The sequence below is a fragment of the Erpetoichthys calabaricus genome, chromosome 4 (assembly GCF_900747795.2).
Source record: "Erpetoichthys calabaricus chromosome 4, fErpCal1.3, whole genome shotgun sequence".
In the NCBI taxonomy this organism is placed as follows: domain Eukaryota; kingdom Metazoa; phylum Chordata; class Cladistia; order Polypteriformes; family Polypteridae; genus Erpetoichthys; species Erpetoichthys calabaricus.
The window spans coordinates 5,269,502-5,413,680 of NC_041397.2; positions in this window are offsets into that span (position 1 = coordinate 5,269,502).

Here is a 144,179-nt window from a genome sequence, read left to right on the forward strand (position 1 = left end):
CTATTCCACCAACACTAGACAGTCTTGTTAACCACTACAACACAACCCTTCAGAGTATTCTCGTTAAACTGAGGTCCACTATGCTCGATGAGTATTTATAAGAGATTAAATAAACGATCCATTCATTTTAACTGACATTCTAAGAAACCATGACTTTCTTGATATTTTAGTTTATGATTTAAAAACGGAATAGGAATCTGAAAATCTAACAACATCACATTAATGTTCAATAAATTCTGAAAAGAATGATACCATACATATATATGTAGGTTTTAAAATAAGCCCGATTTAAAGCATGACATAAAACATGACATGAAAACATCACATAAAATTGCTGCACAAAATTGTTGCACTTTTAGGCTTAGGATTATATATATAGAGAGTAGATATGTGTGCAAATATCCATCCATCCATCCATTCTCCAACCCGCTGAATCCGAACACAGGGTCACGGGGGTCTGCTGGAGCCAATCCCAGCCAACACGGGGCACAAGGCAGGGAACCAATCCTGGGCAGGGTGCCAACCCACCGCAGGACACACACAAACACACCCACACACCAAGCATGTAAATATCTATCTATCTATCTATCTATCTATCTATCTATCTATCTATCTATCTATCTATCTATCTATCTATCTATCTATCTATCTATCTATCTATCTATCTATCTATCTATCTATCTATCTATCTATCTATCTATCTATATTCTCTTCCATTCATATATATATATATATATATATATATATATATATATATATATCTGCGGTGGGTTGGCACCCTGCCCGGGATTGGTTCCTGCCTTGTGCCCTGTGTTGGCTGGGATTGGCTCCAGCAGACCCCCGTGACCCTGTGTTCGGATTCAGCGGGTTGGAAAATGGATGGATGGATGGATATATATATATATATGTAATGTGACCAGCCGGGACGCCCCTTCATTATATGCTTGGGGGGAGCAGCCATGGACGGTGCAATACCTCCCCTGGACACTAGATGGCTGCCCCCCCTGGGTTGGAACGTTGCTTTGGTTTCCCGCAGGGCTCCATAGGAATTGGAGTTGGGGGCAGCCCTGTTGGGTCCCGCAGGCACCGCCAGGGGGGGCTGCAGCTGGAACTCCTGAGCCAGAACTCGGCAATCAAGCATCTGGAGCACTTCCGGGTGAATTATAAAAGGGGCCAGCAGCCACCACTCAACAGCCAGAGTCGGGAGGAGGAGGATGAGGTTGCCAGGGAGGAGTGGTGGAGGAAGAGAAAGAGTGCTTTATTTGGTGTTTGTGCTTGGGACTGTGTACTGCCTGTGGGACACGGGGAAGACGTGCGCCCACAGGTGAAGAAAATAATAAATCTTTTTGTTTATTTTACGTGTGCTTCCGTGTCCAGTCTGTGGCGGGTCAGGCGCCTATATATGCACAATATATATCATGTATAGGGATACACAATATACTGTATATCATGTATAGGGATATAGGGATCATGTATACACACTCACACATATATATATATATATATATATATATATATATATATATATATATATATATATATACAAGCTACAGGTGATTTAAAATCCTGGACAGACAAACAAACAGCCTCGGTAGAGTATTATATAAGAAGCTATATATATATATATATATGGTATGGTATATATGTAATTATAGCAGTAGAAGTAGTATAGTACTAGATAGATAGATAGATAGATAGATAGATAGATAGATAGATAGATAGATAGATAGATAGATAGATAGATAGATAGATAGATAGATAGATAGATAGATACTTTATTAATCCCAGGGGGAAATTCACATTACTATATATAATATGTAGTATAAGCGGTACACACATAACATATAAATATATGTCATTTTTCTAAGATGAAAGGCAGCAGCTGTAATATTGATTTATTATGCTGCTTATGCTTCAATTATTTTATTATTTGTTTCAATTATTTACTTCAATTATTTATGCTTACAGTATTTAAGACTAGAAAATGTATTAACTTTAAATGCTGTATATATAAAAATAAACTATGACAATATTTCTGTCAGTAGCACATTTTCATATAAAGAATGTAGCTCAAAGTTTAACGAAGTCTTAACAAAGCTTATTCATAGCTCTGGCTCACTAACACTTCAGGCTTTGTTAAAAAATAAACGCAAGCCTTAACTACAGCAACACTAGGGGGAGCTCTGACTCCAAGAATTAAGAATTCCCACTGCAGCTGCCTTTTTTAAATTTTTTTTTTAACACAGCTTAAGGTCTCCATTCATTTATTTTTTATTTTAGTTAAACATTTTATTAGTTATTTATGATGTGATTCTGTATATGTAAACAGTACATACTGAGGGAGCAGTTTAAAAGTATACAACATACAATTATACTTTTCTATTATCTTTTTTAATTGTCTTTTTTCATGCTTCGTGTTGTTCCTTATATTTATGCTTTTCATTTTTCTTGTTTGGCCCTTCCTTCACAAACCTTGTCAATATAGCATTTAAAGCCAATACATTTTTTTTACAGTTTTAAATAACGCACTGAAAACAAAGCAGCATAACATATGTTAAAGCTGATGTTTTGACCTGAAAAAAAATTGTAAAAGAAAGATCTTGAACTGTGATTTTTTTCTCCAAAATAATTGAAACAAAGAAAAATATATAATATATGTACTATGTATATACACTGTATAGATTATATATGTGTGTTACTGTATATATTAGGGTTAATACAGTATAATACAGAAAGAAAAACAGTGAAACATTCAGCTTTTAAAGTTATTCTTATACACAGCAATACTATATATGAAAGTTTCCATAAATATATATATATATATATATATATATATATATATATATATATATATATATATATATATATATATATATATATAAATATATATATATATTGTGGCACGCGGCTGGGGGTGGTACCCAGCTGGGACACCCAAGAGGACTGGAGGAGGGCTCACGCCTCCTCCAGACCACGAGGAGGCAACCGCCCTGGTTGATATGGGGGTCCCCTGGTGGAGACCACGGGCCCCTACAGGGTTGAGCTTCAAAGCTCTGTACCCGTGGTCACCGCCAGGGGGCTCCCCAATGCCTGGAGAGCCCTGGACCTCAGCACTTCCGCCACACCAGGAAGTGCTGGGGGGAAGAGGAGCAGGGACACCCTGAGTGCTTCCGGGGATACAGCCGGCACTTCCGCCATACTGGGGCGTGTCAGTGGAAGATTGTCGGAGCACACATGGAGCACATCCGGAGAAACATAAAAGGGGCTGCCTACCCTCATTCAGGGCTGGAGTCAGGAGAGGAGAAGGACGAGGCATCTGGAGGAGGCAAGGAGGCAGCCTGAAGAGAGAGATAAGGCATTGTGATGGCCAGGACTTTGGGGACTTTTGGGGATGAGGTGCACTTTTGATACTTGTGTAAATATGTATAATAAACGTGTTGTGGGTGACGTCAACGTATCTGCCTGTCTGTGTCCGGGCCGGCTACCACTATATATATATATATATATATATATATATATATATATATATATATATATATATATATATATATATACACACTACTAGATAGATAGATAGATAGATAGATAGATAGATAGATAGATAGATAGATAGATAGATAGATAGATAGATAGATAGATAGATAGATAGATAGATAGATAGATAGATAGATAGATAGATAAAACAATAAAAGAAGACTGACGAAATCAATGGTTCACATAGTGCCCGGAGTCCCTGTTGCTATACAGTGTAGTGTGGTGTGGTGTGTGCCCGTATCCAGAGGGGTATTTAGGATGAGATTGTTTTGCTGTGCCCATTGCTTTCTCATAACAAAATGTATTTAATAAAATCAGAAAAAGCACAGAAGATTAGGGTTACATTCTCTTGTTTTGCACAAACCACCTTTTTTTAAAGCCGGATATCTAAACCTACTCTATTCATTTTATCCTTTTTTTTTCCATATGCTTATTTGTTTTTACTTTTAATTTCATGTTATGAATATTACAAAATAAATACATCAAATGAGAAAGGTACCCATGAAGAGAGATACTCTAAACAGAGCTTTTTACAAAGTGCAACAGAAACGTTTCCAGACTGAAGCTGCAGTCCGTTCACCACGACTGAGTATCCCAGAAGGAAGCAGCCTTTACAGGGTTAACCTCGGCATGGCAGGAGGATGTTGTCAGCGGGTGTGCCATCGCGGTGACTGCAGAAGCCACAATTCAGGCCGTGGCCAAGACAGCTGACAGGGCGCCCGGTGCTGCTCTCAGGCAGCTACTGCAAGTCTGCTCTCAAAGGCGGCCCACGTTAGACACTCAGAATGCTTGGGCCGTGGCTACAGTGCTGCCCATTCCCGAGAAACACAATAGTGTCCATGCTAATCGTTTCTCCAAAGAAACATGGCAGGCAAATTCACATTTATGTTCAAACTTACCAGGCCAAAAGATAAAATGATCAATCCTTTTTACGTTATTTTGTTAAATTCTTTGCTAAGAGGGTTTGATCAGAAGAGGCTTTCAGAATAGTTTGATTACAATGTAAGAAAAAGAACAATTTTATATACAAACAGAAAGTTATATTCAATTGATCAATTCTTAAATAGTCTATATACATTGTAGGCAGCTGTTAAAACCAAATTTCCCCTAAGGACAAATACATTGTTTTTCTATCTATCTATCTATCTATCTATCTATCTATCTATCTATCTATCTATCTATCTATCTATCTATCTATCTATCTATCTATCTATCTATCTATCTATCTATCTATCTATCTATCTATCTATCTATCTATCTATCATATAGTGCCTTTCACTTCTATCTATCTATCTATCTATCTATCTATCTATCTATCTATCTATCTATCTATCTATCTATCTATCTATCTATCTATCTATCTATCATATAGTGCCTTTCACTTCTATCTATCTATCTATCTATCTATCTATCTATCTATCTATCTATCTATCTATCTATCTATCTATCTATCTATCTATCTATCTATCTATCTATCTCACAGGTGGCACAGTGCTAGTGCTGCTGCTTTGCAGTAAGGAGACTGTGGAAGATTGTGGGTTCGGTTCCTCCCTGTGTGGATAGAGCTTTGAGTACTGAGAAAAGTGCTGTATAAATGTAATGAATTATTATCTATCTATCGTGCCTTTCACATCTATCTATCTATCTGTAATATAGTGCCTTTCACATCTATCCATCTATTGTGCCTTTCACATCTATCTATCTATCTTATTATATTTCAAAAGAACAGTGTTGTGTATTAGAATTCAGAATATGGAAACATAATTATTGAAACTATGCACACTATGTATACATGACAGTATTGAATATGATTTTCACCTAATACATTAGTTATAATAGTCACTCACTAAACAGAAAAATAAATAAAAAAGTGCAAACTAAACATAGAAAGAGCAAATATTGTCAAAGACTATTATGGTATTTGAGGTACTAAAACCAACAAGGTGTAGTCAGTGAATACGTTAATGAGAACCACTTGTACGTAAGATTATTTGTTTCAAAATTAAATGAAATCCAACATGTTAACTACATTGAAATGCAATGGTGCATTTCCTTTTACTGTCATTATTAAAAGCTTATCACCCAAATTATCGATCGATTTTCACTACTGTAAGCAATTTTCCTGTCAGTTTAAAATGCAATTCAAAAGCGTATCGTGTTTTAGTTCATTTCCATTGATCTCATGTCGTAACTAAAGGCAAAGCCGCTCCAGGAGTTTTGCACAAGGCCACATGCTAATCAGCCATAACTGACTGTAATCCAATGGCCAATCAGCATCAAAGGGTGGGGCAAGGGGGCGTCAACAGTTGAGGTAAGAGGCATTCCACTTCTAAACAATTCTGTGTTCTGTCGGCAGGCGTGTTTCGTCAGTGTGGGGTGATTAACTTAAATGCTGAGAAGAAGGTTTTAGGTCTCTCTGTTAAATTGTCTAAAGGTGTTATGCTTAACTTATGTTGTATTGTTCCATTCTCCTGGTAGTCCTCACCGATATGTGAAGAAATTTTAACAATAGCTGGTACTGTCATCCCCATTTGCAGGTATTTACAAACTATATTTAATTGGAAGTATTGTTGTAAAGACACCCTGGTTGATGATCTTCATAATCGTGTGCTTCAAACCTTGAACACATTCTAAAGATTCTGCTATTGCTGCTTCTATTATACTGACCATTTCTATCAATCAGTCATCAGTGAATGAGTATTAACTCGTCATGTAGCTTCCACTTGCTAAATGAGACTTCAGATTCCCTTGACTTATCAGCTCCCGGTTTTCCATCTTTACAGCTGGGTGAAGACACTTGAGATTAGAACGCCTCTTACCCCAACTGTTGATGCCCTTTGCCACATCTTTTCACGCTGATTGGTCATTTGATTACATTTAGTTTTGGCCTGATTAACACGTGAAATGCAATTCACTCGGAGCAGCTGCTAAGCGAAATGCAATGCGTTTGCTTTACACACATTTGTGGCCTAAAATTACAAAGCAGTTTGCTTTAGTGTTGCATTTTAAACTGACAGGAAAATCGTGTGCTGTAATGAAAATCAATGATCATTTGGTATTCATTCATTCATTCATTCATTCATTCATTCATTCATTCATTCATTTTCCACTGTTGTGGGGTCATCTGTCTTATTAGTGAAGCCCACACATGCTTTTCCTCCTCCATACTTGCCAGCTCATACTGTGGGATCCCAAGGCATTCCCAAGTCATCTGGCAGACCTAATCCTTCCAGCGAGCCCTGGGTCTTCCTTAGGATCCCTCCCCCCAGCTGGTTGTCCCTATAAAACCCCCACAGGGAAGCGTCCAAGAGGGCATCCAAATCAGATGCTTGAACCATCTCAATGGTCTCCTCTTGATACAGAGGATCAGCAGCTCAACTCCAAAACTCTCCCAAAATTTTGTACCTGTCAATATACAGTCATATGAAAAAGTTTGGGAACCCCTCTTAATTCTTTGGATTTTTGTTTATTATTGGCTGAGCTTTCAACGTAGCAACTTCCTTTTAATATACGACATGCCTTATGGACACAGTAGTATTTCAGCAGTGACATTAACTTTATTGGATTAACAGAAAATATGAAATATGCATCATAACAAAATTAGACAGGTGCATAAATTTGGGCACCCCAACAGAGATATGACATCAATACTTAGTTGAGCCTCCTTTTGTAAATCTAACAACCTCTAGACGCTGTCCTCCTATAGCCTCTGATGAATGTCTGGATTCTGGATGGAGGTATTGTTGACCATTCTTCATACAAAATCTCTCCAGTTCAGTTCAAGTTGCTGGCTGCCGAGCATGGACAGCCTGCTTCAAATCATCCCATAGATCAGCGTTTCTCAACCTTTAAGTATTTGCAACCCGAGTTTTCATAACAGTTTTAATCGCACCCCCCTAACATTTTTGAAACCCTAATAAAATGTATTCCTATATTTTCTGCTGCCAATACACCGCTACAAGTTTAAAATTTCCCTACGAATAGTGAAATTATATTTACATTATAATTACATATGGCAACATTTGAGCCCCCGTTTTTGTTACTTTGGGTGTGCCCCACAGTTTGAGAGCCACTGCCGTAGATTTTCGATGATACTCAAGTCAGGAGACTGTGACGGCCATTCCAGAACATTCTACTTCTCCTTCTACATGAATGCCTTTGTAGATTTCCAACTGTGTTTTGGGTCATTGTCTTGTTAGAATATCCAACCCCTGCGTAACTTCAACTTTGTGACTGATGCTTGAACATTATCCTGAAGAATTTGTTGATATTGGGTTGAATTCATCCGACCCTCGACTTTAATAAGGACCCCAGTCCCTGAACTAGCCCCACAGCCTCACAGCATGATGGAACCTCCACCAAATTTGACAGTAGGTAGCAGGTGTTTTTCTTGGAATGCAGTGTTCTTCTTCCACCATACAAAGCTCTTTTTGTTCTGACCAAATAACTCAATTTTCGTCTCATCAGTCCAAAGCACTTTGCTCCAAAATGAATCTGGCTTGTCTAAATGAGCATTGGCATACAACAAGCGACTCTGTTTGTGGCGTGAGTGCAGAAAGGTTTTCTTTCTCCTCACCTTGCCATACAGATGTTCTTTGTGCAAATTGTGCTGAATTGTAGAACGATGTACAGATACACCATCTGCAGCCAGATGTTCTTGCAGGTCTTTGGAGGTGATCTGTGGGTTGTCTGTCACCATTCTCACAATCCTGCCCATATGCCGCTCCTGTATTTTTCTTGGCCTGCCAGACCTGCTGGGCTTAACAGCAACTGTGCCTGTGGCCTTCCATTTCCTGATTCCATTCCTTACAGTTACAGAAACTGACAGTTTAAACCTCTGAGATGGCTTTTTGTAGCCTTCAACTAAACCAGTAGACTCAAAAATCTTTGTGTTCAGATCTTTGGAGAGTTGCTTTGAGGATCCCATGCTGTCACTCTTCAGAGGAGAGTCAAAGGGAAGGAAGCACAACTTGTAATGGACCACCTTAAATACCTTTATATCTCATGATGGGACACACCTGTCTATGAAGTTCAAGGCTTAACGAGCTCATCAACCAAGTCATCAGCATTGAGCAGTGACAGGCATTCAAATCAGCACAATGACAAGGGACCCACATTTGTGCACAGCCAGTTTTTCACATTTGATTTCGTTTCATACAACTAAATATCTTCACTAAAAATCTTTGTTCAGAAAACACCGCAGGACTCAGATGTTCCTAGGAAATGAAAGACATACCACTGTTATCTTTGTTGTTGTAAGGAGAGTCAATTATCATGCAGGCTGAGAGGGGCTCACAAACTTTTTCATATGACTGTATCTCTAAGGGGGGAGCCCAGCCACCTGACAGTGAAAGCTCATTTTAGCAGCTTGCACCCGGAATCTCATTCTTTCAGCCATTACCAAAAGCTCATGACCACAGAACATACTGTAGGTAAGAACGTAGATCAACTGGCAAGAATAAGAAAATACAAACACATAACTCCAGTTCTTAAATCCTTACACTGGCTCCCGGTTAAGTTTAGGGCAGGTTTCAAAATCCTCCTTTTAACATATAAAGCCTTAAACGGCTGAGGTCCGGCTTACTTATCAGAGCTTATCATTACTTACAAACCAGAGCGCACTTTAATATCTCAAGATGCCAGTCTGCTTCTGATTCCAAGGATTAATAAAGTAATAGTGGGAGGTCGAGCTTTTAGTTACAGGGCCCCTAAACTGTGGAATGGTCTGCCTGCTTGTCAGACGGGGACATTTTTTGTATACTGGGTGGTTTCCTTTCTCTCTTAGGCAAAGGAACATAAATATTACATTTAAAACACAGTAGATGAAGAGGTGATAGGCACCCATTGTTGGGACTGGGATGAGAAGTTAAAAGGCAGATTTCCTGGGTAATCCCGTTACTGATTATTGTGATGGCTGTCTATAGGATATCGGTATTTGCTGTCTTGCAAAAGAATCCGGTTGAATATACAAACAATACAAAAATGTGATAAAAGAACTGCTTCTTCCTTGGAAAATGTTTGTATTTACCTGACTTGGAAATTAACATGTCTGAGAATGTTGGTTTCTAATCAGCATATGTGTACTCATTGATAGTTGGTAACAATACCTTTTGTTAACTTGTGTTTACACTATTTGTTAAACCCAGGAAATTTGGAGGTGCCATTGTTTAATCCGTCATCCTGTTGATCCAGGCAGGGACTGAAGGACATTTAAACTTCTGGGCAGGAGAAGGCAGGGAAAGGGACGGTCCACTGAGAACACTGCCAAGACACTCGGACAGAGCACAGGGGCTCGCAGGCAGACTCGGGTAAGTGGCTGGTACGATGTGAGGCACAAGGACAGCAAGACTTACCTCCAGGGAGGAAGAGACATATCCACAAAAAGACGGTGGTTGTGGGCCCAGTGAGAGAGGGAAGCTGAGCAAAGCTAGCAGACGAGAAGCGAGGCGTGCCTCGGTCACAGCAACACAAGGAGCCCAGAGTGATAAAAAAGGAACGGCGAAAAGACGCTGACAGGGATTCAGTGATTTGACAAGACTTCAGTTGGGAAACAACCTTCTGGTGAACAGAATGCATCCGTGTACAGCTGGACGATTAATTGCTGGGGTAACACAGTGCGCAAACAGGTCTCTGCACCACTAAAGATCGTAACCTCCAATTCTTGTTTTTAACAGACTTTTAGAGTGTGGACTCTGTGCTTTCCTTTTTTAAAAAAGGAATTTTGTTCCTGATATTGTTAGATTTTTTATGTTCATTTATCTTTTTAATGTACTTTATATTGTCTTGTGTAATAGAACTTACTGTTGCTTTTCATGTAGAGAAAAGCCAAGCAAAATGACACCTTTTATTGGCTAACTAGAAAGATTACAATATGCAAGCTTTCGAGGCAACTCAGGCCCCTTCTTCAGGCAAGATGTAATCAATTACAATTGGATTACATCTTGCCTGAAGAAGGGGCCTGAGTTGCCTCGAAAGCTTGCATATTGTAATCTTTCTAGTTAGCCAATAAAAGGTGTCATTTTGCTTGGCTTTTCTCTACATTCATAATGGCTAACACGGTACAACACCCTAGTACTGTTGCTTTTCATGAAATTACTGTCGTGTTTTTCATTGTGTGTTTACTCACCGCCCAATTTAAAGAAACCTGTGTGTTATTATCGTTAAATTTCAAGAGTTTCCAGTCTCTTAATAAAACTGGGTGGCGTAGTCAGATATAGACAAACAGACAGACAGACAGACAGACAGACAGACAGACAGACAGACAGACAGACAGACAGACAGACAGACAGACAGACAGATAGATAGATAGATAGATAGATAGATAGATAGATAGATAGATAGATAGATAGATAGATAGATAGATAGATACTTAAATTAAAGAGTAATAAAAATGCAGGTAAAAACAGACAATAACTTTGAATAATGTTAATGTTTACCCACCCGGGGTGAATCGAAGAGTCGTGGTGTCTATGTTAGATTACCTGTAAGTGTGACCAGACGCCTGTCACGTGCTACTATAAGAGATGCCCCTTCGGTCTCAGCTTTCAAATTCCAGCTGAAGACTCATCACTTCAGTTTAGCACACCCTGACTAGAGCTGCTGATTAACTATGCAGACTGCATTTCTGTTGTCAGTCATTAGCACTTAAACATAAGTAACATGATAGTTAGAATTTGTTACTAACCCTCACCTATTCTGTTTCTCTTCTCTGTACTCAAATGTGGAAATCGGTGCCACGGCCCACCTGCCAAGTTGTTCTACCTGCTTAAGGTAAAGTCATCTCTGATGGAGGATCACAGGAATCGTCGGGTAGAGGGGTCCTGTCATCGGATTGGCTGATTGTGGAATGGCCAATAGGGGCAGGCAGCTTGATGACCGAGGTCTCCAGACCTCTGAACAAATCCTATTATGGGATATCATTTGCTGTTGAATTCTGCTCTGTGCTATTGTGTTGAAGATTACTTGTGTTCTGTTCTATGTATTGTATTGTATTTTTTTGACACCCACTGCACGCCCAACCTACGTGGAAAGGGGTCTCCCTTTGAACTGCCTTTCCCAAGGTTTCATCCATTTTTTCGTTCCTTTCAAGGGTTTCTTTTTGGGAGTTTTTCTTGGTCTTCTTAGAGGGTCAAGGCTGGGGGGGCTGTCAAAAGGCAGGGCCTGTTAAAGCCATTGCAGCACTTCTTGTGTGATTTTGGGCTCTACAAAAGTAAATTGCATTCTATTGTATTGTAGAGCTTCGCCTCCTGTCTCAGCTCTTTCTTCACCACTACTGATCGATATAGTGACCTAATAACTGCGCTCACCGGCGCTATCAATCTCACTATCCTGTTTCCCCCTCACTTGTGCACAAGACCCCGAAGCACTTAACTCTTTGAGGGCTGAATATTTTTTGCAGGCAACTCCATTTTCTGAAAAGCACTCAAAGCAAAGGTTTTGCATGTAAATCAGCATAAAATGTCTGCTGCTGTGACTGCTGTCGGCTCCTGTTCAGTGTCTCTGGTGGTTGTGTAGGGGCAGCATGATAGCCAGCAGGAAAGTGTGGCGGGCCGGCTGCCTGGCCTGTCTTCACGTGGCAGTGCTAAGCAATCTGTTTTGTACCTCTTGCCACCATAAGTGGCGGTCCTCCCAGATCGAACGTTGCCGTTGGCTCATCGGCTACACAAGCGTGTTCAGCACCACGATCAGCTGGGAACCAATCAGCTGAAGCCAGTTACCTCACTTTCGTTTTCAATCTCCATCTTCAGATCACTTGCATTAAAAACTGGACTCTGGCAAGTCAGAGTCCATTTGGCGATAATACGCAAAACACTTTGTGCATTCGCTTTGGTCTCTCGTTAGAAGTCGATGCCATTTTAGAGGTTGTTTGCTCTTTGCTACTCAGGCATGCACAGGGAATCGAGGTCAAATCAACGAAGCTAACTTTCCTTCTAGCAAAGAGAGTTGCACTAAAACACAATAGCGAGTTTTGTTGTCGTTTACGGCGGATTACCGTCCTCTGCCCCTGAATTTCGACAAAAGTCAACATCAGCCCTGAAAGAGTTGAACTCCTCTACTTGAGGCAGTAAACTCACCTTCGCACTTGGAGCGGACGGTTCAACCTTTTCCTACTGAGGACCATGGTCTCAGATTTGATTGATATTCGTTTAAATGTTACACGATAAAACTGTGCCAAAAAGAAAGGTTTAAGAGCCAGTCTTAATTCTTTAAGTTAAAGTCATATTAGTGTTTGCTTAAATTGAATAGAATATAATTTTCTCTCATAGCTATAGATTATTGGATTAGCCTTCTCCCGTGTAAGTTAACACGAGTTAGAACCTTCCTCGCTCTATCTGTAATACAGTGTGTTAATTAAGACTGTGTTAGGAACAGGTCCCACTGCTAGCACGGACTGAAGGACCCATTTGAAAATGCAGATGGGATAGGCATACAGTTTTGTGACCATTTAGAAATGGTTCTACTGTATCAGAAAACTCAAAGAAACAAACAAGTGTCACACACGCGTGTTTAGGAGACAACTAAAGGGCTTGAGTACATGTAATTCCACACCGGACCAGGGGGTGGCGAAGTGCACTAATTCTCCCTCTCGATATTTTACAGACCATTCTAGGGAAATCCCGCCCAGCTCAGGGGAAGCCAACGATGTCACTTCCGGTTCCGGTCCCAATGACATCACTTCCTCCACTGGCCTTTAAAGCCGCCATCTTGCTCCCAGTTAGTCAGTTCTGGTTTGGACTCTGTTGTATGAACATGTCTGTGCTTTGTCAGCAATTTTGCAGCCGGGAAAATTTATATGGGTGGCTGCCTCAAACCTTTACAACGTCTTATGGTCGTTCTTCTTACACAAGATACAAAAGCCTTAAATGGAACTTTTCTTAAATAAGAACTTTTATTTATTTCGCAATACCAACTTTTCTCTATTTTTGTGTGAACTGTTTTACTTTGAATTTTTTAGTAAAGCTTTTAAAGATATTTTGTCTATGGAATCATTTCAACGTGTCAAGCAATTACCAGAATCCTGTGAAGCAAACTAAAGCCGCAGAACTTTGGTAATTTTGGATAAACGCAGCTACAAAAGGCACCATTACATTGCAATTTAGTTAACTCATTGCACTGCATTTCATTTTTACACAAATAACCTTCTTTATGCTTGAGGATAATATTGATAAAAGATAAAAAAGATTGATAAAAATATTGAGAATTATTTCCCATTGATAAAGTTGATTTTGTAGTTTTTATTTTGAGGTAGTTTGTTGCCTTTTTTCCCTGTTTTAAGAGACAAAGCAGGCTAGGGTTCCTCCCGTGGAGCAAAATAAGTCATAACTGTTTTGAATTATCTTCATTTTAAATGAATTACTCGCCTCTCTAATTTCTGATTATCTATATAATGAAAGGCAAAAGAAGTATCTTTGTCCAGAATAGACATTTTCATTTTTGAAGTTGTGACCTCAAAAAATGTTTCATATTTTCAGTCAGAACCATAAAATGGATCTGATCGAGCCACTTTCCAAATGGCAGCCATTTGGAAAACCCCACTTTGTGGCTTATTTCTGTGCAATACTTCTGAGCATGTAAAGATTAGTGAATCGAATCTTAGGGGCACCTAGCCAGACGCCTGCTGAATCGATTAAGGGTTGCGCCATGTCTCTAACCCCTATAGGGCTAGAGTTACGAATTTATTTTCAGACAGAACCATGAAGGGGTCTTACTCACATATATTCTCAATGCTTACTTTTTATCAAAATCAGAAAACTTTATTAACTCTTTTAGGGCAGATATCGACTTTTGTCGACTCAGGGGGTTGAGGGCAGATAAAGTTGACAACCGGGGCAGAGGGCGAAAAAAAAGCTGTAAACGTCGATAAAACTCACTGCTACGTTATATATGAACCCTCTTTGCGTGGAGGACTGTTAGACTCATTGACTTGACGTTGAATCCCTGCTTGTGCGTGAGATGCGTAAACAGCGTCTAGAATGGCATTAACATAGGGCAAGAGAGCAAAGCAAAATAATCCATACATATTATTTTTAATTTTTGCGTATTTTTGGCAAATCAGACTTATCGAACTCTGATTTTGATGCAAGTGATCTGGAGATCGAAAAACGAAAGTCAGGCATCTGCATCAGCTTATCAGCTCCCAGTTGATTGTACAACTGACATGCCTATGGCAACGTTTGCCTGGGAGGACAACAGAGACACTTATTGAACACCGATTTTGAAGCAAACGATCTGGAAATAGAAAACGAAAGACAGATACTTGCATCAGCTGATCAGGCTCATGTAGCTGACGTACCTACGGCAATGTTCACCCTGGTAGGACTACACAGCTAGAGATCCATGAGAGGAAGCTGGTCTTCATTGAAGGACATGACGTGTTAGTGGATACTACGGATTACTAGTCTCTCTTCAAGCTGTTATTTTCCAGAAAGTGCTTTACAGTTTATGAATGATGAGACATACAGATATGTAATATGAATGTAAATTTACATACCGTGGGGGTTCACGGAACGTAAAACAGAGTGACATTTGTCATAAGTAAGTATTTTATGTCGGTTTATTTGTAAAATTATTGCTTTGTGTGTTTTTCAGAAAACAGATTTTTGGAAAAATATTCAGTCCTGAGACAAAAAAATAATTGGCCATGAAAGAGTTAATCCAGAAATGTGAATTTCCCCTTTGGATTAATAAAGTCTATCTATCTATCTATCTATCTATCTATCTAAAAGGAAATTACTTACAACTGTACAGACAGACAAAAGCACAAGTACCACAATGAGCAAATATTAAATACAAGCATATAATGTAAAATCTATATCTATATATGTATATAAAATCCAATGTCTGTCTGTCTGTATGTCTGTCCGCTTTTCACGAGAGAACTACTTAGCGGATTTAGATCGGGTTTTTTTCTACAATTTGCTTGAACATTCCGGTTGAGTTTTGCTAAGTATGATAGTTCACTTGCAGGAGCGATTTAAGTGTGCTAATCCAAGACAGAGCTTGCGGGCTGAGGGGATGGCGAAGCGAGACGTCAGGAGTCGGGAGCCGGGCGGGGAACCTCCTCACTCATGCGCCACCCTCAGAGCGTACCTTGCCTCCACTTATCTACCGAACGAGAGAACTACTTAACAGATTTAGATCATTTTTTTGTCTATAATTTGTTTGAACATTCCAGTTGATTTTGTGACTTCTCTCATCGCACTAAGTATCATAGTTCACTTGCAGAAGCGATTTATTCACGCTAATTCGAGACAAAGGCTGCAGGCCGAAGGGAGGGGGAAGCATGACATCAGAATTGGGGAGTCACGAGGAGCCCTCCTCACTCACGTGCCAGCCTCCGTTCGAGTCACTGTACCTCTTGCCACGTGTTGAAGCATACCTCGCCCCCACTAGCTAGCAATACCTGTTTGTTCATTGATTTTTAAAGTTTGTCCTTTTTCACTGCTTCGCGGGTGGAGCTGTGGAGGGGACAGCTAGTTAAGGATAAGTTTGAGCAACACTTGGCAAGAACAGGACTTTTTTGGAAAAAAAGCATGGGTTCAAAAGAGGTAGGTTGTGTTGTACTAACATGCTGCAATTCAATAAGGAGGCAACAAAAAGATATGATCAAAGTGGAGCAGATGATATTATTGATCTGGACTTTCAGAAAGCATTTGATCAGGTGCCACATCAGAGGGTGGGCATCAGACTAAAAGATGTGGGAGTTCAGGGTGTGGTGAGTAGATGGGTGCAGAATTGTCTCAGACACAGGAACCAGAGGGTGATGGTGTGAGGAACCTCATCAGAACTGGCCAATGTTAAGAGTGGTGACCAGCAGGAGTCAGTGCTGGGGCCGCTGCTATTTTTAATATCTAGAAATGATTTAGATAGTGTAGCAGTAGAGGTAGTTATCGACCTCTTGAACCCTCAGGTACCACGCCAAACACCAGGTAAATGTACAATTATTATTTATTGTATAATAGTACTGTGTACTAAGCACCCTCCACTCCACACTACTCATATAAATATTAATTCTCTCTCCTCCTCTCCCAGACACTGAGCTTAGCTGGGAGGAAGGGTGGCTAAGTGTCTGGGCTTTTCCACATTCTTTTTATACCCCCTGACCCGGAAGTGGTTTCTGTCCAACAATCCACAAGTCCTCATTACTTCCGGCTCAGATTAAAAGTCCTTTTCTTCAACCTGGAAGCACATCGTTTCTCCTGTTCATGTGACCAGGACGTACTTCCAGGTTATAGGGGACATAGCAGTCTGAAAGCCTCCCTACAGCGGCTCCCGGTGGCCCCCATGGTATCCAGCAGGGCTGCGCATACAAACTACAAGGTCCATAAGGCCCTGCTGGAATTCGGGGAAACTCCATGCTGTTGGGAGGGCTCCACCTGGCGGCCTGGAGGTGTGGGCCGGAATATTTAGCCGGCCATCCATCACAATAGGAATATAAAGAACAAGCTGGTTAAGTTTGCAGATGATACCAAGATAGGCGGATTAGCAGATCATTTGGAATCCATTATATCATCACAGAAGGACTTGGACAGCAGACAGGCTTGGGCAGATTTGTGAAGATGAAATTTAATGTCAGCAAATATAAAAAATTACACATAGGAAGTAAAAATGTGAGGTTTGAATACACAATGGGCAGTCCACCTTATGAAAAGGATTTAGGAGTCATAGTGGATTCGTCACAATCAACTGCCAGACAGTGTTCAGAAGCCATTAAGACGGCTAACAGAATGTCAGGTTATATGGCGCCTTGACGTGTGGAGCACAAGTCACAGGAGGTTCTGCTCAAGCTTTATAACACACTGGTGAGGCCTCATCTGGAGTCCTGTGAGCATTTTGGGTCTCCATAAAGACATAGCAGCACTAGAGAAGGTCCAGAGAAGGTCCAGAGAAGAGAAACTAGGCTGATTCAGGGCTACCGGGGATGAGTTATGAGAAAAGATTAAAAGAGCTGGGCCTTTACAGTTTAAGCAAAAGAAGAATAAGTGCAGACCTGACTGAAATGTTTAAAATTATGAAGGAAATTAATCCAGTGGAACGAGACGGTGACTTTAAAATGAGTTCATGAAGAACACGGGGACACAGCTGGAAACTTGTTAAGAGAAAATTTCACACAAACATTAGGAAGATTTTCTTTACACAAAGAACGACAGACACTTGGAATAAGCGACCAAGTAGTGTGGTAGACAGGAGGACTTTAGGGACTTTCAAAACTCAACTTGATGTTTTTTTTGGAAGAATCAAGTGGACGGGACTGGTGAGCTTTGTTAGGCTGAATTGCCTTTTCGCGTCCAGATTGTTCTAATGTTCTAAAGTTTGCAGACAAATCAAAATGAATCTCTGTGTGTTCACTTTTGTGGTCATTGTTAGTGATAAAAACACCTTTTCTGGTTTTAACTTTTCAATTTTGTTTTTTGATTTGATGAAAGGTAGGTCTGATCTTGGTATTGATGTCTTATTCTGGCATTGTGACATTTTCTTCTCCAGCTCACCTAATTTATTCCAGTTTGCTTTCCTACCAACACACAAAGTTTAAGCAGAAACCCTGACAACCTTTAATGAGAATCTGGATGAGATGTTGGGACAGCTTAGCTATTAACTAAACAAACAAGTTTGATGGACCGAAATGGTCTCCTCTGGTTTGTAACAATTCTTATGTTCTTAGGTTCTTTTTTTGGTAAATATAACACCAAGAAGCTAGTAGTGCACTGAAGAGCATCACACTAGGGTGCTCAGCATGCAATGGTGTTCCACTTTTATTAAACTACTTGACCAACAAGTAGCCATTTTGTGAGGCTGAAGGACTGTGTTTCAGTAAATGGTGATGTGTAATACTGGAGCACCTCAGGGAACTGTCTTGTCCACCTTCCTGTTTACCTTCTACAACACAACAGACTTCCAGCACAATACCAGCGCTTGCCATCTACAGAAATTCTGAGATGATTCATCCATCATAGGCTGCATTAATAATGGAGGTGAGTCAGACTACAGGAAAGTCGTGGAGGACTTCATCTGGTAGTGAAGAGTGAACATTCAGCAACTTGACTTCAGCAAGACAAAAGAGCTGGTGGTGGACTTCCAAAGTGCCAAGAAACCTCAACCCCCAACCAGGGGGATGATGTGGAAGTGGCACAGAACTACAAGTACCTGGAGTTTCTCATAAAGAACAAACTGGACTGGTCTGAAAGCCCACTGGTGCTGGATTAGAGGGGCCAGAACAGACTGGACTTCCTGAGGAGACTTCAGGAGACTCTGAGACCAGAGGGGAAGTCCATATAAGCAACAAATTGGACTGGTCTGACAACACTGTGGCACTGAATAAGAAGGGCTAAAGCGGACTGGACTTCCTGAGGAGACACAGGTCTTCTGATGTCTGCAAGAAGCCCCTGGAAATGTTCGACCAGTCCATGGTGTTCTACGATGTGATCTTCTTGGGAAGCAACTTGAGCACAAAAGAAGCTACAATGCCTGAACTCACTTAGCAGACGCCATCACAGTGCAAACTCTGGACATGCTAGGAGCAGTTGTGGAAAAGAGGATGATGGGAACATTTGGATGTCATCATGAAAAATCCCCTACTGGAAGTGCTCACTCTGAGCACTTTTAGCTACAGGCTCATTCCACTGTGGTGTGCTAAGAAGTGCCCCTTGGGTGTTTTTTCTGCCCACTGCTATTGGTCAATTCAATGCTTCCTCCCAATGTACTAGTTAAGTTTATTTTTATTTATTGATTGATTGCTTTATTGCTTGTTTGACTTACTTATATAAGGACTGGTTGTGTTATCTGTCCTGGGAGTCTGCATTCTGTTTTTTTTACTTTCTGATATATGAAGTATAGGGAAAGTATTGGAATCGTCCAAAAATCCGATTTTGAGATTTTGACGAATCTTGACATTTTAGAACTCCCTGAGTCCGAAAATACCATTTTTGGAATTATGTTTGCATGTGTATGTGTGTGTAAACACAAAAACTTGAGTACACTTTCACTTAGCTGAACCAAATTTTGCATACAAGTTTTCTTCTTCTTCTTTTGGCTGCTCCCATTAGCGGTTGCTACAGCAGATCATCTTATTCCATATCTTCCTGTCCTTGTCAACTTGCTTCGTCACACCCACCACCTTCATGTCCTCCCTCACCACATCCATAAACCTTCTCTCATGCCTTCCTCTGTTCCCATTGCCTGAGAACTCTATCCCTATCACCCTTCTCTCAATATACCCAGCGTCTCTCCTCTGCACATGTCCAAACCAACACAGTCTCGCCTCTCTGACTTTATCTCCCAACTGTCCAACATGAGCCGACCCTCTAATGTCTTCATTCCTAATTCTGTTCATCCTTGTCACACCTAGTGCAAATCTTGCATGAGGCTAGGGATCTGCACTGGCAATCAGAAGGTTGCTGTTTCGAATCCCGTAAATGCCAATTGGGACTCTGCTCTGTTGGGCCGTTGAGCAAGGCCCTTAACCTGCAATTGCTTAGCACTTTGAGTATTGAGAAAAGCGCTATATAAATGCAAAGAATTATTATTATTATCATACAAGTATTAGGTACAAAACGTAGATTTCTATCAACCTTTTAGCTATTTCCACTACCTGGAAATGGTACTTTACCTTTCATTCATGCTGCTGCAGAGTCTGATTTATTCAGCTTTACTTTAATAATAATTGTACAATATATTGTTAATTTGATTTGATTTGTTGTTGATGGTTCTTTAATGTACATAATATAAAATCATAATCAGTGTCTTCTGGTTTACTCCTCAAACATCCATCCTCATATCTGACTATATGAGAAAGTCGAGGGGAGACTCCTGATTTTTACATTTCTGCTGCTGACATTAATAAAGTTGATCAAATCTTGTCTAATCTTATCTAAAAAGGGCTTTGAAATGATGAGGGTGTTTGTTAACCATGATGCTGTGTGATAAGTCAGCAAAGATCTGAATCTAGGAGGATAAGCTGAAGGCAAAGTGTGTGCCCCAAGGTTCCATTTTCAAAACGAGAAAGTGACATTAGTACTGAAATATTGAAATCGTGTTAAATGAACTATACTGAAAACTATTATACAAATGTAAAAATGTTTCACATCTTGGATGTCATATACTTGATAAATTGAGTACATTTGATACATTTAAATAACACGTACATTTCATAACATTTTATAATTTAAAAAATTATCACTACAGTGAATTCAAATTGTATTCAGACTCCTTACCTTTCTTCACTTTCTTTATTGATTTGTAGGTTTAAATATGAAACTGACAAATCTGCCATTTTAACCATCACTCTACACTCTGTAGCCCATACTGACAGAATGAAAGCAGGATTTGAGAAAGGTTGGCAGATTTATTAAAAAGCAAATACAGAACTCTCTCCTTCATGTGGCAATTCAGACCCTTCCTTCTGTACTTTGTAAAAGCCTCATTGGTAGCTTCGAGTCATGTTTAAGTTTCTACAAGCTTTTCACACCCTGATTTAGGCCATTCGTCCTGGCAGATCCTCTCAAGTTCTGTTAACTTGGTCTGTAAGTGTCTGTAAAGTGCCACCTTCAAGTGTTCTGGTGGGTTTAAGTCTGAGCTTTGGCTGAGTCATTCAAGGACACTCAGGGACTTCTCCTGAAGCCAATTCAGAACCAAAGAGTTGTCATGGCTCTGTGCTTTGGGTCATCATCCTGTTCCTCCACTCCTGAGCAGGTTTGCTTCAAGGTCTTCTCTGTTTTTGGGTTGAATGATCCGTCCCTCAATTCTGACCAGTCACCTTGTCTTTGTGAATTTCCCCTTGGGATTAATAAAGTATCTATCTATCTATCTATCTATCTATCTATCTATCTATCTATCTATCTATCTATCTATCTATCTATCTATCTATCTATCTATCTTGTCCTTGTACTCCCATACCATGACGCTGCCACCCCCAAGCTTCAATGTAGGGATGGACAACGTAGAGTTATCGTGACTTCATGCTTTGGGTCATTGTTGTGTTGAAAGATGAACAATTGCTCGATTCTTCAAGGACCTCTTTCTATTTGTCATGAATGATCCATCCTTCAATTCTGGCCACTTTCCACTGTCCTTGTACCCCCATACCATGATGCTGCCACCTCCATGCTTCAATATAAGGACATACAATGTAGGGTTATCTTGATTGTATGCTTTGGGTCTTTGTCATGCCGAAAGGTGAACTGTTGCTCCAGTATAAGGTGGTGTGCACTTTACAACAGGTTTTCTCCAAAGAACTCTCTGTATGTGGCTGCCTTCATCCTTTCCCTGTCCCCATGTCATGATGCTGCCACCACCACCATGCTTCATCGTAGAGATAGTATTAGCAGGTGATGAGCAGTGCCTGGTCTTCATCACACATAGTGCTTCAAGTTCTGCCCAAAGGCTTCAATTTTTGTCTTAATAGACAACACAATCTGTATCCTCAAGCTCTCAGAGTCCTCTCGCATCTCATTTGATTTTTTCAAGAGTGGCTTCCATCTAGACTCTCTAATATAAATGTCTGATTGATGGAGTGCTGCTGAGATGGTCGTCCACCCAAAAGGTTCTTTCATCTCAGCAGAGGACTTCAGAAGCTCTGTTAATGTTGCCATTGGCCCTTTGTGGAAGAAATAAATTAGAAAAATTGTTAAAAAAAGAAATTTTGTTCTCAACTAGGACCTCTTTGAGTTATTAGTCAATCAACCCGAAGAACCAGGAAGGAGGAAGCTTGTTCATTGAGTCTTTAATTTTCATTTCATGAACAGGGAAATACTCCACCACAGCAGTCTGTGAAGGAATGGTCAAACAGCAAAGAGAGAGACTCGTACTTATACATAACTGAATTCATATAGCAATTATTGCTTACACACCATGTTGACATTTACTCTGATTGGTTCGTTGACTTGCACCATCTGAATATTTACTCTGATTGGTTAACAAGCTTACACACACAAATACAAGTCTCCTTTCCAGGTTCAGGAGACAGAGCTGGATGTGGCAGAGTTAAAGATGTTAAGATATATAACAACAAAATGTTAAAATTTCAAAGGGGGTGAATACTTTTTATTAGAAAGCCCCAACCCCCAAACACAAATGTTCAGACAAGTACTGAGTATAAAACAAAGGGTTTTCTGTTTAAACAAATACCTCCAAACAGGTAGAGAGAGTATCTTCTCTCCACTGCTACTCCTCCTAGGCAAGTGTTTCCTGTCCAGACCCCTGGACCAGGCAGTATGGCCTCTTTAACTAAAGACCCTGGAGTACTTTTGGTGCCAGGGCTTCACCTGTTGGGCCATACAAAAGTCCCAAAGAGTTGGGAGTACAACTCCCTGTAGCACCCCCTAACGGTACACGCAGAGCCCAGCAGGGTTAGGACAAGTTACAGAACTCGATTCACTGGGCTAATTCCTTCCATGATTTTAAACACTTCAATCATGTCTCCACTTAATCTTCTTTTGCTTAAACTGTAAAGGCTCAGCTCTTTTAATCTTTCCTCATAAATCAACCCCTGTAGCCCTGAATCAGCCTCGTTGCTCTTCTCTGGATTTCTTCTTGTGCTGTTATGTCCTTTTTGTAGCCTGGAGACCAAAACTGCACACAGGACCTCAGATGAGGCCTCACCAGTGTGTTATAAAACCTCCTGGGACTTGTACTCCACACATCAAGGCGCTATATAACCTGACATTCTGTTAGCCTTCGTAATGGCTTCTGAACACCGTCGGAAAGTCGATAGTAACAGGTCCACTATGACTCTTAAATTCTTCACAAAAGGTGAACTCTCAATTTTCAGACCACCCATTATGTATTCAAACCTAACATTTTTACTTCCTACATGTAACACTTTACATTTATTAACATTAAATTCCATCTGCCACACAAATCTGCCCAAGCCTAAATGAAGAAGAGGAAGATGTGAATGCCTTTCCCACTCTGGTAGAGACCAAAACAACCATTTTGTGACCCTTTGGAAAAGGGAAAAAGGGAAGAAGAAGAAGCTTTTATGAAAGTCGTTTATACTGTCATAACGAGTTACAGCAAATTCAGATACTAGGATATCCCAGATATCGTTTATCTATCTATCTATCTATCTATCTATCTATCTATCTATCTATCTATCTATCTATCTATCTATCTATCTATCTATCTATCTATCTATCCATCCCCAGATTTGTGCCTCAAGACAATCCTGTCTCGGAGGTCTACAGACAATTCCTTTGACTTCATGCTTGGTTTGTGCTCTGACATGAACTGTCAACTGTGGGACCTTCTATAGACAGGCGTGTGTCTTTCCAAATCATGTCCAGTCAACTGAATTTACCACAGGTGGACTCCAATGAAGCTGCAGAAACATCTCAAGGATGATCAGGGGAAACAGGACGCACCTGAGCTCGATTTTGAGCTTCATGGCAAAGGCTGTGAATACTTATGTACATGTGCTTTCTCAGTTTTTTTATTTTTAATAAATTTGCAAAAACCTCAAGTAAACTTTTTTCACGTTGTCATTATGGGGTGTTGTGTGTAGAATTCTGAGGAAAAAAATGAATTTAATCCATTTTGGAATAAGGCTGTAACATAACAAAATGTGGAAAAAGTGATGCGCTGTGAATACTTTCCGGATGCACTCTATCTATCTATCTATCTATCTATCTATCTATCTACAGTATATGTCTCAGTCTTCCTCTTCTTTTTCTATCCCGGTTATCTCCAGTTGACCCTCTTCTCTCAAGACACCTTCGTATGACATCTTCAGTTTCTCAGATCTCTATCACATGGAGTAGCCTTCATTCTGCCAAAACAAAACGACAGACTGATGTGTTTCTTGAGAAAGTTCTTTCATTTTCGCCATTTTTGAACCCAGATGTGAATGCCAGCACCTTGCAGCCCAAATGAACAGAATAAAAGGTTTCAGTGATGCCAATGCGATTATGAAGGTTTCTCTAATAACCCCTTAGCATTCAAACATGACTAATTAGGGATAACCTAAGAGATGTGATCATTAGGACACTGAAGGAATGACGTCTGAAAATGGGGCTTTACTTTGAATAGTAAATTGAAAATCAGTGTGATGGTATCTTGATCATAAAAAGTATTTCTTTCAAAAGCAAGAAAATTTCTGGGTGACCCCAAACATTTTGCCTGGTGCTACAGTTCATTTCTTATTCTTTTCTTTTCAACGTCATCCTTTATCTGCCCCGGTGAAGCGTCCATCTCCGACGATTTCCTCCTTCTGCTTCCCAGTCAGTAGGATCAGCCCGGGCTTGTTGTGCAAGAAGCTCATTATTGCTGCTGTCATGTTGTTTTCGACAGCCCCTGTAAAAACAGCCTGTACTAATGGCCCAGTTGCTGTGTCATATAAAGCTTTTATAAACTTGTTTCAGGAGGAGAAGCTGAGGATGTCAGCAATAACAACGAAGAATTTGCAAGAAATGCTTTCTGCTGTAATTTGCAAGTGACCTACTTAACTTGTTACTGAAATGTTTTCAGGTTGCCGCTCTGAAATACTCAATTTGCATTGTTTGAGCCGCTCGTAGTACTCGACGAGATGAGTGTTATGCACGTGGGTGTCCTCCAACAAGAAAGCATGCCGTGCCGCATCTTTAAATGCAATTTTCTACTGCGACTGTACTGTAGGAATGACTCTCATAGCATAAAGCAAAAACAAAGTTCCATTCGACACTCCCCGTAAAACACCAAGACGGAAATCCAATAAACCCATCCCAGTGACACTCACTGCTGGCCATAAAATAAGCACTGATGTCCAAAAAAAAGGAGTTCAGAATTCAAACAAAAGTAGGGAAATTGACAGTCCTGAAAACTTCATGAGCGGCATCCCTCAGCCACTAGCACATTGGACGCTGGGGGTCTCACATACTGTATACAGAGAAAGGATTAAAATATGGTGTGTCCATGTGCAATGCTTTCAGGCCCCTTCGAGTCATACACATTTTGTTATGTTAAGCTAAAATCGTTTAAATTTGATGCGATTCCCCTCATCCAACAACACTCAGTATCCGAGGGTGACAAAGAAAAATCGAGATTTTAGAAATGTTGGCAAATTGATTCAAAGTGACAAACTGAAACATCCCACTGACTCAAGTGTTCAGACCTTTTGCAATGACCCTGGCCTCAGGTGCATCCCATTCTGTTGATCATCGTTGAGATGTTTCTACACCTCATCTGGAGCCCACCTGAGGTCAATTCAATTGATGGAACACAATTAGGGAAGACCCCCACCCATCTATAAAAGACCCCAAAAACCAAGCCATGAGGTCAAAGGAGACGCCAGCAGAGCTTAAAGGCAGGATGGTGTTGATCTATCAAGGAATTACTGGAGCTTCCCAAGAGCACTGTGGCTTTCATAATTCTAAAATGGAAGACGTTTAGAATAACTATGACTCTACCTACAGATGGCTGAGAAGGGATTTGGTAAGAAAGGTGACCAAAAAAGCTGGCGGTCATTCTGACTGAGCTCCAGACAACCTGTGTGGAGATGGGAGAAACAACAAAAAAGGGGCAAGAAATGGCAACACTTCACTCATCTGGGCTTCATGGCAGAGTGGTCGGGTGACACATGAAAGCCCGTTTAAAGTTTGCAAGAAACGCACCTGAAGGACTTCTCAGACTTTGAGAAAAAAGAAAAGATTCTCTGGTCTGGTGAAACCAAGATTGGACTCTTTGGCCTCAATTTTAAGTGTCAATGCTCTTCACCTTGACAATACCATTCCAACTGTGAAGCATAGTGGTGGCAACATCAGGGACAGGGAGACGAGTTACGGTCAAAGGAAAGCTGATTGGGGCAAAGTATGGAGATATCCTTAATGACAAACCTCAGAGTTGTCCTATGGGACAAAGACAATAAGAACAAAGCAAATACAACACAGGAATGGCTTAGTGACAACCCTGGGAATGGCAGAGCCTGAGCTTCAACCTAATTGAAAATCTGTCGAAGGACCTGAAAATAGCCGTCCATTGATGGTCTCCATCCGACCTGACAGAGCTTGAGAGGATCTGCAGAGAAGATCGGCAAAAAATTCCCCAACTCCAGCAATGTGAAGCTGGTGGCATCAGACCCAAGAAGGGTCCAGGCTGGAATCGCTGACACACCTATACTTGTGGAATATTTTAATATTTTATTTTTTTATCAAACTTACAACAATTTCTAAAATGCTCTTTTTTTCTTTGTTATTCTGGAGTATTGTGTGTTGCTTGATGAACAAACAAAATGTGTTTAATCCATTTCAGTGTAAGGCTGCAACATAACAGAATGTGACAAAATTCCTTCTGCAGGGATATCCTACTGTGGCATTCTGGGTTTGAAACCTGTCAGTTTAGGTTTGTCTCTGGGTCGTCCACATTTTGTCCCATAATTTCACAATGGCACCATGCGAGTGCAAGAGTGGGCTTTACCTGAGCCGTTTCCTGCCTTGTCCCGGTTCCTGAATTGGATTACAGAGATGTGAGAATGTCATGCATATGCTGTACGTACTGTACTTAGAAAGGAAAAAGATCTCGTAACTAATTAGATACATAGATAAGGTTAGGAGCAGGCACTGATACAGAGCATTGACGTATCCACCCTACGACAAACCACCTGAGCATCCCAAATTAGGACTCGAGTGCAGCAGTGCAATGGGTGACACCTCAGCACCACACTAGAGGAATGGAACAGCGTGAGGTCTTTTATAGTGGCTGGAGTACCAATCTGGCATTATATTATAAATAGATAGGAATGGCAGCATAAAATACTCTGTGTATGTACTGTGTGTGTGTGTGTGTCTGTGTGTATACAAGAGAGATAGCAAAGGTGCTATTATAATACTGTATAGAGATAAAGATTTCTATATACAGTACTGTCTATCTATCTGAGTGTCTAACGTGGGCCGCCTTTGAGAACAGACTTGCTGTAACTGCCTGAGAGCAGCACCGGGCGCCCTGTCAGCTGTCTTGGCCACAGCCTGAATTGTGGCTTCTGCAGTCACCGCGACGGCACACCCGCTGACAACATCCTCCTGCCATGCCGATGTTAACCCTGTAAAGGCTGCTTCCTTCTGGGATACTCAGTCGTGCTGAGCGGACTGCAGCTTCAGTCTGGAAATGTTTCTGTTGCACTTTGTAAAAATCTCGTTTTTGAGTATCCCTCTTCATGGGCACTGTTCTCATTTGATGTATTTATTTTGTGATATTCATATCATTTCATTTCATTAGTTACTCCGTGAACATTTTATAAAATACAAAGTAAAAACAAATAAGCACATGAAACAAAAGCACAGAAAGAACAGAGCCATTTGAGAAATCCGGCTTTAAAAATAAAGGCAGATTGTGCAAAACAAGAGAATGTAACCCTAATCTTCTGTGATTTTTCTGCCTTTATTAAATATGTCTTGTTGTGAGAAAGAAAAGGGCACAGCAAAACAATCTTATGCTAAATACCCCTCTGGATACGGGCACACACCACACCACACTACACTGTATAGCAACAGGGACTCCGGGTGCTATGTGAACCATTGATTTCGTCAGTCTTCTTTTAATGTTTTATATCACCTTTATCTATCTATCTATAATATAATGCATTTCATTATCTATCTATTGACACACATGTGCAAGTAGGAGACAGCTAAAGGGCCTGAGTAAATGTAATATTACACCAGACCAGGGGGTGGCAGAGTGTGCTGATTGTCTCTCTCAGTTTCTTGCAGATCATTGCCGGGAAATCTTGCCAGGTCCCAGCACCTCTGATGACATCACTTCCAGTTCCGGCATAGATGACATCATTTCCTTCCCCAGCCCTTAAAACGGCCATCTTACCTCCAAGTATTCAGTTCTGTTTTGGACTCAGTCTTGTGACTGTCTCTGTTCAATTATTTCAAACTTTTGCAGCTGGGATATAATATACGGGTGGCTGCCCTATCCATATTACTAACCGAGAATGGTAAACCGGATATGGACGCAGGTACATGCCCATGGACGCAGGAGACATAGTGCGCAGGCGCCACACAAAAACGAGGAATCAGCACCCCCCAGAGTGAAACGGGAGAGACTACGGAGTCCACAAAGGTTCACAAATCAACCAGACAGCTCCACTACGGAAACGAGCCCGCAAGGACAGATACAATGAACGTGGACGCCTACAACGTGCGTCTCAAACCACGAAAGCAAAGCAGGCACGGGTTCAAAATGACAGTGCTCGACTGACGGAGATACAATTCCGTCAATTAGCTAACAACGCATTCTATAATGAGTCCACTATTAATGAAAATTCATTGGGATTAATGAATGTCATTTGCAGTCATTGTCATTCACTTAACTTCCCTGAAGAAACAACTGGCAATACAACTAATGAGTTTACACGTTGTTGTCAAAAGGGTCAGGTTAGACTGCCTCCTTTAGATGAATATCCTGCAGATACAATGAACGTAGACGCCTACAACGCGCGTCTGACACCGCGGAAGCATAACTGTCTCGGCTCCAAAACCAGACAGCTCCACTAACGGAGCTACAGAAACGAGCCCGCATGGACAGATACAATGAACGTGGATGCCTACAACGCGCGTCTCAAACCGCGGAAGCAAAGCAGGCACGGATTCAAAACAAAATTGTGCGACTGACAGAGATACAAACACGAGCCCGCCTGGGAAGCAAAGCAGGCACGGGTTCAAAACGACAGTGCTTGACTGTCGGAGATACAACAATTCCGCCAATTAGCTGACAACGCATTCTGTAATGAGTCCACTATTAATGAACATTCATTGGGATTAATCAATGTCATTTGCTGTCATTGTCATTCACTTAACTTCCCTGAAGAAACAACTGGCAATACAACTAATGAGTTTACACGTTGTTGTCAAATGGGTCAGGTTACACTGCCTCCTTTAGATGAATATCCTGAATATCTACGGAAGCTTCTAACTAACAATGTACCCGAAAGTAATAACTGTATAGACTGCATTAACCAAACGTCCAAACTACACAGCATATGTGATGCACATTACATAACAATCAACACATCCCAAGGACAGACCATGGACAGAGTCGGCCTTTACCTCTCTGAGCCTGTATTTAGACATGGACAACTTTATGTAGCCTTCTCAAGAGTTCGGCATTCATGTGACGTTAACGGTAAGATTATAATAACTCCATACCAAGGAACACTCATTCAAGGACAACACGCCATCTATACTGCAAATGTTGTGTGTATCTTTACTTCCTATGTATGTCATCTACACCTTTACACTCCAATATATCTCATACATAGATCTGCACATCTATACTTACATAACTGCTATTGTCATTTACATATATTACATAAGCCTATGATACATATGTAACAATTACCAAGAAAGACAATCCCTTTCACATGTATTAGTACTTACATAACATGACAATTAAACTGCTATTGTCATTTACATATATTACATAGACCTACAGATATCGTGACAGTGAACATGATACATATGTAACAATTACCAAGAAGAACAATAATCTCTTTCAAATGTATTTCGCATTACCCACGACCAGGGGTTGGTGAGCGAAGCGAGCAGAGCCCCCTAGTACCTTTATAATGTCTGGAGACTCATTCTTCTCACACTATCTATTATATAGTGACTTTCATCTATCTATCTATGATGTAGTGACTTTATCTATCTATCTATCTATTATATAATGCCATTCATATTTATCTATTATCTATTGTGAGAAGGCACTTGGTTGGCGCCAACCCGACACAGACTGACACCAGAGGCACGGGCAAAATAAACAAAAGATTTATTTTTTTCTTCACCTGTGGGGCACGTCTTCCCTGTGAACCCCACAGGCACAACACAGTCCCAAATCACAAACAAAACACCAACCCACACTCATCCTTCTTCCACTCCTTCCTGACTCTGGCGCCCTGAGTAGTGCAGGCAGGCTCCTCTTATAGCCCACCCAGAAGTGCTGCAGGTGCTCGTTGACCTATTTCTAGCTGCACTTCCGGGTGTGGCTGCGCTCCCACCCAAACGGGCTCGTTAAGCCTTGCAGCTCCCCTGGGCAGTGGCCATGGAGCCCAACAGGGATGAGCTCCAGTGTTCTACCATTGTGGCCCCAATGCAACCCAGTGCGGGGGCTGCCACCAAGTGTTCCGGGGGACGTATCGTGCCTTTCAGATCTATCTATCTATCTATCTATCTATCTATCTATCTATCTATCTATCTATCTATCTATCTATCTATCTATCTATCATAAAGTACCTTTCATTAAAATGAGTAAAGTCAAGTGTTGGTTTTTACTGAAGCAGTTTAATTGTCTGCTTGACATGAATTGATTCCAAAATTAATTCAATTTCAAAAGTTTAATCATTTTTTCAAAACTCTCCTGTTAATTGCAGCACTTCTGCCATGTGTCAGCCATGCAGAATCTTTGCTGTGCGTCTCCTCGTGAGTTTACATATAGCATTAAGTCTTCTACTTTCCTGAATGGCAGTCCTGCGCTTATCTTTTATGCTGTGTTATGCTGTGTTAGCTCTAAGGTTGAACTCATATCTGAAAACCCTTGCAGTGTACATTTGTGACGCATGTGTATAATTTGTCATTTTACCCTTCCAAGCTTAATGACCCCGACTGCCATCAGTGTTGCTATCTGGGTGGCCTTCACTTGCAGATTACTTAAAGATGAGCTTTGCCAGCTCGGGACTTTTGGCCTTTGTTTGTTCCAGCTGATTACTTATTCAGTGGTCAAATGCGACCTTTGTTTAATTTGTCATTTCTGATTTCATTCTGTAAATTCCAAATTGTGTCTCAGTTTGGGATTAACTTCTGAAGGAATTTTTTCGCAGTTGCTTTTATTTCACCACTCTAACTGGGATAAGCAGGGCTGCAATATTTACTGAGCGTGTTTTATTGTCTTATATTTTAGCACATATACGTAACCTTTTTTTTTTTTAATTTTAAGCATTTACATTCTTGTTACCGTTTATTATTTTTCTGATATCTCCTCAGAAATGACAACTAATTATAGTTTATATTATAAATGTAACTATTAATCATAGTTTAATTTACCTTAAGCTATGCATGTTCAGGCCCAGCCAGTACTTGGATAGAAGAGGTTGGGTTGCTTCTAATGGAGGTGTTGGTCAGGCCAGTTGGGGGCACTGAACCTCTGTGTGTCAATCCTAACACCCCAGTGTAGTGATGGGGACACTATGTGGCAAAAATGATGCCACCTCACAGATGCAATGAAAAAACAAGGGCCTGAGCATCAGAGTAGGGTGTTCCCCAATGGCCTGGCTAAACACGGGCTTATCCATTTAGACCCCCCAATCACCGCCAGTTTCTAATTGGTTATCTATCTCTTTCACCCATTCATCACCTAATAGCTAATGTATGGCGAGCATACTGGAGTAAAAATGGCTGTTGTCACATCATGCGGGTGGATGCTGCACATTGGTGGTAGACAAAATGGCTCCCAATTGTCTATGTAAAGGCCTTTGAGTGGTTACAAAAGCTGTATGTATTTTGTGGTCATAAAATGCCTTGCTTTTGTCATTCCAACAGATGGCACATCACAAACATTAATAATAATAAAATGCATTACATTTGTCACTCCAACTGTCATGATTCGACTTTATGTTGAATATTTGCAATGATTTTGTTTTGCTTGGCAACATCTTGGATGCCATTTTGGCTCCTCAAATGCTGTCATTTTGAATTCCACCCAGGGGGGGTAAACGTTAACATTTAACATTATACAAAGTTATTGTCTGTTTTTTACCTGCATTATTATCAATCTTTAATTTAATATTGTTTATTGTATCAGTATGCTGGTGCTGGAGAATGTGAATTTCCCATTGTGATTAATAAAGTATCTATCTATCTATCTATCTATCTATCTATCTATCTATCTATCTATCTATCTATCTATCTATCTATCTATCTATCTATCTATCTATCTATCTATCTATCTATCTATCTCCAAGTGCCCCGGTTTCCTCGCATGGTCCATAGACATGCAGGTTAGGTGGATCTGCAATGCTAAATTGGCCCTGGTGTGTGTTTGTGTGTGATGGACTGGCACCTTCTTCAGGGTTTGTTCCTGCCCTGTACCCTATGCTGGCTGGGATAAGCTCCAGCTCCACCCGTGACCCTGTTCAGCACAAATCAGTTTAGAAAATGCCTGGCTAGTGTCCCAGTATCGTGATCTGTTTAGCCGAGCCCTTCATCCTGGTTTGGTAAATAATTGTTACTCCGAAGAAGGTAGGTTGGTTTGGAAATGGATCTTGCTTTATTAAGGCTGAGACTGCAGTAGTGTGGGCTCAGTTTTTCTCAATCGTTTGGAGAAGGTTGGCTAGTGAGTGCCAGATGACTTTTGAAAAGGAGAGCACTGGCATCTTATAGCCAGGAAAGACTCTGGATTTTTCTTTTTTTGTGTGGGTCTGAATTTATTTTATTTTTGGTCTGTTGCAGAGCCATCCTTTTTTGAGCTTTTAGTCTGCTGTACCAGGATTTTGTTTTACTTAGTAGGGTAAGAGTCTTCTTATATTGATATAGTGGTGCTACCGGGCATTAAAAACTTCAGCTCCCAGCAGTCCCTGCAGTTGACTGGACTCTTGCTAAGGGTGCAAGGGCTGCTGGAGACAAGAAGGCCAGCATGAGTTTTAAAGGGAGGCCTGGTGATACAAAGAAGAGAGGTTGTTTTGTGTCTGGAGTTACCTGTCTGTTTTATTTTCCTGTTCATTGCCTGTGGAACAATATTGTTCTTGTCCTGGATTATCTCCTGTTCGTGTGTATGGACTTTCTGGTGTCTGCCTGCTGCGTGAGGACTGAATTGGATTGTTCGTCGACCTTTGGAGAAGTAGCACTTCCGATCCCATCACTCTTCGTCATCAGGATATACTGGTAGGACTGTTCATTACATTCACTTACAGAGAGCTGATCTCTGGATTATTCAAAGTTTATCATTTCACTACATCGGTTGGCGTTTCCTATTGACTGTTGTCACACACGTGCATTTAGGAGGCAGTCAAAAAGCCTAAAGGTGAGTGAAACATCGCAAGACGAGGGGTTGTCACGTGGTATTTACCTGAATCTCTTGATCTTCCAACAGGAAAACCGAGGAAAAATAAGTCCATCCATTTCCGGGTTCCAAATTGGCCATGACGTCACTTCTGGCGCCCGCCATGACATCACTTCCGGCCACTATGGATGACGTCACTTCTGGTTCCTTCAGAATGACGTTGTTTTCGGCTCCTGAATTCGACGTCATTTCCTGCCAACCATTTCCTGTACTCATTTCCCATCTGTATTTAAACACCATCTTGTTTCATGAACTTTGTCAAATGTTATCAATTACAGTACTTTTGATCATTTGCACCGGTTTTTCTTTGCTTTATTTTGTCCGTTGGACAATATACGGGGACGGTCCCCAAAACTTTATTTTTGTGGAGCTTCTTTTTTTCGTTATATTTCCACACTGTGTTTTGGACTTCATCGTGTGTGGTTTTTGTTAGTTGTTTGTTGTTGTTTAATTTGTGTTTATTGTATATTGCTGGAAAGGGACCTGGGGTGGGATTGTTTTGATTTCTGTTATTATTGTTTAATACATTCGTGAATTTCTGTTTTAATTCCGTTTGGTTTTTGTCTCTGTGAGGGAGTAAATAGATAGATAGATAGATAGATAGATAGATAGATAGATAGATAGATAGATAGATAGATAGATAGATAGATAGATAGATAGATAGATAGATAGATAGATAGATAGATAGATAGATAGATAGATACTTTATTAATCCCAAGGGGAAATTCACATTCTCCAGCAGCAGCATACTGATACAAAAAAACAATATTAAATTAAAGATTAATAATAATGCAGGCAAAAACAGACAATAGCTTTTTATAATGTTAACGTTTACCCCCCCGAGTGGAATTGAAGAGTCACATAGTGTGGTGGAGGAACGATCTCCTCAGTCTGTCAGTGGAGCAGGATGGTGACAGCAGTCTGTCGCTGAAGCTGCTCCTCTGTCTGGAGATGATCCTGTTCAGTGGATGCAGTGGATTCTCCATAATTGACAGGAGTCTGCTCAGCACCCGTCGCTCTGCCACAGATGTTAAACTGTCCAGCTCCGTGCCAACAATAGAGCCTGCTTTCCTCACCAGTTTGTCCAGGCGTGAGGCGTCTTTCTTCTTAATGCTTAATGTACGTGTGAGTCGGGCCATGGCTGTGTAGCTGGGTGCGGTCCTGGGATCCCCACCGAATAAAGAAATAAATCACTGTCATCAGGTGGTGTGAATCTTAGCTGGGTTTTAGACCGCTACATTGACATCATTTTTGGTTCTGATTTTCCTTCTTTTTTATGTATAACACTTGTGTGTTTCTTTTTGATTTATATTTTTTAAGATATTTTTATGTCACTGTAAATTTTACAAATGAATCTGTGTGTTCTTTTAAACAATTGCTTGTAATAAAATCTTCTTAGAAATGAGGACAGTAGAGGGTCGGCTCAGGTTGGACGGTTGGGAGACAAAGTCAGAGAGGCGAGATGGCATTGGTTTGGACCTGTGCAGAGGAGAGATGCTGGGTATGCTGAGAGAAGGGTACTAGGGATAGAGCTGGTAGGCAAGAGGAGACGAGGAAGGCCTAAGAGAAGGTTTATGGATGTGGTGAGAGAGGACATGCAGGTGGTGGGTGTGACAGAGCAAGATGACGAGGACAGGAAGATATGGAAAACGATGATCCGCTGTGGTGACCCCTAAAAGGAGCAGCCTAAAAATGAAGAAGAAGTTTGTAATATAATCTTCCATGTTTTATTGTCTCTCAATACTACTTTTGGTCACAGTCAGTCCTTAACTACAAGCAGGGCACGGTTATGGCCTGGGTGTCTGTAAGTGGAATACTCCTCTGAAACCCAGAATATCTAAAGTTGTGCCAGACAAATGAGGACACATCACTACAAGAAGAAGGAGCCTAAGTTCACAGTACTTTTTATTGTTAACAACGGTATCACAGTCAACTCTTTAATAAATAATTAATAAAAACAGTGATAAAAGTGGAGGTTAAATACTAATAAATCAGTAATCTAAAAACATAAACTTTTAAGGTTCAAATCACAGTCAGGATCATACCTTAAAAATGATCATGAGCCTCCATTGTCTCCTGATATCTCCTCTGCTATACCTTTACGATCAGAACGTGGAGCCATCTTCCGACAGACAATGTTATCCCTTTCGTGTCCCTTGCAGCAGGGATCCTGCCCCAGGTGCACCATCAACTTGCTTCTCTCCAGGGTCATCCCCGACCACCTTGTAACAATCGCTTTATAAAAAGTAGGATAGCTACACTTCACTGCCCATAAAAGGTTCAAAAGATATACAAGCTTTTAAATATCCGGTCCTTGACCCCCTCTTCCTCCTTCCCATTCCTGCCAATACTCAAAACGAAAACCTGATGATGGGTGAAATTCATTAAATCTGTAGGTGTATTGTGATCAAGAAAATAGTATGCACATAAAAAGGTGATGGGGTGCTTGTTTAGTTTAGTTTCCCACGGACACCCCTAACCCCAATCAAATACTTTATCCCCGGTATGAATACAAATTTCAAGAGATACAAATATTCCAAATAGTACAACAAAAAAAGAACAGGGAATGATTGAATACAAATCCTGTCTCAAAGTTCTCACTGAATGATGTGGAAATAAAAACAGTCAGCAGATGTATATGACTGATTTCTCACTATCCTGAGGAATTTAAAAGCGAATCCAACTCACCAACAGGATCACCTGGAGAACCATTGGACCATATACCGAAACCCACACATCTTCTCGGGTATTCACCTCACCGTTTCTTTTTTTCTGGGTGTCCACCCTACAAATAGCGGACATCCCTATGTGAAGTTCGCCTCCTCCGTCTTCCTAGGCTTAGATAGCCAGGCCCTTTACTTTGCTGCTTCCTTTCTCTCTGTCCCCATCATTCTCGATTAGTGGTCTTTCTTTAAAAAAAAAAAAGTTTCTAGAGAAAATGTCACATTTTCCTGCCCCCAGTAGTCATAGTGACATGACACCTGCCACTGGAAATCCTACCAAGTGGAGTCTATCAAAACTTAGCCGTCGACTACTGTTCCTGAAGTCCTAAATATGACAGCTTTAAAAGTCATTGCTGTGTCCCAAATATTATGGTGCCACCCCTAAAATGTGCCCCCTGGGGTGGACCACCATAGCCACACCATTGCAAATACCCTTTAATAAAAGTCTGCAATGTGCACTTGAACCACATCTGAATTGTTTGATTTGTGATTTAAATTATGAAGTTGAGGGGGAAATCAAGGATAAAATGTGTCTTTTGTTCCAAACGTTATGGACGACACTGAAGAGAAGTGAGCTTTGTTAGATCTGAAGAAGAGATGTACAAGTTCTTCTAGCTGGGAATCATCCACTCTGAGGGTAAAAGGGGAGAAGGGGATAGACACACTGCAAATTATAAATTCCTTTCAGTGCCTTGAAGATTTCCTCCACTTGCACGTGTCCCTCACAAGACTACCGAGGGAAACGTCCACATAAACACCAGGACAATGTGCAACATTCCACTCAGAAAGTGCTCAAGTCTATATTTGAACCCAGAAGTCATGAGGCAGTGGTGTTAACCCCAGCATTACCATGCTCCCCTCATCCTATCTGAAAATACTAAGAGGGTCTTAGAGTGGAGGAAAGGTCACCCCACCCCATTTTAGACCGAAACACCCTAAATCTTTATCACTTAGCATAATGCAATGCGTTGAGTTGAGCTCTCCCAGTCTCCAGGGACATCGATCCTGCTCATCAGATCCACAAATCCCATCCTCTCGAAATGACTTACACTTTGCTATAACTCACCTTCAACTTCTTTCTCCTCTTTCTCATGCAGCTGTTCCTTTCTGGGAGAATTTGACTCCATTTTCTCCCATTATCAACAATTGTTATGTGACAATTACTTTTTTGTACAATGCTACACATTCTAGCACGTCAATTTTGCCTCCTAATGCTACTCACATCCAGCTACACTACAGGCACTTCATAGTATCATTTCTGGGTATAAAACTCCTCCAATTTTATTATCTTTATACTTGCATTTTTTGTTTTCAAGCTCTGAGTGCTTTTTTGACCCCATATTGTTTATCTCTTGTGGGCCTGAAATTTGCTGCACATTCTTGAAAATGGCAAGAAATGAGCTGTTCTTGTACATGCAGCAGAGAGGAAAAGGCTAATCAAAGTGACAATGAGAAGAAAGCATATCTGGATTTGATGTCTTATCAGGGGTGATGAGCTATTTAAAGTCATGAAGGAAGGTATTAATATAATGGAAAAACTCAGGACCTGAATGAGAATGACAAGAAATAAAAAAATAACAGATACACATGTTAATGAAGGCATAGAAAGCTGGCACAGTGGTAAGTGCTGTCGCCTCACCATGAACAAAGCCAGGGTTCAATTCATAATCCGTTAATGTGTAGCAGCGCTACTTAAAATATTGTACATCTCCCACCAGCCCCGGCAATATAACACTATTGGACAGATTCGGAAGGCACAGGGGCTGCTGGGAAGATGATTGAGCAGGCTGGCTCTTTATAAAGGAACCTAAAAGACGCCAGAAGGATTGTGATAATCTGTCTATCTGTTACTACGTATCGCGCACACAATTGGATTATGACTCAACGCTGTGGATCACAGTTTTCAATCCGGATGTATGTGCTGTCCTGTGCCTGTTTGTATGAGTTTGTTTTGTCTGGATATGTCTTCTTCTGGGGAGTGCTCCCAGTAGAAAATCCTAGTGAGCTGAATGACTTTCGGCCTGTTGCTCTGACATCACATGTGATGAAGACCATGGAGAGGCTGCTGCTTCACCACCTTAGGCCACAGGTTCAACACGCCCTCGACTCTCTGCAGTTTGCATATCAGGAGAAGATGGGAGCGGAGGATGCCATCATCTATAAGCTACACTGATCCCTCTCCCACTTGGACAGAGGCAGTGGTGCTGTAAGAATTATGTTTCTAGACTTCTCTAGCGCCTTCAACACTATCCAACCTCTGCTCCGTAGGGACAAGCTGACAGAGATGGGAGTAGATTCATACCTAGTGGCATGGATCGTGGACTATCTTAAAGACAGACCTCAGTATGTGCGTCTTGGGAACTGCACGTCTGACATTGTGGTCAGCAACACAGGAGCACCACAAGAGACTGTACTTTCTCCGGTCCTGTTCAGCCTATATACATCAGACTTCCAATACAACTCGGAGTCCTGCCACGTGCAAAAGTTCGCTGATGACACTGCTATCGTGGGCTGCATCAGGAATGGGCTGGAGGAGGAGTATAGGGACCTAATCAATGACTTTGTTAAATGGTGCGACTCAAACCACCTACAACTGAACACCAGCAAAACCAAGGAGCTGGTGGTGGATGTTAGGAGGCCCAGACCCCTCATGGACCCCGTGGTCATCAAAGGTGACTGTCTACAGATGGTGCAGACCTATAAATATCTGGGAGTGCAGCTGGATGATAAATTAGACTGGACTGCCAATACTGATGCTTTGTGCAAGAAAGGACAGAGCCGACTATACTTCCTTAGAAGGCTGGCGTCCTTCAACATCTGCAATAAGATGCTGCAGATGTTCTATCAGGCAGTTGTGGCGAGCGCCCTTTTCTACGCGGTAGTGTGCTGGGGAGGCAGTATTAAGAAGAAAGACGCCTCACACCTGGACAAACTGGTGAGGAAGGCAGGCTCTATTGATGGCATGGAGCTGGACAGTTTAACATCTGTGGCAGAGCGAAGGGCGCTCAACAGGCTCCTATCAATTATGGAGAATCCACTGCATCCACTTAATAGTATCATCTCCAGACAGAAGAGCAGCTTCAGCGACAGACTGCTGTCACTGTCCTGCTCCACTGACAAACTATGCGACTCTTCAATTCCACCTGGGGGGTAAATGTTAACATTTAACATTATACAAAGTTATTGTCTGTTTTTCACCTGCATTATTATTATTATCAATCTTTAATTTAATATTATTTATTGTATCAGTATGCTGCTGCTGGATAATGTGAATTTCCCATTGGGATTAATAAAGTATCTATCTATCTATCTATCTATCTATCTATCTATCTATCTATCTATCTATCTATCTATCTATCTATCTATCTATCTATCTATCTATCTATCTATCTATCTATCTATCTATCTATCTATCTATCTATCTATCTATCACGCAAAGTCTCCACTCCACAAATGGAACCTGGTAGGACAAAACTTTACATTACTTTCAGAGGCCTGTCCACTGGGCCGTCATTTCACACATTCATTGTCACCTATTTTTGCTTTATTGGACAGTGCTAGAGATTGTTGTTAGTTCTTATTGTTTGCTGTGCAGTATTGTCATTTATTGTCACAGTCGAAGTTCTGAGGAGGGCCTTTGCATATGTGTTTTTGTGTAAAATTGTGTGTTCTTTTTTCAATCATCAAGGTATGTAATAATCTGCTGGGGAGAAAGGGGGCACTGCCGCTAACACTGTCTTGTTCTTTATCTTCTCTAAGAGTGCCAAGAATCTGCCTAGTGAGGGCAAATAGCCATGCCCCTTCTGGATGCTCAGGCGTCCTAAAAGAAGACATCATTCTTGGCTAGAGAAAGCCTCAGGATGGAGCTCTCTAAACAGCCAGACCTGACACTTTTGTTAAAGGCCTGAGCGGGTTTTGTTCAAAGACACACTTTTTACTTGTGCTATTTTCCACTTTCTTTTTCTTTTGTCCAACGACAAATAAAAGGTATGACCCAGATGATGTCCCAAAAATGCTACACCACCCCACCACAATAGTCATGATTATGTGTTGGGTTATGGTGCTGCTATTCAGTGTCAATGTGTGTGAGTGTGGAGTTCCGGGTCAAGGCCGGGTGCATTCCTGGGGTCCCCACATTAAAATAAAGAAACAACAGTGTGAATCATAGCATCCCCGTGACTACTACAAATGTCTGGAATTTTATGCAGATACTTGGACCCCTGTAATATCCCAAAAATTTCTAATTGGCAGCTCTAAATTGCCAGAGTAGTCAGGTATACGCCCGGATGACGAGACTTCTTCTCAAAACATGTTGACGATTTATGTAATACTGGTTCATTACATTTTTTATTGTGAGGACTGTTTTGAATATGAGAATGTTGGAAAATTTTAAATGAAAACAGGCCATTGCCAATCCTGTCCACCTCATTCTTACCAAATAATATCACGTCAAGGTTTGAAAACCCCTAATTCCCGACTGTTTCTTCAATACTGGGTATTTTTTTCCATTGTTCTCTGCATGAAGACAGCTTTCTGTTATTTATGCAGAATGTCCCCTTAAGTTTCCAACTGTGTCCCCGTTTTCTTGTTGAACTCTGGAGCAAGTTCCTCCTGCAGTCTCATATGTTTAAGTAGATGTGAAGATGCCAGTTGCACTCTGGTGTGGACCAAAGCAACCATTTGGATAAAAAATGAAAAGTGATGACTGATGAGCAACAACTGAGTACTGATGAGGGACAGTGTGACGAACTATAAGGTGATGTGTGATGAGTGGCTGCTGATACATTATACAGGGTAATACTGATGTTTGATGACTGTACCTGAGTATAAAAATGGGCTTTAGAAATAAAAAATGATGATGAATGAATGATGAAATGATCTTTAGTGACTTACAATAAGATTTTATTCAGTCAGGTCCATAAGTATTTGGACAGTGACACAATTTTCATAATTTTGGTTCTGTACATCAGCACAATGGATTTGAAATGAAGCAATCAAGAAGTGATTGAAGTGTACAGTTTCTGCTTTAATTTAAGGGGTTTACCCAAAATATTATATGAGCCATTTAGGATTGACTGTCATTTTTATACATGGACCCCTTATTTCCAGGGGCTCAAAAGTATTTGGACATTTGACTGACAGGCTGTCCCATAGCCAGGGGTGAGCAGGTCCCTCATTATTTCATTAACAATTAAGCAGGTAGAAGGTCTGGAGTTGATTCCAAGTGTGAAATTTGCATTTGGAAGCTGTCACTGCGAACTCTTGATATGAGGTCCAAAGAGCTGTCCAGGCAAGTAAAACCAGACCGTCATTGACTAACTAATATTATTAAATTTGTAATTGAGATAAAACATCGCATAATTATAAAAGAGTTGGGGCACCACCCTAGTTTTAGGAAAACAAAAATTCCACAATAATTGCAGCGATGTCTTCTCAAACATTCAGTTCACTGAAAACAAGATGCTCGCTCGGTTCCCGGGTTATGTGGTCATGTGGCAGGAAGAGGTGGGTCCAATGGATGTGACATCAGCAATGGAGTCGCTATCAATCCTCCGTTCTGCAGAGGAAGGAGAAGAGAAGGTATTAGAACATGGCACCAACCCCTGGTGTGGTGGGTAGTTATCATCACCCTTCTATAAATGATGCTAATAAAATGGGAGCTAACTTATTTTTTATAAAGTTTGGCAGGGTACCACTGGGGTTTATGGGTGAGTTTCTGTGTACACGATATCTGTTAGTCCTTCCTTCATTATTTATTCAATATATTCTTGTTCTATCTGATTGAATTGTCATTTACGTGTCTTTGTTGTGGCTTTGTGAGCAGAGTCAAGGCTCGGTGTGTTCCTGAGGTTCCCCAAATTAAATAAAATTAAATCACCATTTTAGGAAAATAAGAACCTGAACACCTTTAGGCTGCTACAGCACACATTTAATAGAAATATAAAGAAAACTAAAAAGGACTAGTCAGTCATAAATGCATAAAGTATATGTGATATTAACCTTTTATAATTGTCTGTTACCATGAATATACTGTCGCGCACGTGCGAGTAGGAGAACGTTGTATGGACCAAGCGAAGGTAATTCCATGCCAGGCCAGGGGGTGGCGAGGTGCACTAAACCTTCTCCTGTTGTCTCTGCAGACCAGCTGAGGGAAAACCTATCTGACTCAACATTGAAGACATCACTTCCAGTTCCGGCACTCAGAAAGACATCACTTCTGGCCCCGGCCCCATAGATGACGTCAGAAGAAGGTCACTTCTGGTTCCCCTACGTCACTTCCGTGTTAATCACTTAAAACCTCCATCTTTCCAAACCTTAGTCAGTTCATGTTTGGACTCCAAACCAATCACTTGTCTGAAAACCTAACCCATTGCAGCCAGGGATATTATACGGGTGGCTGCCTCAAACCTTTTCAAGTGTGTCGGGTCTGATCATTTTTACAATACACACAAATTTATTATAATAAGTTCATTTTGTTAAAGGTTACAGCTCACTAAAGAGCTGTGGAAGCACACATTTTGCCTGAGAGCTCCACACATCTTTGTCTTGGCAATCAACCTCATGCACCTCATTGGCTTGAGCTGTAATTGTTCTGTGTTGCATTTCTCACAACTTTTTGCATCATATTTTAGTGTATTAAACTTAGTAATAATAATAATAACAACTTAGTAATAACAATAATAATTCTTTGCATTTACTGTATATAGTGCTTTTCTCACTACTCAAAGCGCTCAGCAATTGCAGGTTATGGGCCTTGCTCAAGGGCCCAACAGAGCAGAGCCCCTATTGGCATTTACGGGATTCGAATCGGCAACCTTCCGATTGCAAGTATAAATTCATGTATCCAGCATATTCACAGGTTTTTATATTTACGGAAGTCTTACTAGCCTACCCCCTACAAATTGCAAGGGATGATTGTAGTTTATCAAGCAATAATTTTCAAGTTGCTTTGCTTTTCTTGGTTTGCTTGCAGCCTCAGTCTTTTGTTAAGCAACATTCACTTTATCTTAACTACTCTCTCTCAAGGATATTCTTCAATCACTCATAAAACTTATGTGAATATTTTGATTCCTTTCTATGACATTACCAGTCACTGTGCAATGATCAGAAGTGCATGTAACTGCCTGCTTCACCTAACTAGGCTCAGGAAAGCTTGATGTAGGCGCCTGACTACAAGAACTAGTTCCTGTGAGCAAATGAAACTAGATAGAAACAAAGAGGGCTACAGGTAAAGTGAAAGCACAAAAATGAACACTTAGCTAATGAGAAACATCCATCCATCCATCCATTTTCCAACCCGCTGAATCCAAACACAGGGTAACGGGGGTCTGCTGAAGCCAATCCCAGCCAACACAGGGCACAAGGCAGGAACCAATCTCGGGCAAGGTGCCAACCCACTGCAGGACACACACAAACACACCCACACACCAAGCACACACTAGGGCCAATTTAGAATCGCCAATCCACCTAACCTGCATGTCTTTGGACTGTGGGAGGAATGCACCAATAAAGTCATTCATTCTACAGTAACAGAGATCCTTAGAGCTTACTTTAGGATAAGCAGCCCTGTTTATTCAAATCATGCTACATCCTGAGTTTGATGAAGCATGCATTCACCAGGGATAGACTTGAAGTTACAAGAATGACATAACACGCTAACTCTTGGGAAGTAATGCTCTCATCTCCATGCTCCACAGAGCTTACTCCCACTTGGACAAAGTCAGTACCACAGTCAGGCTAATGTTCTTTGCCTTCTCTAGAACATTTAACACCATTCTGCTTCATCGACTAGGGGAAAAGCTCAAGGCTCTGAATCTTGATAATCCCCACAATCTCCTGGATGATGGACTGCCATACCATCAAAAAGTAGTTTCCGAGGTTGAGGAACTGTGTATAACAAATGGTAGTGTGTGATACTAGAGCATCTCAGGGAACTATCCTCTCTCCCTACCTGTTAATCCTCAACAGAGCAAACTTCCAGCACAATACCAGTGCTTGCCATTTACAGAAATTTCCAGGTGTACACAGGCTGTAGTCATGGAGGACTTTGTCTTGTGGTGCAGGGACAAAAACCTCCAACTCAACGTCAGCAAGGCAAAAGTGCTGGTGGTGGACTTCTGGAGCCTCTGAGACCAGTCGACATTCAGTCGTGCAGAGTTACAAGTACCTGAGGTTCCATATAAACAACAAACTGGACTGGTCTGACAGCACAGTGGTACTGAACAAGAAGGGCCAGAGCAGAATGGACTTGGTAAGGAAAGGTGATCTTTAGATGTGTAACAGAAGCTGCTAGAAATGTCCATATCCAGTATGGTGTTCCACGCTCTGGTCTATTGGGAGTGCAAGTTGAGCTCAAAAGAAGCACAAGGTCTGTTCAAAATTATCAGGAACACCTGAACCATCACAGGGTGAGCCCTGGACACACTGGAAGCTGTTGTGGAAAAGAGGATGATGGCAAAATTAGATGCCATCATGAAAGGAGGAGCTCTCTTGGAGCGCTTTAAGGAACAGGCTCATTCCACCGTGGTATTCTAAGAAGCGACTCTGAGAGTCTTTTTTGCCCAATGCTATCAGGCAATTCAAGGCCTCCTCCTGGGGCACTTGCTAAATTCATTTACAAATATCTGCACAATATTTATTTATTTATTTATTTATTTATTTATTTATCATTAGATTGATTGAAAGATTGGCTGTATTATTTATCCTGTGAGTCTGTGTCCTTTTTTTTATGTTTCTGCTGCTTAGTTAAACTTTAGATTACTGTCAAACCTAATAACTGATAATCTAGGATGCTTTGTTCCAAAGATATCTTTGCTTCACTCATAAATATAATTCATTTTGCCCCTTTTTGTGACATTTTCGAAGAGTTAGCACTGTACAGAAGAACAAGTAACTGCCCGCTTCAACTAACTGGGACCATGGAATCTTGAAGTGGGTGCCTGACTATAATAACTAGTTCCCGTGAGCAACAACAACTGATTATCAACAGACAAAAAAAAGGAGAAAGTAAAAGCACAACACAGTTTGTTAATAAGAAACAAGCAGCAATTAAGTCATTCAGTTACAGACGTCTTGACAGCTTACCTTAGGATGAGTGGCCCTGTTTATTCAAATCATGTTAGACGCTGAGCTCCATGAAGCATGCATGCACCGGGGAGCAACTTGGAGTTACAAGAATGACATAACATGCAAACCTTTGGGAAGAAAATTTAGATTAACCATGAACCTAAAAAGATAAAGTCATGTAATACACGTGTTCTTAAAAATGTTAGATCCATAAACACCCTGCCATTAATTGTCCTTTTATCCATGTAAAGCTGTCACTTGCCATTTCTTCCTCCTAGATTTTATTCCACGTTTTGTGTAAGGTCATCTGTCGAACAGATCAGTCTCCTAGACTTGCTAAGGAGATTCAGGTGTTATGATGTGTGCAGCGAGCTGCTGGAAATATTCTACCAGTCCATTTGTTTTGATCTAAGGCATCTTTTGGGGGCAACATAAAATTTTTTGCTTCAGTCAAGCCAGCACTTCTTTGGCCTTTGGGCTTAGATATAGGGCTGTCTCAGCTATTGAGTTGTCATTATAAACTATATGACCGTACCATCGAAGTCGTGATCCACACATCTTCTCATTGACTGGCTCTACGCCCATGATCTTACAGACGTCTTTGTTTATGGTACTGTCAAACCAGGTGAGGTGAAGGACTCACCATAGCACCCACATCTACATGACGTGGATGCTTGGTGGAGGCTGGCCAACATTCAACCCGGTACCTGGCCAAATGTCGAACGAGTGATTGGTAGATCTTCAACTTACGCAGTCATTTGCTGCTATTCATTACTGCCATACCAAGTAGCATGCATGTACAGTTAATTCTCATTAAGTGCAAGGGTTGCATTTCTGAAAACCTACGGATACAGAAATCACAAATACTGAAGCATTAATTCTATGGAAAAATTTGGGTTACGTACCAGTGGAATACCACGGTGGAGGAGACAGGGCCAAGGAGACACACCAGCCTTCAAGGCTCGGTTATGATCCTTCCACTGTTTCACCTACCGAAACCTTGTTATGACTTTTACTTTCTCTACAGTCATGTATGATCATCTTCTAGATCAGCGTTTCTCAACCTTTAAGTATTTGCGAGTTTTCATAATAGTTTTAATAGCGCCCCCCTAATGTTTTTTTTAAAGGATCCCACTAATACCAATTTCTTCTTTTCTAATTAATGATATATCATAGATGCATATTTTATTATACCTACTGTGATATATGGCCTTCAGTGTATCCCAGCCAATACCCCCAGGCCACTAGGTGGAGTCCTCCCTGCAACATGGAGGTGCCCCGAATTCCCGCAGGGCATCATGGACATTGGAGTTTTCCTTCACAGCCCTGCTGGTTACTTTGGGGGCCGCCAGGGGATGCTGCAGGGAGGTATAAGGATTTATATTTTCATCATAGCCCGGAAGTACTACCTCGTCACGACGACAGAAGAAATGAAGCACATCCGGGCTGAAGAAAAAGAAGAGTTTTGATCTGACCTGAATGTGCTAGGAAGTCACGTGGACTGAGGGACAGAGGCATTTCTGGGTCAGGAACTATAAAAGGACTATGGGAAACCCCAGCAGACTGAGCCGAGTTGGGAGGAAGGGTGACTGAGCTGCTGGGAGTGAAGGATTAGTGTATTGTGTTATTGATTGTTGAATTATTATTGAGTATTTTGGAGTGTAGGTGCTTTGTGCACATTTTGTTATAATAAATAATAATATTGGACTTTTACCTGGTTTCAGAACGTATTGTCTGAGGGTTTAAGGGGACGACAGCGCCCCCTATCTGTCACACTACTTAACTTTTATAGACATTTATCTAACTCTATATTTATTTTTCTAGTATCAGAATGTAGTTTAAGTTAATTTCTTTTGGTTTCAATAGATGTATTTTTCATATTTTCGATTCTTGTTTTCTTTTTTTCACATCTTTGTGCCCCCCTTTTTGTTACTTCGCATCCACAGTTTGAGAACCTCTGTTCTAGGTGCTTCAGTAGGGGGTCGAGAGCTAATCTGAGGACCTCAATAAACCATCTGATCATTACTAATGATAAACGGAGTGTACAATGAGAGGGGACTTAATCTGTGCAAGCTTATGACCAGCACGGGAATTCCTCATTCATAGAGGCATGGTCCCCATCAGGAATTGGTTTCAACAGCTTACCCATGCCCGTCGGTGTCAGGTAAACACATGTGGATTTATTCTGAGTAGAGCAGATGTAGCTCTAGACATCTAAAGGCATCAAGGACCTGTTATTGGTTCATCACATGTGTTGCTCACAGGCACCTCAGAATTTTTTTTTTGCCCACAAATACAACACCCTGATGTCCATCTCCACCCCATCCCACATCCCATAGCCAGGATCTCCATGAATCATTGTGATTAGACTGTGGGTGTTTTGAAACGGGTTACACTTTTATAACAATGGATATGCCAATCTATGGGATTAGCTAGGATTTACTGCATTAGTTAATTTATATTAGATTAAACTCATCCATCAGTACAAAGTCCTGGTCCTTCCTCACACATCTCAAGTTACACAAATGTGAATTTTCCCTTATACTTCAGTTTTAAAGCCTGTGCTGTGGTTGGTTCATCAGCTCTTCATCCTTATAGGAACCTTGAAATGCACTTGGGGTTTACCCCGGTGGACGAGAGGGTAGCCTCCCTTCGCCTTCGGGTGGGGGGACGGGTCCTAACTGTTGTTTGTGTGTATGCACCGAACAGCAGTTCGGAGTACCCACCCTTTTTGGAGTCCCTGGAGGGGGTGCTAGAGGGCATACCTTCTGGGGACTCCCTCGTTCTGCTGGGAGACTTCAATGCTCACGTGGGCAATGACAGTGAGACCTGGAAGGGCGTGATTGGGAGGAATGGCCCCCCTGATCTGAACCCGAGCGGTGTTTTGTTATTGGACTTCTGTGCTCGTCACGGATTGTCCATAACGAACACCATGTTCAAGCATAGGGGTGTTCATATGTGCACTTGGCACCAGGACACCCTAGGCCTCAGTTCGATGATCGACTTTGTGGTCGTGTCGTCGGACTTGCGGCCACATGTCTTGGACACTCGGGTGAAGAGAGGGGCGGAGCTGTCAACTGATCACCACCTGGTGGTGAGTTGGCTTCGATGGTGGGGGAGGATGCCGGTCAGGCGTGGTAGGCCCAAACGTGTTGTGAGGGGCTGCTGGGAACGTCTGGCAGAGCCCCCTGTCAGAAGTAGCTTCAACTCCCACCTCCGGCAGAACTTCGACCACATCCCGAGGGAGGTGGGGGACATTGAGTCCGAATGGGCCATGTTCCGTGCCTCTATTGTTGAGGCAGCTGACCGGAGCTGTGGCCGTAAGGTGGTCGGTGCCTGTCGTGGCGGCAATCCCCGAACCCGCTGGTGGACACCGGCGGTGAAGGATGCCGTCAAGCTGAAGAAGGAGTCCTACAGGACCCTTTTGTCCTGTGGGACCCCGGAGGCAGCTGATAGGTACCGGCAGGCCAAGCGGAATGCGGCTTTGGTGGTTGCTGAGGCAAAAACTCGGGCGTGGGAGGAGTTTGGGGAGGCCATGGAGAATGACTTTCGGACGGCTTCGAGGAGATTCTGGTTCACCATCCGGCGTCTCAGGAAGGGGAAGCAGTGCAGTGTCAACACTGTATATGGTGGGGATGGTGCGCTGCTGACCTCGACTCGGGACGTTGTGGGTCGGTGGGGGGAATACTTCGAAGACCTCCTCAATCCCATTAACATGCCTTCCAATGAGGAAGCAGAGCCTGGGGACTCAGAGGTGGGCTCCCCCATCTCTGGGACTGAGGTCACCGAGGTGGTCAAAAAACTCCTTGGTGGCAGGGCCCCGGGGGTGGATGAGATACGCCCGGAGTTCCTCAAGGCTCTGGATGTTGTAGGACTGTCTTGGCTGACACGCCTCTGCAACATCGCATGGACATCAGGGACAGTGCCTCTGGATTGGCAGACCGGGGTGGTGGTCCCCCTCTTTAAGAAGGGGGATCGGAGGGTGTGTTCCAACTACAGAGGGATCACACTCCTCAGCCTCCCTGGAAAAGTCTATTCAGGGGTCCTGGAGAGGAGGGTCCGTCGGATAGTCGAGCCTCGGATTCAGGAGGAACAGTGTGGTTTTCGTCCTGGTCGCGGAACAGTGGACCAGCTCTATACCCTTAGCAGGGTCCTGGAGGGTGCATGGGAGTTTGCCCAACCAGTCTACATGTGTTTTGTGGACTTAGAAAAGGCATTCGACCATGTCCCTCGGGGAATCCTGTGGGGGGTACTCCGAGAGTATGGGGTACCGGCCCCCCTGATAAGGGCTGTTCGGTCCCTGTACGATCGGTGCCAGAGCTTGGTCCGCATTGCCGGCAGTAAGTCGAACCCGTTTCCAGTGAGAGTTGGACTCCGCCAGGGCTGCCCTTTGTCACCGATTCTGTTCATAACTTTTATGGACAGAATTTCTAGGCGCAGCCAGGGTGTTGAGGGGGTCCGGTTTGGTGGGCTCAGGATTGGGTCACTGCTTTTTGCAGATGATGTTGTCCTGTTTGCTTCATCAGGCCGTGATCTTCAGCTCTCTCTGGATCGGTTCGCAGCCGAGTGTGAAGCGGCTGGGATGAGAATCAGCACCTCCAAATCCGAGACCATGGTCCTCAGCCGGAAAAGGGTGGAGTGCCCTCTCAGGGTTGGTAGCGAGATCCTGCCCCAAGTGGAGGAGTTCAAGTATCTCGGGGTCTTGTTCACGAGTGAGGGAAGAATGGAGCGTGAGATCGACAGGCGGATCGGTGCGGCATCCGCAGTAATGCGGGCATTGCATCGGTCTGTCGTGGTGAAAAAGGAGCTGAGCCGCAAGGCGAAGCTCTCAATTTACCAGTCGATCTATGTTCCTACCCTCACCTATGGTCATGAGCTATGGGTAGTGACCGAAAGAACGAGATCGCGAATACAAGCGGCTGAAATGAGTTTCCTCCGCAGGGTGTCTGGGCTTTCCCTTAAAGATAGGGTGAGAAGCTCAGTCATCCGGGAGGGGCTCAGAGTAGAGCCGCTGCTCCTCCGCATCGAGAGGAGTCAGATGAGGTGGCTCGGGCATCTGATCAGGATGCCTCCTAGACGCCTCCCTGGTGAGGTGTTCCGGGCACGTCCAACCGGGAGGAGGCCCCGGGGAAGACCCAGGACACGCTGGAGGGACTATGTCTCTCGACTGGCCTGGGAACGCCTTGGGATTCTCCCGGAAGAGCTAGAAGAAGTGGCCGGGGAGAGGGAAGTCTGGGCATCTCTGCTCAAGCTGCTGCCCCCGCGACCCGACCTCGGATAAGCGGGAGACAATGGATGGATGGATGGATGAAATGCACTTGAAAATCCCCATAGCCAATGGCTGAAAAAATGTTGGATATTTCCAAGTTTGATGTTGCCATACCAAAGATCAAAATAAGGAGGTCCAGCACCTTTAGAAAGTATTGAGACACCTTCATTTTTTTACACATTTCATTATGTTGTAGCCAAAAAAATGAAATTTAACACTGCTTCAAGTAGTTAGGCCCCTTACTCAGTATTCCGTTGAAGCAGCCATTAGCAGCTATTCCAATGTGGGGTCTTCATGGGGTCCGTGACAGTGCGGGTCGGCTCCCGTTTCTATTTTGGGAGTTTCTTGAACCCGACACCGTTGATAGTCATGAACCAAGCAAATGAGGACACTTGCACAAAGCAAGGGGATGGTGAAAAAGTGCTCTAGTGCTTTTATTAAAATAATTCAAAAATAAAAGTGTCCCAAAACAGTGCAGTGCAAAAGTAAATAATCCATAAAAGGTGTCCATAGAGGTTAAAATATTCCATTTAAAATAAAGTTTAAAACTCCAGTGGGCATTCGTTTATAAACATTTGAGAGACAGTGCCCTTTATTAAAACAAACGTCTTCTTGGCTTACACAAATGGAGGCATTAAAACCAACAGGCACAGAGTATCTTCATCTGGCTCGGGTACGCAGCTGTCCCAGTGAGGCTTGCCCTCCATATCTCACTCTAGCCTCCATCCTTCCTTCCCAAGACAGAGGCTCCCATTGTGACCTGTTAGACCCGGATCCTCAGTGCATCCATGAGGCGCCCACTCTGAGCCCTGCTTCTCTCCCCCCGCTGCTGAATCCTGCCTCCACCCGGTGAGAGAATGTCCAGCGCACTATTCTACTACCTGGTCACACAGCATTAACGGTCCTTCAAACCTGTCCACCTGCTTTTCTCCATGCACTGCCACCTCACCCTCTCTGCCCGTCTTTACTTCCTCACCATTCTTAAGTTTCATTTTTCCTTTCCGATTTCCTTTCTCCTCCTTTCCCCATGCCGGCACTCTCTTATGCCTCCATGGGCACATTGTCTCAATCGTGAACTGCAGGAAGTTGACAAAGCAACTAAGACAGACCACACCCTCACCCGCAGCTGCGTCTCGCCCCAATTACTTCACCAATCTCCGCGGCTGCGTTAGCACGCACACCTATGGAGAAACGGGCCGGTCAATAATTCATTTATTAAAACAACCACCTTACCCAGCTGTGGACCTCACTGTACTACAGGGTCTAAGGTGACAAGTTTAACACACCTTGGTGATTTTCTGCTGTTCTTCTCTGTAGATCCTCTTAAGCTTTGCCATATTGGATGGAGACCATTAATGGATGGCTATTTTCAGGTCTCTCCAAGGATGTTCAATCAGGTTCAAGTCTTTCCTCAGGCGGGGCCAATTAAGAACCAGTCATGTGTTGGATTTACTCTGTGCTTAGAGTTATTGTCCTATTGGGAGGTAGACCTTCAGCCCATTCGGAGGTCCAGAGCACTCTAGGAGAGGATTTTGTTAAGTGCTTTGCCTTGTTCAGCTTTCCCTCAACCAATTGTCTCCCAGACCCTGAGGCTGCCACCATCAAGCTTCATTGTTGAAATAGATTTGCGCAGGTGATGAGCTGTGCCTGGTTTCCTCCAGACATGATGCTTAGAAATGAGGTTTAACTTTGGTTTCATCACGTGAGAATATCTTGTTTCTCACAGGCGCCATCTTTTAGGAGCCATTATTTTTTTTGCAAATGCCATGTGGGCTTTCATGTGTCATTTAGCCACTGTGCCATAAAGTGTCATAGGGGTAGATGCCCTTCTGAAAATTTCTCCCATCTTCACACAGGTTCTGTGGAGCTCAGCCAGAGTGACCATCAGGATCTTAGTCACGTTTCTTACCAAGCCCCTTTCTCCCCCGATTACTCACTATGGATGGACAGCCTCCTCTAGGAAGAGTCATGGTTGCTCCTAATTCCTTCCATTTATGATTAATGGTGGCCAATGTGCTCTTGGAAACACTTCATTAACACTGCAAACATTTTTGTAGCCTTCTCCAGATCTGTGCCTCGACAGAGTCCTGTCTCTAACCACTGCAGACAATTTCTTGAACTGCATGGCTTGGTTTTAACTGTGAGATGTGTTGTCAACTGCGGAACCTTCAATAGGCAGCTGTGTGCCTGTCCTAATCATGTCGGACCAAATGAATCGACCATAGGTGGACTCCAAACAAGGTGTAGAAACATCTCAGTGATGACCAAGACAATGGGATAATGCATAATGCTTGGCTTGGTGAAATACAGGGTGGTGCAGGGAAATGGGAAATTTTGGAACTAGGTGTTGGCAACCCTGGGGCGTAGGCAGTTGTTTGAGACCAATGCAGCCTCGTTTAGGACCCCTTGCCATTAGTTATTATGGAGCAGTGGAGTAGTACGCAATGAGCGCTCGCTGTGAATTCCTTTTATAAGAATTATGATAGTGTAACTGCTGTGCAAAGGGAATTTCGGTATCATTACCAGTTAGGACGTCATAATCATGCCCCGTCTGCTCATGTGATTACAACATGGGTGCAAATATTTCGAAGAAACAGGTTCAGATTTGACCCTTCTCAAACAGACTAACATCTTTTCCACGACCACGAGATGTGTCTTTCGGTTGTTTAAGAAATGAGAAGCAACTCATTGCACCAGTTGGGGTTAAATAACTTGTTGCCATCTGAAAGATAATCGCCCATGCAGTAATTATCCAATAGGAGGCTCGTACCTATTTGCTTAGTTAAATCCAGGTGGCGACTTTTCTTTTGGCCAGGCAGTGTATATATAGATTGAGGATTTGTTCTGTTCTGTGTATTGTGTTGTATTGACCCCCGTATTCTTTTTGACACCCACTGCACGCCCAACCTACCTGGAAAGGGGTCTCTCCTTGAAATGCCTTTCCCAAGGTTTCTTCCATTTTTTTCCCTACAAGGTTTTTTTTTTCGGGAGTTTTTCCTTGTTTTCTTAGAGAGTCGAGGCTGGGGGGCTGTCAAGTGGTAGGGCCTGTTAAAGCCCATTGCGGCACATCTTGTGTGATTTTCGGCTATACGAAAATAAATTGCATTGTATTATATTGTATAAACAAAGGGCATCCCTCAAAAGGCCTAAGCATCATAGTGGATAGAGTTCGCAGTGATGTAGCCCTCTGTGATTTATCTGACACAAGCCTACCTTCTTTGTGCAATGGGCACCGTTTTTGTTATTTTGGTTGAATTTATTAAACAGGGCAACCCAGTTAGTGATCTAAATTTCTTCTGTGCTGCCCTCGGCCTGCCACACCAGTCAAAAAACTGCTTTCATAAAGTTTATGCGACATCTGTGTAATAAATTGTTTATTTAAACATTACAAAAATTGAAAACAAACATTTTATGTCGATTTCAGTGTCCCAGAGTGCACATTTGAGGAGGGTCCCAGAATGCAGAGGGTTAAAAATTTGTGTTAAATCAAACACAATCAAATGCAATGCTGAAAATGGCCTTGTGGGTGCCCTGAATTGGCCCACCAATCATACATCTGCTCTTCTCGTATCTGTTATCTTGCTCTTTTTGGTGTTTAGATAGAACAAAATGACATTTCCTATGTGGTTCATACAAAACGAATGTCAAATTCAGACTGGATTCAATTATTTTAATTGAATGCAAACTGTCAATGCGTTTATTTGTTGGACTCCTCTACCTTGTTGACAACGCAAGACAAAGCGGGCATTGTGTGCTCTCTTTGGGCGCCGCTGAAGGCTTGTAGGCACCTTTCATATAACTATCGCCAGGTTTTCATTCTGATGAATGCTTGGCGTCAGCAGCTCATGAATCACTGTCAACTCAAAAAAAGGCTTGAAAATGCAGCTGGATTTATGTTCCTGCTTCCTGAGTCCATCGAGAATACATTGGAGGTGCACTTTGGGGCCGGGACCCTAGTTTATAAGAACAATTGCTTTGAAGATCTCTTGACTCTTTCAGCACATTGCTCCTTGAGATGACTGGATGACAGGAAATTTCCAGGTTTTTTTTTTATTTGATTATTGCAGTATTTTAATGATTTGTGTTTTTCCGTCTGCTGGTTTTGTATCCTGTAACTGTCTCTTATGATATTCATTTATAGGAACGAATGTTGCACATTGGTCAGCATTGCTGCCTCACAGCACCAGAACTCTGGGCTCAAGTCCCAGTTCACTCAGTCGGTGCTTTCTATATCTGGTTGGGTTGTTGTCCTCCCACACTGCTACACTAAATGGCCAAACGTTTGTAGACACCTGACTATGTTACCTATATGAGCTTGTTGGACATCAGTACAACTTACAAAACCAGAGCGCCTTCCACCTGGACCCTCCTTTAAAATGAAGACATCACCATCTTTGTTAGTCAAAAATGAAAGTTGCATCTGAAAAAAAACATTTCCTGCTAAAACCTGTTTTTACTTTTTTTTTTCTTCCTGTAATTATACAGGTTTTGCCTGCAGGTGCCCCCAAACTATCTCTCTCTCTCTCTTACTAATTATATATTGTATGTGCGTAACCGAATGAACAGGCATCCTAGGATAGAGAGTGAAATCTTACCTGGCCGAGAGGCCATAGCAGATGATGGAGTACATAAGCAGAGGTGCAACTTGGACGGGATAACACCAGGTTCCTATACCATTCTGGACAATCACGTAATAGAATGGCTATCAGGGACAATTTAATCTCCAGTACGAAACATGGCAGTGCTACTCTGGCATAGTCTCAGTTCGGATTCCCTCAGGGTGTCATGGGACCTTTAAAGGGCAACCCTTTCAGGATCCCTGGGGACGACCAAAGATGCTGCTGAGAGCAGGTCACCCTACTTTAGGGAGCTTCCACATGACCCGGTAGTGCTTCCGTCAGGCTATGTCGTGACATTGGAAGTACTCCCGAGTTCAACATAAAAGGAGCCGCCTCATCTCACTTAGTGAAGTCAGAGTCAGGAGCGGAAGGAGAGAAACAGAGACGCTTGTTTTGATTGTAATCATGGCTGGCAATTACTGCATGTTTGGTGACTTATTTAGAATAAAACACTTTATTTGCACTCGGAACTGTGTGGAGTTCTATTGTGTGTATGAGGTTTGGGGCTCAGTGGCACCCAAAATATATATATGTATACCACAGGGCAACATGGGACATGGAGTCCGTTTCTTCAGCCCTGTTGGGTACTGTGGGTGCCGCCAGGGGGAGCTCACCAAGAACCCGGGGACTATTACTTTTATGCTAACCCGGAAGTACTTCGGGGTCACGACAACGGAAGCCCACAGTATTTCCGGGACACTTGAAGAAGGATGATGTGACGTTTGACCCGGAAGAAGAGGAGTAACATTTCTGGGTCATGGACTATAAAAGGACTGTGGGAAACCCAGCAGATGGAGCCAGAGTTGGGTAGAAGTGTGACGGAGCTGCTGGGTGTGGAGGATTGATTTGTATTATTGATTATTGCTTTATTATTAGAAGAATTATGGAGTGTGTGGTGCTTTGGGCACGTTATTGAAGTAAAATATTAAAGAATCTTCTTGGTGTTTTTAACTGGACGTCTGTCTGGTGGGTTCAACTGGGCAACAGCAACCCCTAGCGTCTACTATATATATATATATATATATATATATATATATATATATATATATACAGTATATATATATATATATATATATATATATAGTAGTGCATAAACATTAGTAGGAACAGTCTATATTAAATGGCAAGGGACTTTGACCTCATTCTTTTTGTTGGTCGTATTTTTCTTTCTTTCAGCCTTTCTTTTGTTGATGTTTACTTGCTGAGCAGACTGTTTTTCGTGGGCTGCCGCCGTGTATTGTGTGTCTTTAATTTTCTGTGACAGTAATACTGTTTTGTACGTCCGCAGGCTTGTACGTCCGTAATATACCTTTAATTTTCTCTGGCGGTAATACAGGAGTGCGTGTCGGTAATATGCCTTTAATTTTCTCTGACAGTAATACTGGCTTGTATGTGGCTGTAATATGCGTCACTGTATTGTGTACCTTTAATTTCCTCTCACAGTAATACTGGTTTGTATTTCCGTAAAACGCCTGTAACTTTCTCTGACAGTAATATCACGCATCGCACCGTGCCCCGCGCATGCACACTTCACCAGAAGACACACACACACGGACACCTGGATGCACACAGGGATTTTATTAAAGAGGATATACTGTGTATATATATATATATCCATCCATCCATCCATTTTCCAACCCGCTGAATCCGAACACAGGGTCACGGTGGTCTGCTGGAGCCAATCCCAGCCAACACAGGGCACAAGGCAGGGAACCAATCCCGGGCAGGGTGCTAACCCACTGCAGATATATATATATATATATATATATGTGTGTGTGTGTGTTTGTTATAGGGTGGCAAACAGGCAATTACATGATTTTCTGAATATATAAAGTCAGCATCAGAATATATAAAGTCATTCCTGAATATATAAAGTCAGAGTATGATTTTATATATTCCAATGCTGACTTTATATAATCAGGCTTTGGTGTTATATGTATATTTAGAACATTGACTTAATATTTTCAGAAAATCATTATATTTGCCTGTTTGGCACCAAATAGCGTGTGTATGTATATATATATATATATATTTATATATATATATACAGTATATATATAATATATATTGTCAGAAAAACGACCAAAAGATATCGAGAAGGTTTGGGGCAACCACCCATTTAATCGATTACGGCTGCAAAACTTATCAAAAAGCAGAGACATGCTCATTCAACCGAGTCCAAAACAGAACTGATCTCCAGGTAGCAAGATGGCAGCTTTAAAGGCCAGTAGCGGAAGTGATGTCATCCAGACTGGAACCAGAAGTGACGTCAGTGGCTGCCCCAGAGCCGGGTGGGATTTCCCTAGAATGGTCTGTAAAAGATCGAGAGGTAAAATTAGTGCACTCCGCCACCCCCTGGTCTGGCATGGAACTACCTGTATTTAAGCCCTTTAGCTGCCTCCTAAACAAACGTGTGTGACAGGGCCCCCCCCCTTAGCCCAGACCCGTTGGGTCGGGCGTCCTGCACCAAGAGGTCGTGAACGCGGGAGAGAGCTTCGGCAACCCTTCCGATGAATGAGCGAAAACTTATAATGTTGCAGATCGAGGAACCACCTTATGACTCGTGGGTTAGACTCCTTGTGCAGGGCCATCCACTGTAAAGGGGCATGGTCCGTGACTAGTGTAAACTCCCGACCCAAGAGGTAGTACCTCAACTTTGTGAGCTCTCTCCACTGCCGCATATCTGGTCTCCCGATCCAACAGTTTCCAGCTCAGAAACATGATGGGGTGTTCAGCACCATCGACACTTTGGCTCAGCACTGCCCCTAGGCCTGTGTCCGAAGCGTCCGTCTGGAGGATAAAAGGCCGTGAAAAATCAGGCGCCTTTAAAACGGGTGCCGACGTCAGTGCCCTTTTTAAGTCACTGAAGGCTGCCTCAGTCATATCAGTCCATACCACAGTGTTAGGAGCCCTCTTCTTTGTTAAATTAGTCAAGGGCATGGCTCTCTCCGAAAAACATGGTACAAACCGGCGGTAATACCCCACTAATCCGGGAAATGCCTGGACCTGCCGCTTGGTTCACGGACGGGGCCATGTCAAAATGGCTTTTATTTTAGAGCACTGCGGCTTCACTGTACCACGACCTACCAGGTAGCCCAAATACTTGGCTTCCTCCAATCCAAAGAAACATTTCTTTGGGTTGATGCGAAGACCGGCTTCCCCCAGCGTCCGCAATACGGCTCCAATGTGCTGTAGGTGTTCCTTCCAGGTGCTGGAATAGATGACGACGTCATCCAGGTAGGCAGCACTATACGTGTTATGGGGGCAGAGCACTTTGTCCACCAGACGCTGGAAAGTTGCAGGAGCCCCATGTAACCCGAATGGAAGGACACGATACTGTCAGTGCCCACTAGGGGTGCTAAACGCGGTTTTACCCTTTGCGGAGTCCGTTAAAGGAACCTGCCAGTACCCTTTGGTCATGTCAAGTGTGGTCAAGTATTCTGCCTGTTCAAGCCTCTCAAGGAGGTCATCCACTCGAGGCATGGGATAAGCATCAAATAGTGAGACCTGATTAAGCCGACAGAAGTCATTGCAAAACCTCCAACTTCTGTCGGGCTTAGGAACCAAGACAATTGGGCTGGACCAGGGACTATGACTCTTAGATCCAGCATGCGCTTGATTTCCAGTTCCACTTCCACTTTCTTTGCCTCGGGAAGACGGTACGGGCATTCTCGGACTATGACCCCGGGTTCAGTCACAATGTCATGGGAAACCAGAGAAGTCTTTCCTGGGATTTCGTCAACCACCTACGGGACGGACGAGATAACTGTCTCTAGCTCCCGCCTCTGTCGGTTATTCAAATTAGACCCGAAGTTAAGGGTGTTACTTTGAGCAAAAAAGGAGCGGGGCTGGCCGGAGGTGGGATCAGGGTCCCTTTCCTTCCACGGTTTCAGTAGGTTCACATGATATATCCGCTCTCTCGGTCGACGATTGGGTTGTTTCATTAAATAGTCGGCGAGCCCCTTTCGCTCTTTAACTTCGTATGGCCCTTGCCAGTGGGCAAGTAGTTTAGAGTGGGAGGTGGGAACCAATACCATGACTCGATCCCCCGGCTGGAACTCCCGGAGTGTCGTGCCACGGTCATAATAGTGGGCCTGTGCTGCTTGCGCCTCTTGCATGTGACTTTTTAATATGGGTTGAATTTTCTCAAATTTATCACGTAACTGCGGGATATATTCCAAAATATTAGTTGTGGGAAGGGCCTCTCCTTCCCAACCTTCCTTTAAAATGTCCAATATGTCCCGGGGTTGTCGCCCATATAACAGTTCAAAGGGTGAGAACCCCATTGAGGCTTGAAGGACTTCCCGATAGGCAAAGAGTACGAGGGGGAGGAGTTGATCCCAATTCCTCCCATCCCTGCTGACCACCTTGCGAAGCATCTGTTTGAGAGTCTGATTAAATCTCTCTACTAAACCATCGGTTTGAGGATGATACACCGCGGTTCTCAAGTGCTTTATTTTAAGTAACTTGGCCGTTTCCTTGAACGTCTCTGAGGTAAACGGCGTCCCTTGGTCCGTAAGGACTTCTTTAGGGATTCCAACTCGCGCACAGACCTCCATTATTGCCCATGCGATTGCTTTAGAATTAGCTGAGCACAACGGAACAGCTTCTGGATATCAGGTCGCATAATCTACGAGGACTAGTATATATTTATGTCCTCAGGCCGAGGGTTCCAGGGGTCCCACTATGTCGACCCCTATCCTTTCAAAGGGAACATCAATTAAGGGAAGGGGAATGAGAGGAGCACAGTCCCTCCTAGGAATTTGCCGCAGCTGACATTCCGGGCATGAAACACGGAAGCGGCGAACCTCCTCGTTAATTCCCGGCCAATAAAAGCGGAGCTTAATACGCTCTAAAGTTTTTTCGGTGCCCAAGTGGCCTCCTAGGAGATGGGCGTGCGCTAACTCACAAACTTGCCGCCGGAAAGTTCGCGGAATTAGCAGCAACTTCTGCACTCCCCCCTCGTGTTCACTGACCCAATATAATAAGTCATTCTCTAACACAAAGTGGGGTCCTTGTGGCATGGGCTGATTGGTGCGTTGGCCGTTGGCGAGGACTACTACATTCTTTGCAAACTTAAGGGAATCATCATTCCACTGCTCCCTTCTAAATGATGCCGGTATTTGTCTGAATTGAAAGCTCAGATCTGAGAGAGGGTCCGGGCTGACCTCAAGGGGCGGAGAGTCGTCCCGCACTGGTGAGGTGCGGACTGATGACGTATTAGTCCGCGACGGGCCGGGAAGCTCTCCTTCCTCCTTGGGGTTTCTCATATCTCTCTCCACTGGCTGCGTACACGGTGTGGAGACAACCTGAGATGGTGGATTCCCATCTGTTACTAGGCCTAATTTCGAATAAGGCGAGATCAGTACTGCACCGCTTTTAATGTCAGACCAGTCCCACCCGAGAATCACCACACACGGTGGATTTGGAAGTACTGCTACAACGAGTTTTTGTTGTATTCCTCCGTGGCAGATGAAACATCGGGCGGAGTCATAGGTGCGGACATCTCCGTGTACACAGGTAATTCTGGTCTTTGTTTTTAACCACTGTCGCAGTAGTACATATCGGCAATCAACAATAGAAATTTTGCTGCCGGAATGAAATAAGGCCTCTACCTTGTAGCCATTTACTATGACCTCACCCTTATGAGCCAAAGAAAGGGGGTTTGAAAGCACACACAACCCATCCATCTCTCTCCACTTACATTCTGCCTTGCCTCCAAGTGAGGCCCGCACCCGCGGAATCGGGAACTCCGATGCAAACTCCGGATTATGTCGAGAGGGAAGTGTAAGAGGGACGTAATCTCTACAGCTTCTACTTAAGGACTGTTCAGCCCTCTCAAATTGTGAGGCTGCCCTAGATGTTTCTATGAGCTCAATGAGCTCGTTTACGTTTGCAAATTCTCCCCAGACCGGCTGGGTGAAATGTTCTGGCAGGCTATTTATAAATAAAAAACAGGCCACTTTTTTCACTAATTGAAAGGTGGTACATTCAGCGGGCCTTAACCAGCCTGCCACCTCTTCCCAGAGAACGTCGAGCTGTTCTTGGATAGACCGTTCAGGGTTAAACCTCCAGTTTTTTATTTTCTTCACCTGCTGGTCTGGGGAATGTCCACCTTCCTTTGGGACCTTAGCAACGGTGGGACGGACAGCTCTCTCCTCTGAGAGAGCATAATAAGTCCCCATCGTATCCCCCATAGAGACCAGCCCACGTCTGTGTGTCCCATCGACACTCTCCCTATTCAATTTAGGTGACCTAGAGATAGACAAAGGGAGTGGAGTCTGCACCGGTTCTTTCCGAAACCCGAGACGCACTCTCCACCCGAAAGCTCGGCCCAGGTACTCTCCCACCTGGACATGATTCAGGTCCGGTCCCGTTCTCTTCAGGGATTTCTCCATCCTTCCGACTACGCCACTGTCAGAAAAACGACCAAAAGACATCGAGAAGGTTTGGGGCAGCCACCCATTTAATCGATTACGGCTGCAAAAGTTATCAAAAAGCAGAGACATGCTCATTCAACCGAGTCCAAAACAGAACTGATCTCCAGGTAGCAAGATGGCAGCTTTAAAGGCCAGTAGCGGAAGTGATGTCATCCAGACCGGAACCAGAAGTGACGTCAGTGGCTGCCCCAGAGCCGGGTGGGATTTCCCTAGAATGGTCTGTAAAAGATCGAGAGGGAAAATTAATGCACTCCGCCACCCCCTGGTCTGGCATGGAACTACCTGTATTTAATCCCTTTAGCTGCCTCCTAAACACACGTGTGTGACAATATATATATATATGTATATATATATATATGTTACCGGCAATGTGTAAAAACCGGCATTCTATAGAATACCTAGGCAATGTATACAATGCCCGAAATAGGACGTCAAAGTATGAAATACATCGCATTTCATACATTTCCTAGTCATTCTATACAATACCTAAACGGCAAACCGGCAGAGAATAAGCTTATTCTCGCCAGAACATTTCGTCAGTGGCGCCTGAATCTTTGTTTGTCCATATGGAAGTACATGTGCTTGCTGTGCCGCAGCAGAGACTGTTCCATATATTGTGGTGGGTGAAGTACCGCTACAGAAGCTGACCCATATTGTGCTGTGTGAAGATGGGAGAAGAGAATGTAGTGTACGGGCAAGAATCACGACATGCTGACAACAACGGTTCTACAAAGAACTATCCCAAATGCGAGCCAACGCTGCTAAAAATTGTGTTTTTCTAACGGAAGCCACTTACGAGAAGTTAGTGAATGATGTAACAAAGGCTAAAACGACTACTAAGAAGGAACCATGGGACTATTGGCTGCTGAAATGCTACGATGTGATGATGGTAGAGAACAAAAGCAAGTTGATTTATCCTGTTAAAGAAGGCATCAGTGCTATCCAGTTTTACGTCAGAGATTCTGAATTATTTGACGTACTTCACAACGCTCATTTGGCCATTGGCCATGGAGGACGAGACAGAATGTTGAAAGAACTTGCACCCAAATACAAGAACATTACCTGCCATGACATTGAACTGTATATTCACCTTTGTGAGCCATGCCAGAAGAAACAAAAAGGTATAAAAAAAGGCATTGTAGTGAAGCCTATGGTGTTTTTCTGATTTCAATTCCTGCTGTCAGGTAGATCTAATCGATTTTCAGTCCCATCCTGATAAGGAATACAAGTTTATAATGGTGTACCAAGATCATCTCACCAAGTTTGTGGTTCTCAGGCATCTCAAATCAAAGACAGCGGAAGAAGTAGCTTACAACTTGATAGACATAATTACGTTGCTTGGAGCACCATCGATTTTACAATCTGACAACGGTCGGGAATTTGCGAATAAAGTGGTCAGCAGCCTGAAGGAATACTGCCCAACATTGTAGATTGTCCATGGGAAGCCGCGCCACTCACAAAGCCAGGGAAGTGTCGAATGAGCTAACCAAGACATCAAAAATATGCTGTCTACTTGGATGCAAGATGAAAAAACTGACCGCTGGAGCGAGGGAATACGGTTCGTCGAACTTATGAAAAACAGGGCCTTTCACTCTGGGATTCAGAGAACACCATACGAAGCAAAGTTAAAGTGGGTCTCACAATGTCTTCCATACCCCAAGATGTTTTACAAGGTGTACAGACAGAAGAAGAACTGGAAAAGATAATAGAGATCTTCTTCTTTTGGCTGCTCCCGTTAGGGGTGGCCACAGCGGATCATCTTCTTCCATATCTTTCTGTCCTCTGCATCTTCTTCTGTTACACCCATCACCTGCATGTCCTCTCTCACCACATCCATACTCTCTTTACTTTCCTCCTCTCCTCCTGCTTCCATATTCATCTCCCCCCTCTTCTTCTCCTTCTTCTTCCGATCCGGTATGGAGATTTGTATTGTTGTCCACATATTGATTTGGCAAAATTTTACACCGGATGCCCTTCCTGACATAACCCTCCCCATTTATCCGGGCTTGGGACCAGCACGAAGAAACACACTGGTTAGTGCATCCCCTGTGGCTTGGTTAACAGGTTAGAGATAATGAAAGTAATACAATTCGAAAGTGTCAAAAAAATGATAGTAAAGATCGCATTAGCACAAACAAATGGAAATTATTACTTGGTGAAATAACGGAACAGAGATAAGATTAAATATATTGTTCAGATTTAAACTATAAGTAGGAGACTTGTAGATCGTCTAATTCGTGTTGCCATCAGGTGTATCTGTGAGAATTTAAAGATTTGTTGTTTGGTGAGAGTGAAATCCCACGAAAGAAAATTTCAAGCCCCGCGAAACAAGAGGTTATGCAAAGAGAGTTGAAAAAGTCCTGCCCGCATAACCATGCACACGGTTCAAATCATTTCTCATTTGTGTGAATGCTATTGTCAGACACAGTTCTTGATGAGAGAAAGAAACGATATTCACTCATGGGCAGTTATATGTTGCATTGTCACGATGTAAGTCCAAACACGGAATTAAAATTTAATGCGATACTGACAAAAAGGTAAAAGCAAAAAGAGATCATATATATGGACATAGGTGATAAGACAGACATATGTAGGTATTGTTTGGCTTTAAAATTTAAGTCGGAGACTTGTAGATCGTCTCATTTGTGTTGCCATCAGGGAAAAGTAGTGTTTCTTCCCAATGAAGAGGTCTATCCACGAGAATTAAAAGTTGTGTTGTTTGGTGAAAGTGAAATCCACAAATGCGAGCGACAGATTTTTTCCAATCTTGCATTGTCCAATTTTGGTGAATTGTAGCCTCATTTGCCTGTTCTTAGCTGACAGGAGTGGCATCCGGTGTGGTCTCCTGCTGCTGTAGCCCACCTGCTTCAAGGTTCGACGTGTTGTGTGTTCAGAGATGATCTTCTGTATACCTCGCTTGTAACGAGTGCTTATTAGAATTGCTATTGCCTTTCTATCAACTCAGACCAGTCTGGCCATTCTCCTCTGACCTCTGACATCAACAAGGCATTTTCGCCCAGAGAACTGCTGCTCACTGATATTTTCCCTTTTCCAGACCATTTTCTTCAAACCCTAGAGATGGCTGTGCATGAAAATCCCAGTAGATTAGCAGTTTCTGAAATACTCAGAGCAGCCCGTCTGTCACCAACAACCATGCCACATTCAAAGTCACTTCAGTTACCTTTCTACCTCATTCTGATGCTCGGTTTGAACTTCAGCAGGTTGTCTTGACAATGTCTGCAGGCCAAAATGCATTGAGTTGTTGCCATGTGATTGGCTGAATAGATATTTGTATTAACAAGCAGTCAAATAACTCGTGTACCTAATAAAGTGGCCGGTGAGTGTATATATATCCATCCATCCATTATCCAACCCACTATATCCTAACTACAGGGTCACGGGGGTCCAACTCAGGGTGCAAGGCTGGAACAAACCCCGGGCAGGGCACCAGCCCACCGCAGTGTATATATATATATATATATATATATATATATATATATATATATATATATATATATATATATATATAATTCACTAAGCCGCCAGCGAGCAAGACACCCATGATGATGATGGTCATGTGGACATCTGGCCTTCAATCCATCAATGTAGGGACATCACAGTGCTTTGATTAGATGGTGGCGGCGCAGATCAACACCACAGAAAACCAGAAAAAGAACAGCAGAGAAAGTACGGGTTAGTTCAGATTGTGGAGCCACCATGAATGGTAATGATAATTCAATGCATATACAGAGCATCAGGATTAAACTAAAATGAAGCTATCAGAAAGCCATGTTAAAGTAATAAGTTTTTAGCAGTTTTTTAAAGTGCTCCACCGTATCAGCCTGGCGAATTTCTATCGGTCAGCTAATCTAGATTTGAGGTGCATAACAGCAGAAGGCCGCCCGCCTCACCACTTCTTTTAAGTTTAGCTCCTGGAATTCTAAGCAGACCCTCATCTGAAGATCTAAGGTTAAGATTTGGAGTGTAAGGTGACAGGCATTCTGAGATACACAGTGGAGCAGATTATGTAAGGCTTTGTAAACCATAAGCAGAATTTTAAAGTCAATTCTGGCACAGGTAACCAGTGTAGTGACATCAGAACTGGTGTGATGAGCTCAGATTTCCTTTTGCTAGTTAAGATTCTAGCAGCTCCATTCTGCACTCGTTGTAATCGATTGATGTCTTTTGTTGGGTGGTCCTGAGAGGAGTGCGTTGCAGTAATCTAGCTGACCGAAAGCGTGAACTCATTTCTCAGCATCTTGCAATGTTATAAGAGGTCTTTTGCTGTATTGGTGGTATATAGTGGTGAGGCGGCCTTCTGCTGTTATGCACCTAAAATCTGGAATAGCCTGCCAGTAGGAATTCGCCAGGCTAATACAGTGGAGCACTTTAAAAGACTACTGAAAACACATTACTTTAACATGGCCTTCTCATAACTTCACTGTAATTTAATCCTGACACTCTGTATATCCAATTCATTATAATAACTATTCATTCAAACTTTGTACTAACCCCTACTCTCTCTTCTGTTTCCTTTTCCGGTGTCCTATTGGTGGTGGCTTGTGCCACCACCATCTACCCAAAGCACCATGATGTTCCAACAATGATGGATGGATTAAAAGCCAGAAGTCTGTATAACCATCAGCATAAAGTGACTCCGTGAGAACCCTAACTACAAAGAGGACTATTTCATTTATGTTAGGTAGAATGCCCAAAGGGGACTGGGCGGTCTCGTGGCCTGGAACCCCTACAGATTTTATTTTTTTCTCCAGCCTTCTGGAGTTTTTTTTTGTTTTTTCTGTCCACCCTGGCCATCGGACCTTACTCCTTTTTATGTTAACTAAGGTTGTCTTATTTTAATTTCTTATTTGTCTTTTATTCTTCTTTTCTTCATTATGTAAAGCACTTTGAGCTACTTTTTGTATGAAAATGTGCTATAGAAATAAATGTTGTTGTTGTTGTTGTTGTTGTATTTCATAAGTGAAAAAAAAATGCTGTCCTAGTAATCTGATTAATATGTGATTTTAAAATTCAGGTCAGAGTCAATAGTTACCCTTAAATTCTTTACCTCTGTTTTGACTTTTAATCCTAATGCATCAAGTTTATTTCTAATAACCTCATTATATCCATCCATCCATCCATCCATTATCCAACCCGCTATATCCTAACTACAGGGTCAAGGGGGTCTGCTGGAGCCAATCCCAGCCAACACAGGGTGCAAGGCAGGAACAAATCCCTGGGCAGGGTGCCAGCCCACCACAAGGCACACACACATACACACCAAGCACACACTAGGGCAGGGGTGTTGAACTCCAGGCCTGGAGGGCCGCAGTGGCTGCAGGTTTTCATTCTCACCCTTTTCCTAATCAGTGACCAGTTTTCACTGCTAATTAACTCCTTTTCCCTTCATTTTAATAGCCGTGTTTTTAAGGATTCAGTCCCCTGAATTGATTTCTTTCTTCATTAAATGACAGCCAAACAGAAACGAGATGTGAAACAGGCCAACAGATTCCCAGCTAAACTGGGATTTCAAAACTTGATTCAATTTCACTCAAACCAATCTCTTAATGAGAGGCTGATTATTGCTCTTTTTTAATTCATGGCTTGTTGCTGCTCTCATTCTGCCACAGCACACATTTCCAAAACTGTTAATTTTTCTGTTTTTTCTAAGAACACTGTCAAAATGTTTTGGTGATTTGAGAGCTCAACCTTACTGAGACCATCACCTTTCTTTATTTTCAGATATTGTGTGATGGGCACAAGTGAGCCAGTCATGTGGCAGCTAGTTTTGTGTCTCATTATTGTTTGGCTGCTAATTAAGGAAAAAGAGACAACTAAGGCCCTGAGTCAAAATAATTAAAACTAATGCAAAAGAAGTTAATTAGCAGCAAAAACTGGTCACTAATGAAAAAGATGGTTAGAATGAAAACCTGCAGCCACTGCGACCCTCCAGGACTGGAGTTCAACACCTGTGTACTAGGGACAATTTAGGATCGCCAATGCACCTAACTTGCATGTCTTTCGACTGTGGGAGGAAACCCAGTCAGAGATGGGGAGAACATGCAAACAGGGCAGGGAGGACCCGGGAAGCGAACCCAGGTTACTGCAAGGCAGCAGCGCTACCCAATGTACCACCGTGCCGCTCCTCATTATATCCATTATTGCCAGTCACTAAAGTTACTGTGTTCTCCTTATTTAGTTTGAAAAAATTACTACTCATCCATTTAGAAACACAAGTAAGACATTGGGGTCAGTGAACCAAGAGAGATCATCAGGCGCTACTGATAAATACAGCTGTGTGTCATCATCATAGCTGTGGTGGCTCACGTTATGCCTCGAGATAATCTGACCTAATGGAAGCATGTAAATCGAAAAGAGCAGCTGACCCAGAAGAGATCCTTGTGGAACACCGTATAGAATATCAGGGGTCTTTAAAGTATAATTACCACAACTAACAAAGAAATTTCTACCTGCCAGGTAAGACTGAAACCAATTTAAGACCCTGCCAGGGAGGCCCACCTATTGACTAAGGCAATTTCTAAGAATAATGTGATAAAGGCTGCAACATCACAAAAGGTCAAAACCTGAAGGGGTCTGCAGACTTTCTGAAGATGCTGTACACCAGTGTTTCTCAACCATTAAGTATTTGCGACCCGAGTTTTCATAACGGTTTTTATCGCGCCCCCCTAACGTTTTTTGAAAGGAGCCCACTAATACCAATTTGTTCTTTTTAATTAATGATATATCATAGATTCATATTTTACTATACCTACTTAACTTTTATCGACATTTATATACAGTGCATCCAGAAAGTATTCACAGCGCATCATCACTTTTTCCACATTTTGTTATGTTACAGCCTTATTCCAAAATGGATTAAATTAATTTTTTTCCTCAGAATTCTACACACAACACCCCATAATGACAACGTGAAAAAAGTTTACTTGAGATTTTTTCAAATTTATTAAAAATAAAAAAACTGAGAAATCCCATGTCCATAAGTATTCACAGCCTTTGCTCAATACTTTGTCGATGCACTTTGGCAGCAATTCCAGCCTCAAGTCTTTTTGAATATGATGCCACAAGCTTGGCACACCTATCCTTGGCCAGTTTCTGCCCATTCCTCTTTGCAGCACCTCTCAAGCTCCATCAGGTTGGATGGGAAGCATCGGTGCACAGGCATTTTAAGATCTCTCCAGAGATGTTCAATCGGATTCAAGTCTGGGCTCTGGCTGGGCCACTCAAGGACATTCACAGAGTTGTCCTGAAGCCACTCCTTTGATATCTTGGCTGTGTGCTTAGGGTCGTTGACCTACTGAAAGACGAACCGTCGCCCCAGTCTGAGGTCAAGAGCACTCTGGAGCAGGTTTTCATCCAGGATGTCTCTGTACATTGCTGCAGTCATCTTTCCCTTTATCCTGACTAGTCTCCCAGTCCCTGCCACTGAAAAACATCCTCACAGCATGATGCTGCCACCTCCATGCTTCACTGTAGGGATGGTATTAGCCTGGTGATGAGCGGTGCCTGGTTTCCTCCAAACGTGACGCCTGGCATTCACACCAAAGAGTTCAATCTTTGTCTCATCAGACCAGAGAATTTTCTTTCTCTTGGTCTGAGAGTCCTTCAGGTGCCTTTTGGCAAACTCCAGGCGGGCTGCCATGTGCCTTTTACTAAGGAGTGGCTTCCGTCTGGCCACTCTACCATACAGACCTGATTGGTGGAATGCTGCAGAGATGGTTGTCCTTCTGGAAGGTTGTCCTCTCTCCACAGAGTTTGGGTCACCTCCCTGACTAAGGCCCTTTTCCCCCGATCGCTCAGTTTAGATGGCCGGCCAGCTCTAGGAAGAGTCCTGGTGGTTTCGAACTTCTTCCACTTACAGATGATGGAGGCCACTGTGCTCATTGGGACCTTCAAAGCAGCAGAAATGTTTCTGTAACCTTCCCCAGATTTGTGCCTCGAGACAATCCTGTCTCGGAGGTCTACAGACAATTCCTTTGACTTCATACTTGGTTTGTGCTTTGACATGAACTGTCAACTGTGGGACCTTCTATAGACAGGTGTGTGCCTTTCCAAATCATGTCCAGTCAACTGAATTTACCACAGGTGGACTCCAATGAAGCTGCAGAAACATCTCAAGGATGATCAGGGGAAACAGGATGCACCTGAGCTCAATTTTGAGCTTCATGGCAAAGGCTGTGAATACTTATGTACATGTGCTTTCTCAATTTTTTTATTTTTAATAAATTTGTAAAAACCTCAAGTAAATTTTTTTTACGTTATCATTATGGGGTGTTGTGTGTAGAATTCTGAGGAAAAAAATGAATTTAATCCATTTTGGAATAAGGCTGTAACATAACAAAATGTGGAAAAAGTGATGTGCTGTGAATACTTTCCGGATGCACTGTAACAATATATTTATTTTTCTAGTATCAGAATGTAGTTTAAGTTCATTTGTTTTGGTTTCAATAGATGTATTTTTCATATTTTCGATTCTGGTTTTCTTTTTTTCACATCTTCGCCACCCCCTTTTTGTTACTTTGCACCCCCCCTAAGGGGGGCCCGCCCCACAGATTGAGAACCACTGCTGTACACACTCCATACGCAGTGTGTGTTGAAAACTGGATTTACTGGGGACAGTTTAGCTCTCATTTCTTGTGTATTGGCCTTCTGTAGGTGGGTAGGTGATCTCACTACTCATTGCTTTCAAGGCCAATTTTAAAAGAAAAATAAACTTCCCAGAAAACGGAAATGAACAAAAAACAAGCCCAGAAAATGAAAGATAATACTTGACTACAGTAGCGAAAAAAAATTGAAGTTCCTCTGGTGTTTAATTTTTTTTTAATTCCTTGGAGCAAATCATGGATATAGCTCACAGCACTCGACTAATCCCGGTCAGACTTATCACTTTTACAAGAAATGCATTCGAACGTCATTGCTGTCACAGTCCTCGTTTTCAGCAACTTTGCAATTAGCTATGCCATGTTACCGCTGAAGGCAAGTGCATCTGCTCGACTGCAGCAAAAGAATTTTAATGCTGTCACTTCCTCTGAAAATCCTTTCGGGGCTTTCGCAGAAACACATCCCGAGTCCCGATCAGCCCTTTTAATTTGCACGTTGAGCTCCTGAGAAGTCGGAGTGGCGATTTCAGCTGTGACACGGAAATTTCCAGATTCAAGCTTTTGTCATCATATACTCTTTATTACCAAAATGCGCTGTCTCTAAAGACCCAAGAATGATTATTCATTGAGCACTATAATAAAAATCATCACACCCTCCTGTCTTGGTGTATGTTCTCATTTTACGCCTCCAGTTTTTTATGCATATGTTACGTGTGTATTTAAACAGCTAAAGTAGATTTTAACATCTTGTCTCAAAACATTTCATGAGATTGTTTTCTTCAGAACACTTCGAGACAGTGAGGATTACAAAAGGCTGAGATTTAATCTCATGTAAGATTGATTAAAGGAACACGAAAATACCAACAGCCTGGAGACTGTGAGCAGCAGCAGCAGATTTTGTTGCTTTAATTCTTAAACCTGGCAAAAACCCCTCGACGGTTTGGCTCTCCGTTTCAAGGCAAGGAGCTAAATGACAGGAGATGTCATATTATGCTATTGTGGATTTGCAATGCTGCTCTCCAGCTGGAAGGGCTGATGCAGGAAAAACAGATTTAGAGACACACTGGCAGAGAATGACCCGTAGTCAACATAATTGAGCACCGCAGTCAGAGGCGTTTGTTCCATTCTGACTTCTACAAATATCCTTGTGTTTATTCATGAAGGAAACGATCTTATTGGCATCCTCATTTAACCCGACTAGTCCTGAACAGACTCATAGGGAAGTGACGGAGCCTATCCCAGCTAGCATAGGGCCTAAGGTAGGAACAAACCCTGGAGAGGACGCCAGTCCATCTTGGAGTGAACACACACACACACAAACCACACAGATCATGGCTAATTAATAACCCCAAGGTCCTCAGGTGGACTCTCCTCTGGAAGTAGGAGGCGGCCGAGTGGTTTAAGTGGAGAGTTTAACACTTTGAGGACTGAATATTTTTTCCAAAAAACTCAGTTTTCCGAAAAGCACCCAATGCATTAGTTTCACACATAAATCAAGACAGGCGTTGGTACCTGTTTGGCATCCCTGGCAGCAGTGGTTGTGCGGGGGTGGGGGCTCAATGGCCAACAGAAATGCACTGCGGGCCGGCTACCTCTCTGTCTTTGAACAGCAGGAGGGCGACGGTGGCAGTCGCAGTGTGACGCAATATGGTTTGTACCTCTTGTCATCATAAGTGGTGGTCCTCCTAGGCGAACGCTACTGTAGGCATATCAGCTATACGAACATGTTCAGCACCACAATCAGCTGGGGGCCGACAGGGTGATGCTGGTACCTCACTTTCGTTTTCGATATCCGTCTCCAGATCACTTGCATCAAATTCAGTGTCCGAAAACTCAGTCTGATTCAACGATAATACGTAAAACGTCCATGGAGTATTTTGCAAATTTGCTTTAGCCTCGTCAGATGTCGATGCCATTTTAGAGGCTGTTTGCTCTTCACTACTCATGCACGCGCAGGGAGTCAAGGTCAAATCAACAAAGCTAACTTTCCTTCAACCAGAGAGAGTCGAACTAAAACATAAGGGCGAGTTTTGTCATAGTTTATAGCCCAATTACCATCCTCTACCCCTGAATTTTGACAAAAATCAACATCAGCCCTGAAAGAGTTAAACACCTTGGGGTCTTATTCATGACTGAGTCAGGTTGGGGAGCCTGCACTGGTACAGCGCATTGCCGCCACACCCACCACATGACGGTGACATTGGGAGTCAGAGGCAGGGAATGAACCTGCAACATGTATAAAGTTGTGCCAAGTCCAACAACCTACCTACTACGCCACTCTGTTATACAGTGCATCTGGAAAGTATTCCCAGCGCATCACTTTTTCCACATTTTGTTATGTTACAGCCTTATTCCAAAATGGATGAAATTCATTTTTTTCCTCAGAATTCTACACACAACACCCCATAATGACAACGTGAAAAAGGTTTACTTGAGATTTTTGCAAATTTATTAAAAATAAAAAAACTGAGCAATCCCATGTCCATAAGTATTCACAGCCTTTGCTCAATACTTTGTTGATGCACCTTTGGCAGCAATTCCAGCCTCAAGTCTTTTTGAATACGATGCCACAAGCTTGGCACACCTATCCTTGGCCAGTTTCGCCCATTCCTCTTTGCAGCACCTCTCAAGCTCCATCAGGTTGGATGGGAAGCGTCGGTGCACAGCCATTTTAAGATCTCTCCAGAGATGTTCAATCGGATTCAAGTCTGGGCTCTGGCTGGGCCACTCGAGGACATTCACAGAGTTGTCCTGAAGCCACTCCTTTGATATCTTGGCTGTGTGCTTAGGGTCGTTGTCCTGCTGAAAGATGAACCGTCGCCCCAGTCTGAGGTCAAGAGCGCTCTGGAGCAGGTTTTCATCCAGGATGTCTCTGTACATTGCTGCAGTCATCTTTCCCTTTATCCTGACTAGTCTCCCAGTCCCTGCTGCTGAAAAACATCCCCACAGCATGATGCTGCCACCACCATGCTTCACTGTAGGGATGGTATTGGCCTGGTGATGAGCGGTGCCTGGTTTCCTCCAAACGTGAAGCCTGGCATTCACACCAAAGAGTTCAATCCTTGTCTCATCAGCCCAGAGACTTTTCTTTCTCATGGTCTAAGAGTCCTTCAGGTGCCTTTTGGCAAACTCCAGGCGGGCTGCCATATGCCTTTTACTAAGGAGTGGCTTCCGTCTGGCCACTGTACCATACAGGCCTGATTGGTGGATTGCTGCAGAGATGGATGTCCTTCTGGAAGGTTCTCCTCTCTCCACAGAGGACCTCTGGAGCTCTGAAAGAGTGACCATCGGGTTCTTGGTCACCTCCCTGACTAAGGCCCTTCTCCACCGATCATTCAGTTTAGATTGCTGGCCAGCTCTAGGAAGAGTCCTGGTGGTTTCGAACTTCTTCCACTTATGGATGATGGAGGCCACTGTGCTCATTGGGACTTTCACAGAAATTTTTCTGTAACCTTCCCCAGATTTGTGCCTCGAGACAATCCTGTCTCGGAGGTCTACAGACAATTCCTTTGACTTCATGCTTGGTTTGTGCTCTGACATGAACTGTCAACTGTGGGACCTTATATAGACAGGTGTGTGCCTTTCCAAATCATGTCCAATCATCTGAATTTACCACAGGTGGACTCCAATGAAGCTGCAGAAACATCTCAAGGATGATCAGGGGAAACAGGATGCACCTGAGCTCAATTTTGAGCTTCATGGCAAAGGCTGTGAATACTTATGTACATGCAATTTCTCCATTTTTTATTTTTAATAAATTTGCAAAAACCTCAAGTAAACTTTTTTCACGTTGTCATTATGGGGTGTTGTGTGTAGAATTCTGAGGAAAAAAATGAATTTAATCCATTTTGGAATAAGGCTGTAACATAACAAAATGTGGAAAAAGTGATGCGCTGTGAATACTTTCCGGATGCACTGTATAAATTAAAAACTGATGAATCACTGAGTACAGAACTATAATTTTGTGTGATATTTTTATATCTTGTGAATGCCGTGTTAGAGGGATGGGCATCCTGACCAGGATGGAAGTTGGTTTCTGGCTAGGAAGGGGAGGGATGCCAGATTGGGAGGACAGAGGGCGTCTGTTTCTTGAATTCATATTCTACCCCCGTACACACGGTGGCACTGGAGGAAAACCCATAGGAATATCTGCAGGGTAGTCTGGGATTTGCAGTCCCATGGAACAGCCCTGTTGAGGTTCTTGGGTGATGCTATGGGGAGCTGTAAGAGATCCAATTGTAGTGCTTCCAGTTGTCATGGTCAGGTCAGGTCAGGTCAGGTTGGAGAGCATACACTGGTACAGAGCATTGCCGCACCCACCACATAACGAAACACCTCAGAATCCTGGTTGGCAACCCTCCAGGCAGACACACGGTTCAGTCCCACGTGGGCATCACCTTGGCCTAGAGCAGCCGCTCAGGTCCTCAACAAAGAGGGCCCTGTGAGCCGGATCATACTCAGGGAAGTGGCCGTAGTGCTGTAACTGGTGCACGTGATGTGCCTTATTTGGGACTCAATGAGCAACACAAAGTCACACCAGCGGTACCCAAGGATTCTCAGAAAACACACAGTACCAAATAATTTCTAGTCACTAGATAGCATCCATGTCTCACAAACAGGATGTACCAGGACTCTAAAGACTTGGACCTTCGTCCTTTTGCAGACAAAGCCACACACTCCTTTCCAGCGACCTCATGACCCTCCATGTTCTCCCAATCCATCTACTGACTTTATAGTAAGAGTCACCAGAGACATGAATGTTACTGCCGAGGTCAGTAAACCTCTCGATGAGGTCGACACTCTCTCCACAGACAGACACACTGCTGATGGCCGTGCCCAAGAAGTCATCAAAGGCCTGGATCTTATTTTTAATCAGGACCCTCGCAAGCTCAGACACTCAGACTTTCAAGAGCCCTGATCAGAGTCTCCATTGACTCCGCAAAGATCACAGCATCGTCAGCAAAGTCAAGATCAGTGAATCTCTCTTCGCCAACAGATGCTCCACAGCCATTGGACCCCACGATCCTGCCCAACACCCAGTCCATGCTAGCATTGAACAGAGTAGGAGCAGAACACACCGCTGAAAAGGATGTCCTGGGTATGACGTTAAACTGCATTCGGCCATGCAAGCGGTCCTCCAACTCGTCTGCTGCAGCCGCCCATAGGTATGCTGCTCATATTATGAAGGGGAACAGGGTTTCGAAAAGCCCTCGGGAGCCTCATCCCCAGAAGAGTCAAAACCGTCAGAGAGTCATTGGGGAACGGAACTGATGTGGTGATGAGGTGTCGCCCACTGCACAGCAGCACTCAGGTCTCAATTTGAGGAGGCCCATTCAGGCAGGCCCATCGAAAGTCTTGTCTCTCTGGCATGATGATCATCTTCATGAATGAGGAGAAAAAAAAATCTTAGGTATTCGGTCATTATACCAATCTGTAGTGGAGAAGAAGGAGTTGAGTCAGAAGTTGAAGCTCTCGATTTACCAGTTGATCTACATCCCTACCCTATCCTGTGGTCATGAGCTTTAGGTAATGAAAGAGAGAAGGAAATTGTGGGTACATGCAACTGAAGTAAGAATTCTCCACAAGGTGACTTGGCTTTCCATTAGTGATAAGGTGAGAAGCACAGATATCCAGAACAGGCTCACATTAGAGCCGCTGACCCTCCACATTAACGTAGTTAGGGTATCTGATACAGATGCTTCTTGGATGCGGAGGTTTTATGGGAACTACCAAGTGCTTCCCACCCCGGGGGTTACCCAGAGCTCACTAACAGGATTATATTTCCAAGATGGTCTTGTACCATGTTTCCCCGAAAATAAGATAAAGTCTTATATTAATTTTTGCTCCAAAAGATGAACTAGGGCTTATTTTCGGGGGATATCTTATATTTATTCATGTACAACAATATACATTGTCAATATGTGGACGCTTGAGGGCGCTGTTGCCCTGTGAAACCCAACAGACAGATGCCGACACAGGTTTAAAAGCACTAAGAAGTAATTTAATTTTCTTCTCCAAAGTGCCCCAAAGCATCTCCACCACCATAAACATTAAATCAATAATTAATAAATCACAATAATACAATCCTCCTCTCCCAGTAGCTCCGTCACACACCCTTCCCAACTCCGGCTCAGCTTGCTGGGTCTCCCATAGTCCTTTATATAGTCCTTGACCCGGAAGTGCTCCTGTCCTTCTGTCCATGTGATTCAATAGCACTTCCGGGTCAGATGAAGACTTATATTTTTCTTCAGCCCAGAAGTACTTCTGTTCCTCCATCGCCGTGACTTGGGAGTACTTCCGGGCTATAGGGAAAATAAACATCCCCGTGTCTCCCTGCACCGTCACCCGATGGCACCCACGGCACCCAGCAGGATTGTGAAGTAGAACTCCATCTCCCATGGTGCCCTGCGGGAATCCGGGGCACCTCTATACTGCAGGGGAGACTCCATCTAGTGTCCTGGGTGTGTCGACCGGGATTAGCTGCCGTCCGTCTATCACAACATTTATCCAAATACAGTCATGTCATCTTCTTCTGGAATTCAAACCCTGAATTTCAGCATGAATTTTCTTGCTACACCAGCTGCATTTAGGATCCGATTCAATGTTTGATGAATGGTTCGATGTGGTGAAGCAAAATGCCGATATACAAATGCATTTCTGGTGCTTTGAGTGAAATGAAAGTAATGACACAATACATTTCAAAATTCTCACATACCATCTTCTGTGCCGTCTTTTTATTGTTTTTTTGCGCCTTTACAATACCATCAGAATGTACGGCGGCATATTTGAACCACAGAGAAAAAAAAATTAAGGACATAATAAAAATGTCTATTTTGTGATTAAAGTGGAAATTTCGGCTTTAACCTCGTAGTTTACTTTGTCATTAAAGTAGACCGTCGTAAAAGTCATCTTAAAACCGACCCAGTTGTTAAATCGCTACGGGCTTCTGCGGCTTCCTCCTGACCTGACAGCAGCGGCAAGCAGCATCGCCACACAGAACACATTAAATTTATAATATTCCAGGTCTCTGCACATTTAGAATTCTTAGATTTATACTAGATATCACTTTCATGATGAAATGCATTAAAATATGTATGTTACATTTCACAGATAAATCGTTAACTTTGTTTAAATAATGAATCCTGTAATAGTTACACATTTGGGGGTGGCATGGTGGCAGAGTGGTAGCACTGCTGTCTCACAGGGAGTCACGTCCCTTGTGATCCCTGCCTGGAGTTTGCATGTTTTCTTGCTGGGTTTCCACAGTGGGCTCAGTTTTCCATCCAAAGACATGAAGGTTTGGGGATTTGGTGAAGCTACAATGACGTTAATGTATGTGTGTGCTTGTGTTCACCTTGCGATGAGCTGATGCCCCGTCCAGGGATTTTGTTTCTCTCTTGCGCCGATGCTGCTGGAATGAATCCCTGAATTGATGGATGTAATCATTAAACATCCTTTTCAAAGATATTGTGGCAAGGTGTCCCCGGAATTTAATGGATGTTTGTGTCGCATTACGTTAAGTATAAACCTGACCTTAAGCACCTTACTTTTCAGCTGATGATCCTGACTAGGGCTTATTTTTGGGGTAGGGCTTATTTTCGGGGAAACACTGTAATGTCTTGGGATCCCACAGTATGGGTTGGCAATTGTGGCTAGGGAAAGGGACGTTCAGGCCTCACCAGAGGCGTAGCTAGGGTTTTCAGTGTCCGGGGACAACTGAAGATTTTGCACCCCTTCCTGTTTGCCAAAATGCAATGGGGAAGGGAAAGAAACATCAATTTGGCACCCCTTGGATGCTGCACCCGGGGACAGATGTCCCCCCTTGCCCCCTCCTAACTATACCACTGGGCCTCACTTTAGAAATGTGGTGGAAAATGAAAAATGAAATCCACCCAACTTGATGGTCTTTGGACTGTGGGAGGAAACTCACAGATACGGGGAAAACATGCAAACTCCATGCAGGGAGGATCCCAGATGCAAACCCTGGTCTCCTTATTGCAATGTTACAATACTATGACTGCACCACCCAGATGTTAATGTGTTCAAGTCCATTTTCAGCAAAGCAAACTTCAATAAGGAAGGTGATTGGAAATTCAGTTGCTAATTTTAAGCCACTTGGGAAATTCTTAGTACATGTCTTTTCCAGCATGATGGAGCACCATCCTGTAGATAGATAGATAGATAGATAGATAGATAGATAGATAGATAGATAGATAGATAGATAGATAGATAGATAGATAGATAGATAGATAGATAGATAGATAGATAGATAGATAGATAGATAGATACTTTATTAATCCCAAAGGGAAATTCACATACTCCAGCAGCAGCATACTGATAAAGAACAATATTAAATTAAAAATTGATAACAATGCAGGTATAACAGACAATAACTTTGTATAATGTTAACGTTTACCCCCCCGAGTGAAACTGAAGAGTCGCATAGTGTGGTGGAGGAACGATCTCCTCAGTCCAGTGGAGCAGGATGGTGACAGCAGTTTGTCGCTGAAGCTGCTCCTCTGTCTGGAGATGATCCTGTTCATTGGATGCAGTGGATTCTCCATGATTGACAGGAGTTTGCTCAGCGCCCGTCGCTCTGCCACGGATGTCAAACTGTCCAGCTCCTTGCCTACAATAGAGCCTGCCTTCCTCACTAGTTTGTCCAGGCATGAGGCGTCCCTCATCTTTAGATAGATAGATAGATAGATAGATAGATAGATAGATAGATAGATAGATAGATAGATAGATAGATAGATAGATAGATAGATAGATAGATAGATAGATAGATAGATAGATAGATAGATAGATATTTTATTAATCCCAGGGGGAAATTCACACAATTTTATGCTGCATCCCCAGCACACCACCGCGTAGAAGAGGGCGCTCGCTACAACCATCTGATAGAACATCTGCAGCATCTTATTGCAGATGTTGAAGGACGCCAGCCTTCTAATGAAGTATAGTCGGCTCTGTCCTTTCTTTCACAGAACATCAGTATTGTCAGTCCAGTTTATCATCCAGCTGCACTCCCAGGTATTTATAGGTCTGCACCCTCTGCACACAGTCACCTCTGATGATCACGGGGTCCATGAGAGGTCTGGTCCTCCAAAAATCCACCACCAGCTCCTTGGTTTTGCTGGTGTTCAGTTGTAGGTGGTTTGAGCCGCACCATTTAACAAAGTCCTTGATTAGGTTCCTATACTCCTCTTCCTGCCCACTCCTCATGCAGCCCACGATAGCAGTGTCGTCAGTGAACTTTTGCACGTGGCAGGACTCTGAGTTGTATTGGAAGTCCGATGTATATAGGCTGGACAGGACCAGAGAAAGTAGAAGTAAGGTAAAAGTGAGAACTAAGTGGCTCAGGGGACAAAACATCAAAATTTGGGGTCAATGGGCAGGAAACTCCCTAGACCTTAAACCCATTGAGAACTTGTGGTCAATCCTCAAGAGGCAAAAACCCACCAATTCTGACAAACTCCAAGCATTGATTATACAAAAATGGGCTGCCATCAGTCAGGATTTGGCTCAGAAGTTGGTTGACAGACAGCATACCAGGGTGAATTGCAGAGGTCTTGAAAAAGAAAGAAGGGCCAATACTGCAAATATGGACTCTGTGCCTTAACTTTATGTCATTGTCAATAAAAGCCTTTGAAACTTCTGAAATTCTTGTAATTCTGCTTCAGTGTACCATAGAAACATCAGACACAAAAATCTAAAAACACTGAAGCAGCAGACTTTTTGAAAACTAACACTTGGGTCATTCTCAAAAGTTTTGGCCATGACTGTACACTCTGTAGTGGAGTGACATACGATACCATTGGATAAAGTGGACACTTAATATTAAAGACTTAAAAATAGGAAGAATATGCAGTTCATCCAGTACAAGAATCAGGAATGGGGAAGTCTTTCTAGTTTTTTTCACTTTATATACTATATGTTTATCAACATCTCCAGTTTATCACTTATTTTGCTATCAGATGGTTTGGCTACTGTTTGTTAAAATGTCATAACTGGAATGCAAGTAGTGAAAGAGAGAGATAGATTTTAGGACAGTGACTCGTCACATACATCTCTCTATTGTATGAAAAAATCTTGGGACGAGACGAGACTATTTCAAGTCCCACCCTCCTCTCAATCATATTCAACCACACATACAGTCCTCTCACCTCTCATGGGTGTGAATGCTCTTCACAGACAGTTCCTGCTCTCTCAGCTCTTATAAATTTTTACATTTTCTTCACTTTAAGTTCCCAATTAAAGAATACATATTATATCCAAATCGTATTGAAGAATTTCATCCAGAAGAGTAATCAACAGAAAAAAATGAGTACACGGGCAATCCTAGCACCGAGAAACGATGAAGTCAAACAAATTAACGCCAAAAATGTTGATCGGTTAAATGGCAAATTGGTTAAATGCGTATCAGTAGACTCTGCTGAAACAGTTGGTGGTGATCATGAGGAAGATGAAAACATCAACTTACAAATTCCTGAAGAATATCTACAACCGTTAACAACGTCTGGTTTTCCACTGCACGAATTACTGTAGAAAGAAGAACGTATCCAAGAAAGGTAATGAAGTACAGTAATCCTTCCTCCATCGCAGGGGTTGCGTTCCAGAACCCCCCGCGAAAGGTGAAAATCCGCGAAGTAGAAACCATATGTTCATATGGTTATTTTTATATATTTTAAGCCCTTATAAACTCTCCCACACTATTATAAACATTTCCCGCACAATTATACAGCATAAACGCTTTGTATTCTCTTAGATATTATATACAGTATATACAGTTTATATACAGTAAAATCTAAATATTATTTTAAAGATATCGAGCTTCTCCGATATCACATATGTTACAGCCATTACGACAGACAGGCCATCAACAATAAATACGTACAATGCAAGAAAAATTGTATACAGTAAAATGTGTGTACATTGACACTAAACTATGTACATGTAATAAGTACTGTACGTAGATAATTAATTATAGTTACTCACCAACAATGACAAGACGACTTGTCCGATAACGATGAGTTTAATTTTACTGTACAATAAAGGATAGCGTTACAGCTCTTATAAAGGAGCCTCTTCAGGCGACTGTGTAGCACCGCCATTGTTCTTCTTCCAGCACTCTTCAATCCAAATCCCTAAAGCAGATTCCATCCAGACTACTGCCTTATCACGTCCACTTGCAACTCGTTTTGCGCCCTGGTTAAAGGACACTGCGGCCGTAGATCTTATATGCTTTTCCTCCTTTTTAAATAAAAAGAATCGTGGACTCATCGATGCTGTAATGGTGTCCTGCAACGGTGTAGCTGTTCCCTTCCTTCAACATATCCAAAACTTTTACCTTTTCTGCAATCATTTGCATCTTCTGTTGGCGCTTGGACACAGCCCCTGTGAGCACGTTAATGCTGAATGAGTGAGATGAGACATCCTGGTTAATGCAGCACTCCGTCGCTGAGCCAATCAGCAGCACACAGGAACTTAACTGCGTGCTCTGATTGGGTAGCTTCTCAGCCATCCGCCAATAGCGTTTCTTGTATGAAATGAACTGGGCAAACCAACTGTGGAAGCAAGTACCAGAAGTAAAAAGACCCATTGTCCGCAAAAACCCGCGAAGCGTTATATATTTAGATATGCTTACATATAAAATCCGCGATAGAGTGAAGCCGCGAAAGTCGAAGCGCGATATAGCGAGGGATTACTGTACATCTTCGGAGGATAACATTATACAACAAAGGAGATCTTGATATGCCATTCCTCTTAAAACATCAACAGTTTCCCATTAGAATAGCTTTTGTAACGACAATTAACAAATCTCAGAGCCAAACATTCGAAAAAAGTCATTTTATTTAATAGAGAGACAGAAACAAAATTCTGTCATGGGCAGTTATATGTTACATTGTCACAAAGAAAATTAAATGCAATATTGACAAAAATTTAATTCATGAAGTTGTTTTCAATGAAGTTTTACAGTAAAAGTGTAAGTTTAAAAAGTATCTGCGTGTTAATTTCAAAGGTAAACAGAAGGAAATCGTATTACACAATGAATAACTCTTAACGCAACATGAAACATAATTTACTTTCAAATTATTACATTTTACTATTTTTAACTATGGTTAATTACTTGCTGTAATGTTAAATAGTTAGTTCTATTACGCATATGTAATAATTCCCATGAAAAATAAAAATCTTTTGTCACAAAAACCAGACATAAGAGTCGTGAAAAGGTTTGGGGCAGCCACCCGTGTAATTAATTTCCTGGCTGCAAACTCGAGCAAATGAATTCAGCACTGATGTGCACAAAACCGAGTCCAAAACAGAACTGAGGGAACAGAGAAAAGGTGGAGACATTTAAAGGGGAAGACAGGAAGTGAGATCAAAGGGGTCGGGCTCATGAAGGTCTTCTGTCATTGGTTCGAGCCCGGACGTGACATCACAGGGGCCGGAGCCGGCAAGGTCTCTTTCCATTGGCTCGGTCCGGGAAGTGATGTCAAGAGGACCAGGTGGGATCTCCAGTGAATGGTCTGCAGACAAAGAGAAAAGAGAAAGAAAAAGAGTCAGTGCACTCTGCCACATCCTGGTATGTCTCGGAACTACCCTTACTCAAGCCCTTTAGCAGCCTCCCATGCGCACGTGTGTGACAATGTTTAAATTGTACATCTGCATCCCCATACGTGAGCGGCAGAACCGCAAAGAGGCTAGCAAGTAGTGCAGGCCTGGTGGTTGGCGAGCGAAGCAATCATGGAGAAAAGTCCCCTAATTTGTTAAAAAAAAAAAAATGAGGTAGACATGCGGCGAGATCTTTAACGTGAGGTATGGGTTCAGTCATATCTCACTGAGCCCGTCAAGACACAACATACAAGGGAACTTGTATCTTAGTATACGGCTGCTATAGATGCAGTCAGTTTGTGGGTAAGTTTTCTGCCACTTTTAGTTATCTCTGGTAGTGCTGCCAACTAGTGGATAGCAATATTTTTTTTTTTTACATAAGATAGCATTATAAATAGTTTGTAGTTATGTCATTACGAAAAAGGTAACAAGCAGCTGATGTTTTGAAACAACTAAATTTGTTGCATGGTGAATATTTTGATGATATGGACAGTGATCGAGATAGTTACAATCAATTGGATGATGTGGAACCTGTAGGCTTCGGTGCTGATGCGGATAGCTGCTCTGAAGTCATTCCTTCAACACATGGACATTCTGCCATCCACTGAGTGTTAACAGTGGTATTACATCAAGCTCATACCGTAGCCTTGCAATGTCTCCTTTGACAAATATTGGCAGTAGAATGGGTCACACTAAAGAGCTCGGTGACTTGAAATGTGGCACAGTCTTAAGATGCTACCTAGACGAGAGCAACCTGGAGAAAACACGTCATCAAAAAGTCGAGACCCCAAACCTTACTGAAGCCAAAATGAGAGTCAAGAATCAAAGCCAAATGTGTAGTCATTCATCTCTCAATATATAAAATCCAATGCCTATCTGTCTGTCTACCTGTATGTCTATCTGTCCGCTTTTCACAAGAGAACTACTTAACGGATTTAGATCGGGTTTTGTTCTATAATTTGCTTGAACATTGCATTATTTATCATAGTTGACTTGCAAAAGTGATTTATTTGCGCAAATTCGAGAGAGACTCAGCGGGCCGAGGGGATTTGGGCAGGGCCCTCCTCACTCACGTACCAGCCTTAGGGCATTCCTTACCTCCACTTAGCTAGCGAAATGGATTTAGATCCGTTTTTTTTCTCGAATTTGCTTGAACATTCCGGTTGATTTTGAGACTTTTCTCATCACACTAAGAATCATAGTTCACTTCCAGGAGCGATATATGCAGACCTACTTCATCATCCCATATACGGGACAGGCAGAGAGAAACCTTAAAGAAAAGATTTTAAATTTTCAATATCACAGAAGGACCCAATCCTGAAGGTTATGTCAGACTTTTGTGTAATAACCATGGAGCATTATAGTCTGGGGAAACTACATCATTGAAATTAAGCAATGACCAAGGAAAGGTTGAGGACATACATATTTTTGAATCGTTTGGCCAGTTTTGTATTATATGTCGTAAATCAATCAAAGGACAAATCATAAAGACTTTGGGCACCTGGGTGAGCCCCATATAATTATGAATTGCAGGGTCGAAAAACAAAAAATATGCCCATTAAATGCATTGCCATCTTGTTCAGACGTAAGTCTTCTTCAGACTGCTCCAAGGACGAGACTCGGAAGGCGTGGGTTCGGGTGGGAGGACACCAGAACAGCAACAACAGCAACAATACAACATGTATTTCTAGAGCACATTTTCATACAACCAAGTGCTTTGCAAATGTCAAAGGAAAAGTTACAAGAAAAGAAAAACAAATAAGATTACAGAATGATATTAAAGAATAAGTAACAAAGACAAAAAAAAAACGATCTTACAAACAGATAAATATCAAGAAGAAGAGTAGCGTCCTGATGTACAGTGTCATGATGTAAGTCTCTAAGGATGAGTCCGGTGATAAAGTCAGATGGACAAAAAAAAATCATCAGTTATGCTGAAGAAAAAACTGAATCTGCAGGGGTTCCAAGGCCATAAGACCACCCAGCCCTCACTGGTCAACAAAAGGCATGTAAAAAATTCAGGTGAATGAAGAACTGGACTCTACCAAAACTGCTTGGTTAGCGATCAAGACCAACCATCAAGGAATGAAGCTGTGTAGTTCTTCCACCCAAGCTGGCTTTGACTGTTTTCTTCTTCGGTGTGCACCACCAGAGCCAGACCAGCTGATTTTTCACAGAACAGTAGCAATATCCTGGTACGTTCAAATTACCCGCTGTAGCCTACTGTGCTGCACTTTTTCAACAGGACACAGAAACGCATTTACATGAACTTACCAATACAACCAAACATCTGATGTCATAGGTGGAATGACCATCAATTGTCCCTCCTTTCTACGGAGGGAGGAAGAGAAAAAGGCTTTAGTGCCACCTTGTGGTTTGGAGGGTAATTACCAGTAGATAAGCCCTGAAGTTATCTCCCATAGGCACTTGTGTGTAGCAATGTAGAAAAATTGATGGGTACTGTAAAAAGATTCACGAAACACAAGAAAAGGTTTGGGGCAGTCACCCATATACTTGAAATAGGCTGCAAAAGATGAGGGCTTGGTTAAATAAATGACAGACATCAATCCAAAACAGAACAGTTCAAACAGAGAAAACATGGCAGTTTTAAAGTCGGGCAAGGGAAATGACGTCATTATGGCAGGAACCGGAAGTGATGTCTCCTGGGTCAGAACCGGACGTGACGTCATCAAGTCCAGGCGGAAATTCCCATGGTTGGTCTGGAGATGAAAAAAGAAGTAGGATCAGTGCACTCTGCCACCCACCCTGGACCACCATGGAATTATCCCTTTCTGAGCCGTTCTCTTGCCTCCTACACACACGTGTGTGACATAATCTATTAACTATGCAGCGTCCTCAGTGACGGCTCATGGGGGACTGTGGAAAGAATAAAAAATTCTGAGACATCAAAACACAGCAGATGTTGAACAGTCAGTGTAGCTGAGTTGGTCCCAAATTCCCAAAGTTCTGCAGCTTTTTAGTTTGCTTCTGTTATAATAAGTTTGTTATAATATTAAGTTTAATGTCACTGTCTCTGTGCAGACATTTTAAATCTGTTTTTCTTTTCTTTGTACATGCATAACTGAGCCAGATTTAGTACAAAGGGGCTCAGCATTTTGAATTGCTAGGCCAAGCATAGGACAAGATAGATAAAGACAGCTGGAGGAATGTATAGTCAGCCTAAAGACAGATGTACTGTATACTATTAACAGTCAGCACAAAATCTTCTTTCCTTGTTTAGAAATGGACTATTTGCCGACATGGGGGCCTGCATGTGGAGGAACCAGTATAAAAGACTTGGACATCAGCCAAACACTTTGAAGCTGATGGAAGGATGGGTGATAACGTCATCCGTCCTGAAAATCCTTTCGGTGCAGAGACGGAAATGACAAACTATACACAAAGTGTTGTCATGGCTTCCTCGTCTGTTATTTCTTTGTTACTTATTCTTTAATATCATTGTGTAATCTTATTTGTTTTTCTTTTCTTGTAACTTTCCCTTTGACATTTGCAAAGCACTTGGTTGTATGAAAATGTGCTCTAGAAATACATGTTGTAGTTGTTGCTATTGTTGCTGTTCTGGTGTCCTCCCACCCGAACCCACGCCTTCCGAGTCTCATCCTTGGAGCAGTCTGAAGAAGACTTACATCTGAACAAGATGGCAATGCATCTAATGGGCATATTTTTTGTTTTCGACCCTGCAATTCATAATTATACGGGGTTCACCCAGGTGCCCAAAGTCTTTATGCCTGTCCCATATATGGGATGATGAAGAAGGTCTGCATATATCGCTCCTGGAAGTGAACTATGATTCTTAGTGTGATGAGAAAAGTCTCCAAATCAACCGGAATGTTCAAGCAAATTTGAGAAAAAAAAATGGATCTAAATCATCGTATGTAAATCATCATTAAAGAAAGCTAAGTTATTTTCTCTTATGTGATTTTTACCACCGTATCACTATGGGAGGGATATCACCTTTTAATATCATATCTATATAGTTTCATGTAACTTAAAACGCCTGCAATTACAAAAGAACTTATTCCAACTAGGGAGCTATATCGCCCCCTACAGGAACAGCTTCATAGGATGATTCAGGCAATCGTGTGCCGCGTCTTCTAAATAATACCACAGACCAAACATCTTTGTTTTACAAGTTTTAGGAAAATTCAAAGCAAAACAGTTCACACAAAAATAGAGAAAAAACTGATAAGAAAGAAAGGAAAAGTTCTTGTTTAAGAAATATTAAAGCTTATTTATCTTGTTTTATTTCTCTCTAAGTTTGGCGGTACAGTCGTACTTTAGGATTGTCAACCACGGTTAGAAAACTGTATACCATTTCCTATTTGCAAAACTGCAGACTTATCTAACAGTCCATGCTCGATGTGAAAGTTTTTCCTAACCTCGTTAATTGACACTCTGTATCTAGAAATAGCCAAGAAAGTTCTGGTTCATATTAAATTACAGGGGGTACAAGAATATACCATAATCTAAGTAACTATAAGAAACTGATATTCTGTTATTGAAATTAAGCAATTCTAACATTAACATTAAACAGTCTTGGATTGGCTCCTACAGTTAGAATAAAACATATCTACATTTACAATATAACACATGCAACTTTTCAATACTATTCATAAACAGTATAATTATCAAACGGGCCTTATTGATGTGACGCTTCCAGTAAAACTGGTGCAGATTGTCCAAAATTAAAAACTGAACAAAGGAGATTGGTTATGTTTCACAAAAATAATATCCTCATAGTCTTCCCAGGACTAACCCCAATTATTCAAAACAGGCATTGGTTCAGTAAATAAATACATCTGTGTTATATATTTATTTTTAGATATAATTACTTAATTTCCAACCTAATATGCTGCTGTAGATCCTGAGGGAGCATCACCCACTGAAGGATGAAGTGATTCAGGTAATGGAATGACTGCGTGTATACTCAAATTACCAATTACATTATTTTTGCTTTTTATCATTGTGTGAAAAAAATAAAGCTTCATAAAACGGTTTTGATTTACAGTATGGTGAGAAATCACTGAGGGTGCCATCCTTTTTACAAGAGAGTTAGCAGGAAGATCTGGTGTACCACTGTGGTAAACCCTATTCAGTGTTATGTTTACTCCAGAAAAAAAAAAAAAAAAAACAACCAAAAAATGTAAAATTTTTATTCAACAAGAAATAATGTTATGTGCAACAGAAATATGTAAATACCAAAACGTCAACCTAAATACAGTAGAAAAAGTCAAGAGTGTTCTCCCCTCGACTTTCTCATATACTCAGATATGAGGATGGATATTTGAGGAGTACACCGCAAGACAATAATTATAATTGATATTATGTACTTTAAAGAACCATCAACAACAAATCAAATTAATAATAAACTGAAAAATTATTATAAATAAATTAGACTATGCAGCTGCATGAATAAAAGATAAAGTACCACTTCCGGTTAGCGGAAGTAGCCCAAAAGTTGATCGAAATCTATGTTTTGTACCTAAATACTTGTATGCACAAATTGGTGAAAGCGTACGCAAGTTATCATGTTTACGCACACACACAGACTGACACACAGGCGTAATTCCAAAAATGGTATTTTCGGACTCAGGTAGGTCTAAAACATCGAGATTAATCAAAATCTCGAAATTGAATTTTTGGACGATTCCAATACTTTCCCCATACTTCATATATGAGAGAGTCAGAGAGGTCAAAAGCATTGAGATTCATCAAAACCTTGAAATCGAATTTTTGGACGATTCCAATACTTTCCCCATACTTCGTATACGAGAGAATCAGGGAGGTCTAAAACTTTGAGATTCATCAAAATCTCGAAATCGAATTTTTGGACAATTCCACTACTTTCCCCATACTTCATATACGAGAGAGTCAGGGAGGTCTAAGACGTTGAGATTCATCAACATCTCAAAATCGAATTTTTGGACGATTCCACTACCTACTTTCCCTATACTTCATATATGAGAAAGTAAAAAGTCTGTCCAGTGTCCACTGCTGTACTGATACAGATTTAGTACACTCTCCGTCATGAGGTATGTTTTGAAATAACCACCAACACACAGCTTGATGTCATGATTGGGACAGTAGACGTATGTTTTTTTGCAAAACTTTCTGTTTCTTGCACACAACAGGGTAGAATGTCACTGCCTGATCTGCACTATCGACGTGGCACAGTGTGCTATTGTGGGCAACCACAGAGCAAAGCTTATTGACATCCACGTGTTCCCTGGCATGAACATTGACAGTTGCCGCATGCTTAAGGGGCTAGTGTCTTACTTGCCTTTGCACCTGATTGCTATTATTTTGCCTTTGTATCCCACCACAGTGAAGCCTGATGGGACTGAATAGCACAGAAGTTTAGTTGTGCATTGTCGTATCATGTATACCAGTTTATACCACTTTCCACATCAGCATCTAATGACCAATTTACATCGTCATCATTATCACTTGATTCAAACAATTGTTCTGTTTTAGTTTGTTATACAATTGCCTAAACAGCTTTTTTATTCTCCGCCTCACTTATGAATATTAATGAGTTACCATACAGTGGCAAAACACATAGAAATATTCAAAATTTTTTTGCAGCATGATGTTATTTCATCCATTAGATGGCAGCTGAATACTGCTTTAAATGTGACGCTGATCATTAAATGTCACCCAGAATGTGACTTGGGGTTAACTAATTCCATTGAATTCCAAACCCAAGTTATGCTTGGGGCCAATGCCAAGCAGGTTATAATGAATCAATGAAAACAGCACATGTGGGTGCCATAACAATGGCGTCTGCTGAGATAGATAGAAAGACAGATAGATAGATACTTTATTAATCCCAAGGGGAAATTCCCATACTACAGCAGCAGTATACTGATAAAGACAATATTAAATTAAAGAGTGATAACAATGCAGGTATACAGAGAGACAATAACTTTGTATAATGTTAACGTTTAAATCCCCCCCCCCCCCCCCCCCGGGTGGAACTGAAGAGTCACATAGTGTGGGGGAGGAACGATCTCCTCAGTCTGTCAGTGGAGCAGGACGGTGACAGCAGTCTGTCGCTGAAGCTGCTCCTCTGTCTGGAGATGATCCTGTTTAGTGGATGCAGTGGATTCTCCATGATTGACAGGAGCCTGCTCAGTGCCCGTCGCTCTGCCATAGATGTCAAACTGCCCAGCTCCATGCCATGATCTAAAGGTGCAAAGAAAAAGACCCTTCTAAGTTGGAGCTTCATCTTTCTCAGCTATGGTCGTGTCACGCTCATGTGCACAGGGTACAGCTAAAGGGCTCTAGTAACTGTAATTCTTCCGCCGCACCAGGGTTGGCACTGTGTCCTAATGCCTTTCTCTCTTTTACCCACTGCAGAGCGGATGCCTGAAGGCAGATACACCACTGACCTTCCACTTGGACCCGCCTCTTCCTTCTTGCTCCACCTTCTTTGCCAATTTAGTCTGAAAAGGCATCTTCACAATTATTGCCTGTTTTCTTTTATGCAATCCAGCATTATGGGGTGACCAGGCTGGCATCACAACTCTTTTTTGTTGTCCTTTATTTTTCTTACAGTCTGTAAAGACTTCTTCTGGCCATTGGAGTTTTATGGCAGCCATGGAGGGGCTTGCAAAGTTTATGAGAAAGTGAGGTCATTCGTTTACAAGCCGGTGTCCCTTTCAAACTGCGGGTGTAAAAGAAGATTATGTTAGTGACAGCGCCCCCTCTAGACTCGGAACTGCTTACTCATTTGGAGCCCTGAAGATGTCTTCTAAATACTTGGGCTTGATACCTGAAAGGAACTCCAAGGTGACTACGTCAATAAGTGGCATCCTATCCTGATATGCAATATCAGAACTACCTTAATAGATTGGTGGAGAAGACTTCTTTATAATCCAAAGTTTCCTGAAATTTAAATCCTCTTGCTGGCATCGTCTCAGAAAAGAATAAGTTATGTGTGATGTCATCCCTCAGAAAATACTTAGAATGGTGACTGTCATGATTGGTTACTTTTCATTTTTTTACCATTACCTCAGCAGCCATACCACCTGTGCTTCAGAGTGGGTCATCCACCTAAAGCTAAGCCTGGCCAGTACTTGGATGGGAGACCATCTTGGAAAAGCTTTGGTTTGGTGTCGGTGAACCCAACACAGGGCACTTACCCTATGGTGTGTGTGAGGATTCCAATGTCCCAGTGCAGTGATGGGGACACTGCTGTAAAAATGGTGCCATCCTCCTGATGAAGCATAAAACTGAGATCATGACTGTCTGCGGTTAGATCTCTGGGTGTCTTTCAGAAGAAGCAGGGTGTATCCTGATGTTCTGACTACATTTTCCACAATGGCCTCATCCATTCTGGCCCCCTAATTGCCCCCTGCCACTAATTGGTTCTCTTTCTCACCATTTTACCACCTAATAGTTAATGTGTGGTGAGCATACTGGCACAATAATGGATGCCATCACATCATCCAGGTGAATTCTGCATTTGGGTGGTGGATGAAGTGGTTCCCCTCTCTCTTTGTAAAGAGCTTTGAATAGTAAGAAAAGCACTATATACAACTGTGGCCAAAAGTTTTGAGAATAACACAAATATTAACTTTCACAAAGTTTGCTGCCTCAGTTTTTATGATGGCAATTTGCAAAAACTCCAGAAAGTTCTGAGGAGTGATGAGATGAATTGCAATTTATTGCAAAGTCCTTCTTTGCCATGAAAATTAACTTAACCCCAAAAAACCACTGCATGTCAGCCCTGCCACAAAAGGATCTGCTGACGTCATTTCAATGATAGTGTCATTAACACGGGTGAGAGTGTTGACGAGGACAAGGCTGGAGATCACTCTGTCATGCTGATCGAGTCAGAATAGAGAGGTTGAATTGTTGTGAAGAAGGCTTCAGGTCGCCCAAGAAAGTCCAGCAAGTGCCAGGACTGTCTCCTAAAGTTGATTCAGATGCGGGTACCAGCAGTACAGAGGTTGCTCAGGAATTGCAGAAGGCAGGTGTGAGTGAGGCGAAAACCTTTGAGAGGATGACCTGGTAGGTGTCAAGAAGCGCAGCAAAGAAGCCAAGAAAAACATCAGGGACAGACTGATATTCTGGGACTGAACTGCTGAGGACTGCAGGGGGAAAGTCATTTTCTCCAATGAATCCCCTTTCTGATTGTTTGGGTCATCAGGAAAAAAGAAAAGGTGAGCGGCACCACCATCAGTCCTGTGTCATGGCAAGAGTAAAGCATCCTGAGACCATTCATGTCACGTGGGGTTGCCTCTCAGCCACGGCAGTGGGCTCACTCACAATTTGGCCTAAGAACACAGCCGTGAATAAAGAATGGGACCAAAACATCCTCTGAGAGCAACTTCTGCCAACCATCAAAGAACAGTTTGGTGACCAACATGATGGAGCACCGGACCATAAGGCAAAAGTGAGAACTAAGTGGCTTGGGGAGCAAAACATTGAAATTTGGAGTTCATGGCGAGGAAACTCCCCAGACCTTAATCTCATTGAGAACTTGTGGTTAATCCTCAAGAGGTGGGTGGACAAACAAACACCCACCAATTCTGATTCTGCAAGAATGGGCTGCCATCAGTCAGGATTTGGCCCAGAAGTTGATTACCAGCATGCCAGGGGGAATTGCAGAGGTCTTGAAAAAGAAAGAAGGGCCAACACTGCAAATATGGTGCATAAACTTCATGTCACTGTCAATCAAAGCCTTTGAAACTTCTGAAATGCTTGTAATTCTACTTCAGTACACCACATAAACATCTGACACAAAGATCTAAAAACACTGAAGCAGCAGACTTTGTGAAAACCAACACTTGGGTCATTCTCAGAGCTTTTGGCCACGACTGTAAATTTAATTAATTAGTTCATTTTTATACGAATTCTTCAGCTACATATATTTTTCGGGTCACTATAGACACTCCTGGCTTAAGGTTAAGGAACTACCTGCACTTTTCAGATGACTGTGTTTTGGGTTGGCTGTACAGATTTCCCAGCACACACGTGGAAACATGGCATGTCTGTGATCACAGTAGTAGAGGGTCGACCTTGATCAGTTGGTTTCTCTTGTTGTTTTGTTAGAGTTAACAATGACCTTTCCACTCTCCATTTGTACCAAAGAAGATGGGTGATCTGCTTTTTTATGTGAGGGATGTGTACCAGGGGCCAAAATCCATAAAAGGCTTCCTTCACAATGTGGAGAAAGTGTTTAACCATCTAACAAATAGACTGAGAAGTTCAAAAATGTTAAGACAAGTGTTAAGCACAATGGAGGTGTGGGACGTCCATCCATGTCCTCCAACGATGACAACCTTGAGCAAGACCGTGCCATGATTCTGCCAAAACAATAATGATTTTGACCCCCTGTCATACCTTCAGCCTGTAGAAAGTGGATCACTGCTCACTACTGATCTTCTTTGGTGCACAAGGAAAGCTGAGTGGCCATATTTTCTACTTCTAAATCCAGTTCAGGTTTCTCCTTCTGGTGTTTTGATCTCCTGCTAGTCCTTTTGACTTATTTTGCTGTCTCCTGCCAGAAAAACGGTTCTTTGTTATGTCAATTCTCTGTGGATGCCAGGCTTTCCAGGAGATTCACAACAGTGGCTTGGTATCCTCTAAGAAAAGGAAGAAATAAATTAAGCACAGTTTGAGAAATCAGCCAATAAGTAAATTCGCCATTGCCTAGAAGAAGTCTAAATCACTGGAGGTTCGTGGACCTCAGAGGACAGTCCTCCAATGATGATGGAGTGCAAACATGCAAGTGTGGAAAAGGCAATCATTATTTGCACGGGAGGACCACAATTAAAAATAATTTGATTTAACAAAGGAAGACCTGCTTCATTCATTTGCTGTCACTTCCTCTGAACACTTAATGGATTTAGAAGAATTGAAGTCATTTTTAATGGATTCTGCTTGAGAAGATTTACTGCCTTGTGCAGGTGCCGGTTATTGGTTTGCCAGGTTCATGATGAATGGAGATTTGGCCACCCACTGGTTTTAACCCTTGACAGTAGCTTCTTTTTATTTTTAACAGGACAGGGTCCACTCAGAACAGGCCTCGCCGTGGTCGACCAAAGAAGTTGAGTGCATGTGCTCAGCATCATATCCAGAGGTTGTCTTTTGAAAATAGACGTATGAGTGAAGCCAGCATTGCTGCAGAGGTCAGCCTGTCAGTGCTCAGACCATACGCCCGCCGCACACTGCATCAAATTGGTCTGCATGGCTGTCATCCCAGAAGGAAGCCTCTTCTAAAGATGATGCACAAGAAAGCCTGCAAACAGTTTGATGAAGACAAGCAGACTAAGGCCATGGATTACTGGAACCATGTCCTGTGGTCTGATGAGACCAAGATAAACTTGTTTGGTTCAGATGGTGTCAAACGTGTGTGGCGGCAACCAGGTGAGGAGTACAAAGAGACAAGTGTGTCTTGCCTACAGTCAAGCATGGTGGTGGGAGTGTCATGGTTTGGGGCTACATGAGTGCTGCCGGCACTGGGGAGCTACAGTTCATTGAGGGCACCATGAATGCCAACATGCACTGTGACCTACTGAAGCAGAGCATGATCCTCTCCCTTCGGAAACTGAGCATGATAACGACCCCAAACACACCTCCAAGACCACCACTGCCTTGTAAAGAAACTGAGGGTAAAGGTGCTGGACTGGTCAAGTGTGTCTCCAGACCTAAGCCCTATTGAGCATCTGTGGGGAAGGTGGAGGAACGCAAGGTCTCTAACATCCACCAGCTCTGTGATGGTGTCATGGAGGAGTGGAAGAGGATTCCAGTGGCAACCTATGAAAGCTCATGTGAACTCCATGCCCAAGAGAGTTAAGGCAGTGCTGGAAAATAATGGTGGCCTCACAAAATATTGACACTTTGGGCACAATTTGGACATTTTTCACTTAGGGGTGTACTCACTTTTGTTGTTAGACATTAATGGCTGTGTGTTGAGTTATTTTGAGGGGACAGCAAATTTGCACAGTTATACAAGCTGTACACGGACTACTTTACATTGTATCAAAGTGTCATATCTTCAGTGTTGTCCCATGAAAAGATAGAATAAAATATTTACAAAAATGTGAGGGGTGTACTCACTTTTGTGAAATACTGTATATATTGTAATAAAAGGCGCTATATAGCACCCGACCCGGCACAGACTGACACAGAGGCACGTGTAAAACACACAAGACTTTTTAATTTTTCTTCAGCTGGAGGGTACATCTTCCCCGTAATCCCTCTAGCCACAACACAGTCCCAAATAAAGCACAGTACACCAAGCACTCTTTCTCTCCTCTCTTCCACCACCACTCCTCCTCTTCAGCAAGCTTTGTCCATCTCCACCCGACTCTGGCCGCCGAGTGCTGGTCGCTGGCTCCCTTTTATTGGGTACCCGAAAGTGCTCCAGGTGGTTGATTTCTAAAATCCGGCTGCACTTACGGGTAAGGCGAAACCAGTGCCCAAAAGGGGCCAGCAGCTCCTGTTGCAGCACCCCCTGGTGGCGCCTGTGGAACACCCCAGAGCTGCACAGAACTCCAACCCCCATGAAGCCCTGGGGGAGTCCGAGGCACCGCTGCAAACCAGGGGTGCTGCCATCTAGAGGCCAGGGGAAGATACTGGGTTTCCCAGCCTTGTCGCCCTGGCAGATGTGGTGATGGGGAGTCCCAGCCAGGCATGGGCCCTGGCCATCTGACACAATATATAGGGATTAGACAAACAGGTATGTAACAAGTATTAGAATTTACATACTGCAGAGGCTCATTGAACATAAAACAGAGTGACATTTGTCATAAATAAGTATATTATGTTGATTTATGTGTTGAAACCATTGGTTTGTATGCTTTTTAGAAAATGGAGTTTTTCGGAAAAATATTCAGCACTGGGGAAAAAAGAAAAAAAAAAATTAACCCTAAAAGAGTTAAAGGAGTTATTTGGCTACTTCCTTGTAGACATGAGAGAATTAATGTGTTGCTTTGGCTGTGACGTGCACACTTTGGCAAAATTGTTGTTCTTACCACAGTTGTGGAAAATAAGTCCACATGAAGGGCATTGTCCTTGGTGAGGGAATGGCCCTCTGCCGTGTAAAAATATTCATGCTTGCATGTAATTGTTTTTGCTGATGACTGTCAAGTTCTAAGGCTCCTGCAGCTGTATCACTAACACAGTGCCGGAAGGAGCATCAGAGTGACGCTCCATTTCATGGTCTTGCCGTTCTGACTCTCCTTGCTATTTCTAGTAATTTCGCTAGAGCCATGGTGGGGTCTTGTGAGAACTTGTTTATGCAATTTATTTAATGTGTGGCTCTGGACAATCTGTTTTTAATTTCCATATTCGTGTCTGTAAATTCACAGAACTGAACTAGCATGCATTAACGAATGGAATATTCTCCCATCGTTTTAGTTTCTGTCTGGGTAGATTGTCTGAATTTGTAAACTTTTAAATCCACTTTTTGTTTTGGAGGAAAAGTATTGACTCAGCACTAATTTGGCTTTGTCAAAGTCCTTGGGCCTCCTGTTTAAATGGTGCATACGCACAAAAATGTTGCATTTCCACACACACTTCGAGATCTGTCACATTTTCACGGCAGCCTCACACCATGCATACGCACATTTCTACTCAGTTTTGCAAACTGGTGGCACCCAGCATCAAAGCCAGGCTACTATTTCTGTGTCGTTTCCATTTTTTTTTTATGTTCACATCCATGATGAAGGCTTTGACAAAATTAGTTGCATATCATTTACAAACTGAATTCACTTGATTGAAATCCTTCTGTAACAATATAATGGTGCACGGAATGGCCAAACTATTCCAATTTCCATCCATCCATCCATCCATCCATCCATCCATCCATCCATCCATCCATCCATCCATCTATCCATCCATCCTCTTCCGCTTATCCAAGGTCGGGTCGCGGGGGCAGCAGCTTGAGCAGAGATGCCCAGACTTCCCTCTCCCCGGCCACTTCTTCTAGCTCTTCCGGGAGAATCCCAAGGTGTTCCCAGGCCAGCCGAGAGACATAGTCCCTCCAGCGTGTCTTGGGTCTTCCCCGGGGCCTCCTCCCGGTTAGACGTGCCCGGAACACCTCACCAGGGAGGCGTCCAGGAGGCATCCTGATCAGATGCCCGAGCCACATCATCTGACTCTTCTCGATGCGAAGGAGAAGTGGCTCTACTCTGAGCCCCTCCCGGATGACTGAGCTTCTCACCCTATCTTTAAGGGAAAGCCCAGACACCCTGCGGAGGAAACTCATTTCAGCCGCTTGTATTAGCGATCTCGTTCTTTTGGTCACTACCAAAAGCTCATGACCATAGGTGAGGGTAGGAACATAGATCGACTGGTAAATTGAGAGCTTCACCTTGCGGCTCAGCTCCTTTTTCACCACGACAGACTGATGCAGAGCCCGCATTACTGTGGACGCCGCACCAATCCGCCTGTCGATCTCATGCTCCATTCTTCCCTCACTCGTGAACAAGACCCCGAGATACTTGAACTTGGGGCAGGATCTCGCTACCAACCCTGAGAGGGCACTCCACCCTTTTCTGGCTGAGGACCATGGTCTCGGATTTGGAGGTGTTGATTCTACCATAGCTGCTTTAGCATTATTAGAAGACATTGCAAATGGAAGAATTAGAAGAGAGGGTACATTTACAGATAATGATGACTGTCTTCTAAGTTGATTTCGATTACCCAGAGCTCTCCTTTTGGTGCTGTGTGCTGAACTGGCACTGGCTTTACAAAGGCAGACTTTGAGGACTCTACCTGATCCTTTGCAAGTTCTGTCCACTCTTGGGTTTTTAGACACAAGAGGTTTTCAGCGTGAACTTGCTGACCTATCAAGTATTACACAATCATCACCGAGTTGCACCATGCCAGCTGTATAGGATGGTATTATCCCCTTGTCATCCAGATTTGTGAATTTCCCCTTGGGATTAATAAAGTATCTATCTATCTATCTATCTATCTATCTATCTATCTATCTATCTATCTATCTATCTATCTATCTATCTATCTATCTATCTATCTATCTATCTAGATAGATAGATAGATAGATAGATAGATAGATAGATAGATAGATAAGATTTCCTTACACTGTGGTTGAACAGGCAGACATCAAAGCACAATTCACAGGAATGTCAGGTTTTCCAAATGTAATCGGAACAGTCAGCTGGGTGCACATTCCTATTGCAATGGCGCTGGACAAGTTACATCTGCCAGGGATGAATCACCAAAAGAATAAGTTGGCATTGCGTCATCTATAGCAGGAGAGCCTATTAAAATGGCAGCTCTGCACAGTCACAGGTGCTTTGTCCTACTGTGGAAAAAAGGCAAGTAGTCCTTTTAAGGAAAGTGAGTCACCTCAAAGAGCCATGTAAAGAGAAGAGCATCGATCTGTTGTGGCGCTTGGCGCTGACATTACACTATGAAGGCGCCTTCAGGGAATGAATTTGCTTATGTAAATAGAAAGCATTTCCACACTATTAATGTGCTGCTCTCTAGTCCACAGAAAGTGTGTCACCTTATGCAAGCATGTAGCGTGCTTCATAACGTGGCACACAATCGTGGCATGCCCGTACCTGAAGAGATAAGGTGGCATGATGAACCTGACCCTGACCCACCAAATGATCAGCCAAATTGGACAGCCACACAACTTCGTTTGAATGTAACTGGCAGAATGTGAGAATAAGTAATCAGGTGCAGCATTTATTTTTTAACCAATTATTTTAATTTGTGGTCAATATCATATATCATAGCCCTTATATTCCTTAGTTTATTGGCCACATCTCTTACAGCATCCACTATTGCATTTTGTGACTCCAAAACAGTTCGTCAGCACACAGTCAGTTGGTTGTCCAGTGATTTCCATGACAGACATGTGTGAGCAGCCAGCACCTAAAGATGTGCTCAGCACAGCAGCACCATCACTACATGAGCATCACACGGTCATCGTTTTGTAATATTGTCTGATACAGAATAAACAGACGGTGAGCTGCGACTCTACCTTTTCACGACTTTGATATCACATTCTTAAAAACTATGATGCGTCTTTAGTGGAAATGCTGACATGCTCAATAATACTTTGGTACATCTTTATCATCTAACAGCATTCCTGTTTGCATCCACAGATGAAACATTGTCCAGATTTGACTTTGGTTTTTTGTTTTATGGTCCAATCTGTCCAAATTTCAAAAACAACCAGCTCTCTGTTCCAAAAAGAAAAAGGACCATCCAAGCTGTTATCAGTGTTAGGTCCAAGAGCAGATGTCTGCCATGGTATGGGGTTAATCACTGTCCATGGCATCTGTGAGGGCCCCATTAATGTAGAAATGTAAGTAGAAATTTTGGAGCGGTGACATATTAGACACGTTTCTAATGACATCCCGACCTTATCCAGCAGGCCAACATTAAAGCACATTCTGCTCAGACTACAAGTGTATTTCTGTGTAAGCAGAGAGTGCTGATACGAGATTGGTCTTCCTGTAGACTTGACCTGTGTGGTACATAATGGGTGATTGGGGGAAAGTTCTGCTCGCTAAATGTAGTCAACTGTGTCTTCAGTGCCCAGACACGTAATAAGTGTTAGTAAAACGAAAGGTGATGTGACATCAAGGAGAACACTCCACTGTCACAACTTTTCTGGAGCATATTGAAGTCATCAGATTTGACACGAGTGTGACTTCTTTTTCTTCTTCTTGCTTTTCATCTTTTCCCACTTCTATGTGGGAATCAATATGCTTGATCAGCCACACTGTGACCCAGCACCTTCTTGCCTGTCAAACTCTTTTCCTTCAGATCTACTTTTACTTTATCCATCCACCTCCACTTTGTTCTCCTTTATTTTCTCTTCTCCTGTACTTCCATTCCCATCACTCTTTCACTCATGTATTTCTTGTCTCTCCTCACCACATGTCCATATCACTTCATCCTGCTTTCCTGTATTTCCTTAGTTATCTCTCCCACTTTTGATTGCCTCATTTCTTATTCTGTCCTTTTGTGTAACTCCACACATCCATCTCTACATTCTCATTTCTGTGTTTCCCATTAAAACATTCAGAGTTAGAGAGCTGCTGTTCTTCTGTCCAGACAGTTTTTAGAACTGTGATAAAGAATAGAGAGAGCACATGCATTGAGCTTCACACAGGAGGATTTATTTTGCTTAAAAGAACATACTTCAAGTATCAATAAAATCACTGTAACTAAAAGCCTTTCAGTTCAGTCCCATTCACAAAACAGGGCCACAAGATCCCTGACTTAAAAATAGAACAGTTTCTTTACATTGTAAAAGAACAGACTCGACACAGTTAAAGTAAGTTTTGGGGCAGCCACCCGTATAATGTTCCTAGCTGCAAAGGTTTTTCTTTTTTTATGCAACACAGTTGTTGATTGCACTGAGTCCAAGACAGAACTGCTCAATGTTGGAAAAGATGGCGGTTTTAAGTGGTCAGACAGGAAGTGATGTAGGGTACAGGAAGTGACGTCCTTCTAGGCGCCGGAACTGGAAGTGACGTTCTTGATTCAAATAGGTTTTCCCGCGGCTGGTCTGTAGAGACAACAGGAGAAGGTTTAGTGCACCCTGCCCCCCCCTGGCCTGGAGTGGAATTACCTTTACTTGGTCCACACAACGTCCCCCTACTCGCACGTGTGTGACAACATTCACAATCCAACGATTAATTTCTTTATGCTCATTTGACCTTTTAACACAATCTCATAATGCTGTTTCCCAGTAACACCTTCAATGACAATATACACATCTATGAACTGCTATGTGTATTTGGTTCATTAACAATGTATGGTATATTTACTGTATTCATAAAATGCTACAACTAAATTTGTTTAGTTGTAACCAACTTAACATAACAGATTTTAATATAATTATTCTAACAATGTGAAATGGCTCTTTATTGCATTACAATATAATTTCTATTATTCTGGTCTCCTCCTTTAACATAATATTTATTTTTTTCTATATCAAAGTATATCTTTTAATGTTTACATGTTGTGAAATAATCTGCTATGCTTTTGCAGTGTCATCTGTTTTTGCAAGGTAACACATAAACAAAAAGAAAATGAAATTCTAATAAACACCGAACAAATTCAGTGCAATACGAAAAGATAATGTCTTAAAGAGACAATATTGAATTTAACATTTTGTAAGGCACCAAAATATTTCTTTGTAGTGTAAAGAATTTTCGCTTTAGCATAATTTCCAATCATCAAATCACCAGGGGCCTCATGTATTAATGGTGCGTACGCACAAAAATGTTGCATACTCCCGTTTCCAAGCTCACATCGCAATGTATAAAAATTAAACTTGGCGTAAAGCCACGCACATTTTCACACCAGCTCAATTCCTGGCGTACGCAAGTCTCAACTCGGCTTTGCAAACGGGCAGCACCCAGCGTCAATGTGAATGTGAATGTCAATTTATTTATATAGCACATTTAAAACAACATAGTAATGCTGTGGCCAAAGTGCTTTACAATAATAGAATAAAAGAAAAACAAAACAAATTAACATCCATCCATCCATTTTCCAACCCGCTGAATCCGAACACAGGGTCACGGGGGTCTGCTGGAGCCAATCCCAGCCAACACAGGGCACAAGGCAGGGAACCAATCCAGGGCAGGGTGCCAACCCACCGCAGGACACACACAAACACACCCACACACCAAGCACACACTAGGGCCGATTTAGAATCGCCAATCCACCTAACCTGCATGTCTTTGGACTGTGGGAGGAAACCGGAGCGCCCGGAGGAAACCCACGCAGACACGGGGAGAACATGCAAAATCCACACAGGGAGGACCCGGGAAGCGAACCCGGGTCCCCAGGTCTCCCAACTGCGAGGCAGCAGCGCTACCCACTGCGCCACCGTGCCGCCCACAAATTAACATAAAACACAAATAGAAATAAAATATATGAACATAAAATAAAATACATAATAAATAGAAGTAATGTTATATACATAAAAAAATAGAAGTAATGTTATATAATCACAAAGAGGAAACCATCAGTATTACTGAAGGTCACGGAATGCAAGTGAATAGAAATGAGTCTTTAATCTTGTTTTAAACAGTTCAATTGTAGACGACTCCTTTATGTGGTGAGGTAAAGAGTTCCATAGGCGAGGCGCAGCAGCTGCAAAAGCCCTGTCCCCCTTGGTTTTACACTTGGTACGAGGGACAACCAGAGACAGCTGACCAGAAGATCTAAGCACTCTGGATGGCTGATGTAAAACACACAGTTCGGATAAATAGGCAGGAGCGAGCCCATGTAAAGATTTAAAAACTAGCAGCAAGATTTTAAAATCAATTCGAAAACTGACAGGCAGCCAGTGTAAAGAAGCTAATATTGAAGAAACAGAGTCATGCTTTCTTGCCCCAACCAGAAAGTGAGCGGCAGCATTTTGTACCAACTGTAACCTGTGTATCAGGGATTTATTAATCCCAGAATACAGCGAGTTGCAGTAATCGAGGCTAGAAAAAATAAATTCATGAGTAGCTATCTCAAGATCCCTAGAAGATAAAAAAGGCTTTATCTTACCTAATAGACGAAGCTGGAAAAAGCAACTCTTGACTACAGAATTTACTTGTTTCTCAAAAGAGAGGTTACTGTCAAAGGTAACACCAAGATTGCGGACTTGAGGTTTGGAAGAGACAGAGAAAGAGCCGAGAAGTCCAAGACCAATTTGGGCTTTAGCTGATGGACCCACTATAAGCACCTCCGTTTTATTTTGATTTAGATCGAGAAAATTATTAGCCATCCAGGATCTTAGTTCAGACAGACAGTTGTGGAGTTGATTTGTTGTAGAGTTGCAGACAGGAATATAAACCTGAGTATCATCAGCATAGCAGTGAAAAGAAATGTTAAATTTCCTAAAAATACCTCCAATAGGGTGAAGGTATATGGAGAATAAAATAGGACCCAAAATGGATCCCTGAGGAACACCACATTTAAGAGGAGCAGTAGAAGAAGAAGATGAATTAAAAGTCACTGAAAAGTGTCTACCAGTTAAATATGACCTGCACCAGTTAAGAGCAGCTCCTTTAAGCCTAACAAGATGTTCAAGCCACAACAGCAATATCTCATGGTCAATAGTATCAAAGGCAGCGGACAGGTCAAGGAGGAGAAGGACTGCCGCATCACCTGAGTCAGTAATAAGAGAGATGTCGTTGAACACTTTCAGGAGTGCCATTTCAACACTATGATAATGCCTAAAGCCAGATTGGTAGATCTCAAATAAATTTTTGGAGTTAAGGTGATCAACCAATTGATTATAAATAATTCTTTCTAAAATTTTAGCCAGAAATGGCAGTTGGGAAATTGGACGAAAATTGGCTAACACTCCAGGATCTAATTCTGCCTTTTTTAGTCCAGTGAGACTAGATCAAAGGATTCTAAGACAATGTCATGATTAACAGTAGGAAGTTCATTTGAACAATGCCACGGAGGATAGTATCGATTTTGCTGACAAAGAATGATAGAAACTGGTCACATGAATGAACAATGCTATTTGATCCCATCGCAGAGTGGGGGTGAATGGCCGCATTAATTGAATTAAATAAGACCCTAGGATTCTTTGAGTGACGGGATACTAAATCGGCAAAGAAGTTTTGTTTCGTTATCTTAACTTCGGCCTGGAAATTGAAAAGAGAAGCCCTAAAAATCTGTTTAGAGACAATCAGTCCATTTTTTTTCCAACACCGTTCAGCAGTTCGACAGGCGCGGCACAGTGATCGTGTATTTTCATTTAGCCAGGGAGAAGGTCTACCCTTATTACTGCGTATCTTGGGTGGAGCAATTGAGTCTAAAAGCGTTTTACAGGAAGAATTAAATTTTACGACAGAATCATCGATACCATTATTTTGGTCAGGCACATAAAGACTAGAGAAAATGGTTTTAAAATCAGATATGATAGAAGAATTTAAAAAGCGCGAGCAGCGTCAGGGACAGCTATTAGTCGGGACATCAACAGTAATATTCAGATCTATCATTACAGAAAAATGATCAGTAAAAGAAACATCACATAAATCAATATTATTCACTGAAATATCACGAGTAAGAACGAGATCAAGGGTGTGACCGAGAGAGTGGGTTGGCGTATTAATATGCTGTATAAAATCAAATGAGTTCAAAAGTGATAAGAAGTCATTGACCAAAGGTTTCAATTGACAACAAACGTGAATGTTGAAATCACCAACAATAAAAACTTTATCATGAGAGAGGGTGATATCAGCCAAGAGATCAGAGAATTCAGAGATGAAAGTATCATTAATTACAGGAGGTCTATAAACCACGGCAAACAGCAGAGAAGGGAGCTGCACACTTCGAAAAGTTGAAGTTCAAAGCTGCTAAACGGACCCCTTGTAAGGCTCCGACACAAGAACATATTTTTAAAAATAGTGGCAATACCGCCCCACCATGACGAGTCAGGCAAGGAGAGTTTAAAAATGAATAACCTGGTGGAGTCATGTCAGTAAAACAAGAAGAGTCACCATTTAAAATTCAAGTCTCAGTGATGAAGAAGAAATCCAGATTATTTGAGGTAATAAAGTCTTGCAGAATAAAAGTTTTATTAGACACTGATCTCACGTTCAAGACAGCAGCCTTGATAGAGGTAGAAAAGCTAATTGCAGGATGAGCACGGGTGAGCGTGCGAAGATTAGCAGTGTTTACTACTCGATTGCAGGCCGAGGAAAAGTGATGATGTCTTGAAATGGAGAAATTTAATCCGGTGTCCAGCGCCCATGAACCAGTGATGGAGTCCTGAGCAGGAGAAGATGGGTCATAGATGACTCGCAGGCATCAGGAATCAAAGCTCTGGGACTTGAGTCGCCGTTGTTTAACAGCAATTCCGTCTCTTTTCCCACGACGGTGGCAGGTGCGTTTGCGTCTCCGAGGGGCATTCAACTCACTGATACAGGTGAACATCGGCGTCCAGGTGAAAAAGTCAGGAGATAAATAAAACAAAGGTGGAGGTTCACAAAAAATCCAACCAGGAAATGAAAATTGAGAGGAAAGCAAGCCAGAAAATATGCTTAGTAAAGACTCACGATCATAGGACGGTGGCCGTTGGGATAAACTAAAACATAAAAACAAAGTTAAAACATAGACTAGAGAGATGAGCAGACGGACATCCACACCAGTTGGCGCCATCTTTAAGCAATGTCAAAGCAGTGCTACTGTTCCTGTGTGGTTTCCCTTTATAAGAAGTAAAAATGTTAGGTTTGAATACACAATGGGTGGTTGGAAAATCAAGAGTACACCTTATGAGAAGGATTTAGAAGTCATAGTGGACTCTAAGCTATCGACTTCCCGACAGTGTTCAGAAGCCATTAAGAAGGCTAAAAGAATGTCAGGTTATATAGCACCTTGATGTGTGGAGTACAAGTCACAGGAGGTTCTGCTCAACCTTTATAACACACTGGTGAGGCCTCATCTTGAGTACTGTGTGCAGTTTGTGTCTCCAGGCTACAAAAAGGACATAGCAGCACTAGAAAAGGTCTGGAGAAGAGCAACTAGGCTGATTCCTTGGCTACAGGGGTTGAATTATGAGGAAAGATTAAAAGAGCTGAGCCTTTACAGTTCAAGCAAAAGAAGATCAAGAGGTGACATGATTGAATTGTTTAAAATGATGAAGGGAATTAGTCCAGTGGGTCAAGACTGTTATTTTAAAATGGGTTCATCAAGAACACGGGGACACAGTTGAAAACTTGTTAAGGGTAAATTTCGCACAGACATTAGGACATTTTCCTTTACACAAAGAACAATAGACACTTGGAATAAGCTACCAAATAGTGTGGTAGACAGTAAGACGTTGGGGACTTTCAGAACTCGACTTGATGGATTTTTTGGAAGAAATAAGTGGATAGGAGTGGCGAGCTTTGTTGGGCTGAATGGACTGTTCTCGTCTAGAGTGTTCTAATGTTCTATTTACATCTATGACACGGCTTTATCAAATGCACTGAAATGCACTGGCCAAACTATTACTGTCAGTGCACCACTCAGAGTATTTAACCCACTGTATCTGAATTTGGAATCACAGCTCTACAGTAGCTGATCAGATTGTCGGTATACAGCGTCAAGTACACACTGTCTCAGCCATGTGAACAGTCTACTTGAACTTTTTCCATACAGTACAGCAAACGCTTCAGAGCTTTTCCTGTACGGACCTCACGGTTCAGAAAGAGTTTAATCCCAAGAGCTCTAAACGCACCCAACCAGTCCATCAAGTGTTTCTGGTAGATGTGTTTATACTTATAAGTACAATTACCTCACTGTATACTTGCAATACAGTTATAATATGGCGCAACCTGAGCCACTTTATAAAGCACATATTTACATATGATGACGACTGGCTTCTAAGTCAATTTAGATTTCCTAGCATTATCTTCTTGGAGCTCTTGATATCATTTTTAACATGAAATGCAGTAAAGCATGTTTATTACATTATACAGATAGGTTTTAAAGTTCATTAAAATAATGTATATTGTTAATAATTAAACATGTGAGGACACAGTAGACAGCGGCAGTGACGACATGGCGCCCCATTCAGGGATTGTTCCTGCCTGTATGCTTGCTGAGCTGGTGCATCCCTGGATGGATAGATGGATGAAATAATTAATCATGTACTATGAAGATATTTCAATGTTTCATAAAAGTTTTGAAGAATCGGCATTCTAAGCTTACAAAAGGCTTGGCATTTATTACAGAGCTGATTGTGTGGCGATCGGTTACTTGGAGAAAGAAAATGAAGGACAGGAATTGAAGGTTAGTACATTTGAGAGAGACAGTACTGCTACAGTAAATTATTTCATCGAAGGTCGCGGACGGCGCAGCAAACGTCTTGCGTGAGGCAGTCTCTGGACAGGGCACCAGCTCGTTACTATCACTGCACCACCGTGTTCCCATGTTTTATGCATGCTTTAATTCCTATTATGAAAATGATATCAAGTATACATCTTAATATTGAAATTGTTCAGAGAGCTGTAAAATCACAAATGTAATGGATTCTGTGTCCTGTCTGTGAAAGTGAAAGCCTGTTTAAGATGCACGTAGTGTTTCACACACATAGAGCACATAAAAGAACACATAGAAAGAAGCATTTAATGTGCTACTTTAGTTACAATGGGATCTGAGAAACTAGTAAATTAAACGATTTTAAGATGAAGTTTATGACGTTCTACTGTAATGAGAAAATAAACCACATGATTAAAGTGGAAATTTCAAGATTAAAGTTGACATTTGGACATTTTTTTCAACTGTGTCCCTATTTTTTTTTCTCTTTTCTCTGTACCTTAATACGCTTCCATATGACACTCAGACAATGGGCTACGACTCGCCTTTTGGTGGTGACTTTATCATCTGACCACTTCTTATTTATTTTGGGCACTTGGCAACTTTCTGAACTTGAACTTTTGAGTTTCTCCACCACTCTGTTACTTGATCATCTTCCTTTTGTTGTTTATATCACTCCTTAAACCAACAAATAGTACGTTTATCATTGCCTCCACTTGGTATTCACTGAAATTCTTCTATTTTATCCTGTGCTTTTGCCATTTGTCTGTTCATAGAACGCAAAACATAAGGGGTTATTTATATTAATTTGCATATTTGAAAAGGCGTAATTCTGGGAGGAGTCTGGGAGGGGCGACAGGCACATGCACGATGGTTACATTTCACGCAGACAGGGATTTATGTAGCAGAAGAACGTGGAAGTTGGCATACACACAGATTTATGCATCTGATTTTTTTTGCGCATACACACATTTCCGCTTTTGGCCGTATGGTGTATTTTAGTGTGAATTCTACGGACGCCATTATGCATGAGGCCCCAAGTCACTAACAACTACATAAACCTTTTCCCTCAGAGATGCAGTCAGTTTGTTATTTCAGTTTAGCTTTCCCCGCCTACCACTCTCCACTACACGAGTCACTCGAATTAGTAAATTAGCACGAGAATATATATACTGTACTAGCCAACCTGCGGCGTACCATACGCTGCATAATCAGGCCGCTTTTTTAATGATTTTTAAGCACAGGGAGAAAATTAACATTTGAAAAATCGGTAATGTAATAAATCACCAAGAAAAGCAACATTGTAACAATGCACGGAACGAACCAACACACAATCGTCCGTGACTGAAAACTGGCGGACCGCCTTCTCCTCCCAGACTGAGGGATGGGGGTGGACGGCGCTCGGGCGCGGAGGGTGGAATGGGAGGAGAGGGGAAGGATGCCCATTCCGCCCCCTCCGTCATGCTAGAGTAACAAGATTACCGTGAGTGATAATGTCATGCATTTGCATGTAAGACTTTGCGAAGGGATTAACCTGTCGTATCATGTTGTCTAGTTGAAGCAACAAAATGTCACTGCAAGCGCTATTACATTCCTTTTGCAAACGTTGACTGGTAGCCTCAGCAGAATCGAAGATATATAGCTGACCGTATTGTAGTAATGTGTCAGGATTGGTATATAAAGGAGAGACCTGGTGATAAATTTGACCATGGATTCTGAAAGCATACGGTCCTTGTCCAGATGGTTGAGCAATGTGTGCGCCCATTGACGCGAAAGCTAAAGCAGAGTTATATTCCCTGATATGATCACAGTAATTTCGGGACAGCGAGTTCTTGCCAGTCAAGAGGTCTTCTAATAAAAGAGGGGGTTTGGATAGCGGTGGCAAAGACACCTTGCCGGCATGACAACACTTAGTGTAATGCCCGGATTTGTTGACCTCTGCTGGCCAATGAAGAGCATTGCAAGAAGCACATAGTGTGGTAGGTAGGGCAATGTTATGTTCTTGGACATGAATGGCGGTATCTTCTTGAAAAGCTGCAGAAAACTGAATGCGATGTTTGTGCATGAATGATTTAGTGCTGTGTTGACACTGAAGGGAATTGGAATTAGTTGTGTCGAAGCATTGCTGGCAATGTTCACATTGCATAATTCGTTCAGTGGAGTGTGTTTTTAAATGCATGTTGAGATATCTCTGCACTCGGAACGTTTTTGAACAAATCGTGCATTGTAAGATCTGTTTGGAATGCGTTTGTTCAGTGGAGTATGTGTTTAAATGTGCTTTGAGAGATTTCTGGCGGGTGAAGGTTTTGGAGCAGTGTTGACACTGAAAATAATTCATCAGGGAATGTGTTTTGAAATGGTTAGTAAGGTATCTGCGTGCGTGAAAGTGTTTGTCGCAAATTTTGCATACAAATCTTTGTGTTGAATGGATCTGCATATGGTTGTGGAGATCCATCTCACCTGTGAAGTCCTCATTACAAAATGTGCAATTGAAGGTGAGAGTGGAATGAGTTCGTAAGTGTTTCTTGAGAGCGTGAGTTGTTTTGAAGCATTGTTGGCAATGTTCACATTGCATAATTCGTTTAGTGTTGTGTTTTTTTAAATGTGCATTCAGATATCTCTGCACTCGGAAGCTTTTGGAACAAAAGGTGCATTGAAAGTCCTATGTGGAATGCGTGTGTTCAGGGGAGTGTGTCTTTAAATGTTTTTCAGGAAGAGGAGAGTGGGCAGGTGACGTCACATCAGTGTGGCGAGCAAGTGGGTGTGCACCCTGTGTGCACATACCGACAGCGTCAAAAGATGTCACCAGAAGGTTATCACGTGGGTATTTGAGAGGCATGAGAACCTCGTAATGCCCATGATCCAAAGGACCGCTAAAGAGCAGGGATATGGAGAGACACTGGGCTGGAATGTAAACTCGAGGAGAGGCATGAGGACGTTCTTGGAAGTAAATGCTGATAGTAGCTGGAAGGATTTGGGACATTGCCACAATTTCTGCCTCGCCACCATAGACTCCGGACGTAGTCATGTAGTCAGCGTATTGTTGAGCAGACTGTATAACAATGCCTCTGTGACTAACAACAACGGACACCATGTCGCCGAAGTTATCCCAATGTTGGCAAACAAAGCCAACAGCCATGTTATGAAGTTTGAGAGCAACAGTCTCGTCAATGACGTTTTTCCAAAAAAACCCGAATGATAGAAACAAACAGTTACCTGATGCAGGAATTTCTATAACATTGAAAGAAGTGTTGTTTCCATGAAATACATTTGAAGCAGTAGCCATGGAGGGCAAAAGAACAGTCAACGTGGCTCACAGCTGGATTTGGACAGCAGCACAGACCAAAGCGAGTGAGTATCTGTTTGATGACCTGTTCAGTTGGCGGGCAGTGCTCTGAGGTGCGTTCCTGATCACGTGGGAGGAGGGGGGTAGAGTTTCTGGGCGGGGCTGCGTTGTTCCTTTCGCATGGTTTTTGATGGTGGACGCGGTCGGGTGTCGAAACTGAAAAGAATAATGAAAAGTCAACATGGCTCAGAGGTGCATGTGGACTCCTAGCACAGATGAAAGGGACTAACTGGGTGGTCGGTGAGTTTTTGCGTCCGGGCACATGAGCAGGCAGTGTGAATGCCTAGAGAGCGAGGGTAGACGCGGGCCGGGGAAAAAAGAGTGTTGGTGGGCGGGGAAACGTCTTCCGTGTTCGTGCAGGACCATCTAAGAAGACGCATGTTTGTCGCAGATGCGAATTGCTGTATGTAGCGTGTAAAACAGTTTGCTATGGTGCATGTGGTCGTGTGTCGTAACCGATAAGTTAACATGGCTCAGAGGTGCATGTGTACTGTAGCCCAGACGAACATAAATGACGCCGTTTTTTCCCAATCGTCGCGTCCGAGTTTCCAATTGCTGTATGTAGCGTGTAAAACAGTTTGTTGTGGTGCACGCGGTCGTGCGTCGTAAGCGAAAAGTCAACGTGGCTCAGAGGAGCATGTGTACTGTAGCTCAGACGAACATAAATGACGGTGTTTTTTCCCAGTTGTCGTGTCTGAGTTGGTGGGCGTGGCTCTGCGAGTTGTCGTTGTATCCAATGGTCTTAGAGTTGGTGGGCGTGGCTCCTTCCTGCGTGCACTATGGGCGGCTTACTTGTCGGCGGCTTAGTGAATCCACGCCCCTTCCGGCGTGCTTTCCATGGGTGGCTACTTGTCGGCGGCTTAGTGAATTATAAATATAGATATTCATACAAAAAAAAATTACGATCTCACATCATTTTACCAACATGTTCAAAATATCTCATTGACAATATTTTACGCTTTTGAAGCCTGTAATGTGCATTCCAATTATGGCGAATTTACTAAACTGTGATAAAAAATAGAGAGGTGCTGGTGTCAGCTTCACACAAGAGGACTTATTCTTCCTCTGTTTACTGTACTCTGCTCTATGCTGGAATAGCACTTACCTCAGTTAAGCCACAATGAAATCAAACAAAATCCTTAAAATAAATAAAAAGGATGAATTGGAGTGCTTCTTTTCTCTCAGTCTCATTTTTAACTTTTAAGTCTCTTTTACCCTGTCATCCTTTTTTTAATTTATTTCTGAGTTTACTTTTTTTTCCAACTCTCTACATCTGCCACATCAAACTTCTTCTGCTGTGCTCCCTCTACTGCGCTCCCTTTTTACTATTTATAAAATGTATAAATTTATAGATTCATTGAGTAAGTCGAATGTAATTGTGGAAAACCATTTAGATCAGTTAACATCAAATGTAAACATGGAAAACAATTTAGATCGGCTAACATCACATTATAATGTGACCTTGAGAGATGATCTGGATGCAGTGGCTCCCCTTAAAACAAAAGTGATCAAAGCACATAGAAACTCTCCCTGGTTTAATTAAAAAACTCGAGCTCTGAAATTAGAGTGTCAAAAACTGGAGCGCAGATGGAGAACAACAAAGCTACATGTCTTTCAAACTGCATGGACAGCGAGTGTTAAAAAATATAAAAAAGCTCTCTTTAAAGCTCGCTCAGAATACTATTCTACAATAACAGATAGCAATAATAAAACTCCTCGGGTACTGTTTAGAACAGTTGCTAAATTAACAAATGGGAATTCAGATCTACAGTGCAAAATACCAACAGATCTTTGCAGTACAGACTTTATGAACTTCTTCAATGAGAAAATTATAATTATAAGATCCCAGATCTCAGCATCACAGTACAAACCGCATACTAGCTTAGAAGACCCTGTCTCACATTGCATTCAGCACTTTAGTAATTTTAATCCTGTAACAGAGCAGGAAGTCTTAACTTTAATTTCTAAAATGAGGCCCACTACTTGTTCCCTAGATCCAAAACTAGTAAAAAAGTGCAATGGATGTTCTTGCAGTGCCTATTGTGAATTTCCCCTTGGGATTAATAAAGTATCTATCTATCTATCTATCTATAATAATTTTTTTTTTTTTTTTTTTTTTAATAATAATTTTTTGCATTTATATAGCGCTTTTCTCACTACTCAAAGCGCTTAGCAATTGCAGGTTAAGGGCCTTGCTTAAGGGCCCAACAGAGCAGAGTCCATATTGGCATTTACGGGATTCGAACCGGCAACCTTCCGATTGCCAGCGCAGATCCCTAGCCTCAGAGCCACCACTCTGCCTTCTATCTATCTATCTATCTATCTATCTATCTATCTATCTATCTATCTATCTATCTATCTATCTATCTATCTATCTATCTATCTATCTATCTATCTATCTATCTATCTGTCTATTCTAAACATTATCAGTAGTTCATTATTGCATGGCACAGTACCTGATACACTAAAAATGTCAGTCATTAAACCATTACTTAAAAAGTCAGACCTAAACCCACACATACTAAATAATTATAGGCCTATTTCAAATTTACCCTTTCTCTCTAAAATACTAGAAAAAGTAGTCGCCAATCAGCTTCAGTCACACCTTACGCATTACAATTTATTTGAGAAATTCCAGTCTGGTTTTCGCACTGGTCATAGTACAGAAACGGCACTAACACGGGTTGTAAACAACATTCTGATATCCTCTGATGAAGGAAACTCCACTGTAATTATGTTGTTAGACTTAAGTGCAGCATTTGACACCACTGACCATTCTATTTTACTGCACTGGCTAGAAAATTATGTTGGGCTTACACTATGCTCATTTGGTTTAGTTCTTATTTATCAAATCGATTCCAATATGTACAGAAATGTGCTGACAGGACTCCATCATTATACACAGAAGTTCAATATGGTGTCCCGCAGTACTGTTAAATTCTGGTCCATACTTGTAAAATTTTTATTTTTATACTGCATTGAGGATTTGTTCTCTTCTGTGTATTGTATTGTATTGACGCCCTTCTTTTTGACACCCACTGCACGCCCAACCTACCTGGAAAGGGGTCTCTCTTTGAACTGCCTTTCCCAAAGTTTCTTCCATTTTTTTCCCTACAAGGTTTTTTTGGGGAATTTTTCCTTGTCTTCTTACAGAGTCAAGGCTGGGTGGCTGTCAAGAGGCAGGGCCTGTTAAAGCCCATTGGGGCACTTCTTGTGTGATTTTGGGCTATATAAAAATAAATTGTATCGTATTGTATTGTATTATACTACCTGTGTCTCAACTCCAAACATCATTGGTGGTCTTCAAATCCTTACCTATAAGATTCTCCTTAATTCTTCAATCACACAATACTCCTGATACCTTCTTCCAATTTTTCCATCCACACTGCACTCTTTGGGTTATCTCTGTATCTAATTTTCAATCTTGGGCTACCACTCGATTCTTCTTCTTCTTCTTTCGGCTGCTTAGGGGTTGCCACAGTAGATCATCTTCTTCCATATGCTAAAACCTGATCCTAGATGTTTAAAATTATCTGGTCTTTTCAGTGGCTCTCCCTGCAGACTAACTTCTGAATCCTGATCATCATTAAACCTCAGGTATTCTGTCATCTTCTTCCCATTTATCTTCAACTCAAATATATTCCAAAGCTCTTCTCCATTCTTCCAACTTCCTCCCAAGTTCCTCTTTTTCTTTTGCTACACAACACAATGTCATCAGTAAACAGCCTGCGCCAAGGGGGATTGGACTTTTATCACACACGTCAACACATCCATAACCAGATCAAAGAGGTAAGGACTTTAAGAAAATCCGAGTGCAGACTTCCTCGAACTGGGGTCTTGACTGTTACCAAAGCCGATGTCACATACAGTGAAAATTTGGGAAATCAGTGTTATTAAGAGTAGGATTAGGGAAGAGACCACTCTACGGGAGGAGCAGTTTGGATGTATTGCCGAGGAGAGGAACAACTGATGCAGTCTTTACATTGGAATGGCTTACCGAGAAACATCGAGAACAACAGAAAAAGGATTGCACAGGGTGTACAAAACAATTCCATTCACAAGGTAAAACATCTGCATAATGTGTTGTTGTAGTATAGGGTGATTCAAAAAGATTCATCCGACTTCAAAGTGCCATATTTATACAATTGTGAGGCGCCTAGGAACCAATCACATACCAATTGAAGGGGGGGGGGGGGGGGGGTCATAGAGCTTCTGAATGTCACCGGAAGATGGCTCCCTTCAGTCTGCGCATTTCTCAACAGCGATCTCCCTCATCACTGGATTGGCCGTAAAGGAGCCCACGAGTTGGCACTCAACTTCTGGATACCCCCAAAATCACCAGATCTCACACTGTGGGACTTTTTATTTTTTTTTTATGGGGGTACATTAAGGATTCTGTTTATATGCCTCCACTCCCAACAACACTGGATGATCTCCGAAATCCCATTGAAGGAGCCGTGAGTACAGTGACACTCGACATACTCAGTCGACTATTGCGTTGATATTGTCTGTACAGCTGGAGGAGGTCATATCGAGCACTTGTCAAACTGCATCATAAACTTTATGCTCATTTACAGTTTACTGCATTGTTCTCTAAAGATTTACAAATGAAGTAAGTCATTTTGAAATCGGATGAATCTTTTTGAACCACCCTGTATTTTCAATTTGGTCCAGGGGGACGACAATCTGCAGATCACTCCATTTTGTTATCATACTGTCCCAACTCTTGCCAGATCATTGAATGAAATGAAAGAGGAAGTCACGTTTTGATCTATTGCGAAAAGGATCCAGGCAGACAGAAGGTGAGACGAGAGTCGCGAGGTGCAGTTTCTTAAAGGATGAGATGGGACCAAATGTTTCATTTGCACCACAATTCGATTAGCACCCTCCTCAGCGATGTGCCCGACTGGTTAAGACAAACAATCACGGCAGTATTTCTAACAGAACTAGTTTTCCCTGAGTCTGCTCCCTGGCTGATTTACATTTCTCTCAAGGGTATTGGCGTCAAGGCTGTCAGCCGCAAGCAGTTGACTGATGCTGTCTCCTTGCCTGGGAAATTATCGTCCCGACTCAGGTCGAGTGGCCAGACAAGGCAGAGTAACCGTGAACCAGGATCTCATAATAGTTGCCATAATAGGAAGATAAATGGAAAGAAATTGTAGGTTACCAAGTGACCATGTCATTGTCCTGTCGTTTGGAGGGCTTGGGAAGACGGATGAGGACGCTGGAGTTAGCGCACCAGCCATGCCAAGGGAGAGGTGAAGGAAATGTCAAGAAACAGTTTATTCAGCTCCAGAGTAGCAGCTGCAGCCTTTTAGGAGGGAGCCGGCGTGTACAGGACTGAAGGCTTTTGATGGATGGCCTTGCTGAGGTCTTATTTCATTTCCCGAAACAATGAGTAATGACGTTGCTGACTGAATTCTTGATGTCGTAACAAACAATTTTTGAATTTGACCACAAAGCTTAGCCTGGAAAAAGCAGGTAACACTTTAGAAGAGGGGCGAAGTGGGCTCATCTGTTAGTCACTTACTGCGTCATAACCAGAGCTCGACCAAAGCATTGTCTTGCACGAATAAGAAGTTCCAACGATACTTTAAAAAAAGGGGCATCTTTTTCATAGTCTCAACTAGTACTACTGTAACTAATAATAAAAATAATCATATTAATAACAATTCTTTCCTCACTACTCAAAATGCTTCAGTGAGTAGTGAGCCACTTGTCATAGCACTAATGTGTAGCATCCACCTGGATGATGTGACAGCAGCCATGTTTGCACCAGTACGGCCACCACACATTAGCTATTAGGTGGTGAAGTGGTGAAAGAGATAGTTAGCTATTTAGAGACAGGGCATGATTAGGGGTCCAGAATCTTTAGGCCATGGTGGGCAATTTAGCCTAGACATCGTGATACACCCAGCTCTTTATGAAAGATCTTTTATGACCACAGGGAGTTAGGGCCTCAGTTTTACGTCTTATCTCAAGGAAGGCGCCATTTTTGCAGCACAGTGTCCCCCATCAGTGTTGTGGGGCATAGGGGTCCACACTCAGACCACAGCTTAGCTGTATAAGCTAAGATTAAAGAACTTAAACATCTTAAGGGGAGCCTTTCCTGGTGCATGACTGAAATGCTATCTCGAGCAGCCATCCCGACAACTGTGACGCAACAGAAGGGGAGCATTTCCATGATGACAGCAAGCAGTTCACAGTAGCACCGCAGCCCAGGTTAATCTCCATTATTGGCAGACCCCTGGAGGGCCACAGTGGCTTCAGGTTTTCATTCTATCCCTTTTCTTAATTGGTGACCAGTTTTTGCTGCTAATTAACTCCTTTTCCATTCATTTTAATTAACTTGTTTTTTTATAAAATTTGTTCCCCTGAATTTGTTTAAATGGCACCCAAACAGAAATGACACGTGAAGTGAGTGAGCCAACAGAAGACCAACTAAGTCAGGGCCTGAAACTCCAATCAATTTCTCTCCAACAATTCTTGTCATTAATTAAACTCGTTCTTTTATTCCAATGGCTTTGTTGCTGCTCTCATTATACAATAGCAGACATTTCTGAAATTATTGATTTTCTCTTATTCTCTGAATTTTTGGTTAAATGTTTTATGAACCTGAGGAGATCAGCATTCCTGTGACCTTCACCTTTCTTTATTTTCAGATATTGGGTGATGGTCAAAGTTTGCTAGTTTTGTTTTATCTCATTTTATATCTCCTTTTTGTTTGACTGCTAATTAATGAAAAGAAACAATTGGGAGATCTGAATTTTCAAGAACAAGTCCATTAAAATGAATTCAAAAGAAGTTAATTAGCAGCAAAAACAGTTCACTAATTAAGAAAAGGGTTAGAATGAAAACCTTGCAGTCACTGCGGCCCTCCACGACCGGAGTTTTGAGACCACTGCTTTAGAACAATTTGTCAATCTTCAGTCAGAAATAAATGAAAAATATGGACAGTTATCCAGCTTGATGAAGTACGTAAAAGGCTCAAAGTATCTAAGTCAGGGCCTCAAACTCCAACCAGTTGCTTAATGAGGTGTCGATTCTTGTCATTCGTTAAACTCGTTCTTTAATTCCATGGCTTGTTGCTCCTCTCATTGTGCAATAGCAGACATTTCCGAAATGATTGATTTTCTCTTATTCTCTGATTTTTTGGTTAAATGCTTTATGGACCTGAGCAGATCAACATTCCTGAGACCTTCACATTTCTTTATTTTCAGATATTGTGTGATGGTCACAGTTTGCTGGTTCTGTTTTGGCTCATTTTATATCTCATTATTGTTTGGCTGCTAATTAATGAAAAAGAAACAATTAAGGGGTCTTAGTCTTCAAGTGCAATTCAAATGATTTCAAAAGAAGTTAATTAGCAGCAAAAACAGGCCACTAATTAAGAAAAAGGTTAGAATGAAAACCTGCAGCCACTGCGGCCCTCCATGACCGGAGTTTGAGACCACTGCTTTAAAATAATGTGTCGATCCTCAGGCGGAAATAGATGAAAAATATGGACAGTTATCCAGCTTGATGAAGTACATAAAAGGCTCAAAGAATCTAACTGTGAGAAAATAAGCACAGTTATTGAAAAAGACTTTTATGCTTTGATGACAGAATATAGAAGGTTAAATAATGAATTGATATCTTTGCAAAGCAATGAAGACGAACCAAAGAAGCAACATAAAAGCTTCAATGCTAAACGGAAGACTTTCAAAGCATTTCTTGAAGACTACGGGAAACAAATCAAAATTAAAGTACAGTAATCCCTCCTCCATCGCGAGGGTTGCGTTCCAGAGCCACCCGCGAAATAAGAAAATCCGCGAAGTAGAAACCATATGTTCATGTGGTTATTTTTATATATTTTAAGCCCTTATAAACTCTCCCAAACTATTATAAACATTTCACGCACAATTATACAGCATAAACCCTTTGTATTCTCTTAGATATTAGGTAAGATTCGTTGAAATTATGTATGTAAACACAGTAAAACCTAAATATTATTTTAAAGATATCGAGCGTCTCCGATATCACATATGTTACAGCCATTACGACAGACAGGCCACCATCAATAAATATGTACAATGCAAGAAAAATTGTATACAATAAAATGTGTGTACAGTGACACTAAACTATATACATGTAATAAGTACTGTACGTAAATAATTAATTATGGTTACTCACCAACAATGACAAGACGACTTGTCTGATAATGATGAGTTTAATTTTACTGCACTACAAAGGAGAGCATTACAGCTCTTCTAAAGGAGCCTCTTCAGGCGACTGTGTAGCACCGCCGTTGTTCTTCTTACAGCACTCTTCAATCCAAATCCCTAAAGCAGATTCCATCCAGACTACTGCCTTACAACGTCCACTTGCAACTCATTTTGCGCCCTGGTTAAAAGACACTGCGGCCGTAGATCTTATATGCTTTTCCTCCTTTTTAAATAAAAAGAATCATGGACTCATTTATTCTGTAATGGTGTCCTGCAGCGGTGTAGCTGTTTCCTTCCTTCAACATATCCAAAACTTTTACCTTTTCTGCAATCATTTGCATCTTCTGTTGGCGCTTGTGCACGTTAATGCTGAATGAGTGAGATTAGTACTTCCTGGTTAATGCAGCACTCCGTCGCTGAGCCAATCAGCAGCACACAGGAACTTAACCGCATGCTCTGATTGGGTAGCTTCTCAGCCATCCACCAATAGAGTCCCTTGTTTCAATTCAAATGTGTCCCTTGTTTGAATTCAAATGGGCAAATCAACTGAGGAAGCACACGTACTGTAGACCGCAGACATCCGCAAAGCAGTGAAAAATCCGCGATATATATTCACATATGCTTACATTTAAAATCCGCGATGGAGTGAAGCCGCGAAAGACGAAGCGTGATATAGCGAGGGATCACTGTATCTCTAAGCCGCTTTCTGATTCTGCAAACCAAGTGCTATGAGATCAGTTTAAGGTAGTGGTCTCAAACTCCGGTCCTGGAGGGCCGCAGTGGCTGCAGGTTTTCATTCTCACCCTTTTCTTAATTAGTGACCAGTTTTTGCTGCTAATTATCTCCTTTTCCTTTCATTTGAATTGACTTGTTGTTTAAGATTTGTTCCTCTGAATTGCTTCATTTCTTCCCTTAAATGGCACCCAAACAGAAATGAAATGTGAAGTGAGTGGGCCAACAGAAGACCACCTAAGTCAGGGTCTCAAACTCCAACCAATTTCACTCCAACCAGTTGCATAATTAGGCAGAGATTCTTGTTGTCAATTAAACTCGTTCTTTAATTCCATGGCTTGTTGCTACTCTCCTTGTGCACTAGCAGACATGTCCGAAATTGTTAATTTTCTCTTTTCTAAGAGCACTGGTCAAATGTTTTTGTAGACCTGAGCAGATCAGAATTCTTGAGACCTTCACCTTTCTTTATTTTCAGATATTGGGTGATGGTCACAGTTTTCTGGTCATGTTTTAGCTCATTTTATATCTCATTATTGTTTGGCTGTTAATGAATGATGACAAGAAACAATTGAGGGGTCCGAGTCTTCAAGAACAAGTCAATTAAAACAAATTCAAAAGAAGTTAATTAGCAGCAGGTCACTAATTAAGAAAAGGATTAGAATGAAAACCTGCAGCCACTGCGGCCCTCCAGAACTGGAGTTTGAGACCACTGCTTTAGAACAATGTGTCGATCCTCAGTCGGAAATAGACAATAAATATGGACAGTTATCCAGCTTGATGAAGTACGTCAAAGGCTCAAAGAATCTAACTGTGAGAAAATAAGCACAGTTATTGAAAAAGACTTTTATGCTTTGATGACAGAATAATAATAATTCATTACATTTATATAGCGTTTTCTCAGTACTCAAAGCGCTATCCACACAGGGAGGAACCGGGAAGCGAACCCACAATCTTCCACAGTCTCCTTACTGCACAGCACTACTATATAATATAATTATTATTATTGGGTGGCACGGTGACGCAGTGGGTAGCGCTGCTGCCTCGCAGTTAGGAGACCTGGGTTCACTTCCCGGGTCCTCCTTGCGTGGAGTTTGCATGTTCTCCCCGTGTCTGCGTGGGTTTCCTCCCACAGTCCAAAGACATGCAGGTTAGGTGGACTGGCGATCCTAAATTGTCCCTGCTGTCTGTGTGTGCGCCCTGTGGTGGGCTGGCGCCCTGCCCAGGGTTTGTTCCTGCCTTGTGCCCTGTGTTGGCTGGGATTGGCTCCAGCAGACCCCAGTGCCCCTGTAGTTAGGATATAGCTGAATGGATAATTATTATTTTTATTAAATAATGAATTAATATCTCTGCAAAGTAATGAAAATGAACGCAAGAAGCAACATAAAAGCTTCAATGCTAAACTGAAGACTTTAAATGCATTTCTCGAAGACTAAGGAAACACGTCAGAATAAAAGTCTCCCCAAGCCGCGTTCCGATTCTGCAAGTGCTATGAGATCAGTTTAAGGCGACTTGCTTATTAATGATGATACAGAAATAAAAGCCCGTGTAGTAAACTCAACAAGTGCAGGAGAGAAAAACTGAAACAGTTAAAGAACATATGGACTACTACTCTTAACTCCTCTTCCAGCACCTTTTCCTAGATGGCCTCCCATCTGAGTACTGGCCAGGCCTGACTACACTCATCTTCTGGTAGATGCCCAGTTCTGAAGTGCAGGTGGTATGGCTGATGGCTGAAGAGCTACAGCAAAGGGTCCGAATCCTTCTAGGAATGAGACATTAATTTATTTTTTTTTGCTTTTTAGTATTTGCAAGATTTTACTTTGTCATTATGGATTATGGAATGTAGATTGATTGGCAAAAATGGCAATTGTGTCCATTTAAAATGACATCTACAATGCAGAACGTGAAGGGGTCTCAATACTTCCGGAATCCACCATATGCGTTTTTCAATATTTTGTTTACGAGCCCTTCTGGAAGTCAATTAATAATATTAAAGAATAAACCGGCTGTGTTAAAGTTACTGTGTCACGAGATAAGGCGAGACAAATTGTAGTCAGAGGATAAAAGAGCAAACAGAATTCCTAATCTAAAGGTTATCACTGACAGATTACACACTGTCTGTGTTAACAAGATGCCCTTATGCCTAAGGAAGCCATTTTACACATTACGCCAAGTGTCTGGTATTTTTCTGTGGCATTTATCTGATTTGGCCAAGCCTTACATATATATCGGTGGGCTTTTCTCATTTACAGCGGTTAGCATTGCTCAGAAGATACAGCCTAATAGTTTATTTTCAGTCTCCGTATAATTCCATTCCTTTTAAGGGATGTGGGTGGATTACGAGAACAACTGAGCTGTTTTTGGATCCTTCATAAATTGTGAAAGCACATCTGTTTTATTTCATTTTAGTTCTGGATTGTGAGAGGCTGGAGCCTATCCCAGCAGCACTGTATACTGGGTAGGAGCCAATCCTGGATTAAAACCCCAGTCCAACTAGGTCAAATTGAAAGTTGTCCACATGCTTGACATTAATCACTTGGGAGAAAATCCAAAGAGGACTTTACAGCTCTTTAAGTATTATGGTTCCACCAGACATTTTAAATGTGCCCCTAATAAAGTCTAACTTTGGCACATGAAGTGGTCTTAAGGTGTGAAATATGCAGCAGTGTCACACGTGCATTGTCATTAGTGTTGCTGTTGCCGCAACTTTTTGTACGTCTGAAAATACACCATATGGCTAAAATTATATGGACACCCTCCACATTACTGAGCTCAGGTGAATCTGTTTTTGTTGGATACCAAGATAACGCTACCTTCATGAGAGCATAGAGCCTACTGTAAAGTCTGGAGGAAGAGGGGTAAAGGTAGGGCTTGGGCTCGGCTTGGTGCCAGTAAAGGGTACTGTTAATGTCGCAGCAAGCAACAGCATTCAAGACACCTTCGTGGCAACAGTTTGGAGAAGGCACCTTTGTGTTCTGTGGACAAACTCAAGTCCATAAAGACACAGAGAACCTAGAGAGACCTGCACAGAGCCCTGACCTCAACCCTGAGATGAACTGGAATGCTGATTGCAAGCAAAGTCTTCTTATTATCACTACCTGACCTCACAAGTGGTCTTATGGTCTGAATAGCTACACATCCAAACAGACACACTCCTAAACCAAGTGGAAAGAGGAGAGTGGAGGATGACAATGAGAGCAGTGACGGCATACTAATGCCCATGGCTTTAGAATGGGATATCCAGCAATCCACAGGTTGTGAAATTACAGAACACTTAATCGTAATTAGAAATGCTGTATGTTCACCCACATGTACAGTATATACAGTATGCAGTATATATATATATATATATATATATATATATATATAGTTGTTACATATATATCAAACATATAGATAGATAGATAGATAGATAGATAGATAGATAGATAGATAGATAGATAGATAGATAGATAGATAGATACATACTTTATTAATCCCAATGGGAAATTCACAATATAGTGACTTTCACATCTATCTATCTATCTATCTATCTATCTATCTATCTATCTATCTATCTATCTATCTATCTATCTATCTATCTATCTATCTATCTATCTATCTATTATATAGTGCCTTTCATATCTATCTATCTATCTATCTATCTATCTATCTATCTATCTATCTATCTATCTATCTATCTATCTATCTATCTATCTATCTATCTATCTATCTATTATATAGTGCCTTTCATATCTATCTATCTATCTATCTATCTATCTATCTATCTATCTATCTATCTATCTATCTATCTATCTATCTATCTATCTATCTATCTATCTATCTATCTATCTATCTATCTATCTATCTATCGTATGTGCTCACGCTTCAGTTCTCCCACAGATAAGTCGGGGCTTGATTTAACTGTATAATTTCCAGTATTTTATAAAGTCGGTTGTATAAGTCAAATGCAGAAAACTCACGCTATTGGTCCAAGATATTATGATATGCTAATGCCCACCTAAAAGAGAAACCACAGACTCACAGCCTTTTATCTCTATGTATTGTGCCCAAACTATTCCGAACTGACGTTTGCAATGTTTCATGTTTTGTGAGATCGGAGGAGGCAAGAAGATGTAAAAAAAAACTAAATAAATAAGTGTTGCATTTTTGAATGGGTGTTTAAGTAGGGGTCTGATTTTTTGATCGTTTTTTTGGATTTATCTGTCTGTTTTATAGTGCCTTTCACTTCTATCTATCTATCTATCTATCTATCTATCTATCTATCTATCTATCTATCTATCTATCTATCTATCTATCTATCTATCTATCTATCTATCTATCTATCTATCTATCTATCTATCTATCTGTGTTTCTAGTTCTACTTTGCTTCTTCACTTTCACTTATCCCCTCTCAAGTCAGTTTTTTCATTTGTTATTTGAATGTCTCCTTCAGTTAGGTAGTTTGCTCTCACAGTCTCTCACAATTTCACAAATTAATAGTGTGTCTTTTATTTCTTATTGTTTATGGCCACAAAAGCACAGGAGTCTGCTCATTTTCCATATTTTGTTATATCTGATTTATCATAATTTACTTGCCTTGTGAGGGTTTTGAATTTTTAACTGCCTATTGTTTCCTAACAAGCAGACAATTAAAAATGAGGAACACGTTACAAAGTGCTAATGGTTAACCACCTGACCTAAAATGAAAATAAATAAATAAATAAATTATTGTGAGCCGCCCAAGCCTATCATAGAAGCTTCAGACACAGAATGGGAAGTGAGCCTGCATGGAGCTGCAGTGCATCACAACCCACAGAGTCAACATGAGCTGCAAATTCTTGAAGTTTGGGATCAAATCGGAGCACCAGAGGAACAAACTCAACACAGGCAGTCACCATGGTGGACTTTGAACCTCATCACCCATAAATGTAAGGCAGCAGTGCTAAACGCTTGCACCACAGTAACGTCTTCCTTTCAGATACACAGTACAGCCTACTCTTTATATGGGGTTTGAGAATGCGATGGTGTTGTTAAAAAGTCATTATAAATTCTGAAACGTCTTAATTATATTATTCTGAAACTGGATACTATTCACTTCCTGGTCTTCTCTTCTTTACTCACTACATGCAGACAGTATCTATCTTCTTCCCTTTCTCCATTTTTCATTTTTGCATTTCCCTATCTCTTAAGTTCTTGCTCACTGTGTCTTGATGTTTTCCTCAAGGTAATGATCTACTGTATGTCTTATTTTTATATATATATTTATTTTTTGCCCTGGCACAGTGTTGGCTCCACCCCAAAGATACCATCTTGCTGTATAAAGTATTGTCAGATTCCTTCCATTGATTCCCAGTTTTGTCCTTTTGTCCATTTCAAAATCTGGTGTGGTAATGAAAAGCCCACTCAGGCTGTTAAGCTTTCAATCCCTCTGCCTGTCTCTCCATCTGTTTTTTCAGGGACATCGCGTATCGGTCACCTCTCAATGAATTAAGTGATGACCCAACGTTCCGAAAGTGGTGGAAGATTGCCAAATCATGAATTACTGCATGTAGTGCCAAAGAAGTCTATTTTTTTCTGCTTTAATTGCCCATTTTTCCACTTAAGTGCAACTTTCCTGACTTCACAGTCCATAAAGTGAAGCTGGCAGTGATCCCTGTGACTTTAAATGAGGAACGGTAGCAAAAATGTGTTAAGTTTACATGTCCTGTCATCCGTTTTTACTTTACTAATCTAACCTGAGCAGTCCACTCTAATAATCATGTTGTCAGATTTGGAGCATTCCCTAAACAGGATGCCAGTCTTTAGCAGGGCACCGTCTAACACTGTCATTTATATACATAACTTACACCAGGGGTCGAGAGCGAAGCTGTGATCGGGCATGAGTGTGGCAACTCCAAAATGTTTGGCTCAAGTTTAACAGTTTAAGGACAATGCTAGCAAATATTAACAAAGTGTATGTAAACTTGTGACCCACTGGAATTACGACATCTACTCTAATAAATTTAAAATCCTAAGCCAAAAATTGCATTGATTTTATGTCACGTTTTTTTGTCACGCTTTCAATCGGGCTTATTTTAAAACCTACATATATACAGTGGGTACAGAAAAGAATCCCCCACCTACGAAATATTCCAGTTTTTTTGCTTTACAGCCTTAAATGAAAATACACAATCCAATATTTTTTTCCAGCTTTTCTTACTCAATGCCACCTCTAACATCCAAGTGAAAGATATCACAGCTACAGTTCAGAAGAATTATAAAAAATAAAAAACAAGAAATACTGAGATGAATAAAGGATCCCCCCCCCCCCCACAATATCAATGTAATTTTGTTGACCCCCCTTTATCTTTAATGCCAGCCTTGAGTCTGTTGATTCTTCTCTATCAGCTTTGCCCACCTACATTAAGCCCTCTCAATATTTGCCCCCCACTCTTCTTTACAGTTTAACTGTTCAAGTTCGGTCACACTGGATGGTGAGCATTGGTGGTCTGCTTTCTTCAGATCTTTCGACAGATTTAGGTCTGGGCTCTGACTGGCCACACAAGGACATTCCCTTTTTTCTCCTTCAGCCACTGTGTGGTTCAGGTCGTTGTCATGTTGAAAAGTGAATATTCTGCCCATCTTCAACTTTCTGGCAGAGGGTAGCAGGTTTTCCTCCAGACTTTGACTGTATTTTGCCCCATCCATTTTTCCTTCTACCCTAGCGAGAGCCCCCCATAACAGGATGCTGCCCCCTCCATGCTTTACTATAGGTATGGTGTGTTGTGGATGGTGAGCTGCATTGCTGTACCGTTTGCTATTGAGGCCAAATAGTTTGATTTTTGGTCTCATCTGACCATAAGACCTTTTTCCACTTAGCATCAGAATCTTCAGGGTGCATTCTGGCAAAGCTCAAACGAGCCTTAATGTGGCCTTTCTTGAGAAGTGTGACCCTCCCGAACAAGCCACAGTTGTGGGGCACTTGTGAAATTGTTGTCACATGCACACCATTAATGACCACTCTTTGCCATCAAATCCTGCAACTCCTTCACAGTGGGCATTGGCCTCTTGGTAGCCTCTCTTACCAGTTTCCTCCTTGCTCTTCCATCTAGTCTGGAGGATCCAGAGAGGGTCCTAGTCGTACCAAACACTTCTGTATGATGGACTTTACTGGGCACCTTGGGATTGACAAAGCCTGAGATTTTTTTGTCTCCATCTCCTGCCTTATGTCCGTCCACAACTCAATCCCTGAGATCTTTTGAAAGTGGCCTGCCACCCATAGTCAGTTGTGTGCTGTCAGTGGCACTACCAAGGAAGGGAATGAATGCTCCAGGAACAGCTTCACTAATCACACTCATTACAATTGATCAGAGGTGGAAGGAAGCCAGTAACCACAATGGAAATGGGGGGCACTGACACCTGATTGAGTTTAGGAGTGGGCTGATCCTTTATTCATCTCAGGATTTCTTGTTTTTGATTTTTTAAAATTCTTCTGAACTGTAGCTGTGATATCTTCCTCTTGGATGTTAGAGGTGGCATTGAGTAAGTAAAGCTGGAAAAAAATATTAGTTTGTGTGTATTTATTTATGGCTGTAAAGCAAAAAAAAATGGGAATATTTCAAAGGGGGGATTCTTTTCTATACCCACTGTATGTTTGGTATCATTCTTTTCAGAATTTATCAAACTTTAATGTGATGTTGTTCAATTTTCAGATTCTTATTCCGTTTTTAAATTATAAACTAAAAAATATCAAGAACTCACGTCCCGCGAGATGAGACTTTGTGCCAAGAGATTTAACCAGGCCCGGGGCCGGAAATAAAAGACAAACAGTAGGACAGCTGCTGTACAGGCTTTTAAACATTCAAAACGCCACACGAGATGCAGATCACGCGGTACGACAGCAGCAGCAACAGCAAGCCAGCACAGAGGCGTGACCAGAACATCATGTGTGGGTGGGCATTTGGCTTGTCTGGGGGGGCAGAAAATATCCATCCATCCATCCCCATTTTTGTAGGGGGGTCAAATAATAATAACAACATAGTTTTATATAACATACTAGACATTAAGCCCGTTACAATAACGGGCGCTAGAACAGCAGTCCATAAACATTAGTAGGAACAGTGTATATTAAATGGCAAGGGACCTTTTACCTCATTAAATTTTTCCTGTAAAATGCCTGTAATTTTCTCTGACAGTAATATTGGCTTTGCTGTCCGTAATATGCGTTTAATTTTCTGTCACAACGGTGGGCAATCAGCAGATTCTCCCCAGCAACTAATGTAATCAGAATCAGAATCAGAATCAGCTTTATTGGCCAAGTATATGTACACATACAAGGAATTGGACTCCGGTTTCTCCTAGTATTGTCCCTGATGCTGTGAGATTGACTTAAGTGTTCATGAGAGTGATGGCCTGAGGAAAGAAACTGTTCACATGTCTGGTAGTTTTGGCGTACAGTGCTCTGTAGCGCCTACCAGAGGGAAGAAGTTGAAAAAGGTTGTAACCAGGGTGTGATGGGTCTGCAATGATGTTTTCTGCCCGTTTCCTGACTCGAGATCTGTATAAGTCTTGAATGGAGGGCAGATCAACACCAATGATTTTTTCTGCAATCCTGACTGTCCGTTGAAGTCTGTTCCTGTCCTGTTTTGTGGCTGAGCCAAACCAGACTGTGATAGATGAACAGAGAACAGACTGGATTACTGCAGAGTAAAATTGGATGAGCAGCTCCTGAGGCAGGTTGAACTTCCTGAGCTGGCGCAGGAAGTACAACCTCTGCTGGGCCTTTTTAACAATTGTGTTTATGTTTAGTTCCCACTTTAGGTCCTGGGAAATTGTGGATCCCAGAAACCTAAAGTTTTCCACAGCAGACACAATGCTGTTGAGTAGTGTGAAAGGGGGCAGCACTGGGGGGCTCCTCCTGAAGTCCACTGTCATCTCCACAGTTTTAAGCTTGTTCAGCTCCAGGTTGTTTTGACCGCACCAGAGGGCCAGCTGTTCGACCTCTCGTCTGTATACAGACTCGTCACTGTCCTTGATGAGGCCAATTACTGTCATATCATCTGTGAACTTCAGGATTTTAACAGACGGGTCTCTTGAGGTGCAGTCATTTGTGTAGAGGGAGAAGAGCAGAGGAGAGAGGACACATCCCTGGGGGGCGCCAGTGCTGACTGTTCGTGTGCTGGATGTGATTTTTCCCAGTCTCACTTGCTGCTTCCTATCTGTCAGGAAGTTTTTGATCCACTGGGAGATGGGAGCTGGTACAGTGAGCCAAGTGAGTTTGGTGTGGAGGACTTCTGGAATGATAGTGTTGAACGCCGAGCTGAAGTCCACAAACAGGATCCTAGCATATGTCCCTGGAGAGTCGAGATGTTGCAGGATGTAGTGCAGTCCCATGTTGATTGCATCATCCACTGACCTGTTTGCTTGGTAAGCAAACTGTAGGGGGTCAAGCAGGGGGTCTGTAATGTCCTTCAGGTAGGTCAACACCGGTCTTTCAAAGGATTTCATGACCACAGACGTCAGGGCGACTGGCCTGTAGTCATTTAACCCTGTGATGGAGGTTTTCTTTGGAACCGGGATAATTGTGGAACGCTTAAGGCAGGAGGGAACTTCACATAGCTCCAGGGATCTGTTGAAGATCTGTGTAAATATGGGGGCCAGCTGATCAGCACAGACTTTAAGACAGGAGGGTGAAACACCATCTGGACCTGGTGCCTTCCTGATCTTCTGTCTCCTGAAGAGCTGACTCACGTCCCCTTCACAGATCCTGAGTGCAGGTATGGTGTCAGTGGGGAGGGGCAGGGGCTTGGTAGTGAGTGCTGGGACTGTATTTAGATTGGCGTGGGTGAGAGGTGTGAAAGAGGGATTATCAAACCTGCAGTAGAACAAATTCAGCTCGTTGGCCAGTTGATGGTTCTCTTCAGTATGGGGGGATGGTTTCCTGTAGTTGGTGATGTCTTTCAAACCTCTCCATACTGATGCAGGGTCGTTGGCTGTAAACCTATTTTCCAGCTTTTCAGTGTAGCACCTCTTTGCTACTCTGATCTCCTTTGTCAATGTGTTTCTGGCCTGATTATACAGGATTCTGTCCCCACTTCTGTAGGCCTTCTCCTTAGCCTGACGAAGCTGCCTGAGTTTTGTAGTAAACCAGGGTTTGTTGTTGTTGTATGTGCGAAAAGATTTCATGGGCACACACATATCCTCACAAAAACTGATGTAGGATGTCACAGTGTCAGTAAGCTCATCCAGGTCTGTCACTGCAGACTCAAAAACGCTCCAATCAGTACAGTCAAAGCAGGCTTGTAGTTCCAGCTTTGCCTCGTTGGTCCATCTCTTCACCGTTTTCACCACAGGCTTTGCAGATGTGCGTGAAAATAATTTTAAAAGTCATCGTATTGTAATATCATGAAAATTCGTATATTTAGGAAAACCCCATTCAACAACTGACACTTTACACTTTACTGGGCCAAACTTCTTAATCGCAAATCTGACATCCTCAGAGTGAACACTTGCACAACAATAGGGAAGCTGGTCTCCACGTCTCAGTACCCGATTGGATTTTTTCGTGTTTTCTGTTTTAGGTCTTACCTCATTTACCGAAATCCGATTGGATCTGCCGCGCGATATTTTATAGGTCCCGCCCTCTCCGTCTTGTGTGACGCGTCAGGCGGCCTTTAAAGCATCTGCTTTGAAGCGTCGCACCGTGACCCGCGCATGCGCACTTCACCAGAAGACACACACACACACTGGACGCACACAGGGGTTTTATTAAAGAGGATAAAAGCAAAAATTGTGGCATAAATCATAACCTATAGTTCAATAAAATTAACAGAGGCAATGGAACTTGTATTATTATTTTTTGTGAACAAATATAGAACTAGGTAAACAAAGTAAATATCAATAAAGTCAAATGTATACAACATATGAGAGCAAGAACAGAAACGTGGCTTATTGTAGTCATGGGAGGCTATAGGACATAAATTTCCAGTGTTTAACCTGGATATTATCTACAGGACCAGTCTGCGGTTACTCTTGGCAAATTCTGAAATAAATTCATTCATGTCTAGATTTTCTCTGATATTTTTCTCATGTGCCAGAATGACTAAATTTCTTTTCCTTGAATGCAGCATTGTTCTGCAGAGTGGAGTGAGAATGCGGTTCAAAGTAGAGAAAGAGCTTTCGCATGCAACTGAAGACACACCGATGATGAGTGCTGTGATGCAGACACGGCTCTGACGTGTGGGATACTAGACACGTGTTTGTGAAAGCCGCCACCGTCTTTTTCTAGAGCTTTTTTTCCAATTAGTGTAGCCATGTTTGGTGAATATGTCCTCGCGGTCCGAATTGGAAACACTAAATTTGCGGCAGGTAAAGCAAAAGCTGGCATCACGGACAACAGAATATTCAAGCCATGGTCGAGACTGATACCAGCTTGCACTAAAACATCTGAGTGTCTTTCCGAATGCGCGCTTGGGATAATTCATTAAAATGGGTTGGGATGGGCTATCCATATTTAAGTCAGTCAGGTAATTTGTTGGAGGTTTGGAGTACCCAACACGGGCGCAGAGCTGGAGGGTTGTGTGGACTTATCTACATTTATTGGAGTTTCAGTTCCCCATGTGGGTGCACTGTGCTCCGTGTTGGCAGCTTGCGGAGGGACAGAGGTTGAAGATGTCTGCTTTTTAATAAGCCATCTATGCATAGCCTTTGGTGTTACCAACCAGAAAATAAAAGAAGAATGGAACGTATACGCTGTTTTAATTAAAGAATGCGGTCAACAAGTTCAAAACGTGCTGCAAAATGTGCGGCGAAGTGAACTGTGAGCAGCACGGTGCTTGTCTAGTGGAGGAGGCACTGACGGATACGCCCCAAATTCAAACGGGCCAATTGGAAAGAAACTCAGTTTTGAAAATCAAATGTTATTCTTCTCCAGGGTTTTCATTGGACAGACAAAGCATTTTGCAGGGTGGGCACGGCTTGTCTCTGGGGGGCCCCGTGGTCATGCCTCTGAACCAGCAGCTGATCGAGCAAAGAGGAGGTTAAAAAAAAACTGTATTTGTTTCCTATTGTATCATGGTTTAAGAGGGGGTTTCGGAGGAGCGAGCGCGTTTCCTTGGGGTGCGTTTAGCCCCCATCTTCACAGATGCAAAGTGCCTGGTGTGTAGCACAGGTTGGGTGGGGGGGCGTGGGGTTGGCGAGCGAAGCAAGCAGGGGCCGAACATTGGTGGAAAATAATGACTTTTGCCCAGCACAAAGTAGATGTCTTAAACGATATGCCAAATTTATAGTTGGTTAGTATAAAATTTGTGGAGGGCTTTTAAAGTGAGTTTTAAAAAATTCACCTTAAGTAGATGGAAACTTCTGACTTATTTGTTTAGTGAGGGACGGTCACCATTCTTACTTGGCAGGGACTCCCTCGGGATGGAAGGACAGGGGGAGACAACTTACATAGGGCTTTATGTAAGGATGCTAGATGGCAGAGAGCCCTGGCTCAGATCCCTGCATGGGTGCCCACAAAGCATGCTGGGTATTGTTGTCCCGGGATACAGCTTTGTTGGGTCCTGTTGTTTTGTTATACCACCTCTTTATTTGAAAACAGTATCAGATCTTCTGCATGAACAAGACTGGGACTGGGAAAACTATGGACGTGGGTGTGTGTGGTGTGCGTGACTGGGAAAGATTGTGGATGTGATTTTATTCTTGAGTGTTCCTGGCTCACCTTGCAGAGGAACTTCGTCATTGCTTCTTACAAGAAAAGGCGATGGAAAAAGAAAAAGAGGTTGCAACATCAACAAGCTTCTAAAAGGAGTGTCAGTTCAGGGTGTGGTGTATATGTAGATGGATGCAAAATTGGCTCAGACACAGGAAACAGAAGGCGATGGTGTGAAGAACTCAATCACAATTGACTGATGTTAAGAGTGGTGACCAGCAGGAGTCAGTTCTGGGACCACTGTTATTTTTAATATCTATAAATGATTTGGGTAGGAATATAAGTAAACAAGCTGGTGTGAAAAGATCAGACTCGACACACTTAGAAAAGTTTGGGGCAGCAACCCGTATATTATCCCTGGCTGCAATGGGCTGATTTTTTACAAGTAGTGTCTTGTTTGGAGTCCAAATGCAAACTGATGAGGGTTTGTAGTGACATAGGGGAACTGGAAGTGACCTTCTTCTGATGTCAGTCGAGGCACCGGAACCAGAAGTGACGTCGTCAATGCTGAGTCAGACAGGTTTTCCCACAGCTGTTCTGTAGAGATAGCAGGAGAAGATTTAGTGCACCCCGCCACCCCCTGGCCTGCCGTGGAATTACGTTCACTTGGTCCACACAACATCCTCCTACTCGCACGTGCATGACACTGATTAAGTTTGCAAATGATACCAAGATAGGTGGAGAGAGAGAGGTTAGGAGCAGGCGCTGATACAGCGCATTGCCGCAACCACCACATGACAAACCAACCCAGGAACCCAGATTAGGACCCAAGTGCAGCCATGTGGTGGGTGACACCTCAGCACCACACCAGTTCAGATGGAATGGAACCAGTGTGAAGTTTTATATGGTGGCTGGAGTGCCAATTCTGCCACCAACCCCCAAGTTTTTCCCTGCAGGTTGGATTGCCTGCATGCAGGGCTGGATGCCGATTAACGTCATACGCAGGACGAATAGGTGGATTGTCAGATAATCGAGAATCTATAGAATCAATACAGGGGGAGCTGGACAGCATTCAGGCTTGTGTGGCAGATGAAATTTAATGTCAGTAAATGTAAAGAATTACACATAGTAAGTAAAAATGTGAGGTTTGAATACACAATGGGAGAAAAAGAGATGCTGGCAGCATATACTAGTAAAGCATGCTGACAAGGTCTGAAAAATCGAAAGTCCACCTTATGAGAAGGATTTAGGAGTTGTTGACTCAACACTATCAACTGCCGGACAGTGTTCAGAAGCCATTACGAAGTCTAACAGAATGTTAGGTTATATAGCGCCTTGATGTGTGGTGAGTACAAGTCACAGGAGGTTCTGCTCAAGCTTTATAACACACTGGGGAGGCCTCATCTGGAAGAAGCTGGTTAAGTTTGCAGATGATACCAAGCTAGGCGAGCTAGGCTAGGAAGTAAAAATGTGTGGTTTGAATGCACAATGGGAGGTCTGAAAATCAAAAGTCCACCTTATGAGAAGGATTTTGGAGTTGCAATGGACTCCACACAATTAACTGGCAGACAGTGTTCAGAAGCCATTACGAAGTCTAACAGAATGTCAGGTTATATAGCGCCTTGATGTGTGGTGAGTACAAGTCACAGGAGGTTCTGCTCATGCTTTATAACACACTGGAGAGGCCTCATCTGGAACAAGCTGGGTAACTTTACAGATGATACCAGACTAGGTGGGTTGGCAGGTAATCTCAAGTCCGTTGAATCATCACAGAGGGACTTGGACAGCAGACAGGCTTTGGGCAGATGAAATTTAATGTCAGTAAAAATAAATTGTTACATGTAGGAAGTAAAAATGTGAGGTTTGAACACATAATGGGAGGTCTGAAAATCAAAAGTCCACCTTATGAGAAGGATTTTGGAGTTGCAATGGACTCCACACAATTAACTGGCAGACAGTGTTCAGAAGCCATTAAGAAGGCAAACAAAATGTCAGGTTATATAGCGCCTTGACATGTGGAGTACAAGTCACAGGAGGTTCTGCTCAAGCTTTATAACACACTGGTGAGGCCTCATCTGGAGTCCTGGGAGCAGTCTTGGTCTTCAGACTACTAAAAGGACATAGCAGCACTAGAAAAAGTCCAGAGAAGAGCGACTAGGCTGATTCAGGGCTACAGGGAATGAGTTATGAGGCAAGATTAAAAGAGTTGAGCCTTTACAGGAGATTAAGAGCAGACATGACTTGAAGTGTTTAATATTATAAAGGGAATATGTCCAAATGAGTTCATCAAGAACACGGGAACACAGTGGGGAACTTGTGAAGGTAAATTTTGCACAAACATTAATATCTTTTCTTCACATATGAAACTATTGACACATGGAAAAAACGACCAAGTAGTGTGGTGGACAGCAGGACTTTAGTGATCTTCAGAACTCGACTTGATGCTGTTTTGGAGGAATGAGGTGGAAAAGACTGGTGAGCTTCATTGGGCAGAATGGCCTGTTCCAATCCAGATTATGATAATGTTCAAATATTATCATATAGTGCCTTCCATCCATCCATCCATCCATCCATCCATCCATCCATCCATCCATCCATCCATCCATCCATCCATTCATTTGCAAAAATACCTATCTGGAATGGGGTCATGTGGAAGCTGGAGTCCTGTGTGCAGTTTTAGTCAACAAGAAGGACATAGCAGCACTAGAGGTGGTCCACAAAAGAGCATCTAGGCTGATTCCAGGACTACAGGGGATGAGTTATGAGGAAAGATTAAAAGAGCTGAGCCTTTACAGGTTATTAAGAGCAGACATGATTTGAAGTGTTTAATTTTATAAAGGGAATACGTCCAAATGAGTTCATCAAGAACACGGGGACACAGTGGGAAACTTGTGAATGTAAATTTTGCACAAACATTAATCTTTTCTTCATATATGAAACTATTGACACATGGATAAAACGACCAAGTAGTGTGGTGGACAGCAGGACTTTACTCATCTTCAGAACTCGACTTGATGCTGTTTTGGAGGAATGAGGTGGAAAAGACTGGTGAGCTTCATTGGGCAGAACGGCCTGTTCCAATCCAGATTATGCTAATGTTCAAATATTATCATATAGTGCCTTTCATCCATCCATCCATCCATCCATCCATCCATCCATCCATCCATCCATCCATCCATCCATCCATTCATTTGCAAAAATACCTATCTGGAATGGGGTCATGTGGAAGCTTTACTCTTGTGCGCAGTTTTAGTCAACAAGAAGGACATAGCAGCACTAGAGGTGGTCCACAGAAGAGCAACTAAGCTGATTCCAGGATTACAGGGGATGAGTTATGAGGAAAGATTAAAAGAGCTGAGCCTTTACAGGAGATTAAGAGGAGACCTGACTGAAGTGTTTAAAATTATGACATGAATTAGTCCAGTGGATCGAGACAGTGACTTTAAATGAGTTCATCAAGAACACGTGGACACAGTGGGAAACTTGTTAAGGATAAATTTCAGACAAATATTAGGAAGTTTTTCTTTACACAAAGAACGACGGACACTTGGAATAAGCGACCAAGTAGTGTGGTAGACAGTAAGACTTTAGGGTCTTTCAAAAGTGGACTTGATGTTATTTTAGAAGAATTAAGTAGATAGGACTGGCGAGCTTTGTTGGGCTGAATGGCCTGCTCTCATCTAAATTTCTCTAATGTTCTATTTATGTCTCTGTCTTATGTAAATGTGTTTTATTTATATTTTGTATATTATTTATGCACTTTTTCTTATATATCTAATTTTAATTTCTGTAACATGTAACTACTGACATCTTGTAAAGCACTTTGAGCTGCATTGTTTATATGAAAATGTGCTATAGAAATAAATGGTGTCATTTATAATGGCAGCGGTTTGCAAAATGTGTCACGATGTTTCACGAGTGGGTTACAATGATCAGGCTCCATTCACCCCCCATTCATTTGATGATTCACAAAGGGGGGGCTCCGCACCTGGGAAAAAGTGGGTCGCAAAACCAAAAAGGTTGTTAAACACTAATCTAGCATAACGTATGTCGATTTTGATGATGATGATAATGATGTGCATGATGACAACTCCACGAATGTGAAACTGGTTGGAATTAAAAACCTGAAGCCGCAATCGGACCCCAAGACTAAACTTGACAGCCACTGCACCGGGAGTTTCCTAGTGCACCTTGGGATTTTCTCTACCATATTAACTTTTTCTGGAATGTCATCCCTTTTGTTCTTTTGGTCTGTTGGTCCGGCCGTGACATCTTTTCCGAACAGATCGGTGCAGCTTCTGGTTTTCTTGCAGTGTTCATTTTGCAAACCATTCCAACAAGTGGACAAATTGTCCTTGGTTGGGGAGTTTTTGTTAATTTTTTTGTTTAAATTCATTATAAATATTCTCAAACCTGCCTACAGTAGTTTAGGGTTACTGGTGAACATTGGGCACAATGCGGGAACACGTCCTGCTCAACTGAATTAGTGCAATTTTGCTACTTTAAACCTTCACTTCACAGCCAGCCGGAGAGATTTGTAGAACAGAAGGATGAAAGCAGTGACATTACATTAATTAACAGCGTAGTGCAGCAGCAGTGGTCAGCAGCAAGGTCAGACCCCCACAGAGACATATAGGTGTGTTGTTGGAAGCAACGCAAGTTAATTAGAAAATGTCATGAGCATGCAGTTGAAGAACATAAAAGCCTGTGCCCCCTGCTAGGAGAGATATTGTTAAGAATCCATTCTGGTGACCTCATTAGTTTTTCTAATCATCTCCCGTAGATTCATAGAACACGTTAATATTTTAAAATGTGTGGGCTGATTTAGATAAAGCAGTAAACTGTTAGACGCCAACACCTCTCACACAGTCGAATCAGAAAATAAATGAGATGTCCATAATTGTCTGAGCCAAAATTACAAAGAGCAATAACAGAACGGCCGACTGAAATATGTTTGTTTACTTCAAGTGACAACATTAATTGTGCGTCGCACGGCTTTCAAACAAACAAAAGCGATCACATGAAATTGAGTCCATTACATAACAGCCTTCCAGCCCGAGAGATGTTTTTCTTTCGTTGACAGGTGCTCTCAGGCCAGCAATGCCTAGCTGTCAATGCCATCAGGTCCTTCTTGGCTGCCGTCCTTCAGAAAAGTAAAAAGGTTAAAAATTCGAAAACCAAGCTTGTTTTGAGCTGGATAAACATTAATTCATTTTCTGAAGCCACTCATTCTTGAGGGGGTCACAAGGTGTCAAAGCTTATTGTTGCAATATCAGGGGTAATGAGCCCAATACAGGAAAACACAAATGGCAGTAATATACCCATCACTGGGCATCTAGAATGGATGAGCAGAGTTTGGGCAGCATATCAACCAAGAGGGCACCGAGAGATGTGGAAGAATGGAGCTGAGGGGTCCAAGTGGAGAAATGGATTCAAGGTTGGAGATGCGTCACGTCAGCCTGTTCTCTCTTAGTTTTGTTAGAAATGTTCTTGCTGCCTGTCCCTAAATGCCATGATTCAACCATCATAATTTATTAATATTACAGTACCTATTGTCATTTATTTTCACAACATCATCACTATGCCATTTTATAGCCTTTTAGTTTCAGCAATCTCCATTTTGAGAAATGGCAAATGCCTTGAGAAAGTATACATATATATATATATATATATATATATATATATATATATTGTGATAGAAGACGCTATATTGCGCCTGACCCAGCACAGACTGGCGCAGAGGCACGTGTAAAATAACAAGACTTTTTATTTTTGTTCAGCTGGAGGGCACGTCTTCCCCGTAATCACTCCAGCCACAACACAGTCCCAAACCAAGCACTTAGCCAACACACAAACACTTTTCTCTCCACCTTGGCACCACCACTCCTCCCAGGCAACCTCGTCCTCTTCCTCCCGATTCTGGCTCCTAAGTGGTGAATGCTGACCCTTTTTATAGCCCACCCAGAAGTGCTCCAGGTGCTTGATCACCTATTGCTAATTGCACCTCCGGGCGATACTGTAGAGGTGTCCAGGTGGACTTCGGGATCCATGCAGCACCCCATGGCGGCCATCCCAGATCCCCACAGGGTTGTGGAGAACTCCAACTCCCATAAAACCCTGCGGGAAACTGAGGCACCATCATCAGCCAGGGAGCCTGCCACCAAGTGTCCCGGGGGAGGTAGTGAGATGCCCATAGTTGTTCCTCTGGAACATATGTGGAAGGGGTGTCCCGGCCGCCCACCACAATATATATATATTTAAGGCTGTAAAGCAAAAAAAATGTGAATATTTCAAAGGGGGGGGGGTTCACTTCTATACCCACTCGATATATATATACTGTATACATACAGTGCATCCGGAAAGTATTCACAGCGCATCACTTTTTCCACATTTTGTTATGTTACAGCCTTATTCCATAATGGATTAAATTCATTTTTTTCCTCAGAATTCTACACACAACACCCCATAATGACAACGTGAAAAAAGTTTACTTGAGGTTTTTGCAAATTTATTAAAAATAAAAACATTGAGAAAGCACATGTCCATAAGTATTCACAGCCTTTGCCATGAAGCTCAAAATTGAGCTCAGGTGCATCCTGTTTCACCTGATCATCCTTGAGATGTTTCTGCAGCTTCATTGGAGTCCACCTGTGGTAAATTCAGTTGGTTGGACATGATTTGGAAAGGCACACACCTGTCTATATAAGGTCCCACAGTTGACAGTTCATGTCAAAGCACAAACCAAGCATGAAGTCAAAGGAATTGTCTGTAGACCTCCGAGACAGGATTGTCTCGAGGCACAAATCTGGGGAAGGTTACAGAAAAATTTCTGCTGCTTTGAATGTCCCAATGAGCACAGTGGCCTCCATCATCCGTAAGTGGAAGAAGTTTGAAACCACCAGGACTCTTCCTAAAGCTGGCCGGCCATCTAAACTGAGCGATTGGGGGAGAAGAGCCTTAGTCAGGGAGGTGACCAAGAACCCGATGATCACTCTGTCAGAGCTCCAGAGGTCCTCTGTGTAGAGAGGAGAACCTTCCAGAAGGACAACCATCTCTGCAGCAATCCACCAATCAGGCCTGTATGGTAGAGTGGCCAGACGGAAGACACTCCTTAGTAAAAGGCACATGGCAGCCCGCCTGGAGTTTGCCAAAAGGCACCTGAAGGACTCTCAGACCATGAGAAAGAAAATTCTCTGGTCTGATGAGACAAAGATTGAACTCTTTGGTGTGAATGCCAGGCGTCACGTTTGGAGGAAACCTGGCACCATCCCTACAGTGCAGCATGGTGGTGGCAGCATCATGCTGTTGGGATGTTTTTCAGCGGCAGGAAATGGGAGACTAGTCAGGATAAAGGGAAAGATGACTGCAGCAACGTACAGAGACATCCTGGATGAAAATCTGCTCCAGAGCGCTCTTGACCTCAGACTGGGGCGACGGTTCATCTTTCAGCAGGACAACCAGCCTAAGCACACAGCCAAGATATCAAAGGAGTGTCTTCAGGACAACCTCTGTGAATGTCCTTGAGTGGCCCAGCCAGAGCCCAGACTTGAATCTGATTGAACATCTCTGGAGAGATCTTAAAATGGCTGTGCACCAACGCTTCCCATCCAACCTGATGGAGCTTGAGAGGTGCTGCAAAGAGGAATGGGCCAAACTGGCCAAGGATAGGTGTGCCAAGCTTGTGGCATCATATTCAAAAAGACTTGAGGCTGGAATTGCTGCCAAAGGTGCATCGACAAAGTATTGAGAAAAGGCTGTGAATACTTATGGACATGGGATTTCTCAGTTTGTTTATTTTTAATAAATTTGCAAAAACCTCAAGTAAACTTTTTTCACGTTGTCATTATGGGGTGTTGTGTGTAGAATTCTGAGGGAAAAAATGAATTTAATCCATTTTGGAATAAGGCTGTAACATAACAAAATGTGGAAAAAGTGATGCGCTGGGAATACTTTCCGGATGCACTGTATGTACACATATATATCTTCTTCTATAATAGGCTAGTGTGGGGGTCTATTTATCTGTCCAAGATTTTAAATCACCTGTAGCTTACAAACCGTTTGACCTATTGACTTGAAATTTGGTACACAAATACTACATGATGTCTACTATCCACTTTAGGGGTGATGATTGACCACCAAGGTCTAAGGTCAACCCAGGAAGATCAAAGTCAAAAATTAAATAACCTGTAACCTGAAATTTGGTACACATATACTACTCTGAAACTCTGCACTACAGCTTCATATTGAAAGAAAACAGTTTTGGAATTATTACTATTTTTATTTTTGTTTTATTTTATTGTAGAATCAACTTTTGGCAGCAGGGCGGACGTGTGGCATATGTGTATGGGCGCCGTTCTCATCCCTACCATCTTTGCCATCACTTCCTCTACCTCTTCATACCTTAACTCATTCTTGAGGCAGATTGAAGACTTAAGTGCCAGCTTAAGTGAAAAATTAAAGAAAACGTACTAAGTAAACGCACAAACACTGACCTCATCAGTTTTAAGGTGAAAAGATGACGACGGAAGAAGAGAAGAAGTGGGCCGCTAGGGTGGAGGAAAGAAGAGCTGCTCGGGAAGAAGCAAGTTTATCAACCTCTGAGCAAACGAACGCTAAACGTATAGAGAAAGAGGAGGAAAACTAGGAAGAGCGCACTCAGCATTTATGACAGATGGACGTGGAGCGAAAGAGAATCGCAAGAGCAAATGAGACTGAGGAAGAGGCTAATCGATGTTGGCAATCTGTGGTCAAACGTGCCAGAATTGCAAAGGCAAATGAGACAGAACAAAACGCCATCCAGTGATGACAAAGAAATGCTGATCGTGTGAGAATAATGCTGCTCTCTGTTAAGTGTATTCGCCATAACTGGTACATATATATTTTATATTATTTTATATATGTATATAGGGCGGAGCTGTGGCGCAGTGGGTAGCGCTGCTGCCACGCAGTTGGGAGACCTGGGGATCTGGGTTCGCTTCCCGGGTCCTCCCTGCGTGGAGTTTGCATGTTCTCCCCGTGTCTGCGTGGGTTTCCTCCGGGCGCTCCGGTTTCCTTCCACAGTCCAAAGACATGCCGGTTAGGTGGATTGGCGATTCTAAGTTGGCCCTAGTGCGTGCTTGGTGTGTTTGTGTGTGTCCTGCGGTGGGTTGGCACCCTGCCCAGGATTGGTTCCTGCCTTGTGTCCTGTGTTGGCTGGGATTGGCTCCAGCAGCCCCCCGTGACCCTGTGTTCGGATTCAGCGGGTTGGAAAATGGATGGATGGATATATATGTATATATTAATAGTGTGGTGGATGGCTAGAGCTGTTACCCAACAAGGAGGCTGTGAGTATGGTAGGACCGGGTTAGAGAGTATTTTCAAGACCGTTTCTCCCCTGGAGATGGGACTCCTGGAAGGGCCGGGAGAGAGACAATACCTTCCACGGGCCACGAGAGGAAACTGCCCTGGTTCACATGGGGACCACGGGATCAGAGCTTAGAATCTCAACCCTGTTGATGCCTGTGGTCACCGCCAGGGGGCGCCTGGAGGATTGTGGAGACTTGGATTGCAGCACTTCCGCCACACCAGTAAGTGCAGCTGGAAGATCATCATGAAGCACCTGGAGCACATCCAAGGCATTATACAAGGGGTCGCCTCACTCCATTAGGCGAGCCGGAGTCAGATGGAAGAGGACGGTTAGTTTGCATGTGGAGGAGTGTGGGCGGCAGAAAGAGGAGAAGGAAGAGAGAAAGAAGGGACTGAGTAATTGGCTGTTTTGAGCATTGTGTGATGTTTATATTATAGAGTAATAAAAGTGTGTGTTTTTGAACATCTGGTGTCTGTCTCCACAAAGTTATTTTTGAATGGGTCCCCCACCTTTTAACAGGCAGGCCGCCCCACGTTGGGCACAATTGTGGAAGATCTCTCTTCCTTCTTCTCTTTCTTCTACACACTATATGTGTGTATCAGTAAATGTTGTCCCCGTTAGTTAAAATTAGAAGGATGATGAAGAGAGACTGCAACCCATAGACGGAAATTTCCTGTTGATCCACCAGTTACATCTGGGACATTCTGCATTTAAACGTTTGCTGGTTAGTTTGTCGTGTGGGAAAAAAATACAACTTGTAAGGAGTACGGCTTGTTACTAGATCAAGAAGCCTCAGGTTATCCAAGGAATAGTCTTGGTAGTGTAGCGGCCGGTCTGGGTAACGGGTCGGCCGTTACATTATGCTGACCACTTCTAAAGACGTCATGGCAAGCAAATATATGAAATGAATGAAATGAGTTTAATGGAAAACCCCACAGTACCCAGAGAGACCCAGTTGTGACCCGCTGGGCTGGCTACTTTGAGCAGTTGTTCAAAGCTGATCCTCTGGCTAGGATGTTGGATATCTCTGGGTCCACAGTTCTTGAGGCCGACCCTCCAATTAGCTGTGGACCACTCAGTTTCACTGAGATTGCACAGCTGAGAGTAGGGAAGGCTGTTGGGATCTGTGGTATCTGGGGTGAACTTCTCCAGGCTGGTGGCAAGGCTGTCCTCCTGGCATTGCAAGCAATCTTTGCTTCCATTTGGGAGACTGGCATCATCCCAACTGACTGGAAAACAGGACTTGTCATCCCTGTCTGGAAAGGGAAGGGTGATCGCCTGGATTGCAGCAACTACAGGGGGGGGTAACACTGCTCTCAATGCCAGGTAAGGTCCTTGCTAGGGTCGTCCTCACCTACCAGCGACAAGAACAGTCTGGTTTTACGCCTAAGAAGTCTACCATCGACCGCATCCTGGCACTGAGGGTTCTCATGGAGCACAAACGCGAATATCGGCACAGTTTCTTTGCAGCCTTTGGGACATCCTGAGGGTTTGTGGGATCCCCTCGAGGTTGCTGGATATCATGGTTGGCCTGTACACTGGTACTGTGAGTGCTGTGCAGAGTGGAGGCAGGACCTCTGTGTTTTTCCCAGTTGATTCTGGGGTTCGTCAATGGTGTGTTCTGCTCCTACTCTGTTAAATGCTTTTATGGACTGGGTGTTGGGCAAGGTGGTGTGGTCCATCTGAGGGTGAAGAAAGATTCATTGATATTGACTTTACAGATGATGCTGTGATCTTCGTGGAGTCAATGGAGGCTCTGATCGGGGCTCTCGAGAGACTGAGTGGGGAGTCTGAGTGTCTGTGCTTGCGAGTGTCCTGACAAAAACCAAAGAGCCAGGTCTTTAATGACCTCTTGGGCACAGCCATCAGCAGTGTGTCTGTCTGTGGAAAGAGTGTCGACCTTGTCGAGAGGTTTACTTACCTTGGCAGTGACATTCATGTCTCTGGTGACTCTTCCTGTGAAGTCAGGGAGAGCATCGGGGGGGTCATGAGGTCGCTGGAAAGGGCTGTGTTACACTCCCAATATCTACAAAAGGACGAAGGTCCAAGTCTTTAGAGTCCTGGTGAAATGGACGCTATCCAGGGACCTGAGATGAAGACTGGACTCCTTTGGTACTGTGTCTCTTTGGAGAATCCTTGGTTTGACGTTGTGTTGCTCATGGAATCCCGAATGAGGCACATGACATGCATTGTGAGGGAACGTCAGTTATGGCACTGCAGCCATGTGGCGCGTTTCCCCGAGGGTGATCCAGCTCGTAAGATCCTCATTATTGGGGACCCGAGTGGCTGGACCAGGCCAAGGATCGCCGACATAACACCTGGCTGCGGCAAATAGAGGGTCATTTCCGGAGGGTGGGACTGGACCGCGTGTCTGCCTCGGGGGTTGCAAACTGGGATCCTGAGTTGTTTCATCGTGTAGTGAGTGAGGCAACGCAATGTACCAGTGCATGCTCCCCGACTTGACTTGACTTGACTTGACCCAGAGAGACAGGCAGACAATGAATGGGTGCAGGAGTTGAACCTGGGACACTGGATCCATGAGACAGCAAGCGCTAACCTGCTGTGCTACCATGAGAGATCTAAAACGATGAAGTGTACTGAACCTTTGCTTTCTGCTCACTAGACGCCGTTTACATGCCAAGTGACGGCCATACAGATGTAGAATCAGCATTTCTGTTTGAATCAAACAATTGATCACAGCCATTATTTCTGTGTATACAAGTACAACATGATTTGAAGTTTTCGGGTGGAAGCTTTCAACTATAGAGAAGAAAACCTTTGTGTTATTATCATGTTTATATTCATAAGAGTGGTCCCATGCCTTTCTTGTGTCTAATCAAATTATGGTGTATGTGAAGTTTGGCTGTTGTTTAATTATATGGTGGCTGACACGGAAACATAATTACAATATATAATAACACACTGAATGATATGTGTGCCTGATGGGTGTCATTGGAGTTCAATAAATGAATAGCTGTCCTTTGCCTGATTGGTTTAAAGAATTTTGAATGTTGTATAAATGGGGGGCAATTAGCATTTAAATACACACTCCAGACACACGTCTGACATGCCTCTCTGATTGAATCAGAATTTTTATGTTTTCTTATTTTCCTCGAAGCATCTCCTTTAAGGTGCTGAGCTGCATTTAAGGGGGAAAGGAAAAAAAAAACAAAATTCTGAACAGGGAGCCATTAGGCCAGGTCTGTTTGAAGATCAGGTTCATCCAGTTTATTTTTTTTTGGTTGTTTT